We start from the raw sequence: 105,389 nt of genomic DNA, 5'->3' as shown, positions 1-105,389 counted from the left end.
AGGTGATTGATTGATGTATTCTGCCCTTCTGCGTGCTTCTGAGGGAGACTTTCTGGTGCAATTACTGCAGTTAAGCAGATTACCAGCTGTGAAATCCTGCAGGCACTTGGGGGTCTCACACCTTTAATGTTTGCAGAGAGAAGCGCAGAGCTGAGCTCCCGTTCACTTGCGTTCATCCCTGGGAAGCTCTGCTTCTGATCAAGTGCAGGTCAAAGGTGGGGGGGGGGGGGGTGTTGGCTGGGGAGGGCAGTGCATCTCTTTATGGGAAAGCAGCAGAGATTGGCTATTTTATAGAGTTAAATCGATCACCAAGGCTGAGGGGTTCCTGGTACTTTCACCAGCCTCTGAGAACTCGGTCTTGAAACTGATCCCAAAGTGCTAAAACCCCCGAGGCAGAGTCCCAGGCACAGGAAATGCACAGAGAAGCAGCAAAGTTTGGTTAAAGGGGCAGCGTGTTTGTTTGCTTTTCACTTCTCACATGTCACTTTCGTCCTCCCCGCAGGCAGGGGGGCTTTGTGTAGGAAGGGCTCTAAGCAGGGCATCAGGCCTGTGAAGTCCTGGGAGTGGCAGACAGCACGTTCTTGAAGGCATCATGTTGGGAGTGCTGTTGACAGGTCACAGCATCACCCGGGAGCAGCTCCTGTTGTGAGCGCTCCGCGGTTCTCAAAGCGTGTTCAGAGGTTGAGGCTCCTCTGCACTGCTGAGTTGCTCCGTTGAAATAATAGTGATGGATAGCAACACCCTCCCCAGGAAGGAGAGACCTTTCTGCCTTCTCCTTCCTAAGGAAGGACTAATGCTCATGAGAGGGCTGGAGCAGCTCTGCTCTGGGGACAGGCTGAAAGAGCTGGGCTGGTTCAGCCTGGAGAAGGCTCTGGGAAGACCTTAGAGCAGCTCCAGTGCCTAAAGGGGTTTTGAGGACCGATGTGTTAAAGATTAAGGCACTGACGGGATGATTGATGGCCAGGTATGAGGAAGGGGAGACTAGCTCTGGCGGAGGTAAGTGGGAGTCTTATCTGCTGGCCATGAGGAAGCTGTTCCCTGCATGTGAGGCTGAGTTCTCTGAGCTGTGGTCACGTCTGTGACAGCAACCGGATCTGGCAGAACCCAGAAGTACAGAACACATCCGTTTGTCACAGAGCCTGCACAGACACCATGAGCTCTGCCACTGAGCCCCAGGAGCGTGGCACAGGGGCTGTCAGGATGCGCTCCTGTGTTTGTGCTCGAGCCTGAACACACCTGGGGATCCTTACAGATCAAGAGGATAATGCACGGAGTGCTCCTGGGCACAGACATGCCAAGGATCCAATGACCAGACTTGCTCAACGGGCTTGGAGAAGTTGTTTATTGATGGAAAAAGTATAACCAGGATCTGAAAAGAATAGCTCACCAGGTTAGTTTGGAGGAGTTTTCTTCTACCCTGCCTTTGCCATTGAATTGTCAGTATGTTTTGAAGGCTTAAACACCATTCAGTTAAAATCAAAGCTACACACCTAAGAAAAATAAGACCCCAAATGAGGAATGGTGTTTGCCTGAAACTGCCTTTTTTTTCCCTTCCCACCTTTTTGCTTAGAATAATGGAAATGTTGAATGTGAGCGCAGAGCAGGTCTCAAGTTTTGTGGCTGGGAGGACGAGCTGTGGGGGCAGCTGTCCCCTCCCCTCCAGCTGCGGGCTGGAGGATGTACATAAAACACTGCCATTACAGTGGGGTTCATTTAACGGTCTCTGCAATTTCTGGCACAGAGTGCCCAGAGAAGCTGTGGCTGCCCCATCCCTGGCAGTGCTCAAGGCCAGGTTGGACACAGGGGCTTGGAGCAAGCTGCTCTAGAGGAAGGGGTCCCTGCCCGTGGCAGGGGTTGGAGCTGGAGGAGCTTTAAGGTCCCTTCAACCCAAACCAGGCTGGGATTGTGTGATTCTGTCAGCTGGGGTTTCCTCCCCTGCAGAGCACAAGATGTGCCGTGCTCTTGGATCAGCCCCAAGTCAGTGCTGAGATGAGAGTAGACTTCAGGATCCTTCCCGCTCCCACCACATCCTCTCCTGAGTCTCAGCCTCCAAGACCTGCACTGATGGTGGCACTCAAAGCAGTGAGAGCAGATCTCCCTCGTTGCATTACTTCTTTGTGAGCCCTGCGCAGCGCTGCAGGATACAGGATCTGATGATCTCCATTCCTAGCAGGGCGTGTACCTCTGCCCTCAAAGGGTAAAAGCTGGTGTAAGTGTTGTCAAATAATGAGTCACCCATGCTGGATGTTGGACGGCGTGGCAGGCACTGGGACTGCTGGGACGCTGCATCTGCAGCCCTTACCAGAAGAGAAATCAGGAAATAACACGGGAGCTCTTTCTGGGAGCATGCCCTTGAAAATAGAGCTTTGATGCTCCCTATGACAGCAAATTTATGCTCCAGGAATCCAGGAGTCCGGCTACAGGTGACATCGTTGTCCCCAAGCCCTGCATGGACACTGCTGGGAGGTAAGAGCGAGGGTCTGTGAGCAGGGGCCATGTTTTCACGGTTACTCTGCCCATGGAGAGGGCTGGATGTAGCGTTGTAGCGTGAAGAGCGTGGTGGTCAGTGGGCAAAGCAGGCAGGTGCCTCCTGCTTGTCAGCAGAAGAGCAGGACTTGCTGTTCGTCCAAGTGACCCTCGGTGTGTCCGGGTGTTTGTATGTGCTCCAGTTTGTGCTTCAAAGGTGCGTGCAGTGCACCCAGCGCCAGCCTCAGTGCAGGGGTGCAGCTTGGCCTCTCTCCCATTGCTGTGCATTGGGTCCTGGAAGCTCCCCGCTTGGGATACTGTCCTGGAGCAGCAGGAGGTGATCACCTGTCAGAGCTGCCGTTGTCCTTCGTGGTGCAGCCAGCATGTCCATCCTCATACCATGTGTACCACAGCGAGGGGTAGGGAGCAGACCCTGTCCTGAAGGCCATGAGGTCCTCATCCAGCCTGGAATGTGAACAGCGATGCATCCAGTCATGTCAGCCATTGGCTGTGCCTTGCACCTCCAAGTCCACTAAGATAATACGTGTGGCACAGATGCAGAACAAGAGGATGGCTCCTGGAAGAGACAACAGGGCTGCCTGCTAAAATGAATCTTGCCACAGCTGCAGTTGTCCCTTTTTTGTTGTTGTTCTGGATAGTAACTGGATAAGGCCCCCAGATCCTCACGTCATGGAGACAGGCTGGGATTTACTGCCAGTGATGTGGAGGAGTGACTGTTACTCACCCTCCAAAAGAGAAGTAGAGCACAGAGCATAATCGCTGCTCCAAGGAGCCGAGTGAGCCCCTCTGCCTCTTGTAGCCCAGCAGAGCCAGGGAGGCTTCACCCTCCTCTGGTGAGAAGTTTCCAAGAGGCCAAAGTGGGGTTTCTCAAGGGATCCCAGCCCCACATTGCCCCGCCTGGGCCCTCATGTTCACTGAGCACCAAGAAAACCAGTCCTGGAATGAAACCATCTCTTCCCCTTCTCAGATGTTTCTCTACTCCAAAAGCTGATGCTTCCCTGGCTGGTTTGAGTTCTTAGAAACATAGAGGGGCAGCGAGCTGCAGGATAGCTTCACACTATCTCTCTTCACACATGATGGGGTGATGCCACGGTATGAGGAGGCACAGCAACCCAGGCAGGGCCGCCGAGGACACGGGTTTCAGTGGGTGGGCTGTCCCTCCTCCAGACCCTGTGCTGCCAAGGATTTGCCTGCTGAGTCCCCCCGTCCACAATTTCACTTGGTCCAGGGAGTCGGTGGCTGGAACACTTTGAGCCTTTTTCTCCATCCTCTGGTGTGGGTCCATCCCCTCAGGATGGACAAGGCTTGTAAGGACTGTGTTGGCCAGAGGAGATGGTGGAGACAGCAGTGGCCTGGGACAGGCCAGCTCAGCCCCATCCCTCCACAGCCCCCATTGGTTTCTTCTCTGCAGGTGGCAGCAGGAGAAGACAGGGAGTCCCTGATGTGCTGACGGCCGACCATGTCTGGGGTGAGCAGGGCTGCCGCAGGGACGCCAGCACTGCCCCTTCCCACGTCGGGGTGATGTGTAACCCCAGGACCACAATGGGGTGGAGGAGGGCTCATGCCCGGTGCCCGTTGTTCCCAGCCAGGGCTGCAGATGGTCCTTGGGGCTGGCTCTGACAGCTGTGGGAAGTGGAGGGGGCCCAGCTCTCGTTGTCACTTGCTGATGCTGCCTTCTCCCTTCCAGAAGCATTGGCTCCCAGGGACACAGTGTGTCACCAAGCATAACCACACCAAGCCCAAGCCCCAGGAGCTGGCCTTCCACAAGGGCGATGTGGTCACCATCATTGAGGCCGTGGAGGTAAGCCCAGTGGATGCCCCAGGAACATGGAGTGGATGGGACCCATCATCCTACTGGGATCCCCTTTTCCTTCCCTTGCTCTGAGACCCTCTTGCCCTCAGGGCAAAGGCTGGTACCACGCCAGACACAACGAGACGGGGCAGGAGGGGCTGATGGCAGCCAGCGCGCTGCGGCAACGGGGCCCCATCCGCGCCGACCCCAAGCTCAGCCTCATGCCGTGAGTACAGCTGGGGGCCGGAGCAGCCTGCAGCCATGCCCTGGCAATGGAGAGATTCATTGGGGCTTAGAGACCCCAGTTGTGCCCAGCCAGCTGGGATGGACCTCATGGGAAGGGGCTTTATGCAATGGCATCTGCATAGCTTTGCTGGGGGCTCTGCTTTCTCCGTGTCACTGCCGGTGTCGGGAAAGCCGCCCAGCACAGCCAGTCTCACGGTGTCCTCTCCCCAGTTGGTTCCATGGGAAGATCTCGGGGGTGGAGGCAGTGCAGGAGCTGCAGCCCCCTGAGGATGGGCTGTTCCTGGTGCGTGAGTCTGTGCGGCACCCAGGGGACTACGTGCTGTGCGTGAGCTTTGGCAGGGAGGTGATCCACTACCGCGTGGTGCACGAGGAGAACACACTCAGCATCGACAGCCAGCAGCGCTTCTCCAACCTCATCGACATGATCGAGGTGAGACCCCCTTCGCCAGGCAGGGAGCCCCACCAGAACCAAACCTCATGGGGCCACACACAGTGGTGGCAAGTCCCTTTCTCCCTCATGTGGGTTCTCCCCATCCTGGCTCATTCAGTGCTTCACTCGGCAGCAGGGCTTAGGGCATGTTGGAAACCAAAGATCCTGGCAGCCTCTGGACAGGGTCTGAAGCCCAGCGAGGTGTTTTGCCACATCTCTGTCCCCTCCAAGCCTCCTCTCTCTTGCTGCTGCCCATCTCCTCACCAGGGCTTTGCATTCTCATATGCTTTCCTCATTTAGACACAAATTCTGCTTTCAGGTAGGTCCTTCCCCCTTTCAGCTCCTCTGGCTCCACTCTGTAACTGCAGCTGCCATTGCTTCCTCTCCTTATCGCCTCTGTAAACCACCCTCCACTGCCAGGGCTATAACCCATCGGCTGCTGTCCGGCTCACCGGCGGCATCCTGGAGCACCCCAAGTGCATCACGGTGTTCCCTGGCTGTGTCCAGTGGGAGCAGGGCTGAGATGCGGGCTGCAAATTGCAGTGCCAGGGGAAACGTGGCCCCTTGTGGGTGGCAATGATGGGGGGGGACCCATGGAGCATCCCTCAGCTCCATACCCCAAGCCTGGGGTAAGAGGTGGCATCACTGCTTTGCCTCCATCATGCACCCCTCGGCAGTACTACATGAAGGAGCAGGGAGCCATCTGCACCAAGCTGGTGAAGCCCAAGCCAAAAAGCGGGATGAAGTCAGCCGAGGAGGAGTTGGCCAAAGGTAGGGGATGAGGCAGAGGGTCGTGGTCCGGGTTTTGGGGACAAGGCAGCATGGTGGCCCCTGCTGACCTGCCCTTGTGCCCATGCCCAGCTGGCTGGCTGCTGAACCTGCAGCATCTCACGCTGGGAGACCGCATCGGGCAAGGCGAGTTTGGAGGTAGGTGAGACGATGGGCTTGGAGCTTCCCTGACCCCAGGCTTCCCCAAATGGCACCCCCTAATGTCCTCACCCCATCCCCATGGCATGGGGGGGCTCAGACTGGGATGAGGGGAGTCGGGTGTGGGGCTGAGCCTGAGCCCCCTCATCCCCTCACAGATGTGCTGCAGGGTGAGTACATGGGGCAGAAGGTGGCTGTGAAGAACATCAAATGTGATGTGACCGCCCAGGCCTTCCTCACTGAAACTGCTGCCATGACGTGAGTCCCCCGGGGGTACAGCCTCACCCTGCCTCGTGTCCCAGGGATGAGCGGGCACCCCCTTGACCCGGATCCCCTCCACTTCAGGAAGGTCAGGCACAAAAACCTGGTGTGTTTGCTTGGTGTCATCCTGCACAACGGCCTCTACATCGTGATGGAATTCATGAGCAAGGTGGGAGTCCCCGGCCGGTCCTCAGCCAGCAGGACCTATTGCCACTCAGAGCTGGGGACAAATCCATGTTTAGCGGCTGAGTTGGATGGATGCTGGGCACTGCAGAGGCAAAGCCTCTGGGCAGCCCCATCAGGTTGGTCCTGATGTGTTTATCCTCCTCTATCAGGGCAACCTGGTGAACTTCCTGCGCACACGGGGCCGGGCGCTTGTCCCAACCGAGCAGCTCCTCCTCTTTGCTCTGTAAGTCCATGTCCCTCCCTTCAGGCTGGGAACTGATGCTCTGCATCCCCCAGGCATCCCCAGGGATCATGAGGTGACACTGTGCTCTGCCTCCTTTGCCCACCACAGGGACGTGGCTCAGGGCATGGACTACCTGGAGTCCAAGAAGCTGGTGCACAGGGACCTGGCTGCCCGCAACATCCTCATCTCTGAGGAGAGCGTGGCCAAAGTGAGCGATTTTGGCTTGGCCAGGGTCAATCCTAAGGGTGCAGATGCCACTTTGCTGCCTGTCAAGTGGACGGCCCCAGAGGCCCTGAAACACAATGTGAGTGGTGGTGGGAAGGCATGAAGGGTACAGGGGGGTCCTCCCAAAGCAGCTCCGGGGTCCCTCTGCTCATCCTTGTCCTGCAGTGGCTTCTGGCACATTCAGCCCTGCACCTCCCAAAATTCGGGCTCTGTCCTGGCCAGCCCTTGCCCTGGTGCATAGCAGGTATTGGGGCAGCTCCAAAGAGATGTGGCAGGATCACCCCCGGGGCTGTGCAGGTGATGGGAAGGGGGAGTTGGGGATGGCAGGGAGCAGCCTCTGGCTCCTGTTTTGCCCTCGGGGAGGTCGGCTTCAGCCTCCCCTCCTTCTGCTGCTGCAGAAATTCTCCTCCAAGTCAGACGTGTGGAGCTACGGAGTCCTCCTGTGGGAAACCTTCTCTTTCGGCCGCGTGCCCTACCCCAAGCTGGTGAGTGCTGTGCCAGGGGATGCTGCAGGTCAGTGGGATGGGGACATCCCAGTGTCCCCTGCCTGGGGCAAGGGGCAGGGAAGGGGAGTCTCAGCTGCGTTCTCCATCCTGCCAGAGCCTGAAGGAGGTGACGGAGCTTCTGGAGCAGGGGTACCGCATGGAGCCCCCTGAGGGCTGCCCCCACACCGTCTATGCCCTGATGAAGAGCTGCTGGGCGCTGGAGCCGGGCAAGAGGCCGTCCTTCAAGAAGCTCACTGAGAAGCTGCAGAAGGAGCTGAAGCACCTGAGGGATGTTTAACCACTGTCTCCTCCCAGGACCTGTGGCCAGAAGCCCCCTGGACCCACCAGGGTTGGGACTATCATCACAACATACATCCCATGGGGTGTGGGTCCCTTCGAGCTGCCCATCCCCGTGACAGGGACAGGACGGAACATCTCCACCCACTGGAGGATGGAACCTGAACCCTGAAGCAGCCCCGCCCCAGCTACCGCCTGCAGCAGCTGAACCACACGGATCTGGGCTTTTTTGATTAAAGCAAAGGAATTAATTCAACAGCGTCTTTCAGCCCCTAGGCTCAAATTAGGCCAGACCTTCCCCTGGGCCCTGGCAAAGGCCTGGAGGGATCCCCTTGCATCTCCTCTGCACCAGCTCCTTCCACCAGCCCTCCCTGTGCTCGTGTGGGTGACTGTGGGTTCCCAGCACAGGGCTCCATGGTGCACAGCAAGGGGGAAGAGGAGGAGGAAGGAGGCCCTGGGGTGCTGCCCTCCACTGGGGCCCATGCGATGGGAGGTCTCCTGGCTGCATGCAGGGTGTGCTGGGGCTCCCACCTCCCCAGCACCCTCATGGGGCAGCATCCCAGCATGTCCCTCAGCACTCTTGGGTGCAGTGAGCAGCACCTGAAGGCATTCCCACACCAATGCCTGTGGCTTCCCCTCCTAATGCTTTAATCTGCCCCTGATCCGCGGTGCCCCTGGGGCTGGTCCTGCTGACCTTGCAGGCACTGGCCTGGGCTGGGACCAGCGGCATCGTGGGGCACAGGCGGCCGCAGCCACCACTCATGGCCTCCTTCTTCACGGCTGCCTTGAAGAACTTCAAGGGGGGCGAGGAGGAGCCACCCAAGGGGCCCCCCAAGGATGCCAAGGAGGCCACGCTGCCCAGCGGCATGAACCGCGAGGAGTTTGAGGAGTACCAGCGACAGCTGCTGGAGGAGAAGTGAGGCTTTGGTGGGGCTGGGGGTCAATGGGGTCCCCCATGCAGAGGGACTGGGGGCCCATCTGCAACATGGGCTCTCCCAGGGCAGCACAGGGACAGGGAAGCAGCCAGGGCAAAGGACAGGAGCAGAGCACAGGAGGTCCCTGTGGGTGCTGGGGCTGGGTCAGGGGTTTGGTGCATTGTAGGTGACAAGGGTCATCCATGGGTGCCAGTGCCTTGGTGTGGTGGGTGCCTGGTGCCAGCCCAGCATCCGTGGAGCTGAGGGACGAGAGGGGCCAGCATGGGATTACGTTAAGGTCCCACCACCTTGAGTCTGGTGCTGTGGGGACCCAGTGACACAGCATCCAGGAGCTGAGCAAGCCCCTCCAATGGGCACCTTCACTGAGCATCTCCACTGGGGCTGGAGGGGCAGGATGTGGCCCCTGCCCTCCGTACCCCATTACAACCCTCCTGTGGACCTCGGCATCCCCTTCTCCATCCACCCCAATGAGGAAGGAGAAGCTTAAAGTCGAAAGCTTGAAGACAAAACGTTGCAAGGGTTGAAAATGCTTGTCCTGTGCTGCTGGGGGACCAGGGCAATGCCGGGGAGGGTGGTTCTGGTGGGGTGGGAAGTGACAAGGTGGCACCCGCCGCTGCAGGATTGAGCGGGACAAGGCCTTTGCACAGAGGAAGGCGGGGAGGGCCGCTGTCCGGATGCACCTGCGGGACAAGTACCGCCTGGCCCAGGTAAGGACCAGCCCGTGCAGGGACCTCGAGGTCTTCCCATGGACCCTCCGGGACAGCCCCAGGCCGGGCGCCTGCCCAGGGAGGTGATTCCTGAAGAGGGCAGCAAACGGCTGCGCGTGTCTGCCCCGTGGTCCGCGTATGGAACCGGACAGTCCCGGCGTCCCCCACCTTTCCCAATGCCCCCCCCAGGGGACCGGTTCCCCCACAGCCCGCACCCACGGCCGGTGGCGGCCAGGTCTACCCGCACCCAACACCCTGCCCCGCGCAGGATGAGCGGGACGATGCTCAGCTGCACGTGGCCGGCGGTGCGGTGGAGCTGCCGCAGGAGTTGGCCCCCATGGTGCACGGTGAGGAGGAGGAGGACGAGGAGGAGGGCGGCAGCACCGGGGCCTTCGCCTACCTGAGCAAGCTGCGGGACGTGGATCTGCTGGCGCTGCGGGACCGGGCACTGGGCAGCGTGGGTGAGGTGAAGGAGAAGTGTGCCCTGATGTGATGGTGCTGCCCACCCCAGCAGTGCTGGGCCGACGGGATGTGCAGGCTGTGGGTGCTATTACCTGGGCTGAGCATCCCAGTACCTGCACTGGAGCGGGGTTTCCTCCCCACACCCATTCCTTATTGCTTTTCTGGGTTGCTGGGCTGCAGAATGTCTGGGTTCCCACCAGCCCCTCCCTGTGGTGGCCCTGGTCTGAGCCCCAGGACGGGTGGGGGGGACTCTGATGCTCTGTGGCCCCCAGGAACCAGCACTGGGGCCTCAGACACCGTTTGCAGCTGTCCCATCCATGGCAGTGCTCAAAGCCAGGCTGGACACAGGGGCTTGGAGCAAGCTGCTCTAGTGGAAGGGGTCCCTGCTCGTGGCAGGGGTTGGAACAGGAGGAGCCTTCAGTCCAAACCAGGCTGGGATTTTGTGACGATTTGGCTCAATAAAGGCAGTGTTTGCTGGCACCACTCTGCTCTTCCTGCTGTACCCTCACCCACACAAACCCCATCCCGGGCTGGGGGTTATGCGTGAATTCAATGACACCACTACAGCAGAGCTGCCCTACATGCCCCAGAGCCAGGAACCAGCCCATTACACTTGGCCCCAGATCCCTCCCTACCTTCTATAGCAGCCCCCAGGCAATGGAGCCAGTGGGACCGGATGGCCCCGCACCCTGGGCACCCCTTGAGGGGCAGCACCAATGAGGTGAGGATGGTGGCAGCATTTATCCCCCCTTGAGCATCCCCCTACCAGCGCAGGCAGCAATGTGGTCACTTTGGCGGGGTCCCTTTGGCCGGGTCCCTTTGGCCATGGTTCCCCTCTGCCTCTCACCTCTCTGGGGACCTGCTCCCTGCCCGCAGGCGCTGCAGCAGCGCTGGCTCACCCGCCGCGGGGCCGGAAAGCTACGGGCTGCTGGAATCACTTAATACCTGCCTATTTTAGCGGGGTTTAATCTGCCTGAGCCCCGAGGACTCCGCTCGCAGAACCCGTGTAAAAGGTACGGCCCCAGCGACACCTCCCGCCGGAGCCGGAGCCGGAGCTGGAGCTGGAGCTGGAGCCGGAGCCGGAGCCGGAGCTGGAGCTGGAGCTGGAGCCGGAGCCGGAGCCGGAGCTGGAGCCGGAGCCGGAGCCGGAGCCGCCGGCGGAGTCCCGCTGTGTCTGCATGAAAGCGTGGACGCGCTGAGCCGTCTCCGGGCTCCCCACGCCGGGGCCATCTGCTCCGGAAGGATCTGTGGGGATGGCCCAGCCCCGGGCTGCACATGGCTGTGCGATGGGGCTGGGAGGGTGGGAGCTGCGCCATAGAGCTCGTCGTTGTCACAAGAGCCACAGGTCTCAGCCCCCGAAGCTGCAGGAGCTCCACCAAGGGGGGTCCCTGGGTGCATGAGGTGCTCGGTGTGTCCGCAGCATGGACATGTACCCCTCCAGGTACCAGCCGAGGGGCTGCTGGAGCATCCCTGGGGGTGTATGACATGAGCTTAACACCCAGGAGCCTCTGCCCATGTCTTTCCATGCCCACAGTTCCCACCATTCCCACCATCCCCGCCATCCCCACCATCCCCCCCATCCCCGCCATCCCCGCCATCCCCGCCATCCCCACCATCCCCATCCCCCCCATCCCCGCCATCCCCGCCATCCCTGCCATCCCCCCCATCCCCGCCATCCCCCCCATCCCCGCCATCCCCGCCATCCCCACCATCCCCCACCATCCCCCCCCATCCCCACCATCCCCCCCATCCCCGCCATCCCCGCCATCCCCGCCATCCCCGCCATCCCCATCCATCCCCCCCATCCCCGCCATCCTCGCCATCCCCACCATCCCCACCATCCCCGCCATCCCCACCATCCCCGCCATCCCCCCCATCCCCGCCATCCTCGCCATCCCCCCCATCCCCGCCATCCCCCCCATCCCCCCCATCCCCGCCATCCCCCCCCGCCATCCCCGCCATCTCCCCCCATCCCGCCATCCCCGCCATCCCCGCCATCCCCCCCATCTCCGCCATCCCCCCCATCCCCGCCATTCCCGCCATCCCCCCCATCCACGCCATTCCCACCATCCCCACCATCCCCATTCCCGCCATCCCCGCCATCCCCACCATCCCCGCCATACCCGCCATCCCCACCACCCCTGCCATCCGCAACATTCCCACCATCCCTGCTATCCCCACCATCCCCACCATCCCTGCTCTCCAGCCTTTCTTTAGCACCTGTAAAATCTCTCATTCGGGCACAAAAATTCACAATTCACTGCTCTGCATGGGATGGGGCCACCCCTGTCCCCAGCAGTCCCCCAGTCAGCTCCCTGATGGGTGGCAGCAGCACTGGCACTCAGCACCATGACTCAACACCAAGTGCCAGCACTTGACAGGGTCCCCAGGGTCCCCAGCCCGCCCGGCCCGCAGCAGGTTCCTCCATCCCTGCTCCGCACTGGGATCCCATCCCACCCTGACCCATCCCACCCTGACTCCCAGTGGGGCTGCATCCCGGTGCCAGCTGGGATCCGGGTCAGGACCCTGGGGCAGGTCTCTGGATAATCGGCCTGTCCCCCCACGCTGCCACCTGCCTCCAGCCCAGCACCCTTTTGGGTCACCCCTGCCCAAGGCCTCTTAATGAACTAAAAAGGTGACAAATCCCCACTGGAGCTGGTGACGTGGGGCCAGTGCCCCCCAGGCCGCCCCCCGCCCGGCCCCGGCCCCGGTAAGCTGACGCAGCGTCTCTAAGCGTTAGCGGCTTTGCCCGTTAATAGGATTAGGGAGGTTTAAAACTGTCATTTGAGTGAACTAAACCCCCTGATACTCTGCATTGCACCTTCTTAACCAATTTGCCTTCAATTAGGGTAATTGGGAAACGAGCAAAGAAGTACAGCATTAATATTTTAAAGTGATGAAGCGATTATGGGCCTTGGGTGAGGAAGCAAATCAATTTGCTATCTGCTCCTGCAAGGCCATTAGAATCATTGGGCACCAGCAGCCTCCCCCCGCTGCCCCCCCCCCCCCCCCTTCAGGTGGTCAGGGAGGGCTCCTAAGACCAGCTCGCAGCATGGCAGCACCCACCAGGGCCATGGGGACACCCCAGAGGAGCCACCAGAGAAGAGGACCAGCACCAGCCGCACTGGGGACATCAAGTCCAAGCGCCTGTTTGCATCTCCAGCCCCATGAGCTGTACCAGTGCCTGGGGATGTCCCCAGTGCCCCCAAAGGCAGCATGCCCCTGCTGCAGATAGGGCACTGTATGGTGTTGGGGTGTCACCGGTCCCCAAGGACTGAGTGTGCCACCCCCCTGCTGTGGGCCCATGTCCCTGGGGTGGTGGCAATGCCACAGTCATAGAATCCCAGCCTGGTTTGGCCTGGAAGGGAACTTAAAGCTCCTCCGGTCCCAACCCCTGCCATGGGCAGGGACCCCTTCCACTGGAGCAGCTTGCTCCAAGCCCCTGTGTCCAACCTGGCCTTGAGCACTGCCAGGGATGGGGCAGCCACAGCTCCTCCCGGCACCCCCAATATCTCTGAGCTGTCCCCATAGTGGTCAGACCGCGCAGGAGAAGCCCCACGGCCCCACTGGGATGGACACTGAGATGGCCGCTGACCCAAACTAGAGCACAGAGGTGGCCATGGGGTCCCACAGCACGGGGCCAGCAGCCACCCGGTGTGGGGCAGCCAACTCCCCCCCCAGGTGACATTTGCCATCCGAAAGCAGAACCATGGTGAGGAGGGGAAGGCGGTGGGAGGGAGCTGAGGCAGCTTCTGCAGGTGGCAGGAAGAGGTCTGGGGAGGAAAAACCAAAGTGAGCAGAGAAAGAAAAGGGACCTCCACCCCCGAGGAATGGGGACAGCAACAGGGACCCCACAACCCCCCTCATGATGTCCCCATTTTCCCCCAGTGTTTCTGTCCCCCAGCCCGGCTGCCTCTGCCCCTCAGCCCCACATCAGGGCCCATGGGCAGCCCCCACAGCTGGACCCCACTGAGTGTCACCACGCCTGGTCCCTGTGCTCAGCCCCGTGGCCAGAAATGGACGAGGTGGGACCCTCACACCCGGTCCCATGGACAGTGCCCAGGGCCTGCTCCCCATGGCTACTCCCCACACGCAGTCCCCCTACCTGGTCCCTACCCTTGTTCCCCATACTAGGTCCCCAGGGCTGTTCAGGCTGCCCAGTCCCTACGGTCCCTACACCTGGTCCCCCCTACCCAGACCCCACGGCGGGTCCCCAGCCTCCATAACCCCCTCCCCACACTTGGTCCTCACAGCTGCACCCATGCCCGGTGCCCATCCCTGTCCCCACGCCCCGTTCCCATCGCTCCCAGCTCTCTATCCCCATCACGGGGACCAGCCGCTGCATCCCCATCCCACCAGGGCTTGGGGAGCTCCATCCACCGCCAGAGGAGATCCTCCTCCCTCCCCCCTCCCATCTCCCGGCCTTTCTTCTCCGCTCCCCCTGTCTCTAATTCTTCCTCCTGGCTGTAATGAGGGGATTACACGGCAAACTCCAGCAGGACGCCTTTGTGGGGAGACAATCCGAGTGGGGAAGGCAGTTCGGGGCTTTGTCCTCCACCGCCCCCCGGACCCGCGCTGGGGGGGGACATTTAGAGCAATTACTTGTCCAGAAAGTAACTGTCAATCATTCTTAAAGGGGAAGGCCTCCAATTAATAACCTCGTCTTAATCCCTTGGACTCATTTCCAATCTGCGGTGCCTTGGTGACATCTGCAACACTAAATAAAGATTCTCCCGAGCCTTAGCACCGCGGTTCTGTGACAAATAAGAAGACTAAGAGGCAACTTTGGCTGCCAAATCTGCGAGATCGGCGCGCTTGAGCCGTTTGTTTGGTTCCCAGGAGGGACCAGCAAAGTTAAATACTCCTGGAAAAGCCGAGTTGGGCCCAGCAGGTAATGCCTTTTATTGCGGTTCGGGAGGAAGCGTCCAGGGGAGAGGCTGAGGACGGGACCGGGCAACCCTGGGGTGTCCCTGGGGTGTCCCCAGGGCTGGGACCCTTCCTCGGCGCTCGGGAGCAGGCGCTGGTTCCCATCAGCATCACTCACACCTCAGTGCCGGAGGGCAGGAGCTGTCCTTGCTCCCCAGCAGCATCAGCAAGCCCAATCCTGGCAGCCAGATGGGCTTTGGAGGGGAGAACCCCGGGACCCCCTGAGAGCCAGGGCTGTGTCCTCCGTGTCCCTGCTGCTGGGGAGGCCGCTTGTCCCCACTGATGTTCTGCTGTTGCTGGCTCTGGGGAAATCAACTTTGTCCAACCTCAGCCAGGGCTTGATGCTGCTCCTGTTGCTTTTTTGGGTGCCCTCTATAAGAGGGAATCCCACGCCAGCCGGCAGCTCCTGTGGGAAAGCCACAGGTCAAGGCACCGAGTAGATGGGGACGAACCCTCCTGAGGCTCCGGGCCCTTGTGCTTCCAGCACAGTTGTAAAGCTCAAGGGCTCAAACCCCCAAATTGCCACCAGGATGATGCAGGAAAATGTCCACTGCAAGCAGGGGGGGGCTCTTCCCTGCACCCGGATTGAGGCAGCAATCCCAAGTGGTGCAGGCTCAGGGATCCGAGGAATGGGAGCCATGGGGTGACTGGTGCCAATGGGGTCCCCTCTGTGGCCAGGGATATACATGGCCATGGCCACTCAGAGCAGTGGGAGGGGGGCCAGCCCTGCAGCGTTGTTTTGCTTTCTTCATGTCATTCCCATTCCCATTCCAGGGCTTCCTCAGCTTCCCGGTGGGATTTGAACTTCCTTTGCCTCCTGATGGGGTCAGGGTGGGGGGACACTGACCCCTCCTCACACTTGCCCCATTCTGTCCCAGCACCCCCAGCCTGTGCCACCCTTCACTCTCAGCACCCATTGCACCCATTCCCATTGCCCCAGTGCCCCCATTGCCCTGGGGGGCCATGGTGGGGTGCCGGGACCCACAGGGGGTCTGGGACCCAGGTCAAGGCTCCGGGTGCTCAGCCCCTTCCCTTCTTCTTTCAGGCGCAGAGCTGCTCAAATGAGAAGTGGGTGAGTGAGAAGGGGGTGGCAGTGGGGGGGACGACCCTGAACCCTTCCCACATCCCAGCCCAGGACACACCATGACACTTGCACAGTGTCCCCTGCATCCCCAGCACCACCCACCCCATCCCCAGAGCACCCCATGGTCAGCACCCACCCCCCGGTGGATCCACCCCACATGCTGGATCCCCAGGGAATACTGCAGGAGGATTTCCAGTGCCCGATGGAAAGCTCAAAGGTGGAACATTGCAAGGGTTGAACCTGCTTGTATCATGTGGGAAAAGGTTCTTAGCCCAGGGGGACTGCACTGGGTTGCTCTGGCCATGTTTGGGGACCACCACTGGGTCCTCCAAAGGCTTGGGGCTGGACTCATAATCCATAAGGAAGAGGCTGGAAGAGAGGAACTGGGCTGGAAGGATGGAGCTGACCCAGGCTCGGTCTCCTCCACACCAGGGCAGGTGAGCTCCTGCCGATGGTGCTTTCATAAAACCCTCTACTTGAGGTGAAATTTGGCTTTTGGCTTCAGGGCACATTGGCCTGGTGGGATCTGAGAGTGGAGCCAAGTATGGGTGCTCAGGACACCATTCCCAGGACCCCGTGTCAATCCTGGGGATAGTGCTGCAGCAGAAGAGATTACACCTTTGCATAACCCATCCATCATCCATCAACCATCCATCCATCATCCCTCCATGCATCCACCCACCCACCCATCCATCCGTTCATCAACCATCCCTCCATCCATCCGTCCATCAACCATCCCTCCCTCCCTCCCTCCCTCCATCCCTCCATCCATCCCTCCATCCACCCCCTTGTCCAGCTGTCCCTGACCTGGGGTTTCATGGGAGAGTCGCAGTCCCCAAGCTCCGGGTAACCCCCAGTCCCCTCACAGGCACCACCATGTTCCTGAATAAGTGCGAGGGGGACTCCGAGGCTGCCCCCCCGGCTGCCGCCGCTGCCGAGGAGGAGGAGGAGCAGCCCAAGAAGAAGCACCGGCGGAACCGCACCACCTTCACCACGTACCAGCTCCACGAGCTGGAGCGCGCCTTCGAGAAGTCCCACTACCCCGACGTGTACAGCCGCGAGGAGCTCGCCATGAAGGTCAACCTGCCCGAGGTCCGCGTGCAGGTAGGGCCAGGGGCACCCCAGGGGAGGCAGGGAGCACCCAGCACTGCAGAGCTTCGCTCTGAGCCCAGCTCCGTGCTTCAGTTTCCCCATTGCACAAGGGCAAGGGTGGCTCCTCTGCAGGCCTGGCTGCTCCTGCCCAGAAAAGGGGCTCGATGGCTGAGCCTGGCTCTCCAGCCCGAGTGCCAGAGGCTCTGTTCGGGGAGGGAGATGGGGTTTAGACCCCATTTTCCTTTGCTGGTGGTGGCTGCTCCCATCCCTGCAGCTGATCCAACAGAAAAGCAACCAAACAACTGCTCATGGCCACTTCTACTGGGAAAGCAGAAGCTCCTGATGGATTTGAGGGGTTTGGGGTTGTCAGAGCAGGGTGGCTCCAGGAGGGCTCAGGAAGTTTTGCTCCCTGAGGAAGAGCCTGGGGTCCCACCAGGATGCTCCCAATTGTCCCTGGGTTAAGGTCCCCCCTGAGCCTTCTCTTCTCCAGACTGAACCCCCCAGGTCCCTCAGCCATTCCCCATTACACTTGTGCTCCAGGCCCTGCACCAGCTCCGGTGCCCTTCTCTGGACAAACTCTGGCAAGTTTGCACCAGCACAGCCCAGTGTCCACCAGCAACTGTGACCGGTCCCTGGAGCTCCCCTGCTCTGCTCCCCCATCACAGTTTGGCTTCTAGAAGCTTTTGCCCGGGGGCTTCTGAAGGCCAGATGACATTAGACTGACTGACCGGTACCCAGTATGGGCACCCCAGAGTGGCCACTCCACCTGGAACATTCCATGAGGGACACACCATATGGGATACAGCCCCGTGGTGCACGGTGGGGCTCACCCTGGCTCTCACCTCACAGGTTTGGTTCCAGAACCGACGAGCCAAGTGGAGGCGGCAGGAGAAGATGGAGGCCAACTCCATGAAGCTCCACGACACCCCCATGCTCTCCTTCAACCGGCCCCCCATGACCCCCAACGTGGGGCCCATGAGCAACTCCCTCCCGCTGGACCCATGGCTGACGTCCCCCATCTCCAGTGCCACCACGGTCCACAGCATCCCCGGCTTCATGGGAGCCCCCCAGGCCCTGCAGCCCCCCTATGGGGGTCACTCCTTCCTCAGCACTCCGCCGCCCATGGCGCAGGGCATGCAGCCCATGGCCCCCGCGCCCTACCAGTGCGGCACCACCTTTGTGGACAAGTACCCGCTGGAGGAGGTGGACCAGAGGAGCTCCAGCATCGCCTCACTCCGCATGAAAGCCAAGGAGCACATTCAGACCATTGACAAGACATGGCAGCCCATTTGATGAATGCTCCCCTCCGGCTCCTCATCCTCACCCCGGCACCGGCTCAGCCCCCGGGCAGGCGAGGGGGGTGATAGTGGGACCATTGGGATCAGCAGGACCAGCACAGGACAGGGATGCTGGGCTGCATCTCCCCCTGCTGAGCCAGCACTGCTACTGCCAGGGGAGCAAGCGGGGCGCTGGTGGGACCCCGCGGTTTGGGGGCACCCTGGCAGCCTTGCCAAGGCATTGACCTGGCCTGAGGATATGGCCAAGTCTCGGGGGTCCCAGCTGGACATCTCCTTGTCCCACCCTTTCCCCTTCTTATTATTAACATTTTTTTAACGCTGCAGATTTGAACAAAACAGACACAAAGCTCCAGGTTTAGGGAGTATTTGGGGGGATTCTTTTTTAGCCGCATCGGGGACGATGCTCGGTGTACTGGTAGATGAGGAGATGGCTGTATCCTGAGTAAAGAGAGAAACTTAACGGCAGCCGCATTGGCTGTGCTGCTCATTAGTGTGCTGAGAGCTCCGGGGGGGGGGCATGCGGGAGCATCACCCAGGACACCCCCTCCCCTCGCCCTTGGGTTGGGCTCGGATACAGGCACCAGTGACTTGCTCTGGGCTGTGGCTGTGTTCTCAGCAGCTCATCAAGGGGCATCTGCTCATCCCCCCTTGGTCCAACTGCCCCCATTGCTCCCCTGTGGAACTCACCTGGCCACATGCTGGTATCACAAAGCCACCCCATGGCACTGGGTGGCAGCGGGACCTCAGCTTGGTGACAGGGCCAGGAGCCCTGGGAACCTCACGGCACCTGTGGGAGGGTGACAAGGTGTCCCGGGGGTTCCCAGCATGGCTCTGCAGCCCCAGGGGACCCAGCTGCCTGGCACCAGGGCTCAGTGACACCATCATAGAGGGGCCTGCAGAGGAGACCTTCCCCTTGAACAGAGATGGATGAACCTGCGGTGGCTTTGGGGTGCTGAAGCATGGATGGCTGGTGGGCTGGGGGCTCAGCCCCGGGCCAGTGGGAGCCCCAGGTCCCTGGGGATCCCTAGGGAAGAGGAGCGGGCTCCAAGTGATCTTCCTCCCACCAACACAAGAAGTTTCCTGAACCCAGGGTGTTGCTGGGACCGGATGTGGGGATGCTGCCCCATCCCCACCGTGGCCCCACCACCCCAGGGGGTCTCCCCCGCACCAGACCCCATCCAGTGTGCCCAGGGTCAGGCTGGGATGCCACCGGGCCAGCCGAGGCGCTGACCCCAGCGAGACCCTGCTCCTTGTGTGCCCCCCGTCCCCCGGCTGCTGCTGCCCGGCTGCTTCGTTAGTAACAATTAAACCTCCAACGAGCCATTAAACGCATAATCGATGTTCCCCCGGCTCCGCAGCCCAGCTAATGGGGCAGGGCCGGGGCAAAGCAGCCGCGCTGCGGCGGGGACATAATGAACTAAGGGCAGTGGAAGTAATGGGGTTTGATCCGAGGGAAGGGACGCGCTCAATGGGGCTGCACGTTTCACATGACATCAGTGCCGAGGCTGGCGCCAGCGCGGGGATCCCCCCGGCTCCCCAGCGCCAACAAAAGCCGTGAGCGCGGCGGCTCAGCGGCCCCCACCCGGCCAAGGGGGCACTGATGGGGCTGAGGCTGCTCCTGCCCCACTTCCCCCACTGGCCACTGCCACCCAAAAGCGTCTCCCTGGCTTGGGATGCGGTGGGCGTGCAGTGGGGCAAGGGCAGCATGGCACCCACGGGGGGGTCCCTAATGGGGGGGGGTGACCTTCCCTCCCGAGGGCATTTAATGCAGAAACAGGCAAGAGTTGTGGTCTAAACCGATGCCATTTCACTGCAGGACAGAGCCCAGAGCCCCCATCCTCCCCTCTTTACTGGTGCTTTCCCCACTTGAGATCCAGTTTGGGGAAAACCCAAGCAAAAAGGCATTTTTCACCCCTCTCCGAGATCCCAATCCCATCTGAAATCACTGACTGCCCCCTCCCGCACCAGAGCTTGTACTGGGAGGACTGGGGCGTTCTCCCAGGCCCTCGTGGCAGAGCAGGAGCCCTCCCACTCCCACCCTCTCTAATCCCCTCCTGCAGGATTTGCCCCTTAATCTGCTTATTTCTCTCTATTTCTTCGAGACCTGGATGAAGCCAACCCTGCTCCAGTACTGAGCTGTGGGCTCTGGGCACCATGCCCCTGCGCACATGGGGCTGGCACTGCCCAGGGACATGGCTGAGGGTGCTGCAGGACCTGCAGCCCTGACATGGTTGAGCGGTGACCGTCGGCTGCAGAGGGGATGAGGCAGCAAACTGAGCACCCAGAGCTCCATAGGGCTGCTCACAGGTCCCGGCACCCATGGGTGGAATGAGACAAGTGGACATGAGAGCTGGCCTGGGGCAGCCTGGAGAAGAGAAGGCTCCTTAAGGAGAGACCTTAGAGCAGCTCCAGTGCCTAAAGGAAACCTGGAGAGGGGCTTTGGACAAGGGCCTGTAGGGACAGGCCAAGGGGAATGGCTTTAACCTGCCCCAGGGGAGACGGAGATAACTCTTAGGCAGAAGCTCTTCCCTGTGAGGGTGCTGAGGCGCTGGCACAGGGTGCCCAGAGAAGCTGTGGCTGCCCCATCCCTGGCAGTGCTCAAGGCCAGGTTGGACACAGGGGCTTGGAGCAACCTGCTCCAGTGGAAGGGGTCCCTGCCCGTGGCAGGGGTTGGGGCTGGAGGAGCTTTAAGGTCCCTTCCAACCCAAACCATTCCATAATACAACTCCTCCATGGGCACCGTAACCCCAGAAGGTCCAAAGCTGGGGTGCAACATGGCAGTCAATGTCCTGCGGGAGCCACCCCATTCCTGATGGGAACGAGTGGTGCCCCACAGGTTCCAGTCTGGGGACCCTCTCTCGGGGCCCACCTGCACGGAGGCTGCTCCTCTCCACCTGGACGCACACCCACTGGGAGAAGGTGAAGGCATTCCCACGGTTCACACGGCAGATGAACCACTCAGAACGGCCCCGCAGTGCAGCCGTGTCCATCACCAGTTCTGGGGACGTGGCTCCAGGCACCTACAGGACAGGAGGTGACCAGGACTGGGGTCTCTCTGACCCATCCTGCACCATGGCCGGGGCAGGCGCTCACCTCCTGCCTCCCGCAGAACCACTGGTACGTGAGCCCCGGTGAGCCGGCGGCCCGGCAGCTCAGGGACACATGTGTCCCCTCTGCCACCACCTGCGACTCCGGCTGCTCCACAATGCAGATTGTATCCTGGACTGGGAGAGGAGAGAGCAGCCTGGGCTGGCTGAGACCCCCCCTGCGCCAGCTTGTGAGGTCCTGTCCCATCCCAGCCCACCATAGCCTGTCCTCTTCCATCTCACCCCATCCAACTGCACCCTGTCCCATCCTACCCCTCAGTCCTGTCCCAGCCTCCTCATCTCTACCTGTCTCACCCAGTGCCACCCACCCCACCTTATCCTGTTCCATCCCATCCCACTCTGCTCTGCTCCACCCATCTTGTCACACTGTACCCTGTCTTATCCCATTCTGTTCTGCCCCTTCTCTTCCCACTCCATCCCACCCCATCCCTTCTTGTCCTGTCACAGCATGATCCCCGATCCCATCCTATCTCACCCTACTGCATCCATGCATCCTATCCCTTCTTCTCCCATCACGTCCCATTACTCCTCCCATCCCATCCCATCCCATCCCATCCCACCCTGTCTCACCCTACTGCACCCATCACAGGCCACCCCGCCCTGGGTGCTGCTGTCCAGAGCAAGCCCACCAGCAGGAAGCACTCATCTCCCCCTGCTTTCCCCCTGCTGGTGCCCCCTCCAGGCCCCGTGGGGCCCCGGTGCCCGTCCCTACCGGCACTGCTGAGGACGTGGCAGGCCTGCATGTGCCCCATCCTCTCCAGGCAGCCCAGCAGGTCCTGCAGGGTGCAGTTGCGTTCAGTCAGGAGCTGCAGGAGGCTCTGTGCGGGGCTGCCATGGGGCTCCAGCACCTTCAGCGAGCACATCTCCAGCTCCTCCTCGCTGCAAGGTACCTGCAGTGCTCAGCACCGCAGCCCAGCTCCCCCCGCCCAGGCTGTGGCCGCCATGGGGCCAGTGAGGGCCTGGCTCAGCCCACGGTGCTGCCGCCTGGGGACATCCCCTCTGCCCCTACCTGAACCTGAAGCGTTTCTCCACCGCCGCCACCTCAGCCAACCTGCGCCAGCCGCAGCCAGTGATGTCCAGGAGCTGGCAGAGTCGGGCCAGCACCTCCCCACCCAGCGAGCTGATGGGCGAGCTCCAGTCCCCCATCGCACCCAGCCCCTGCAGAGGGACCACAGTGACCACTGGTGATGGGGGAGAATGAGTGCCTGTGCCCCTCGAGACACCACCACAGTGCGTGTGGGTCTGGAGGGAGAGCACCGGCACAGGCGGGTATCCAGTCACCCGCCTGCAGGAGCCTCTCCAGGGAGCTGGGATCTGGAGCCAGGAACTGAACACAGAGGAGCTCCCCTGGGACCAACCCTGACCCTGCAGGGGACAGAGAACAGGGGCCACCACAGAGGGCAGCGGCAGGGACCCCGTGAGGCATCAGCAGCCCCCTCAGCACCACCAGGCCCCTGGGGGGGGGCTCCAGAGCCAGCCTGAGCCCTGTTGGGCCACCACGAGGAGCATGGGAGGTTAGGGGAGGGTACAGGGGGGTGGCGGGAAGCACCTCGGGTCCCCTTAACCCTTGCAAAGGCTTTGGCAGTGAGGTGAGCATGGCACAAAGCAGGGGCAGCGCCCAGGGACCAGTGCCCTCCTCCTCCCCCCAACCCATGCAGAACAAGGCACCCACAGGGGCTGGGTGCCACCAGGGGCTCCCAGGCAGAGACCAGGCCTTGGTGTCCCCAACACTGCCCCGCGGGTGGCAGTGGGATAGGGCAGGGCACGGCACTCACCGCTGGACACAGCCCCAGCCCCAGCAGCTCCCAGCGCTGAGCCCACACAGAGGAAACGAGGGTTCAACCCCTCCAGCCCCCCCGCGCTGGGGCAGCAGCACTTCTGCTTCCTCCTGTGCCCCGGGAGCAAGACGCAGCCCCAGCACCGGCTCAGCCCTTCCCACAGCAGCACCAGGGTTGAGGGAACCTCTGGAGATCACCCAGTGCAAGCCCTGCCAGGGCAGGGCCCCCCAAGCAGCTCACACAGGAATTCTGGCCATGGCTCCTCATCCCGTCGCTGGGCACCACTGAGAAGAGTCAGGCCCCATTCACCTGGCACCCACCTTTGAGCTATTGATCTGCATTGATGAGATCCCCTCCCAGCCTGCTCTTCTCTGACCAACGAGGCCCAGCTCCCGCAATCTCTCCTCATGTGAGATGCTACAGACCCCTGAGCATCCCTGTGGCCTCTGCTGGATCCTCTCCAGCTCCTTGTCTCTCATCCCAGGGAGCACAGCCCTGGACACAGTTCTCCAGATGTGCCCTCACCAGGGTTAGTAGAGGAGGAATCGCCTCCCTTGACCTGCTGCCACACTCCTCCCAGGGCACCCCAGGATACTCTTGTCCCTCCTGGCCATAAGCTCACGACTGGCTCATGGTCAACTTATCACCCACCAGCACTCCCAGGTCCTTCTCAGCTGAACTGTTCTCTAGTAGCTGGGAGGACCTTGAAGGTGGCTGCTTTGTCCCCACAGCCCAACTTGAGGCCAGGCAGAAGCTGCTGGGCAGCGAGTCTAGGTCAGAGACAACCCAAGGTGACACCATGCTACCAGCAAAGCCAGTCCCCACCCCAAACTCACCCCATACGCCAGCGCAGGATCCTTCCAGAGCAGGACCCTTCTACCAGCAAAAAACCCAGCTTCTGTTTCACCAAATACACCAAAAATGCGTGGCTTGTGTTGCCTCAGCCCCTCACAGCTCTCCGGCATGAGGCGGGACCTGCGCTGAGCTTGCAGGTGACCTGGACTGGCCACTGCCCCATCACAGGCACCAGTCTCACCAGAGGTTTATTACTCATTTACAGCAAGAAGAGCAGCCCAAGAACAGAAGCTGGGCTCAGGGCAGCCCTGGGCACCTACAACTTCTTGCCCTTCTTCAGCTTGTTGCGCTGCCACGTGTTGTACCTCCGCAGGCGCCTCCAGTACTCGATGGAGTTGGGATCCAGCTCCTCCAGCTTCTTGGGAGGCCCGAGGTGGATCTTAAAGAGCCTGTGAGCAAACACAGAGGATGAGGCTAAAGAAGGGAGGGAAAATGGACAGGCAGGGGACGGCGCGACCGAAGTGTGTGACTGGGACACGTGGATCCACACCCTCCACAGGCACAGTGCCCCCGGCTCCAGCCCTCAGCAGGGCCTCTGGGCTCTGGAGCAGCAGCTTTCCTTCTCCCAGAGCAGCTCCGTGTCCGTCACACCTGTCTGTGCCTCTGGGATGCACCTCCGTAAGGACACAGCAAGGGGCGCAGGCAGCACCTACCAGTCCGGGTACTCAGAGTCGGGCTTCAGGGCCACCTCGGGGCCATCCTTGAAGTAATTGACGCCCATGGCGTAGGCGCTGAGCATGGCGGGGTCAGTGCACACCTCCGGCGGCTTCAGCCCCTCCTTCGGCACGCTCTTGCCCTTCACCTTCACAGCTGCGGGACAAGGGCAGGGTCAGAGCGGGGAGAGGGGGAGCGGGAGCAGGAGCAGGAGCTCAGTCTGGGCAAGGGACGGGGCGAGAGCCGGGCCCCGGCGGGGGCAGCAGCACCGGGGCAGGAAGGAGAGACCGGGGACGGGAGGCACAGGGCAGAGGAGAGAGCTGGGGCCGGGCGAAGGGGACCGGGGAAGGGCCGGGGAGGAAGGGCCCGGCCCCGGGAGCCGGCGGGGACCCGTCCCGGGCCCTCCCGCGGTCTCTGGGAGCGGACGCGGCCTGGGAGGGCCCATGGACGAGGAGGGAGCGAGCGCGGGGCCGCGGGGCCCCGGGAGCTGGGAACCGGGTGCTGGGAGCGCCCTCGCGGCCCCTGGCAGCAGCGACCCTGCGGGCATGGAGCTGGACGAGGCTGCGGAGGACGAAGTCCCGGAGCTGCGAGCTCTGCTGGGGCAGCTCGAGAGCCTCGACCCCAGCCTCTGCGACCCCCCTTGCTCCGAGCAGGGCCCGGGCGCTGCCACCGCTTCTTCGGCGGGGAGCCGGGCCAGGCGGTGCCGGGGCCGGTGCCTGCCGTGCCCGCTGCACGTGGCCACGGGCCGGGGCCTGGACACCCGGCGCTGCTGCGCCCAGCACTCGGCCTGCTCCCGGCCCTGCCACGGGCTGCTGTTCGCCGAGGCCGAGCGGGAGGACTTGCTGAGCCTCCTGTGCCACGAGGGGGGCCTGCCCGAGCCCGGCGCCGGGACCCCCTTGGCTTGCTCCAGTGTCTTGTGTGGGGCCAGCCTGGAAGTGCTTCGGGCTCAGGAGGAGCCGGCTGCTGCGGGGAGCCCGGAGGAAGGAGCCTGCGGCAGCGGGCGCTGTGCAGAGGAGCTGAGCGAGCTCGGCTCCAGCAGTGAGAGCCCCCGGGACTGCTCCCCAGAGCCAGCCTGGGTGTCCTTGTCACCCGCCCCGGAGAAGGAGCAGGCGCCGCCGGGCGCTGTCACCGTGAGTGCCCCGGGGCTCTGGTGGGGGCGGAGGGGAGCCAGGGGTGGCTTCTCCTCGGGTGCCCGGATCTGACCCTCGGGACTGGCTTTGGCTGCCTGAGCGCAGGGGCTGCTCGCACGGCTGAGCCCCGGGATCCCGGCCGCAGCCTCACCTGCTTTGCTGTTGCTTTGCAGGGCAGGGAACCTCCATCCTCCCACCCGGCCTTCAAAGAGGGTGAGTCCTGACCCACCACCTCCTCCTCAGACCCGGGCTAAAGGACATGGAGGGAGCACCCAGCTCTGCGCCCATAGAGGATGGGAACGTGGCTGCAGACTCCAGGGAGCTCTTTCAGTCCCTCACTGAGCAAATGGGGGTGCTCCAGGGATTGGGGAGGGGGCAATGGGTGGGTTTCAGGCTCGGGAAGGGAGAAAGAAGAATTCCAGAAGGAAGCAGCCCTGGGGCAGAGTTGGTTTAACCGATGGTGCCAGGGGCTGTCTGCCAGGTGCCATGTGTAGGAACACAGTTAACGGGCAGCAGGACTTGGTACCTCTGGGGTGGGGGGGACCAGCCCCTGCTTAGTCCCTCCGGATACCTCAGTTCCAGGCCCCTGTGAGCCGGAGGATCTGCTGGACGGTGTGATTTTTGGAGCCAAGTACCTGGGCTCCACGCAACTGATCTCTGAGCGGAATCCCCCGACCAGTGTCCGCATGGCACAGGCCCAGGAGGCAGTGGACAGGATCAAGGTGCACGAAGGGAAGGGGCACAACTGTCATGAGCCTGGTGCCCCATGGGTGTGGGGCGCCGCTGGGGACCTGCGCAGGGACCTCCTGGCTGTGGGGCAGGCCCCCCCCCGGCAGCAGCAGCAGTGACCCGGGTGCTTTGTCCTCCAGGCCCCGGAGGGGGAGTCGCAGCCCATGACAGAGGTGGAGTTGTTTGTCTCCACGCAGAGGATCAAGGTGCTCACGGCTGACACACAGGTGAGCAGGGAGCATCCACATGGATGTGGGGCTCTCCATGGTCAGCTCACACAGACGGGAGGTGTCCCTCAGCTCTCTGTGTGCTCACATGAAGCTTCTCATGTAAACTGCACCTCCTGGGAGCCACTGGGTTCCCAGCTTGAGCGGGGCGAGCCCCTGATGAAGGAGCTGTTTGTCCCTTGAGGCATAGAGCTGGTTTCTGCCCCTTACAGGAGGCCATGATGGATCACTCCCTGCAGACCATCTCCTACATCGCCGACATCGGCTCCCTCGTGGTGCTCATGGCACGGCGGAAGCTGCCACGGCAGGCGCCGGGTGCGGGGGAGAAGCGGCTCTACACCATGATCTGCCACGTCTTCCACTCAGCCAATGTGAGGAGGGAGAGGCACTTGGGAGGGTTACACCGGGAGCCTGGGCCTCATCCTGCTCTAATGTGACCAAGCGCTCTGGGTCTCCATGCTGGGGGCTTGCAGTGGGCACAGGGAGGAGGAAGGAGCCCACCTGAGCACCTCAGGTGCTGAGGCGCTGGCACAGGGTGCCCAGAGAAGCTGTGGCTGCCCCATCCCTGGCAGTGTTCAAGGCCAGGTTGGACACAGGGGCTTGGAGCAAGCTGCTCCAGTGGAAGGGGTCCCTGCCTGTGGCACGGGTTGGGGCTGCAGGAGCTTTAAGGTCCTTTCCAATCCAAACCAGGCTGGGATTCTATGATCTATGACATGGAAGAGTCCAGTGACAAAACTGGCATCATGCTGGGGCCCACGCCTTCAGGCGTGGAAGGATTGAGGATGCCTTGGAGTTCTCAGCCACAGTGTTGGCCACTGCAGGGTGCTGGCAGCTGCTGGCCAAGAGCTATGGGGACAAACAACTCCTTTCTCTTTCCTTAGGCCCAGGTCATTGCTCAGGCCATTGGGCAGGCATTCGGAGTCGCCTACCAGCGCTTCCTGGAGGCCAACAGCATCGACCCAGGCGAGCTGAGCCCTCGCCAGTACAGCCATACCCTGGAAGAGCAGGAGCAATACAATGCAGAGCTGAGCCACTTCTCCCAGCAGGAGAACTGCAAGGACGTAAGAGCTGCTTTGGAGGGGTGGAACAGTGTGGTCACCCCCTCCGTGGCTCCCCAGGACACCCATGCTGGCACATGCACCCTGTGACTGGTGGTCATAATCCATGCGTGCCACCCCTCTGCAGGTCTGCATCCGGAAGCAGAAGGGGGAGATTCTAGGCATTGCCATCGTGGAGTCGGGATGGGGCTCCATCCTGCCCACGGTGGTCATCGCCAACCTGATGCATGGGGGCCCTGCAGAGAGGTCGGGTGAGCTGAGCATCGGGGACCGCCTCATGTGCATCAACGGGATGAGCCTGGTGGGGCTGCCCCTCGCCACATGCCAGAGCATCATCCGGGTGAGCCTCCTCCAACCCAGCAGGACCAGTGCTGGCAGGGATGAGCGGCAGCCCCACTGCTTCTGAATGTGCCCGAGAGTGTCTGTAACACCGGGGTGTACCCCCCGATGCTCTGGCTGGGGGGGGGGGTAGGTGAGAGGAGGCTGTGGGGCAGAGCAGGAAGGAGCGTGGGACCCATTCTCATCCTAGTTCCTGCTCTTGAGTGCTTGGGAGGAAAGGATGTGACAAGGCAGGGGCAAAGCTGGGGACAAAACTTGCTGTGTCAGCGTTCAAGTGCCTGAGGAGGGTGGGTGAGGAGGCAGGTTCCTGAGCTGGAGGGAACAGGGAGTCCAGAGAGGCCATGGAGGTGCTGTGAGGGCTGAAGCAGCTCTGCTCTGGAGCCAGGCTGAGAGAGCTGGGCTGGGTCAGCCTGGAGAAGAGAAGGCTCCTGAAGGGGAGACCTGAGAGCAGCTCCAGTGCCTGAAGGGGCTGCAGGAAACCTGGAGAGGGGCTTGGGACAAGGGCCTGTAGGGACAGGCCAAGGGGAATGGCTTGAACCTGCCTGAGGGGAGACTGAGATGAGCTCTTAGGCAGAAGCTCTTCCCTGTGAGGGTGCTGAGGCGCTGGCACAGGGTGCCCAGAGAAGCTGTGGCTGCCCCATCCCTGGCAGTGTTCAAGGCCAGGTTGGACACAGGGGCTTGGAGCAAGCTGCCCTAGTGGAAGGTGTCCCTGCCCGTGGCAGGGGTTGGAGCTGGATGATGTTAAGGTCCCTTCCAACCCAAACCAGTCTGGGATTCTGTGAACCTGTTACATCTTCTACCTCTCAGGCAGGAAGGAGCTTAGGGCAAGAACAGTGTGGCCTCAGGGCAGAGTGAGACATCTTGGACTGGATTTACAAATTCTCCCTGAATTTGAGCATGGCAGATCCCTGTGTGTGCCTCCGTTTCCCCACTGAACACAGGTTGCTGATCCTTAGCACCATGGCTGCGTCACCCCTCAGCACAGCTGCCAGTGTCCGACAAAGCCATGTCCCATCTTTCAGGAGCTGAAGCACCAGACAGAGGTGACACTGAACATTGTGCACTGTCCCCCTGTCACCACAGCTGTCATCCGGCGCCCTGACTCCAAGTACCAGCTGGGCTTCTGTGTTGAGAACGGTGTGGTGAGTTCTTGGAGTGTGCCAAGGGCTCCAGTCACTCTTCTGCAGGAGCCACGCGGTTCTGGCTGTGTCCACACTGTTCCAGTGCTCCTCAGGCTTCCACAGGGAAAGAACCATTGCTTGTGCTACAGGAGAAGGCTTCTGAGAGCTCTCCTGCAGCATCGGGGGTTGGATCTGTCACCCTGGTGCTCCTTTGCTGTTTGCTTTCAGGGTGGTGCTTTCTTTCTGGCTTTCGTGGCATGTCCTTAGGGACGTTGTTGCTCTTGCCCGTGTTCCAGCTGCTCCCTGCTCTTGAGGCTGTGTTGGAAAAGCAGAGGAGCATTTCCAGGGCCAGTGGAAGCTGATGGGCAAGTGGAGGGTGTGGAATCGCTGCAGCCCACTAGCTGCTGCCCCAGGAAGGAGCTCTGACTGCAGCCCAGATGGGAGCACAAGGGTTTGATGGGCTCTGATGGGGGGAGCCAGGGGAGCAGAAGTCTGTGTGCTGCAGCTCAGCACATGGCCCCAGTGGCAGTGATGCAGAGGGACATCCCAGCCCTTGCTGTGTGCTGAAGGAGAAACGCCCAAGTGCAGAGCTCTTACTGGGAGCCTGCCCAGATGCAGGGGTTTGGGAGCCGTTGTTCCTGTCCCTGGGCTGTGGGCACAGCTCTGATCCTTTTTCCCTGCCCAGATCTGCAGCCTGATGCGCGGGGGCATTGCAGAGAGAGGCGGCATCCGCGTGGGGCACCGCATCATCGAGATCAACGGACAGAGTGTGGTGGCAACACCACACGAGAGGATCATCCAGATCCTCACGCAGGCTGTCAGTGAGGTGAACTGGGGCTGGGGCTGGGGCTGCCCACGGAGCTGGTTTGGCAGCAGCACCCTGCAGCCTGGGCTTTGGCATCCCTAGCTGATGTGTGTGTTTCTGCCCAGGTCCACATCAAGACGATGCCAGCCTCCACGTACCGCCTGCTGACAGGGCAGGAGCAGCCCCTCTTCCTCTGAGCACCAGCCTGGCTGCTGCTGCACGTGCCTGGGGCTGCATGGACAGGACAAGCTCTGCTTCATGCCCCAGCACCCTCAGCAGAGCCTCAGGTCCCCGGCGGAGTCTAATCCTGCACCTCCTCAGCTGTACTCAGGACACAGGGGGAGGTTCTGGGGGCCTGAGCAGTGTCAGTGCCGGTGGTGCCACAGTTTGGGCACCTCCTCCCCACCTCACAGTGCCTGTTCTGGCCATTCACGGGGTCCCTCACCTTGGCCTGGTGCCGGCAGGAGAGGGGACGCCACATGAAAGGTGTCACCCATGTGCTCACTGCAGATAGCACTTCTACACTCACCGATGGTGCCTTTTGCGTGTGGGGCTGGTGCTAGAAGCGCAACTGCAGGGCTCACCCACTTGTGGGTGCACGCTGGCACCCCAAGGGAGACCCAGCAGCACCCTTGGCATCCACTCCTTCCTGGCTTTGCCAAGAGCCTGGGGGGTGCAGTCAGTTGCACTGAGCTGGGAAACTACCTCTGCCTTTGCCTGGTGGTGCCTGCAGCCGCTCTGAACTCGTGTCTGGGTTTCAGCTCTCGGTGTGAAGAAGGGGAACACAGGACACAGCACTGCCTAGGCCCACATCCTGCTGGGAGCCCGGGATCATGAGCCCAATGATCAGCCCTGGTGCTGTGTTTTCACCCCGCGGCTGAGGTGGTGCTGACCTGGCTGTGCCCAGGTTGGTGTTAAAATAAACGTTGTAGGGAAGATGGGAGGCTGTGTTTTGGGAGCAGGGGAGGCTCTAGTGTTAGATGTTGGAAGTCCCACCATGGCCACCCTGCTCCATGGATTTCCATTGTGTGCTGCTACCCAGCACACACATCAACAGCCCATCCTGGTTAAAACATCCCTTTTATTCCAGCAGTAGAGGCCAAAACAGGGAAGAAGGCACTTGGTACTGGGAACTGCAGGGCACTGTGTGGCGCTGCCTGCATGATACATGGGGGAGTGGCAGGGCTACACGTCTGTAGCTGGACCCCACTCATAGCCTTCATCCTCATCTGAGTAATCTCTGGCCTGTGTGAACCTCTTCCTCACAGCAGCATGCTCGTATTCCCTGTGGGATGAGAAGCTGTGGTGATGCCTCTGCCACTGGTGGGGACAGGGCAGGCACAGCTGGCACCTTGGGCTCTTCAGGCCCTTCCCCAGCCCTGAGGCTGCTGCTTGAACCTCCCCTCACAGGCTGGCATTGGTGTGCAGAGTACCTGATGCTGCTGTAGTGCTGCTGCTCCTGCTGCTCCTCTGTTATCTGTGAAAGACCGGAGTGATGTACAGGTCAGAGATAAGGGCAGGATTTGTGCCCTGGCCTGGGTCTGGGCTATGTTCCCCCATGGAAAACCAGAGCCGGGCATGGATGTGCAGCTGGAGCTTGCAGCAGCTCGATGTGACAAAGTGCCTGTGCCACGGGATAGGAATGAGCCCTGGTAGTCCCAGAAGCTCCCTGTAGCAGTGTGGGGGCACTCACCTGATCCCTCAGGCTATAGCCTGGGGAAGCCTGTGCTGGCTCAGAGGAGCGCGACAGCCCCTCCTGGCTGTGGGCATCCTCGGCCTCGCCGTCGGTGCAGGCATCAGCCTCCCCATCCGTGTCCTCATAGTCACTGTTGGCGCGACTGTCACAGGTCAGGTAGCCCGAGTGTGCTGCCCTTGATGATGAGTTCAGCAGGTCCAGACTGTCCTCCAGTGCCACATCCAGCTGCAGGGGGGGATGACAGAAACTTGGGACCCCATTGCAAGCAGGACACGGGCGTGTGCCCTGTCACTGCCTGCTGGAGCTCCAGCCTCACCATGGGGATCATAGAATCCCAGCCTGGTTTGGATTGAAGGGACATTAAAGTTCATCCAGCTCCAACCCCTGCCACGGGCAGGGACACCTTTCACTAGAGCAGCTTGCTTAAAGTCCTGTCCAACCCTGGCTTTGAACACTGCCAGGGACGGGGCAGCCCCAGCTTCTCCTTGTACCTGTTCTGCTGCTGTCCAAACAGGCTGATTCTGCTGCATCCTGACAATGTCCTTGATGGCCTCGTACCAGGCGCTGCTGCTGAGGCTGACGGTGGCAGTGAAGAGGTGGCTGCAGTGCTTCTTCATCTTGCTGGCCTGGGCATAGAGCCGCCGGGAGCTCTTCCTAGAGTCAGGAGCCAGCCACTGGCGCATGGCCTTGATGCCCTGACGGCTCTCAGGCTCACAGAACACCACCACTGGGTAGTACTGCACGTAGTTGAGACGCTCCACAGCTGAGGGTGTTATGTCCAACAAAGCATGCTTGCCCTGGGGCAGGACATGGCCATCAGCCCCACTGGGGACAGGGACAGTGACGAGGGCCATGCACTCCCTCTGGGCCAACCCAGCTCTGAGGACACGGGGAAGGTCTCTCACCTTTTCTGCAATCTGCTGCACTGAGTCCATCTTGATAACCTTGGCTGATGCCCCGTCACGGGGCAGGCTGGCTGCAGGACATGGCGATGTGGTGTGAGAGAGGCTGGGGGGGATGTGGCATCTCCAGCAGCCCCAGGATGTGTCACAGAATCACAGAAATATGGAATGGTTTGTGTTGAAAGACCCTAAAGCTCCTCCAGTCCCAGCCCCTGCCATGGGCAGGGACACCTTCCACTAGGGCAGCTTGCTCCAAGCCCCTGTGTCCAACCTGGCCTTGAACACTGCCAGGGATGGGGCAGCCACAGCTTCTCTCGGCACCCTGTGCCAGTGCCTCAGCACCCTCACAGGGAAGAGCTTCTGCCTAAGAGCTCATCTCAGTCTCCCCTCTGGCAGGTTCAAGCCATTCCCCTTGGCCTGTCCCTACAGGTCCTGGTCCAAAGCCCCTCTCCAGGTTTCCTGCAGCCCCTTTAGGCACTGGAGCTGCTCTAAGGTCTCCCCTTCAGGAGCCTTCTCTTCTCAGGCTGACCCAGCCCAGCTCTCTCAGCCTGGCTCCATGGGAGAGGGGCATGTCCGGCATCTACCTGGGATCATGATGCATCAGGAGAGGGTGAATGACTCCAGGAAAGTGTTGGGGTGTCATGGAGAAGGGCAATGAGGCAGGATTGGGACAGAGCAACAGGTCAAGAGCTCCCAAATGCAGATCCCCTGGCACAAGGGGCACTCACGGGCAATCTCAAACAGCTCAGGCAGCTCCGTGCTCAGCTTCTGCATGGCAATATCTGTGATGGGACCCAGGATCACCACTGGCCGCTTGAAGCTGGCTGTGGGGAGAAGACAGACCTGCTCATGGAGCTGGGGTGAAGGCAAAGCTCACGGCACCCCAGCATTCAGCCCTGCTCATGGGCCTGGGACTCCCCATGGGGCAGTCCCAAGGTGAGCTCATTCCTGGTGCCCACCTTCCTTCAAGACCACTCTCTCATAGGGCGGGTAGTGGCCCTGCTTCGTGAGGGCAGACAGGTCCTCCCGGCTCTTCCGCAGCAGCTTCTTGGCTCCCCGCAGGCCCCGCAGCTTCCAGAACTCGGCCCGCGCTCCAGAGAGGCTGGCACTGGACGTGGCTTTCAGCATGGACTCCAGACTGGCAATCTGCTCAGCCCTGCAAGAGGAAAGGGATCAGAACCAGGCTCCAAGGAGTGGGGCAGGAGAAGCCAGTGTCCTGCTCAGTGGCATGGTTGGATGAGACTGTGGTAGCCTCTTCCCTCCAGGACCTTGGACAGCCAGAGCATCACTGAGAAGGGATTTCACCAGCTCACACTTCCCACCAGCCCCTGCAAGCCACCCACATCCCAGCCTCACTGGGGAGCCATCCCCTGGCTCTGCTCATGTTGGCTCCTGGCTCCATCCCTACCTCCTCTGGTTGGGGATGATGCCCTTGTCCTGCTCCTGCAGGTCCCTGCCCATGCGCACTGCCAGCCAGCTCCCCAGCCGGCCCCGGTACAGTGTGTCCAGCACGTGGAACACATCCCCACGAACGAAGCTGAGCCCTGATGGAGTGTCCTTTTCAAAGTCAAAGTGTGTCCGGATGTAGAACGAGTCACCCACATTGGAAGAGATCACCTTCCTGTAAACTGGAGCCCAGGATGAAAGGGACCATCAGGGAAAAAGGTGGCTGAGGAGGAAGATGCTGGAGAAGAAAGTGCTGGAGAGGTTTGGGAAGGAGCTTGGCTGGAGCCTCTACCACACCCCTTGCTGCTAAGGAGCATGCTGGGGACACCTCTCAGGCATGCTGGGACAGGACCAGACCCCCCAGCACATCCTGGCCTCTCCAGGTTGAGCCATGGTGCCAGAAATCTCCCATGCTCCAGGATGATGAAGCACAAATGGGGCCAGGATGGCCTGGTCTGCTCTCATTAGCCCTCTGGGGGAGGAGAAGGAGGGGGGTGCAGGGAGGACAGACTACCCTGCAGGGGAAGAAAGGGCCATGGCAGCTCTGATGCTTGCTCAGAAGAGACAGAGGATGGGGAAGCAGAAGCCCAGGATAACTCCAGTCATCACTCACTGTCCTGCTTGTTCTGGGTCCATAGTGTGACGTCCTCACCCGGTGGCAGACTCATGAGATACTCTACAGCTTCCTCACGGGTCAGGTTCTGGAAACTGGTGCTGTTCACCTGCCATGGAAAAGCACTTAGACAGCACTGCCAGCAGGAAGTAGGGCATGGGTACCAGCAGGGATCCCAGGGACAGCAGTGAGCAGGCAGGTGGGAGAGGAAATTCATCCCTACCACCAAAGTGTCTGCTACAATCCCCAGTAACACTGGGGAGAGTCTCTGGGCAGCTGAGTTAGCACCTGGACCCCAGTGGGTGTTACAGAGTGCTGTAGACCGGACTGTGGACAAGGGCCTGTAGGGACAGGCCAAGGGGGATGGCTTTAACCTGCCCCAGGGGAGACTGAGATGAGCTCTTAGGCAGAAGCTCTTCCCTGTGAGGGTGCTGAGGCGCTGGCACAGGGTGCCCAGAGAAGCTGTGGCTGCCCCATCCCTGGCAGTGTCCAAGGCCAGGTTGGACACAGGGGCTTGGAGCAAGCTGCTCCAGTGGAAGGTGTCCCTGCCTGTGGCAGGGGCTGGAGCTGTAACAGCTCTAAGGTCCCTTCCAATCCAAACCAGTCTGGGATTCTATGACCCTCCTCTCAGACAGTGCCCGCAGAGACAGCCCAATGGCTGTGGGGCACCAGCACTGCCCTGAAATAATGCCCAGCAGGAGAAACCCAAACCCTGTGGAAGTATCAGAGCAGGGAGGGCTGGGACCAGCCCACATGCAGCAGCATTCGGAGCCATTCCCAGCCCTGGGTACCTGCAGGATCTGGTCCCCTTCCTGGACACCCTGGCTGGCAGCAGGGCTGCCATCCTGTACACCCGACACAAAGATGCCCACGTCGTTCCCCCCGGCCAACTGCAGCCCAACGCTCTTGGCCTTCACGAAGTGCACAGCCCTGCAGTCAGCAGTGTTCCTGTCCCAGGGAGCCATGGTCAGCCTGGCAGGGCCATGTCACCCACCCTGTGACCCCAGCCCTGCCCCAGAGCCACTCCCCATCTCCCACAGCCTTACCCATCCTTGCAGGCAGCACGGGAAGAGGGGCTGGTGTGGGGGCTCTGGCTAGCATCCCCCTCCACAGCTCCCAGCAGGTCTGCAGTGAAGGAGAAGGGGTGGGACAGGAGGTGAAGGGAGCTCAGAGCGTGGGACAAAGCACAGGGAGACCAGGCACAAGGGAGCCTGGAGGAGCCCATTGGAGCCTTTCTTTTCCCTGGCCTGGTCTGAGCTCACTCACCAGGGCCCGGAGCATTGGCAGCAGTTGTGTCGGCTGCAGGGTCCCTGTCCGATTGTCTCCTCTCCCTGGAAGCAGGATGTAGGCAGGTCAGTAGGTGCTGGGAGTCAGAGGCAGTGGCAGCAGAAACAGAGGAGCAAGTCGGGCACTGCCTGGCAGCCCCTCCAGCCAGGCAAAGAGCACAGGGAGGATGCCAGGGAAGAGGGGCTTGGGAGCACAGAATGGGGCTTACGGGGATGAATTCATAGTGGCAGCAGCTGGAGGCTGTGGGGAGGTCTCAGGGAGCGGAAGATGGGACAGTTCAGAGTTAATGTCAGAGATATCTGCAGCAACAGGAGGGAAGATGCATTAGTGACCATCCAGTCCCTGTGCTGGGTATGTGACCCATGGCCCCGTCACCGTGTCCCCTCACCATCCATATGGGAGCTGTCACTCTCACTATCTTCTATGTCAGGGATGTTGACCAGGAACTGCCGGTGGTCCCGGAGAATGAGCAGGGTCAGGGTCCCCTCCATCTGCTCGATGAGCTGCTGGGTGTCAGCCAGGGACATGTCCCCACTGGCCACTCCGTTGATCTGGAGGGGGCAGAGCAAGAGACCTCACTGGGGAAAGCTGCCCCAGGGAAGCCCCACTCAAATGGGATGCTCCAAGTGCTACCTTCCCAGTCCCAACTGGGTTTTTGGGATTATATCCCTCACATTTGCTCTGGAAGTCCCAGCAGCCACAGGTCTGCCTGGCCCATGCGTGCAAAGGAAGCGACTCCCTCCCTTTCCTCCTCTCCAAATACTTTGAGCATTGTTACACCTCATACACACTGAACATTTGAGCTCCTGGGGCCCAGGAGGCCATGTGCCATGGGACACAGGGGTGGATGCATCCCTGCAGTGATGTTACCCAGGGATGAGCCCCCCCAAAGAGGGGAAGATGAGACCCCCAGCATACACTGTGCACATCATGGCTCCCCCATACCTTCAGGATGAGGTCTCCCTCCTGCAAGGAGCTGCCCTTTGCCGCCAGCCCGTTCTCCACTATGTGCTTAATGAAGAGCTGACTTCCCAGCTTCAGGCCATACTCTGCACCGGAGAAAGCCCAGGACAGTGCAGAGCCCAGGCAGATGCAGGACCCCCTTGAGGTCCCACCCCATCACCATCCCCATAAGCCCACCCTGGCTCCTCTTGGGGCACCAGCAAGCCCCAGAGCTGAGCTCTGCAATCCCAGGCTGAGGCCAGATGGGTTTGGAGCACCCAGCACGGCACACACTGCCAGACCCTGGCACCAACCCTGCCATCACCTCCACCCAGTGGGATGCATGGCCACAAACTGAGTGACATGACCCAGAGACAAAGTGGGCAGGAGGGACCTCACCTTCATCCTGCTTCTGCTTCACCAGGAGTGACGTGATGGGTTTCATGGGCACGTCCTGGTGTGGCAGCCGCTTGAAGCCTGACACCAGGGCCAGTCCCTTGGTGGTCTCTTCATGGCCAAACCCGTTGGCAAAGTGGCGCTGGCTGTAGCCCCTCCGATCCGAGCCACTGCTTCGCCGCCGGGACATCGGCTTGTGGTGGCGATGTTCATCCTGGTGGTGGCCAGAGCTCCTCTCGCTGGATGAGTCCCCATCGTAGCCCTGGCTGTGGTCCAGGTCATCCTGGGAGCAGTGCAGGGCTGGACCTGCACTGGGTAACCCACAATCCTCGTCCGAGTCGCAGCGCCGGGGCACCCTGGAGGAGCCAGGGCTGCTCTTTCTCACAGGCAGGTGGATTTTCTTTGGTCTTTTCAGTGTCTGCAGGTGGAAAGGGAGAAGAAGAGGATGGTGGGTGCAGCCATCTCTGCCAGGATACAGGGGACAAGGGGAAATGGGTTTAAACTTAAACAGGGGAAGTTCAGGTGAGACATAAGGCAGAAAAGTTCTTTACTGTGAGGGTGCTAAGGTGCTGTCACAGGGTGCCCAGAGAAGCTGTGGCTGCCCCATCCCTGGCAGTGTTCAAGGCCAGGTTGGACACAGGGGCTTGGAACACATTGCTCTAGTGAAAAGTGTCCCTGCCTGTGCCAGAGGTTGGAGCTAGATGGGCTTAGGGTCCTTTCCAACCCAAACAATTCTATGGTTCTGTTTCTACAGCAATTCCAAGCCCCGAATGAGAGCCCTGGGGCATGCGGGACAGGTCCAGTGTGGTCCTCTGCACAATGCCAGCCTCACCAGGGCACACTCACAATGTTGGCAATCTTGCCACAGGTTTTAAGTGTCTGGACAGCAAAGGAGGACAAGACGTTCTCCATGGAAAGGCCGTTCACCATCACGATGTGATCCTTCCTCCTGGCAGGGAAACACAACCATGGGTCACTGCCCTCCCTGTCCCTGCTGGCAATGGGCACCCTCCACGTCCCCACATCCCCACACACTCACTGAAGCCTTCCCACCGCTGGTCCCTTGGGCACCACATCTGAAACAACCACCGCTGTGTCCCCAGTCACCCTGTCGGGACGGTCCCGACCTCCAGAGACAGCAAAGCCAAAGCCCCGTTGAGGGTCCTAATGGAGACAAGGCAGAGGGGGGTCAGGCATAGACAGCCCCCACCTCCCATGGCTACCCCAGGCTGTGGTCACCTTGCTCAGCGTCACCGTGTGCTGCTCCCAGATCACCATCTCCTCCATGGTGGCCACGCACCAGCGCAAGCAGAGGAGTGCAGCCGGGCAGCACAGCCAGCCCTGCCCAGGGGCCAGGAACCAGCGCCGGCTCCTCCTCAATCCCACTCGGAGCTGAAACAAAGAGCAGAAGCAAAGCTGAGTGTGAGGATGCCAGGGGCAGGCTCCCTGGACACCCGCCATGGCACCAGGACTTACAACCACGTTGCAGCCTGGCCAGGCCCATGTGGGAGCAGGTCCTGAAACCCAGAGCTCCCAAATCACCCCCCAGGGGGATCCATCTCTGTCCCCTTGGACATGTGGATGGCTTTTATGCAGGGCAGGTGGGTCATACAGAGTCATGGAATGGTTTGGGTTGGAAGGGACCTTAAAGCTCCTCCAGTTCCAACCCCTGCCACAGGCAGGGACACCTTCCACTAGAGCAGCTTGCTCCAAGCCCCGTCCAACTTGGCCTTGAACAATGCCAGGGATGGGGCAGCCACAGCTTCTCTGGGCACCCTGTGCCAGTGTTGACCCTCAGGAACCATCTCCATGACTGAGACCTTGTGGTCCTGCTCCTCTCCAGGGGGAGAGCCCAGGGCACTGCTCTGGACAGCCACGATGGCTCCCCCACCGCGCCTCAGCCACCCTCCGCCTCCACACTGGTGCCATGTGAAGCTGGAAAACTTCACAGCTCCCTTGGGGCAGCTCCGGTGGGACCAGGGGCCATCAGAGATGCTGCCACCCTGTGGGCAATGCCTTCGGAACGCTGAGCAGGGATCCCATGGGAAAACTGCAGAGGTTTTTTGGCTCTCCATGCCCAGCCCCTCACTGGAGCTGCACCACAGCACCAGGCTGCACCCCCAGAATGAGGCCCAGGTCCTAGCAGCCCCAGGAGGGACAATGTAATCATTCACCCGAGGCTCAGCAATGGTCCCAGTGGCGAGGCTGTGAGCAGAGGGCAAAGTCCAGGCCTCCCCTCTGCGTCATGAGCCACCGAAACCAGCCCCAGTGCCTGCCTGGCACCCGGTGGTGTGTGACACGTGGGGACACACGTGCCCAGAGCGTGGCTGGGGCTGAGCAGGACCCCAGTAAGACACAGGAGCCCCAGCATGGTGGTGGGGTGGTTTCCGGCTGGATCAGTGACCTGAACTGCCAGGTCCTGGATCAGGCATGTCACCAGTGCTGGCTGGCTGGTGTTTATGGGCTCTGGTGAGCCACAGGTCCCAGGGACGCGATCACAGGGCACCCAGAGCATCCCCCTCCCCGGGGTCACGTTCTCACCCACAGTGCCAGAGCCAAGCCCGTTTCCACCAACAGCCTCTCGCTGTCCCCACTGCTGCCCTGTCACCAGGACACCATGAACCAGCCACACATCCCACTGCCACCCCTGGCTCTCCACAGGCAGCAGCAGTTTGGGGCAGGGGGAACAGCATAGGGATGGCAGCAGGTCCAGACTCACCAACCAGCACAGCCCACAGGGCCACCAGGCCCTGGACTTGTCCCCGGTGTCTCTGTGGGGACCTGGAGTAGGACATGCCCCAAGCCAAAGGCCAAGGCTGGCACCGGAGGAGCCGGCTTGGCCGGTTTGTGACAGAAACCAGCCCGCACCCTAAATGTCCCCGCCGGGAGAGGCAGTATCAGGGCAGAGCTGACCACAGCCCAGCCCAACACACCCAGCACTGGGAGCCTCGCACATACCGTGGCCAGTGTCTCGCAGGGCTTTTGATCTTAAAATCACAGAATCCCAGCCTGGTTTGGGTTGGAAGGGACCTAAAAGCTCCTCCAGTTCCAACCCCTGCCACAGGCAGGGACACCTTCTGCTAGGACACCCCTGTGTTCAACCTGGCCTTGAACATGGCCAGGGATGAGGCAGCCACAGCTTTTCTGGGCACCCTGTGCCAGCTGACCCTTCCCCCTCACTGGGAAGACTTTCCTAATACCTCCCCTAAACCTCCTCTCTAGAAGTTCAAACACCAAATAAAGCTTGGGCTGTGCTGGGGCAGCTCGTCCCACTGCAAGCTCCCTGGTTCAGGGCTGTGCCCACCTCTGGCTGACAATGTGGGGACCCCCCTCTCAACATGGGTCCTCAACCTGGAACCCCAAAGCCTTCCCTGGATCAGCAGGGTCCCTGCTTTCAGCGAAACCCTCACCCCCTGGCAGGTCCCAGCTGCCCCCAGAAGCTGCTTTAACCCAACTCCAGCCATGTTGAGATGGGAGACCCTGCACAAGGGTCTCCGGGAGCTCTGACCCCACCGGAATCCATGCAGAGGATGGAGGCACCTCGGGGTGTGGAACTGTGGTAGCGGGGTCCCACGATCTCCCACCTCAGGGTATCCCCCTCTACTAGGCAGGACTCCAGGAAGGTCATTGGGTCCTGGAGCCATTCAGAGAGGGACCCGGAGCACAGCCGCTTCCCAGGGGACAACAGAGCGCAGGGACAGGGTCAGATACTCACCAAGCCTTGGGTCTGAGCAGGAAGGAGCCAAGCTCCGGGGCTGGTGGCAGTGGAGTCACTCCAGGGTGCTTTGCGTAACCCTTTGTGAGCCAGATGCTTCCTGCAAGCGGGAAGGAGGAGGATGAGGGTCGCGGGGAGGTGTCCCCCGCAGTGCTGGTGGCTCAACCACCTTCCCCGGACCCCCAGCACCTCCTCGGGAGCCCCGGGAGGGGAAGGGGCCGCTGCGGGGTGAGGAGGGGAAGGTGACTGTGCCGATGGGTGCTGTCCCCGCTGCCCCCCACCTGGGGACGCGCCCCGCGTCGCTCCTCTTCCTGCAGAGCCGCTTCCCTGCGGTGAAGGAGACGAGCTCCACGCCGCGGCTCTCGCTCCAGGCCGCCTCCGCCGCCAACCGGCGCCGGTACCGGATCCGCAATGAGAGGTGGCAGCCCCGCGGCGGGGTGTCGAGGGGGGACCAATCCCTCCGGAAGCCCCCGGCCACGAGCCGCCACCGCGGAACAGGAGCCATGGAGCCGCCACTGCTCACTCTGACTGGCCCCGGCCAGAGCCCCGCAGCACTGGCTGCGCGACACACGTCTGTCCCCCAGGGCCGGGGCACAGGGGTGTGAGGTGACCGGCCGGGAGAACCGGCGGGGCCGGCTCGGGCTACCCCGTACCCTCAGGGTTATCCGGTACCCCCGGGGCCGCCCCATAACTCCGGGGCCGCCCCATAACCCCGGGGCTATCTCGTACCCCGGGACCTCCAGGTGGAGCCACGGCCCCGGACACTGTGGCCAAGGACGAACCCTTCGGAGAGGGCCCCGGTCCTCCGGGGGTACCGCGAGGGTAGCGGTGTCCCGAGCCAGGCCGGCCCCACCCCCGCTGCCATGGCAACCGACAGGTCCCGCCCCCCCGCACATCTCTATGGTGCCTCCCTAGGCACAGACACCTTCCCTGCCCCGCGCCTCGCAGTCGGGCCCCGGAGCGGTCCCGCTCCCACAGCCCGCGGGTTATCGCGACAGACTCGGCCCCCGCGTCGCGATTAACCCCGGCGGAAAAGGCTCGCTCTACTTCCGGTACCTCTTCCGCCCTGCAGCTCTGGGGCGTGTCTGTCCGCGGCACCTCCCGCGCCCTATGGTGCTGGCTGTTCCCAGCCTCCTCAGCGGCGGCGGCCGGGGCCGGGAGGAGCGCGGCGGAGGCGGCGGGCGCGGGCCGGGGCCTGCCCCGGGCCTGCCGAGCGCCCGCCATGGAGCCCGATGTGTCCGAGGAGGAGGAGGGCTCGTCCGTGGAGGGCGCCGGTGCCCCCCCGGAGGCCGGCGCGGGGGCCCTGGACGCGGCAGGAGGTAACGCGCTGCGAGCACCGGGCGGCAGCACCGCCCCCGGCCGGTTCCCCCGCGAGCCGCCGTTCACCCGATCCCGGCGGACCCCCCCGCAGCACGGCTTCCCCTCGGGCTCGGAGTGGTTCAGCCCAGCTGCACCCCCCGCGGGGGACTAAGTGGTACCTCCCGGCAGTGCTCCGCGTTGTGCGTTGGATCCCATGGGGGGGCTCCGAGTGGTTCAGTCCAACCGCCCCCACCCGCAGTGTGCCACCCCTGGGGTACCGCGTGGTCCCGTCCAACTGCAGCAGCCCCCGTTCCCCCGGATCCTGAATGGTTTAGCCCCCCCCCCCCCCGGAAAGCCTCTGCTTGAGGGGGGGCTGCCTTGCATGGGGGGGCTGCTGGGGCCCCCAGAAAACTATCTTCGAGAGGCAGGGAGCAAGCCCCAGGCTGACGGCACCATTGACAGCATTAACAGAGGATTCTGGGTTGCCCTTGGCAGGGTTGGACATGTGGGGCTGTCCAAGCAGTCCTGCCTCTGCTGCCTGATAATTTATAGCTCATTAACGACCTCTTAATTGCTGGTTTTTGAGGTGTGTGTGGCTGCAAAGCCCTGCCCGGCTCTTGGGTTGATTTTATGGGTCTGACAGGATGCCCCCGATCACCCGCCTGAGCCCCAAGTTCATTCTGAGCCTCCTATGCGGTGGATGGGTTTTGGCTGTGTTAGGACAGCCCATCTTGTTCCCAGGCTTTAGATGAGGCTCATTAGCGCTAAACCCCCAGCAATGCCAGCGGGAGCTGTGATTGTGACATGGGTGTCACACGCTGTTGGGAGGGCTGGATGTGAGGGGTAATTTTGTGTGAGGGGCTGTGGTTGAGGCATGTGGAAAGCTGTCCCTAGCGCTTCTGCTGCAGTCCCTTGCTGTGAAAGGAAAGAGCTGTGCTCAGCTTGCCTTTGGACCTCTTTGTTGGGAGCATTCTCCCAGCACTGCTGTGGGCTTCCAGCCTGGGATGCTGAGGGCGCAGCTGAGAGAGGCTCTTGGCAATGAACAGTTATAATAGTCTTCATCCTTCTGACTTCTCTGCCACCTTACCGTGTGTTGGGGAGGGGACAGGGTTGTTGCTCACGCCAAGACCATTGGGTTTGAGGAGGAGTGTTTGTTTTCCTTCTCTCTGCAAGTAACTCCGAACGTACAAGCCAGCAGCTGGCTTACCTGACGCTAATAGTAAAAAACACATGAATCGGAGCCAGACATCTCACTGCTGCTTTGATTCCCTGAGTCAAGTTGCTTACTCCTCACTTGGGCCACATCCAACCTGTGTCACTCAGCCTCGGTTTGCAAGCGGAGCTCCTGGGAGGGCTGAGGACAACGTGACAGCAGCTAGTGGGTATTGTGTGGAGGGGTTGGGCCTGGCTCTCAATAGCTCTGCTGCTCTTGGGTCAGGACTATGCCTGGTGGAGCTCATCATTCCTGACCCGGCCCTACACGTCCTTCGTGCCGCTCCCCACGGTGATCGTGCCATGGATGAAGGATGGAGGGTCACCAGCACAGCCAGAATCTGATCCCTGGCTTTGTGCTGCTGAGCAAGGGCGGCTGGTGCTGGGCTTTGGCTAAGTGAATCTGATGGGGGTAAGCCAGAGCATGGGTCAGGTCAGTGAAGACCTGCCCCAAGCACTCAGTAGGTATCAAGGGGAACTGGTTAGTAAAACTGGATGGAGGGGGCAGAAAGACGTGGGAAGTTGACATGAGGCATGGAGAGGCTTCTGAAGGGAGCTTTTGAAAGTCTTTGAGGGAGAAAACCTCCTTTCGTGCCAGCAGCAGGGCTCATGCAGGAGCACACAGCCCCAGTTTGTCCCTTTCCGAGAACCCAGATCTGAGGTTCGTAAGTTTTCTCACCACCATGCTGGAAAAGGGTGTTTCAAAATGTAATGGGTATAAATAGCTTCTGTGCTCCTCCCTGGATCCCCACCCTCATCCCTTGGGAAGGGACTGCAAGGGCCATTCACCCATTCTGGTGTGAATAGCAGAGCTGTTGGCACAAGTAGAGGTGGGTGTGGAGGCTCTGTGTGCCTGCAGGGTGACAGGAGCACCGAGATCCTTCAGGAATGGTTGGGTGAGGAGAGGGCACATCATCATCATCCCTCTACCCAGGAGACAGAGCACCTGGAAACCTCCTTTTCTCCAAAGGCACTCAAGTTATTGGAGAGCTGTTGGTGCACATGGGTGGCAAAGCTGGTCTCCACCACTGCTTGCAAAGGTGGAAATCCTCAGCCTAATGGGGAAGGAAAATTGGTGTCTGATTTACTTCCAATTCTTGCATCTCCTGTTCCATGTGTTGCAGCCTTCCCATCATTTATGGCTTGGAGTCTGGGCAGAAGCCTCCAGCATGGTATTCAGGGTTGAATTCTCTGCTTTAGGAAGCTGAAATGACAAGTTGTCTCACTACACCCAGAGCTGGAGGTAGCAGAGTGGAGCTCTCCATGTTGCTGGATGCTGACAGCACCTATAAGTCCATCTGCACTGGGGAGATCACCCAGCTCTTCCCTCTTTGCCATGATCACTTCGAGGTGACTTTTGAAGGGCTGCTGGCAGCATTGTTTTGTCTCAGTGAGCAGATTAGAGATAAGAGAAGAATTCCACCTCATTCCACCCAAGCAGCTCAATCCATAGCAAGGTGATGGAGAGGGAAATGGGAGAGAACTTATCAGCCTGAGGAAAAATCAAATGTAAACATCATCCCCAGCATGATGCTGGTTCACAGCTTTGCTGGCTGTCACATGCCTCCTGCCCATGAAATGGTGGTAGCAAAGATGATTTCAGAGGGAGTCAGCTCAGCAAAAACAGACACAAAAACACCTTGTGCCTTGAACTTGTAAAGACCCTGCGGTTCCTTCACAGTCAATAAGTCACAGCTCAGCTGCAGGGAAGGAGGAAGGCAGCGAAAATAGAATTCAGGCTGCTCGGGCAAATTAATTGTCCTTTAAGATCTGAATCTGCAAATGGGAAAGCAAATGGGATTATGGGGCCTAGGGGCTGTGAAAGGCGGCATTTGGATGGCAGAGAGATCCAGGCAGTGTCCTGAAGGATACTGAGCCCATCTGTATCCGTGTCAGGCCAGGCTGGAGATCGAATCCCTGAGAACCCAGGATGAAGAATGATTAATCTCATTTTCATTAAGTAGCGTTTGGCATTGACCTGTATATAACAGTCCGTTCCAGCAGCCCTGGATCTGCTGCTGGCAAAGCTGCCACTGCGTCCCACTTGGGAAGCTCGCTGGGCCTCTCCTGAAGGGCTCCTCAGGGAATGACCTGAGTGGATTTAGTATGAGCAGTGCATCATTTGGGAACGATTATTGAAGTGATTCACTGACATGACCATTATGGGCTCTTGCCAGATGCACAATCTTACTAAATCTGATTTTCCTCTGTAAGGTGGCTGCAGCCTGGAAAGCAGCAGCAGGAATTCCAGTGCTTGCTTCCTTCATGAGCACATCTCCCAGTTGCAGCCAGTCAAGTCCAGCAGTGGGTGTGCGAGCCCCTGACAAAGCCCTTCCCATTGCCTGCTGTTCACATCTTTGTCACCTTTAATTACTCTTGTCCATCTCTCCGGATGTTGGAAGGGGAAACGCTCTGGAGCTCCCAGCACAAGGAAGGTTTGGCTGTGTTTAGGTGGCAGTGACCTTCGCCAGGCTCCAGCGTGGACACTTCTGCACACTCCAGTGTGGGGACAGAGCTGCTGGAAAACAGGAACCAAAGCTGGTCCTGCCCTCCTGGGTGATCTGATCCCATGAATGCATCCTCCTTGCTCTCCCCAGAGCCTGTGGTGCTGGGGAAGCTGGCAGGAGCAGCATGTGGCATGCTCTGTAGACTCTGCAAAGTTCAAAAGGGGTCTTTTAAAGCCTTGGCACCTCCTTTCCTCAAAGACAGTTGTGCAGAGAGAGCATGTAGGGCTCCAAGCAGCCCTACAGCAGCCAATGACAATAAGGTAGCATTGGGGTTTTTCCTTCTATAGGTAACTCTTAGAAAGACTCAGTTCCTGAAAGCAGCCTGGTGCTTGTGTGAGTTTGCCAGTGTTGTCAGAAGCTGAGTTAACCTCAGGACTTCCTGGGAAAGATTTTCTGTAATTAAAGAGCTAAAAGTGATGGAGCAGCTCCTGTGTCGCTCCGTCTCTCCTCACCCCTGCGTTGAAGCAGAAAACACTGTCAACCCCTAATTAAGCATCACCATCTCGCATCGTGTGTTCTTGTGGCTTCCCCAGCTTCCGTGTGGGTTTTTGCACTGGCTTGTGGTGAATAACCCGCCTGAGTCGGAGCACGTGCCACAGCAGAAGGAGATGGGGAGGCTTCAACGTGTTCACTGTGAGCTGGTCACTGCCAACCACAACGTGTTCCGTTGGCTCACAGCACTGGGGAGAGGCTCTGTCTTTCACCAGGAGTTAGCCCATTTGCTTCTCTTCCCTCTTGCTTTGGATACAGCAAAAGCACTTCCCTAATTCTCCTTAAAAAATACAAATGTGGACAACTGGAGTCAGGGTGTGATAAGGGTCTCTTAATTATTTAACACAGAAACAGGCTCGAATAGTTGATACTTGAAGAATAGCAGTGTGGAGATTGCATATCCTGTGCTGTTGCACCTCTGATAAATGGCTATTAGAAACATGGAATCCCAGACTGGTTTGTGCTGGGAGAGACCTTAAACCTCATCCAGTTCCAACCACGGCCACAGGCAGGGACACCTTCCACTGGACCAGGTTGCTTCCACAGTCCTCATCTCCTCATTCTCTATCAGCAGAATCTGTGTGTTCTGCAGAAACTGCTATTGGAGAGGGTGGGAAGGACTTCCTGGGAGAAAAGAGGAGTTGAAAATGGGTTGATGGATTCTGTGGCATCTCCACCATTGCAGACCTGCCTGTTGTGAGTAGTGGTTGGGAAGGCAGGACCCACATTGGGTAGCTCTCCTGGACCGCTCCTGCTGCTCAGGGCAGAGGAAACCAGGTCACAGCCCAGGGTTTGTCACAAGACCAACCTGAACAGATACAGTGCCACTTCCAAAAGGGCCTGTGGATTAGCTGTGCTGGTAACCCCACATGCCACGAGCTCCTGTCTTTGTTCTGTGTGGCCAAGCTCCACTGCCTGAGCTCAGGGGAATTAACAGATTATCAGACCAGGGCAGCTTTGCCTTGTTTGTGGTCATTAGGATGTAGCAGCTCTTGGGACAGTGCTGATGGGGAGCTCAGGACTGGTCAAGCTCCAAGTAGCTCAGGTGCTCCTTGACGCCTCTCCCAGCCATGCAGGGAGATGATGTTTCATTGAGCTTTCTGCTTTGTGCTGCTGTTAAGACTTCCCTGATGTGTTCTGGACTTGTCGTGGCCCTGTTGATGCCTATGGTAGCTTGGTGCAGATGATCATGAAGGGTCCGTGTAGCCACACCAGTTAATAACTTTATTTAAACTTGGTGAAGTTTTATGTGACAAAGCTCATCAAACTACTGACTTCAACTCCTGTGTTCCTCTCCCATGGTAGATACCTCCTAATGCCTACTCCAGAAGATCTGGGAGAACTTTGATCTCAAACAGCACTGAGCTCCCAGAGGAAAGGCAGCTCCCCAGCAGATGAAGGGGTGTGCTGGGCTGGGAGCCATTCGGGTCCCTCTTTCACAGGATGGAGTGTTCCAAGTGATTCCACAGCTGTTCTGTGTTTTTCCATAAGAGGCAAAGGGATCTGCTGCTATTGAGACCAGGCAGCTGAGCCCACGCCGTGTTTTGGCAGAGCTGGTGTGGAAGCCTGTCCTTAACATCACTCAAACTCTGGGCATATCAGGATCTTGCACTTCAAAATGGGTGTTTTGAATGTGTCAGACCATGCTGGTGACCATGTTACGGTTCTTCAAGAGCCGAATTAACCAGGATTATTTTGCCCTTTCATTTGCTGCCTGGCAAGATGATGTTTAAATTGCCAGGTAGACCTCTCTTCCCCTTGGAGCTCACCATTCTCAGTTGTTGCTTTATATTCTGTCACCTCAAGTAAGTTCAGGTTTAGATCACTGGTGGCTGAGGTGGCTACTGTCCCTACAGGCCCTTGTCCAAAGGCCCTCTCCAGGTTTCCTGCAACCCCTTCAGGCACTGGAGCTGCTCTCAGGTCTCCCCTTCAGGAGCCTTCTCTTCTCCAGGCTGCCCCAGCCCAGCTTTCTCAGCCTGGCTCCAGAGCAGAGCTGCTCCAGCCCTCACAGCAGCTCCATGGCTTCCTCTGGACTCGCTTCGACAGCTCCACGTCCCTGTTGTGTTGGGGAGCTGGACACAAAGCCCCTGGTGTGAGCAGGATAAAGCAGCTGATGATAAGGATGCTGCAGAAGTTTTCTTTCTGTAGTCTTTCTGCTTATCAGATGGACCAAGTTGCTGAGTTTTTTTCTTTGTGTTTTTCAAGGCAAAATTGTCCATTTCTGCATTTTTCAAAGGGAGGCAGCTGGCTGAAACCATCATCTAGCTGAGTGCGCCTTCCCTGAATGCCTGCCTGATGGCACTTCAAGCAGTCAGGCACTCCATTTAGATGCCGATATGAAACTTGGTTCTCTCTGTTTTCTTTGATTTCACTATTCCTGTCCATGCAGTTGGTTCTGCAGCATCCCCACGCTGAGAGGAAGGAGTGATGTAATCAGAAGAGGGCAGATGCAATACCTGAAACCACTTGTATTCCTTTTAAATGTCACTTTAAATGGGTGTTGTCTTCAAAATGACACTTTTTCTTGCCATATGCATTCAGTGATGCTCTTGCCATCTGTTTGGATGTGTGTTGATGGGGGCAGTGTGGAATTTGCTGGCAGAAATGCAAGCTGTAGGGATGTAAAAGAGTCCCTAACTTTAGAGGTGGAGCAAAGACAGCAGAACATCAGTGCCTGGAAGTTGCAGTTCAATGGAGTGCTCTTCAGTCACAGGGGAAGCACTGGCTTAGGTGGAATGCAGAAGTAAGGCACATTAGGGCTTTCCTCAGTTTGGCTTACCGGGTGGTGATTATTTGTGCGTTTAAACAGCACAAATTATGTGATGGCTTTGTGTTGGGAAGGACTGTTTGTTCAGGGCTCAGAGCTGAAATCTGAAGGTGAACAATTGCCTTTGCTTCATTTACTACTTTTTTCCCCCTTGTAATCCTAAATTATGTTACAAGATACTAAAGCTTTTCTGGGGGTGCACATTGTGCTTCATGTTGTAGTTTGTGATGGGCATATTGCTGGGGTTTTGAATTCCAGGGTACTTCCCCTCAACCCATCCTCTCTTCAGGCTTAAATGAATTGTGATGGAAGAGAAATGATGACATAGCCTTTCTCCACCGTAGTCTTGAGGGCTGGATGTTTGTTTTCATGCTGATATTAAGCAGGAGTCACTGGTGGGTTAACTATCTGGGATACTCTTGTGAGAAAGAGGCTTTCTGGGCTGGAAGTGCCAGAAAATGCTTATTAAAGAAAATAAGAAACTGAAGGTTATCTCTTCCTGCCATCTACATATGCCTCACGTGCTTGGTTTTCCTACCAAGAGCTCTAGAAGTGGTTTTAAGTGTTACTGGGGTTTAGATGGCTTATTTTCAGGCAGTAGCTGAGTCACAAGGTGCCAGGCTCCAGCCAGGATCCCAGGGAGGGAAGTAGCACTCGCTGAAACTTTGAGTTACGGTTTTTGGCAGCACATTTCATCGCTGAAGCTTGTTTTGTTCCACCTGTTCAGGTGCCTTTGTTAGAGCAGAGCAGGAGCACCCGACTGAAACTCTGCTCACAGAGACCAGGCACGTTGTAGCGTTGTCAGCAGCACCCATGGCAGCCCCGAAGTGTGGTGTGAAGGAGACTTGACTCAACCTGATGTGAGCAGCCTACCAAAGGACTTTACATCCAGTGACGCACATTGTGCCCAGCCCCAGCCTGAAATCCCCTCTTGAGTCTCCAGTGTTTGAGGACCTTTGGAGAAGCTCTGTCAAGCAACATTAGCAAGAGCAGAATGAAATCTGAGAGGATTTAGATGAGCAGCTTTGGCTGTGGAGTAAATCAGGAAATACCCCACTCATTACCAGTGCAGGATGGCTTGTGGAGGGTGGCCTGAGACAAGGCGACTTGTTTTCCCTTCAGAGATTGCTGTTGGTTGGCGTGTGGAGCTCCTGCAGTTCTAAAGTTGTGCTTATTGTGTATATCCTGGTGGTAGGTGGTTGTTGTGCAAGTTCAGGGAGATTTCTTTACCTGCTGTGACTGTAGGAGCTGGACCTTAGCATGTCTTTTACCAGGTCAGGAAATGGAAGACTTGGGGAGAATTTCTTTCTTGAGTTCTATTTTAATTTAGTCTGAGAATAATTCTGAACTGTTAATGGGCAAGAGGAGTGAGCTCTCATCAAGTAGCATCTATAGAAGATACTTTTAAATGGCAGAAGCAATAGAAGATCTGGCCCGTTCCTCCTGGATTGGAGGTGCCAAGTTTGTTTAGCTGCAGAGCCCTCTGTGAGAAGGGGCTGAGAGAGAAAGTGGGGGGGATCATTTGTCCCTCTCTGAGTGTATCTGCTGTCTGCTCCGACAAAGCAGCTCGAATGATTTCTTTGACTCTGCCAAGACAGGTTGAGATGCTTTGGAGGAGTGCCCAGAGAGAAGCTGATGTGCAAAGGCATCCTCCTGCCCTCTCAGTAACAGCATCCTCTGCTGTTTATCAGCTTAAGTTTTGGGATAAGCTGCAGTGAAGTTTTCTTTTTTCCAGCTGCTAATTCCTTGTCCTGTGCCTGGTCCCAGCCTTGCAGGTAACTTCACATGGACAGAAAGTTGTGAGGGGAGCTGGTGGGGTCCTTGTGGAACCTGTAGAGCAGGGTTGGAAAGGAGCAGAGCAAGCTGAGCAGCGCCCCAAGGCCCTCTCCTACCTAGCAGGTACATTAAGCTCTTTCCCTTAATTTGTACAAGCCAGGCTGTTCCTTTCCCTCCTGAGTTTATGCTCAACCAAAGAAGGCAAAGGGCCTGGGAAAGGAGTGTGGCACGTAGGGGTGGTGCAGCAGATCCTGGTTTGCAAATGGTCATCTTCCCTCCCCAAAGTGGAGGTGGTTCCTGTGTGCTTGAAATGGCAAAACGAGTCATGGAGCTGGTGTGGGAGGTGAGAGGAGGGGAAGAGGGGATGAAATGGGGTTGTTTATCCCTGGCTGCTCCCGGAAGTGACAGAATCATGGACTGGTTTGGGTTGGAAGGAACCTTAAAGACCATCCAGTGTTCAACCAGCACAAGCTTTTGTGTAGATGATCCCAAAACTGATTCAGTCAGAAGGGCTCCAGGGAAAACTGGATGGCTTTGAGTGTCAAACCTGTAAGGAGTTGCCGTGTCCCAAGCCAAAGTTGCCTCATTGCTTTATCCCCTTACTTGTTTCTCCAGATTTTCCAGAAGCAGCTCTCCGTGCCCAGGGTGCTGCAGCTCTTTCTGTTCATGGGAGCCACATTGAAGGAGTGGGGAAACCCCCCAAACTTGTGATGTAATGTTGCACCTTACTTGATGTTTGTGGGCCTCATCAGGCAGTGTTGGTTTATGTGAAGAAAACGTGTATTAAACATCCAAGTAGGTCACCCTGCCTGCTTGGGAAAAAGGCAGGTGGGAAAGAGCTGCCTTCTCCTGGAGGCTGCTAAGATTCTGGTTTCTGCTCTCTGTTGTGCCATCTCCTCTCCAGCGGTTACCCTGGTCCTGCTGGCTGGGGGCTGAAGCTGCACGTTTGGAGTGCAAGAAGAAACATGGAGGTTGGTTTGTGCCTTCAGTGTGCCCAGGTGCTTGTTTTGGCTCCTTGGGAAGCCCGGTGTGGCTGCTTTTATAATGTGAGACCTTGTCCCAGTCTTCCAGTGGCTAAAGGGGCTACAAGAAACCTGGGGAGGGGCTTTGGACAAGGGCCTGTAGGGACAGGCCAAGGGGAATGGCTTTAACCTGCAGAGGGGAGACTGAGATGAGCTCTTAGGCAGAAGCTCTTCCCTGTGAGGGTGCTGAGGCGCTGGCACAGGGTGCCCAGAGAAGCTGTGGCTGCCCCATCCCTGGCAGTGTTCAAGGCCAGGTTGGACACAGGGGCCTGGAGCAAGCTGCTCCAGTGGAAGGGGTCCCTGCCTGTGACAGGGATTGGAACTGGAGGAGCTTTACGTTGCTTTCCAACCTGAACCAGTTGGGTTTAAGCTGTTGGGATCTTAAACTGTGACTAGTCAGCTCTTCTCCCTCTTTATTAGTGGCACTTGGAGGATCCACTTGAGCATTCACCCTGCACCGAGGACACTGCACATGTTTAAAGTGCTGAATCCTGCTTCTAGTCAGGAGCCTGCAGGCAGCAGATTCAGAGCAGTGCTCAGAAAACAAAGGCAGAAAGTAAATTCTGGACCAAGTGTTCACAGAGCTGACTTGTGCTTCTCTGACCTGGGCTTGGGAAACAGTAATCTTGGATCTTGTGGCCCCTGAAAACTCCATCTGAACACACAAATTGAGTCCCAGGGGCTGCTCAGGGTCATGTGCTATATTCGTGTCCCTGATGTTTTTGCAGCTAGGAAGGCAACGAGGTTGTCTCTTGTCTTGCTGGTGACCTGCCACTCTCCCTGGAGCCAGGAGACACTCCAGTGAGTGGTGCTGGTGGGTTGTGACCTGCAGCATATCATACCACTGAGCAAAGGTAAGGGGACAACTGGCTGTTGCTGTAGCTCCTCCGGAAGGCAGTGAGGAATGTAACTTCAAAGTCCTTCAGCCTTTTATGGGCTCACTTTAAATTGGCGTCGTGGTTTTAGCATGGTGCCGCTGTGCCTGGATGTTGTCACAGAGCTGACTCTGTCCTGGAGAGGTTATGCTTCCTGCTGGGATGTTTGCTGTCTAATTAATCCTCATCAAGCTTTACTGTGAGTTCTGTACACGGATCTGGACTTGAAGGCTGTAATGAAAAGAGGAGCCAGAGGCTGGGAAGAGGCTGGCATCCCAGCTGTCCTGGGGAGCCTGTTTTGTTCCACTCCTGTGACTGGCAGAGTGGAAAGGAGCAGGAACACTGTGTTCAGATAAGGCTGCACCTTTCCCGTGGAGCAGATGTTTGCCTGAACATCCCACTGGATTGCATAATTACAGAGTGGAGCGTGGAGCTGAGCGGCTGCAGCCTCTGCTGCTGCTGGGGATCAGCTATTGTGTGCTCCTCTTTATGAGATGTTGTTTTGCTTTTGCTGGCTGCTGTGTCACGCAGCTTGGGCTAAAGCACTCCAAAATTGTCCTTTTTTGTTCCCTACACACAGCTGATTGGAGACAAGGAAACAAATCACTTCTTTCTCAGTTTCATTTCCCTGCTCTTGTCCTGCTTGCTTCTCGCTGTAATTGGGCTGCAGCGCTGGAAGTGCTTTTCTGCTGAGCTGGCGAGGAAGCACTTCAGCATGGTGTGTCCTACATCAGCAGTGTGGCCCTGGGGAAGTGAACACCCAGGATGTTATCCCCACCTGCAGCCAAGGGAGGAATGTGTTAACTGCCCCTCTGTGTCTTCCACTCCTGCCCTGCCTCCGGAGCCTGGATGAACAGATGGATTTCTGAGGCAGAAAGAGTTCCTGCATAAAAGAAAGAGGGACAAGACAAGGGGAATGGCTTTAACGTGCCTGAGGGCAGATTGAGATGAGCTCTTAGGCAGAAGCTCTTCCCTGTGAGGATGCTGAGGCGCTGCCACAGGGTGCCCAGAGAAGCTGTGGCTGCCCCATCCCTGGCCGTGTTCAAGGCAGTGTTCAGTGCCCTTGCAGTGGCAGTGCTGCATCTGGGTGCTTTGCTTTGAACAGCCCTGGCTGGGCTGGACCACACAGGGCTCAAATCACTTGATCCTCCGGGGGGAAGTGCTGGTGAGGGAGCAGCTTCTGGGCTTTGGAGTTGAAAACCCTCAAGCAGAAGCCTTGGAGAGGCAGAAGGAGGGGGTTGCTGGAGGTGGCAGGGTCCTTGTGGAACCTGTAGAGCAGGGTTGGAAAGGAGCAGAGCAAGCTGAGCAGCGCCCCAAGGCCCTCTCCTACCTAGCAGGTACATTAAGCTCTTTCCCTTAATTTGTACAAGCCAGGCTGTTCCTTTCCCTCCTGAGTTTATGCTCAACCAAAGAAGGCAAAGGGCCTGGGAAAGGAGTGTGGCACGTAGGGGTGGTGCAGCAGATCCTGGTTTGCAAATGGTCATCTTCCCTCCCCAAAGTGGAGGTGGTTCCTGTGTGCTTGAAATGGCAAAACGAGTCATGGAGCTGGTGTGGGAGGTGAGAGGAGGGGAAGAGGGGATGAAATGGGGTTGTTTATCCCTGGCTGCTCCTGGGAGTCACAGGGGAGGCCCTTTCGGGGGAGGAAGGTCTAAAACGAGTCTTTTTTTGTGTCGGACGCTGACTGTACAGAGGCTTTCCTGGAGTAAATCCATCCCTGTCCTGTGGGGTGCCAGCGTCGTGGCTGTGAATAGTGAGGCGTATAAAACAGCAGATGCTGAATCAGGGATGAGAGTTCCTGAATGCTACAACCAAGGCATTCAGCTCTGAGTCTGCAGAGGAGCTCGAGCCTTGGTCAGAGCTGTGCCCAAATGAGAAGAGGAGCTGAAGGCAGCAGGTCAGGTGATGTGTGCTGCAAGACCCGGGCAGGGTGGAAAGCTGGGGTTTCATCCCAGGGTTCCCTTTCCAGAGCCACTCATCACATTTCTGAATACCCCTCATGAAGCAGCACCAAATCAGTTAAGGATCATCTCAATCGGCTTGTAAAGAGCTGAACCTTCCCACGGCAGAGCTCCTGCTCCCCACAGACCTAGGTGCTGTCTCCTGTGGCTGTATAAACGCCAAAACTGGAGTTAAAGCGGGTCTCACAAGGCCATCTGTCAGCTTGGTTGAGATAAGCACAGCCAAGGAGGCAGTGCAAGATTTGTTCTCATTTTCTGCCTAAACAAGTCAATTTTATAAAGCTGATCGGGGGGGGGGGGGGGGGGGGAAGTTTTGGTGGTTATGGACTTTGTCCACCTGAAGCATCATTTCTCCCTGAGATCCGCAGCTCCTTGTGCCCGGATCACCTTATCCATGGCACAAGTATTGGTGTTGATTCTACACTTGGTACATGTACAGCAGCAGACACTTAAGAGCTGGGGATGAGAGCAGCTTGTGGTAATTATCACCAATTCAAGCTAATCTCCTGCTCTGGAACGGTGACAAAGTGCAGAACAGAGATTAGTGCAGCAGGAGAGCGGCCGTGGCAGGGAGAGCCCAGTGTCCCTGCACCACAGTGTGCTCCCAGTGACTTCCAGCTTGGAGCAGCATTTGCCCCTTTGGGTTCCTCTGTGGTCTTGAGTTGCTGCTCCAGCTCATGCCCTGAATGTTCATGAGCCAGATGCTCACTTAGTGCCATATCTCGTGCACCACTGCAGGGCTTCTTGTTGAATGGGCAGAGAGTTGTATCGTCTTGGGCTGAAGAAGTAATTTTTGAGCACAAAACCTGATGATTAATTTGATATTTGATATAACAAAGGGGAATTGCTTTAAGACATTAGGAAGAATTGCCTAAAGGGGCCTGCAAGAAGCCTGGAGAGGGGCTTTGGACAAGGGTCTGTAGGGACAGGCCAAGGGGAATGGCTTTAACCTGCCAGAGGGGAGATTGAGATGAGCTCTTAGGCAGAAGCTCTTCCCTGTGAGGGTGCTGAGGCGCTGGCACAGGGTGCCCAGAGAAGCTGTGGCTGCCCCATCTCTGAAAGTGTTCAAGGCCTTGGACGTGGGCTCATGTTTCCATCTCTGAGATATCTAGTCTAAAAACCCTGATTTCTCATCCTTCGCTGTAATGGAGTAATGGTGGCTTCTCCCCAAGGCAGTGCTAGAGATAAATGATGCATTCATTTCTGTGGTATATTTGGACATGGGGTTCTATAAATAGATGCAATTATCAATGCGGTTTGTCAAGTGCCTTCTGAGTGGCTGGAAAGCCGCTTCCTAAGTGTCTCTGTGGGCTTCTTACGGAACCAACTCTTTGGTGCAGTCTGGACCTAGTGCTCTGCAGCAGGGATTTACAAGAACTCTGTCTCCTGAAGCCTCTAAGAAACATTATTGCTAAGAAAATATGTGCATCTTTGCTTCTGGATGTGGAATTGTTTGGGTTACGCCTGTCATTTCAGACTCCTGTGCTGGTGAAACTGAAAACTGAACAAAAGCAGCTGCTTTAAAGGCTTTCCAGCTTGCTTGACAGGGCAAAGCATCAGGCTGGTTTCTTGATGGGGTTCTTGCTGGGCTTTTTCCCAATGTCCCTACTTTTACTGATGCTCTTCCCTTCTCTCCTCAGGTCTGGCACCGAAGAGGGTAGCCGTCACCGAGGTGAGATGTGTAAAGCTGGCCCTGTACATCCTGTGTTGGGAAAGGAGATCACAGAGCTCTGGGAAACGCTTCTGTCTGGATTTTTCTGAGCAAAGCGTAATTCCAAAGTACCTTTAAGAAGACTGAAAACTTGAGATCTGTTATTTGGGAGAAAGAAAATTAGTGGCAGGTCTCTGGAGTCCCTGTGTTGGCATCACCACAGCCACAGAGGGGTTGTGAAGGGATTATGCCCACCCCATGGCCAGTTTTAGTTATGTCATCCCTGATGTCTCATAGTAACTGGCTGAGGGCACCTCTTCCACACCAGAATCTGAAAGTAATAAATAGGGGATCTGTGTTCTGGACATGTGCAGGGCTCTATGTTGGATATCACCAGCTCCTGAGAGTGAGCCAAGGAGCCTACAACTTGTGAAGCCATGAAACAAGGGAATATGTCAAGGGACTGATCTTCTCTCACCCCTAATCCAGGTCACAGGTTGCTGAATCACTGTTACCTTCTGGTGCAAAGCTCTTCCCAGTTGACAGCAGGGAATCCTGTGGGAGGATCTGTGCCTCAAAGCTGTTCCCTGAAGCCCACGCTCTTGGTTTAGGGCAGCGTGTTCAACTGATTCTTGTTTCATCTGATTTTTCCATCACTCACCTGGGAGGCTGAACATCCTCCCATGTTAACTGCCAGGGATGTGACACTTTATTCTTTTCTGCTTCCTCAGAAATAATCCCAGTAGGAAGCTCATCTTGTGTGGAAGTTGATTGCATTCTCAGTGCACAAACAGCCCCATTTTTTCCAGGAGGGGAGAACTTGGAAACAAGCCTGGCTGTGCTCAGTGCTTGAAACAGGGCAGGAAATGAAGATTTGTGCAGGAAAAATCACTGCCCTTTAGCACGAGCAGTCCAAGCGCTTGGAGCAGAAATAGCTCCAGCTCTTGGTTCAGAGCTAAAACACAGAACAGCTGTAGTCTGAACAAAATTATCCATTGTCTGCTGTAGACATCACTTTGGAGAGAATGGGTCTGTGCAGCACTCTAGAGAGACACTGAGATAATGTTGTTCCTTGGGAAATTGACCTTGAATCTCTCTGCATGCTGCTTGAAGGAATAGCCAAAACCTGGTCCTTCTTTAAAGTAACCAACCCCTACATGTCATTGGTGGACTTTCAGCTGTTTGCTCAGCTTCTGGTCTGGGCTTTAGCCATGCTCTTTCATTGCAGGGACCATCACTACCAGGACAGCCTGGCCAAGGGAAGAAGATTGGTCATCGAAGTGTTGATGCTTCTGGTGAAACTACCTACAAAAAGGTTTGGTTTTATGCAGTGGGAGAAGCTGCTTTGTGTAAGTGGAGGTTGAGAAGTTGGGGCCCAGTAGCTGCCAGTCTGAGAAAGAATTTTTTTTTTTTTTTGTGCAGCACACTTTTACTGCATAATCTTGCACATGGCAAACCTGGAAGCCTTAACCCAGCTCTTCAGCAGCTGGTAGAATTTGTTCAGCAGTATGTAGTGCCTGGGATGACCCCACAGGAGTCATAGACGTGACTGTATCATAATCCATGGGATGTTACTGGGGTAATCTGCTGTGAAATACTCACTCCTCTTTTCTTTCCTGCCAGACCACCTCATCCACTCTGAAGGGGGCCATCCAGCTGGGGATTGGGTACACTGTCGGCAATTTGAGCTCCAAGCCAGAGAGAGATGTCCTGATGCAGGACTTCTACGTAGTGGAAAGTATTTTTTTCCCAAGGTAATGGAGACAGGGAAACAAAACAGATGAGCAGCCTGCTCTAGTGAAAGGTGTCCCTGCCCATGGCAGAGGGCTGGAGCTGTAGGAGCTTTAAGGTGCCTTCAACACAAACCAGTTGTGATTCTATGAGTTATTTCTTCTTACTGATTCTTTTCAAGAGAGCTTCCTTCCATCTGTCTTTAGATCACTGAGTTGGATGCTCTTGAGTGTTTTAAATATGCATCCATCACCTTCAAACAGGACAGTGGGAAGTGCTAGATTCTGCAGCACAGTGGCTTGAAAGGAAGTACAATGCAAGATGCAGTACTGTCTGCTTGAGTTTGTTAGCCTTCCTCAATGCTTTTCTTTCTACGTGTCAATCTAGAATTTCTGCCATGGAATTATACCGTGTGTCCTGGGTTCAGATAATTTAAAACCTATTTTCCTGTTGTTGTGCCACAGAAGAAAGATGGGTTTTTTTTTTGTTCTAAGATTTCTTCTAGCAAAGCTGAATTTATATTAAATATACAGTAGCCTTGCTGTGACTCTGCTTATCTTGTGAGTGGTAATACAGAGGCCCTGCTCATGCCACATCTCTCCTGTGCAGTGAAGGAAGTAATCTCACTCCAGCTCACCATTATGCTGACTTCAGGTTCAAGACCTATGCGCCAGTGGCTTTTCGGTACTTCCGAGAACTCTTTGGGATTCGTCCAGATGATTATTTGGTATGTTTACTTCTTTCTCTCTCTTTCCTCCTTTGAGACAAGAAGTTTGCCCCTAAATCAAGGCTGCCACCAATTCTTGCCTAAAAGGGACAGAAAAAGAGATAAGGAATGGTTCTGATCCCAGCAAGGAGTGGGAACAAGCTGTGGATTTAGGTACTGTGCTCAGTTTTGGAGGGGATCCAGTGATGGTCCCAGGAAGATTAGCAGCACTCGGTCCAAGTCTTCATTTGCTGAGAGGTGTAGCTGGGTTCCACTAGAGGGAAAGGGAATGATCTGTATCTGTGTGCTGTGTGAGCTGTGCAGTGGGCTTCCCTCTCTGCTGCTTCGGATGACAGTAACTCTGTGTTTACAAGCACAAGGAGTGGTGTTTTGCTGGGTGCAACCTGTAAGTCCCCTGGGGCTCTGAGGACAAAGATGGGAATTTTTCCTTGTGTACTCACTCTAGAGCTATGTGAGTTGTAGTTATTTTAATCATCTTACAGAGACAGAATAAAATAGTTTGTTCTTGTGCTCAGAAAGCTTCTTAGAGCTGGAAAGGCTGTTTTTAAAATGCCCACTAATACAAGCTGTCGGGGCTTGAAGTACACTGGAGTTCAAGTTGGTCCTTTGCATGTATACGAAGCCCTGCTCTTTAGAACTGAAGGACATTTATTGAGCTAGGGAAGGAAACACACCCAGATGAGCACAGGGTTTTTTAATAGGCCTTTTTTCTGACTTCAGCTGTAGGCAGGAGCAGTTGTTGCAGAGCGCCTTCCAGTAGAAACAAATCTCTGCCATTGCATGGTTTGACAGCAGCAGTGGTCCCCATCTGTGCCACCCAAGATAACACTGGCTGGTTTGATGCGTGGCTCAGAACTTGGGTGAGGCAAAGAGCCTGCCTCAACTGCAAAGGTCACAGCTCTGATTTGTTGTTTCTGCTTCCCCTGATTGTCTCTTGCCTGCCACAGCAGCAAATGCCTTTAATTATGCATGAGATAATTAACTTGATAAAGTCTTGGATCATTAATCTGTGCAGAGCTGAAAGCCATTTTCAGTATATAATGATGAGCAGTGAATTTATTGCTCTGATTACGTGCCTCACATCCCCTCCCTCCCTCTCCCCATCTTACCTCTTGCTGTGGCAGCTCTGACATGATGCTGCCCTGAATTTGACCTATATGGTTACCTTAGGGTTGGTACCTGCTGCAGAGGGCATTTGTGTGCTTGCACTTTCTTCTTTTTTAACCATGTGCTCATTTGAGGACCTGCTGTTTGCATACTGATGTCTAGAAATGGCCTCCAAATCCAGTTCCTGATGCTGCACCCCTTTGCTGTGCTTACACTGTGCTGACCCTCTTCTTGTTTGGATACCTGGTCTGATACTTTTCGTGTGTTTCCAGCAGGATTGAGGGGTGAGATGGGGATTTCTCTGTAACAGGGAGCACAAAGCCAGAGGAGGCTTCTAAGAACAGGCAGTGCACTCTTCCCTCTAGCACAGTGATATGTGGTACCCTGAGCAGATTGTCATGTCTCTTAAAATCCCATCTTTCCCTCTGCACTTGTGGTGATGTTCTGAAAGAAGCCTAAATGTGAGACACACACAGTGGGAGAAGAGATGTCATTATGAAGCCTGGATGTTGTTGAAAGCAGATGATTAACTTTATCCTCAGCAGTTGGGATGCTCTGAACTGTAATTTCAGTCTCTAATTGTAAACTGGCCATCCACTTTGCTTAGACCTACCCTATAATGAAAATAGTTCTCACTGAAGCTTTGCTACCCCTTTATCTCCCAGGGAGACAGCATGCTGGGGAAAGTCCTCAAGGGTGTAGGACTCAGTGTGCAATGCGTGAAGCCTAAAAACATGATCTTTCTCTTTTCCTCCCTAGTATTCCCTATGTAATGAACCTCTGATAGAGCTGTCGAACCCTGGTGCCAGCGGTTCTCTCTTCTATGTCACCAGTGACGATGAATTCATCATAAAAACTGTGATGCACAAAGAAGCTGAATTCTTACAGAAGCTCCTTCCTGGCTACTACATGGTGTGTATCCCTCCAGCACCAATGTTAACACAAATCCAGGCCCAGAAGCACAAATCCTGCCAAGTACTTGCAAAGACCCTGTCCCTGGTTTATCCTGGGCCAGAGAACAGCTCTTGATTTCTGACTTCTGGAGAGGTGAAGAGAGCTGATATTTTTAAACTTGAAGTTCCCACTTACTGTGTTTATTTCTCCTCCAGTTTGGTTTCCCTTTTTTAGCTGCTGTTGATGGGGAAAGCAGGGAATTTCCAGACTTGGTTATTTGTGCAGACAGTGCTGAAGATCTCATTCCCTGTATTCAAGGCATAGTGGTATTTTCAGGTCCTAAAGCCAGTGAAATGCAGGAGTTTGTCACATGTGTGCAGTAAGTTCTCATGTAAAGTTGAGAATAGCTCTAAATGTAGACCCCACATCTGACTGTTCCAGGATCTGTTCCCTATGGAGGTGCTGGCACAGGGTGCCCAGAGAGGCTGTGGCTGCCCCATCCCTGGCAGTGTTCAAGGCCAGGTTGGACACAGGGGCTTGGAGCAAGCTGCCCTAGTGGAAGGGGTCCCTGCCCATGGCTGGGGTTGGAACTTGAGGAGCTTTAAGCTGCCTTCAACCTAACCCATTCCATGGTTCTGTAACACATGTTGAACACAGCAGTTATCTGCCGCAGTGACCTTTCCCTATGTTTTTTTCCCAACCCTTCGACAGAACCTGAACCAGAACCCCCGGACGCTGCTACCAAAGTTTTATGGACTCTACTGTGTGCAGTCAGGGGGCAAAAACATCCGTGTGGTCGTGATGAACAACATCCTGCCTCGTGTGGTGAAAATGCACCTGAAGTTTGACCTGAAAGGCTCCACCTATAAACGCCGGGCATCCAAGAAGGAAAAAGAAAAATCCAGCCCTACATACAAGGATCTAGACTTCATGCAAGACATACCTGAGGGCCTGATGTTGGATGCAGACACCTTCACTGCACTGGTGAAAACGTTGCAACGTGACTGTCTGGTAAGGAGGGGAGGAGGTTAATGAAGTTCCGTGGCTCTCGATTGAGAAGCTTACTAATCTACTAACCCCAAAGCAGGATAGATCCCTTCTCTTGTGCTTTTCCCTGAAAGCAAAGCATTGGAGTTGGATTTCATGACAGCCTTTGAGGACTAATGCTGTACTCCTTTGCCTGGTGCCTCAGATCATGGCAGCCTGCTCCATTTGGAGCTGATCTGTTGGGACTAAATACATTTTTCCTATATGGTGTGCAGCGCATACATGGGACAACACTGTTATTCGCAAGCCTTCCGCCCTTTTGGTTAATTGTGGGATGGCCAAACTCCAGTCAAGTTCAGAGATGATTTTGATTCAGAACTGTTCAGGCTCTGGCAAAGGAGTTGATAGAGGGGATGTGGACAGGCTCTCCCGTGCTTTGGTACCTGTGCTGCATTTGAGCTGCTGGCCTGATATTTTGTCTTTGTTCTTAAACTCAATGCTAATCTGTAGGTGTTGGAAAGCTTTAAAATCATGGACTACAGCCTCCTGCTTGGGGTTCATAACATAGACCAGCAAGAACGGGAGCAGCAGTCCGAGGGAGCCCACAGCACGTCGGATGAGAAGCGTCCTGTGGGGCAGAAGGCACTTTACTCCACGGCCATGGAGTCCATCCAGGGTGGGGCTGTCCGGGGGGAGTCCATAGACACAGATGACGCGTAGGTGAAAACCTGGTTTGCTTGGGGGGTGGTGGAGGTGGAGGCTGGAGTAGTAAATCCCAAATGAGGTCCATATGAACTGTCAAGAGTGAGCGTCTCTCCTGGGGGTTGTGGTACTGCTGCCAGTAAAGCAGCATGGTGTGAAAGGGGGAAGCTGAGGTGGGAAATAGTGCAGGAAGACTGCAGCCTCATATCTCTCTTCTTAGGCCAGTCTATAGGTTGGCAGCTCCTGTAACAGCCTCTGAACATCTACCCATGCTCTGGGAAGCATAAACTTGCTCAGTTCTAGCTGAGCATGCAAATACTGGAGTGGAAGTAGGGATCAACCTGTCCCTAGGAGCTTGGAGTTAATTCTCCATCACTCCATCTTCGGAATCCCTGGCAGTAGAATAGAATAGAATAGAACAGAATAGAATCGTTTGGGTTGGAAAGGACCTTAAGATCATCCAGTTCCAGCACCCCTGCCACGGGTAGTGACACCACACGCTAAACCATGTTACCCAAGACTTTGTCCAACCTGGCCTTGAACACTGCCAGGGTTGGAGCATTCGCAACTTCCTGAGGCCATCCCAGTGTGGTTAGCAAACAGCAGTGTAGCCAGGTGCTGGAGTAACTGGTGGAGCTGTGGGTTGGTGGGGTTGCCCAGAACCTGTCCTGTACCTGCCCTGTGGCTCTCATGACTGTCTCTGTAGCTCTGGGTACCAAACGTGCTAACAAATGGTGGAGTTTGCTCTTTGTTGGTGTCTGAAACCAGCTGCTCCAGTTTCGATGGAGGATCAGTCACAGCAAGCCAGGATAATTCTTTGGTTTCCATTTTTCCAAGCAGCATCATTAATTCCAGTGGCATTCTTTTGTTGTGTGCTGGGGCTTGTGGTTGCTGCACCCACCTGTGACAGGACTAATGTTAGTGTGGATGGATCTGGAAACACCCTCATCCTTGAAGGTTTGCTGCCCTAACAGGCAGGCAGCTTGCAGTGACCTGATAAATATTCTGAGCCCCAGTAGCTAAGAGAAGGCAGTGTGGTGCTGCCTGGCCCAGGCAGAGCTGTCACCTTTGGTCCTGTCCTGATCCTGGTGATCCAGGCAGGCAGGCAGGAACCCTGGGGACACCTGGTGTGAGATGTGCTGTGTCAGTGACTTCCCCTGGTTGTGCACAGAAGTGGCTTTGCAGGTTTTGCACTGTGACCACCATATCAGAGCCCTCTTTTCAGTGCTGCTGCAGCTGCCCACCCTTCTGCAGGGCTGGGGGTGTTATTCTGGGGGTGTGCTTGCTGAAGTTTTGTTCTGCCTGCAGGATGGGAGGAATCCCAGCAGTGAATGGGAAAGGAGAGCGTCTCCTGCTCCATGTAGGAATAATAGATATCCTTCAATCGTACAGGTAGGTAACTTTGCAGTTGTCTGTCCTTTAAGGATGTTAACATCTATTTTAATCCTGAATGGAAGCAGCAAGGTTTTCCTCTGCTGAAGGGTTTGCTAATGAGTAGGCAGGCTGCCTAAAGCTGTCTGTCCCTCCATGGCAGGGGCTCTGGGTTTTTATCCTGTCCTTAGAACAGCTGGTGATGCAGAGCCATTCTTCTAAGGTATAATAGGTTTCCAAGGCATCATAAATCCAGGGTTGGAAGTTGATTTTCTGCCCCTCTTGGAGCCCAGCTCCTCCTTCCCTGTAGGGTTCCCAGGCAGTCCTGACCCGGCTCAGAGGTGCTGGAGTGCTCAGCCGACCTGTCTTGGCTGGAGGAAGGCTGCGCTTGGATGAAGGAGGAATTGTTAGCAGCTCAGTGATCTCCCCTGTGTGGTTTAGATGTAGAGTATGTGCCTGAATCTGTCTCTTTCTCTTCACTTCTCCCCTGTAATTTAGGTTCATCAAGAGGCTAGAACATACCTGGAAGGCCCTTGTCCATGATGGGGTGAGTGTCTGTCCAGGCCATGGCAGGATTACCTGCCTTGGCTTCCTTTATGCTACTTGCTGCTGATTACCTTGCTATTTATAGTTCCTGAACTGGCACAATTGAAGCTGATGGAAGGAATAGTTCTTGCCTCTTATGCCACCACAGAGGCGTAGTGCCACTTATTCCCAATCAGGTTTTATTGCTCACTACACCTCCTTGCATGTTTAGCTGTTGTGCTACCAGCTTTCCTCCTCTACTCCCATCTGTCATTTTCCTCCTCCCCATGACACCAGGAGCTGTACACACACATTGTGTGCATTCAGATGTGTGTTCAGGAGCCCTGTGTTTGCTCTCTTTGACTGTTTCCACTCCAGTAACTATCTGCTAATAAATCCCTCTCAGTGCTTCCGTGCTGCCATGTCTCCCGCAGCAGCCGTGTGCACGTTCACAAAAGAACAACCTTGGATGTGGAAACTATTTCTCAGCATCACAGATCCTGGCTTCCCTTAAATAATAAGGCAAAGGAAGTGTGTGGCTGCCGAGTCACAGTGGCACAGTGAAACAGCAGAGACAAAGACAACTCTGGGTTTATGATTTTCAACTTAAAAGTGCAAACTGTGAGATGTGTGGAGAAACTTGGCTTCACACTGGGGTCGGTGCCGTGTGAAAGGTCCCTGGATGTGCCTTGAATGGCAGCGGAGTCAGGAGAAATGTCATGTGTGTAAAACTCCAGAAAGGCTACAAAGGAATAAAATCACCAAAATCCATTCTAAAGTTGCAGCCAGAATATAATCAAATGCAATCAAATCAAAGGCAATGCTCCAGGCTTATTTATAGCATTAATCAGCTCATTTCAGTTAAGCCTTTCCATTTTAAGGCTCTATCAGGTCTAAGTGTTGGAATAGAAAAGATTCTGCTGGTTGTGACAGAAATTCTGCATTGAGGGGTAATTTTCCAATGCAATAACTGCTCTTTGCCTCTGCAGGACACGGTGTCCGTGCACAGACCCAGCTTCTATGCAGAGAGGTTCTTCAAATTCATGACCAACACAGTGTTCCGAAAGAATTCCTGTAAGTACCTTACCCAAGAGTAAGCCCTCATAAGTAAGCCCGTACTTACTCTTACCCAAGAGTAAGTAAGTATGCCCTCGTGATGAGTCAAAGCAGTTGTGCTGCTTTGGTCCACGTGGAGGGTTTCTGGTGTAGAGTCTGAGCAGGCTTCTCTACTGGGGAGAAGAGCAAAGTCCTCAGGTTGCCATGGCTTGCTTTGCTCTGCTCAGACTGGCCCCAGAGCTCTCCTCTCCCCACAGGCTGGCTCACACTCAGCCCTTGGGAGATGGCACTTGCAGATTACATGTGTATGTGTGCCAGAGGGCAGAGGCCTCTCTCCCTCTAGGAAGGGTAAAGTGCCTTTGGTGTGGCAGGAGTTCAATGCCTGACCACCCTCTGGGGAAGAAATTGTTCATCTCCATCTAAACCTCCCCTGGTGCAGCTTAAGGCCATTTCTTCTTCTCCCATCCCTTGTTCCTTGGGAGCAGAGCCCAGCCCCCTTCTGGCTCCATCCTCCTGTCAGACAGTTGTAGGGAGTGATAGGGTCACCCCTGAGCCTTCTCTTCTCCAGACTGAACCCCCCAGGTCCCTCAGCTGTTCCTCATCACACTTGTGCTCCAGGCCCTGCACCAGCTCCGTCGCCCTTCTCTGGCCCTGCTCCAGCACCTCAAGGTCTCTCTTGTGAGGAGCCCAGAACTGAACACAGGATTCAAGGTGCAGCCTCGCCATTGCCCAGCACAGGGGCACAACCACTGCCCTGGTGCTGCTGATGCAGGCCAGGATGCTACTGGCCTTCTGGCTACCTGGGCACAAACTGGCTCGTGTTCAGCTCCATCACTCAGCACCCCCAGGGCCTTTTCTGCCAGGCAGCTTTCCATCCACTGTAGTTGCTGGTAGGAATTTCATCTCCTTTTCCTCCTGTTATCCAGCTCTGAAGTCATCTCCCTCAAAGAAAGGGCGCAGTGCCTTGCTGGCTGTCAAAACTGCTGGTCCAACAGCTGCATTTTCAGCCAGCCAGCTTCCCTCTGAAAAGGATGAGACACAGTATGACCTTCGTGCAGCCCGGAGCTACCCCACACTTGACGATGAAGGTAATGGTCTGGTGTGGTGCCTCATGGCCCTGTGATTACCCTCTCTCTTGTAGCAATTCCTTAGGATCCTCCCATATCCTCATCAAGTTCCCCACTATGCACTGACCACATCTTCCTTGATGGATTGCTTTTCACTGCTGTGTCTTTGCAGGTGCTAAGCTTCACCAGGACAGGGGAGAATGTAAGAGTATGCTCTCTGGTCACAGCACCAGGAGTTAGTTGTTTGGGGAAGCAACTCTTCTGCATTGAAGACCGAATCTCTTCTTTGCAGCACTGTATGGTTCTGAGTAAAAATGCTTGCTTGTGTCACTGCTGCAAGGCACCAGCAGTCATAGCCCTTAAAAAAGGGGTGGAAGGGAAGGGCTGGGAGCTATAGGACTCTAATGACAGTGTCTGAATAGTTACAAGGGCCATCGGAAAAAAGAGAGTTTACCTGCTGTGCTGCCTTTTGTTTGCTTCCACCTGGGCTGGCCTTACACGAGTGGTGAAGGGCAGGCTCCTCAAGTGCAAAGCGGCAAGCACTGGATTCATCCCTTAATTCACTTGGATATTTATCTCTGGTGATCCAAGACTTTTAATCCAGCTTTGGTTGCCAGCGAGATGCCTTCACTGGTGCTACATTTTCTGTAGTGTCTGTCTATCCCACTGGGAATGGTGCTTGCTGGCTTTCATCTAGAGGATGCTTTGGAAGACACTTGCATTCATGAACCCAGCTAAACTTCCTGCAGTTTGTATTTGAAGTGAGCAGTCCCAGGGAGGGTGGGCAGGTTGATGGTGGAGCAGCCTCTCACAGGGCTGGTGTAGGTGAGGTGTTGGTGTTTGACCTTTTCTTCCTCCATCTCTCCTGCCCTCCACTCTGGACCAGCAGGCAGGCCAGACTTGCTACCCTGCACACCTCCTTCCTTTGAAGAAGCTACCACAGCTTCCATAGCCACAACACTGTCTTCAACATCTCTCTCTGTTCCCGAGCGATCCCCTTCGGAGACCTCTGAGCAGCCCAGGTACAGGTGAGTACAGCACCCACCCATCCCTGCCCCACTGCAGCTGGGCGGCTGTGGATCCTCCTCATGCTGCACATCTCAGCAGCTGTCCTGTGATCTAGAATGCTAATGACTGCCTTTAATGAAACCTCTCCTGGGAACAAACAGACACAGCTTTGGTGGGATTAATTATTGCTGGGAGAAGTGTCAGCTGTTAAGTAGAACATCTCCCTCATGGGGTGGGGAGTTAGAGCTGGGGGCAGTATAGGATTCCTGTCTTAAATCACTCCTTAAACTCTACTGTTCTTGTTTCCTTCTGCAGGAGGCGTACACACTCCTCAGGGCAGGATGGCAGGTAAGGAAAGTCTCATCTCATCTTAAACTGCTGTACAGAAACCTCAGATTCATCTCTATGTCTCTTGAAGGGCTGAATGTGAATTTCAGCAACCCCAAGATTTTGGCACAGTCCTCTGCAGGATGATGATCTATCTGCTTCCTGCAATCAAATGATCCCAGTTATTTAGACAGAATTTTCCTTACAAGTGGATCTCTCAGTGCTTTGTGAGGAAAACAGAATCACAGAGTGGTTTGGGTTAGAAGGGACCTTAAAGCTCCTCAAGTTCCAATCCCCTGCCATGGGCAGGGACACCTTCCACTAGAGCAGCTTGCTCCAAGCCCTGGAGTCCAGCCTGGCTTTGAACACTGCCAGGGATGGGGCAGCCACAGCTTCTCTGGGCACCCTGTGCCAGCGCCTCAGCACCCTCACAGGGAGGAGCTTCTGCCTAAGAGCTCATCTCAGTCTCCCCTCTGGCAGGTTAAAGCCATTCCCCTTGGCCTGTCCCAACAGGCCCTTGTCCAAAGCCCCTCCCCAGGTTTCTTGTAGCCCCTTTAAGTGCTGGGAGCTGTTCTAAGGTCTTCCCAGAGCTGTTTATTCTGATCTGCTGGGGAATCTCCTCTGGGGGTTTGAGAGGAAGAGGAGTGAGTTGCCTGGCATGGGGCTGGATGGGAGTGCTGGCTCTTGGCTCTGGCTTCCAGCCAGGGGTGGCACAGAGCAGGACAGTGCTGCCAGTGAACCTGGAGCTTGTTTTTTTCCCAAGCATGTGCCATCTTCTCCTTCCCATGAGGACTGTGGAGCCAGCCCTGCTAGCACAGGCAGTTGCTGCAATAGCATGAGGTATTAAACTGAAACCTCTCACAGACAGCTCCTGAGTGTGCGGGTAAATCCAGTGTTAACCCTGGAGTGAGCTTGGGCAGCTTTGGGAGTCTCAGAAGAAGGCAGAGGCTTTGACCCTTGTGTGGTTGATAAATAATGCCAAGCAAACTCTGGGCACAGGTGTTCCCCAGAGGCCAATTCTCTTTCCTCTTGTACTGCATTGACACTGGCTATTTAATCCCTTTCCTTTTGTCCTCCTTTCCCACCTCTCCCTTTGGTTTCCAGGTCACACGAAGAGGTGCGGGTTGAGGAGGAGCTTCAGCAGATCAGTGTTGAGCTGGAGCCCAAATGTGATGTTGAGATCATAGCTCCTGGAGATGATAAAGAGTGAGTGTTCTATGGTGCTGGGCAGCTTTGCAGACCCCTGCCTGGTGTCATTTGGTCCTGGATGTGACGGTGGAGCATCCCCAGGACCTCTGTAGTAAATTATAGCCTTGCTTGCTCAATTTTGATAGACTCTATCATCTTTTCCCCCCCTCCAGAGAGGCAGCTTCTTCAGCCTGTGCCATTGTAACGTCCACAGCTACTGTAGAGGTAGAGACAGCCAGCCAGGCCTCGGAACCAGCCAGCCAGGCCTCAGAACCAGCCAGCCAGGCCTCGGATGAAGATGATGTGCCAGTCACAGACATATACTTTGTAAGACATCTTCTCTGCTTGGCCAGTTAGGGGTGTGATGGGAAAGGTTGGACAAGGCAGTTGGGTGCAGAGCAGTACCATCTGCATGTTGAGCACCTTGAGGTCTTGACACTGGGTGGGTTTTTGAGGACAGGCAAGTGGATTAACCCTTGGAGAATGCAAACCAGCATCTTGTAGGGCTCAGATGGGTGGCACTGCTGCTGTGGATGTAACCATAGGTGTGCTACTCTACTTCCAAGAAGGATGAAGGGTTTATCTAGGCCACGTTCACTTCTGACACAAGCCAGGGTGAATGTACGTGCAACTGAGGGGTTCTTCCTTCCTCAGCCAGAGAGCCCGGCTGCTTTCCTGAGCTCAGATGTGCCCCAGTGGCCTAGAGCCAGAAGGGAGGTGATTGCAGTGGGGCTGACCTTGGGCTCTGGTGAACTCTGGCTTTTAATTTCCCTGCAGACAGATGCATTAGGTGATGCAGTGGATATCTAGTGCTGAGACAGGGAGTAAGTGAGCTGGTTGCTGGTTGGCAGCAGAGTGCTGTGGAGCCTGGAGCTGTTCCTCAGTCAGCCATCACAATGTCTGAGCAGCTTCTACAGACCAGAGAAGAGTTTTTAGCCACATGGATGTGCCCCTGGGTTCCCAGACAGAGCTGAGGGTCTGACCCTGAGAGCTCTCCCCTGTGTCCAGTCTCTGGAACCATCTCAGTAAAGGATGTGCCCATATCCTGCCTGCTCTGACATGTTGCTGTTGGGTACGTGGTGATGGAGCTGAGCCCTTGTGATGAACTCTTTCAGGCTAACCTAAAAATGGCAACGTCTGCCTTTCCCTGTGCTTGCATGACTGCTGTAGAGCTGCTCACTCATTGCCGAGTCATCCCAAGGCTTGTGGGAGCTGTGGAAGGAATCAGCTCCATTTTAAAGGCTCGTCTGGTTTGGGTTTTTATGCATGCCAACAACTCCCTCTAACCCCACCTGCTCGCTCTTTGCCTGTGGGTGGCAGCTGGTTGCAAGCTGCCTGTTCCAATGGCAAGTGTCTTATAGGAAAGGTCAGTTTCTCTTCCTCCATGTCCCTGGGCATATAAACTCACCCCCCAGTTTGTGGGAGTCCTCTTTATCCAGAGGAAACTATCTGTGTGCAGTATGTGCTCCCAGAGAGCGTGACCGACTGCTCATCAGCATTTCATACTTCATCCGAGTCCTTGCTTTGTGTTAAATGTGTGTCGTGTGCTGTGGAGTGTTTCTCACTGCTGGGATGAAGGAAAAGCTGATTTTGGGTTCCCATGGGCACTGTCCTTGGAAAAGCACTTGAGCTGGAGCATGGGAGTGCAGCAGGGCTGGAGCCGCGGCTGCTCACTGCCAGGAGTGCTCCAGGGGTGATGGTCAAGGGATGATTTGTCAAGTCCCAGGGGACTGTGATCTGATCTCTGGGAGTCTGCTCCTGAAAGAAGAGCACTTTATCCTCCTGTTCACCCCCAGGGGAATGAAAGTGCAGAGCTGATGGCAGGGCTTGGGCACTGCTCTTCCCACGCATGGCTTTCCTGCCTGCTGAGCCCTTGAGGCCTGGAGTTGTCCAGCCCCGTGGTTGTTGCTTTCTCTTTCATTCTCTTTTTCACATCATCCTTTTTTTTTTTCCCCTCTTGTTTCCTTTCTCACCTCGCTCCTCCTGGGGGCATCCAGTTCACAGATGGGAGGTACTGGATTTACTCTCCCCGCCAGCACAGATTCCGAACCACCTGGCTTTCCTCTGGGAGTGTAAGTGAACATGCCAGCTCGTAGGGGAGCAGAGCTGCAGCTTTGAAACACTGGGGCCAGTGCTCCCTTTCCCTTGGATGCTAGGGCTCTGTGTCATGTGGCCCAGAAGAAACCAGGGGAGCATACTGGAATCACACAAATGGATCTTCCCTGTAGGGTCTTGCAGGAGCATGTGCTCTGTCCTGCTTTTCTGCAGGCTGGTGACACAGCTTCTGCCATGGGATGGGCTGTGCTATCACCCATTCCTCGGATGAACTTGCAAGCACCAGAACTGGCCAGAGAGGCACCTGAGCCTTTGTAGGTAATGTTAGACTCAGCTCAGGAAGCCAGATGAGATTCCAAAGAGACCATAAAGATGTTTCAAAGCTGCTAAAAACCCAAATCTGACCATTTAGGCTCATGGCAGGGATGGTGAGCAGCTCCTACAGCCGAAGGAGTTAGGAGTTGCTGCTGGGTTAGGTGTGGTTTTGACTCTCCAGCCCTTCTCAACAGCACCAGTGTGCTCCCCCCTCACTGCAGGTTTTCTGGGAGCAGTGGGGATTTTCCTTTCCTTGCCACAGGATGCAGGGAAGCAGTTATTTAGGAGCTGAATCCAGAGCTCAGACTGCTACCCTTCTAGGGCTTTGGGAGAGGTCATCTGCTCAAAGGCAGTGCCAGAGCCTCAGCACAAGCATTTGTATAGCATGGTCCTGCCATTGCCTGCCTTTGTGGTGGGCATGGGGAAGCAGGGCCATGACCTGCTCCTGATGGCACCATAAAGTGCTGCACCTACCTGGCCAAGCAGGCAACACCCTCCAGCAGCTCCTCCTGCCCCTCAGCCTGGTTTGGCTGCCCCAGGACAGTTAATATCAAGCCACCAGATGGTCCTTTATGTCCCCTCTGGGTTTGCAGCTCCCTGCATGCATCTGAGCTCCCCAAAGGCTCTGGAAGAGGCTGGCTGGAGCCTGCAGTTCAGTCAGGATGGATGAGCAACAGGATGTGGGGGAGGTTTTATGCAGTCTTGAGCTTTTCTGCACCTCTAGCAGAGCCCTGTGAGAAGTTGTAGGCAAGGTTGCTCTTCCCTCCGTTCTCTGCTAATGAAGCTGCAGTTATTGATGGGGTTCAGCATGTGGAGCCTGGTGCTTCAAAGATCCTCTGGCTTTTTGTCATTAGTTTCTTGTACACTGTAGACTGTTAAGCCCCCACCAGGCTTTTTCCAAGCACCCAGTTCCATTTCTCTTCCTCTGCAAACCCCAGGCTGTCAAAGGGTGCAGTTTCCTCTCTCTGGGAGCACCTCTGGAGACAAAAGAGCCCATTTACAGAAGAAGTGGGTCCCCCCCCGGGAACACCAGAAGCAGGCACCAGCCTTTGAATACTCCTGGGCTTCTCTGAGCTGTGTCAGTAGCAGAAGTGTCTTGGCACACGATGCCCAGTGCTGTGATAACCAGCTCCCTTGGCAGGCACCCTCTTCCCCCTTATTCATTCCAAGATCCACTTGTGTTTTGCCTCCTTTGTCATATTCATTCCCATCACTCCACTGTCTCCAAGACACTCAGTGATAACCGTTTCCTTTCTGTGGCCACCATCCACCATGGTCTAACCCACCCATCTGCTGCCTTGCTTGGCCTGCAGGGAAGTGGGACGGCACAGCAAACCAGACCATGCTTCACTGTAAGATGCCAGCTTGTCTCATGTACATGGCTCAGGAAAGGGGAGGTTGAGGGCTGGGAGTGGGTAGCAAGAACCACAAGCTCTGTCACTGCCCTTAGGTAAGTCCTTGCCACGTGTCTCTCGGTTGCTCTAGAGAGGGGTGCTGCTGTGGCAGGGAGGGAGCTGAGGTTTCTCTGGCATCTCAAAGCTCTAAAAAGCTGTCCCCGCAAAAGCGATGGTTGTGTCATCCCTGCTGCAGGGGAGCAGGGTGCAGTGTCAGTTGCTTGTGGGCTGTCCCATGTATGTACCAAAGATGAGGAAGGCTTCTCAGCTGAGAGCTGGCACCAAGCTCAGTTCTCTCCCTCAGGTGGATTGTTCTTATGTATTGTTTCCTACTCTTTTTATTTTCTCCTTTTATTTGTTCCCTTTTCTCTCCTTTGCTCCCTGCTCTGCTGCTGCTCTCCTTGCATTCTCTCCACCGTCTCTGGCCACTCTGGCAGCCGACAGACGAGAGGAGTTGGGTTTACTCCCCACTCCACTATAGCGCTCAGCTCCACTCTGTCTCTGATGAGGAGAGCGATACAGTAAGTGTACAAGACACGGGTGCTGGGTGCCCAGTGGGTCGAGGCCAGAGCTTGTGGCTGTGTCCCCTCACCATCGGGGCTCTTGCATGGCTGCAGCAGAGCCCTGCTGTGACTCGGGTCAGCTCTGTGGCAGCAGGCAAGATCTCCTGTGCTAGCAGACCAGGGGCCGTGGCTTGTTCTGAATGGTGTGGTGCAGTGAGAGCTTTGGGGAGCTGAAGTTCTCCAGTGGGGTTGTCATTACTGGAGGATGCAAGATTTACAACCTTGGACTTCTTTCATGCTTGTTGTGACTGTGGGGATTTGGCTGGGCTCACGTGGAACCACACACAGGGCCGAGGGCAGGTGCTGACTCTCTTTTCTCTGCCTCTTGCAGTAATCTCTATGCAGACACAGAAGCCCCAGAGAGCAGCGATTCCCTCTGCAGGTCGATGTGTTCCCCTTTTATTGATGCAGCCATTCCAGTGGGATGGGGAAGAGCTTGCTGACACCAACCAGTATTGCTGCACTGCAGGATCCCGGGCACTGCATTTCAGAACGGAGCAAAACTATAACCGTGTCTTTCTACTTACCCCAGACGTGGGCAGCAAAGGAAACCACCTGCAGCTCCTGAGGGAGGCAGCAGCGGGGTGTAGAGAATCCTGAGTAGTAATACAGTGTTTTCCAGACGTGCACTACCGTAGCTACCCATCCATGTGTGATACTGTGAACCTTTTTAAGTTTTTAACTGTGTATTTATTTCTTTTACCTTTGCACAGAGGCAGCACAAATGTGCTTTTTTAAACATTTAGTTTACTGCACTCTTTTTTTTTCCCTTTTTTTTTTTGTTTCTTTTCTTTTCCTGTCATATATTTGTGCATCAGAAAGGAGTGTGAGACCTCACTGGAGAACTGGTAGGAGCACGTTGCTGGGGAGGGCAGGGACCGGAGTGGCTTCACTGGAGGCAGCAGCATGGTCTGACCAACTGATGGAGTCGGGAGGTTTGAGGCTGTTCAGATTCTGCCACGGTTTTGCCGAGTGATCTAAGGCAAGTCACTTGCCCACTCTGTGCCTCGGTTTCCCCCATGATAAGGGGTGCACAGTACCCACTTCCGTTAAAGCACTTAAACCCTGGGATGAAAGGTGCTATGAAAATGCAATGTATTAAAGGCCATGGAATAGAATCACTCCCATGTTACAGTAGTCCAAAGTAGCCATGCCAATTTTCTTGGATTAAAGCGTCGCTGGTGACTTCTGTCAATCTGTGCCACTGTGTGGGGGCAGCAAGAGCAATCTTGGACCAATCCCGAGGGACAGTGATGTTGTCGCCTCAGCTCTCCTCTGGCTGTCGTGCTGGTTTCTGCCTCCGCCATGTGCTGCATCACCCCTCACTCTGTGCTTTGAGCCCCAATGCTTCCTCTGAACTGACTGCCACACCGGACACACTGGCACAGACGGATATGCACCTCCCAGGACCATCTGTGCCTGGGCCGGACACTGCATCCCACTGGAGCCACTTAGCACCTTGCATGCTCATGGCTGTACTCAGGAGGACACAACCATTGGGTTCACGTAGATGATCTGTACCTCAGGGTGGTCAGCAAGGCACTGGAGGTGGGAATGGGAGCTTGGCTCTGCCACCAAATGCCGTGTTTGTGGGCTCTGTTGGTGACTGGGATGTTGTTGCCTGTGGTAACATCAGCTGCTGGGCATCACTGCTTCAGCTGTCTATAGTTTGCTTGAGGAGGGCTTTAAAGCAAGGGCATTTGGTGTCACCAGGTGTTGGTAAGACAAGGCTTGCCCAACCACCAGCAGGGCACATGCCATAGCATTATCTTCAACTCCAGCAACCCCATCCTCATCTCCCAGAGAGAGGAAAGAAAATCCTTTAGACCAGAAGGAGCCAGGTCTCATTCCTGTGCTTTATGAGCCTTGCTTAAGAAAGAGGGTCAAAATGTTGTTATTCTCATTACAATGTTTCAGACTGTCCTTGGGATTCTTTGTAGAGGAGTGGGGGAAAGGGACCCTTCTCCCAGTCTGAATTCCCAGCAGTGCTCAGGACAGCTTAATTCAGGTCCCAGAGGGGAACTGGGCTGGTGGGAATAGCTGCCATGTGCTGAACTTGGTGAGGATCTTCAGGAATGGATGTTTTCTTGCCTAGCAGTACAGGACCCAGACTTCCCCCCTTTGCCTGCAGATGCTGAAGGCTGTAAGGTGTGCTGCTCTCAAGAGCACAGATTGCAGATCTTGCAAGCTGCTGCCATTAGATGTATTCATGTATTTACCAAATAATCTATCGGAAGTCTTTAACTCTCCCCTTTGAGTCACTCCTCAATGGCTCATTCACCCAGCTGCCAGCATTGCTCCATGGCAGCCCTGTTGCAGGCTGAGGAATGTCTCTTATCGCCTCTCTGGGCCAGCCCTGGGCTCCACAGGCTGTGAGCAGCACTCAAGGAGCTCAGAAGAGAGGGGACAGGAGGACTGTGATACCTACAGCCCAACCTGCATCTGAGCTGAAAGCTGGAGGCTTCAAAATGTTTAGTATTCAGCCTTTTTTTCCTCTCAAAGTGATGCTGTGTGTAGAGAGGCCAGAGGGAGCCACATCCCTTGTGCATCTTCAGATGCTGCTCTTGGGTTCTGTGCTGGAGGAGTCCAGGAAGTTGGGCTTGGGTGGCCTGGCCTGAGCTCACCACCCTGGAAACACCGGGCTTGAGGGTGCTGGGTTTGTCCCCCTCGGCCTTTCCAGCCAACTGAAATCAAGCACCTTGTTTAAGATGGTTTAAACGTTGCTGATGGAGACTTTCATTCCTTCCCCTCACTTCAGGAGGCTCTAAAGCCTCTGTGCAGGGAGCATCTGAGCCCCACCTCCATGGAGCATCTCAGTGAATGAACTCCACAAACTGGGTGGAGCTCTGGGTTCCAAGAGAGGTGGAGAACCCCAAACCTCTTGCAGCATGTTCATTCCAAGCGTTGGCTTTCCTCAAGCGTTCAGGCTTTTTGAGACAATCCTTGTGCAGTTCTGTCCCACTGAACTTCCAGCCCACCTGGGTCATAAGCTGCCTGTACTTTCTTTGTCAGGGTTTTCTGTAGTGACCCAGAAGCTCCCTGGTGTAACCCCCTGCTCTCTCCATCATTAAGAGGAAGCACCATGTTTCTCTTACTCCACTACGGTTTGAGCAGAGCAGCCCTATGAGACACCTGGTCCCCATGTAGCTGTTTGCTCTCCTTCATCCTTACCATCCCGTCTGGAACTCTTGGCTCTCTGGGACATGCCCTGGTGAGCTTTCAGCTCTGGCTATTGCCAAAGTGCAGGTGGATTTGGCAAGAGAAAACCAGCATCTGTGTCGTGCTTGCCATCAAGCTCCTGTGAAAGCTCTGGAAGGGCACACCGCGGGGCTGGCACAGAGAGCCCCGAGTGCCCAAACTGCGCTTTCAGACGTGTTTTAGTGAAGCTCAAGCACTTGTAGGTGTTGGTACCGAGCTGGTGCAGGCACGGCTGCCGGCGTGGGCTCTGCTCCTCCCTGTCTCTCTCCCAGCTGTCCTGCTCCGGTGAGGACGAGGTAGGAGCCGCAGCTCAGGCGTTCTGGACCGTGTTGGGTTTTCCTTTCTGTTGATGTCTACATTAGACCCGAGTCTGTTCTGGTGACGTTCCTATTCCTGCTCATTCTGTGTCCGCTCTGTGCGTGCACCGTGTAACGAATGTATGTAAGCAGCGGGACGCGGGGGGCTGGCGGCCCCGGTGTGATGCCAGCCCGTGGCTGTTGTCGTGTTTCTCGCGTTGGGGGGTGAAGCCATGAGCTTTTCTGATGTTCTCGGTTGTTCTGAGGGGTTTCCCCCCCCACCCCGGGAGACCTCATTTCCAGAGGACTGTAATGGATGCTCTGTCCTGCTCTGTGATAAAGCATAGTCTGTGCTGTGCCGACTCTGGCTCCTTCCTCCCGCCGCGCCGCTTTGGGGCTGAAACAGAACGAGGGAGGAGCGGCCCCGCTCGGCTCCGCCCCGCCGCTGGGGGCCCCGGCTGGGTTCGGCGGCTGCGGTGCGGGCTCGGGGCCGAGCGGGGCCGTCGAGGACTCCGGGGCGGAGCTGACGCCGCATCAGCCGGCGATGGGCTCTGGGTCGCGCAGCCCGGCCCGGCGGCGCAGGGAGCGGGGCCGGGAGCGCTCCGGCAGCCGGGGGAAGCGGCGGCGGCGCAGCAGGAGCGGGGGCCACCGGCGAGAGCCGAGCTCGGGGTGAGCGGGGACCAGGGCTGTGTCTCGGGGGGCCCGCGGGCCTGTGTTGGGCGGGGCGAGGCAGGCTCCCTGCAGCAGGGCCGGGCGCGGGAGGAAGGCCTGGCGCAGGCCAGGGTAGGCCGCGGCGGAGGGGGAGGCCCCGCAGGGCCCTGGGGCGGGCTCCGGTGGCCCCGGGCCGGTGAGCGCCTCGCAGAGCGTGGCCCGTGGCACAGAACGAGCCCGTTCGGGGCTGAAGGTGCGTCCCGTGCCGCCGGGCGAGCGCCCTGGAGCTTTCCCGGAGCTCTGGCGCGGCCGCAGCGCGGAGGTGCGGTCCCCGCTCCCGCGCTCCCCGGCGCAGAGCAGGAACCGTGTCCCGGACACCCCTTCCCTCCGCCGCAGCTCCGAGTCTGGCGGTGAGAGGCAGAAATGGAAGCAGAAGAGCAGAAGCCGGGACCAGCACCACAGCAGCCGCAGGAGGCACCGCTCGCACTCACGGGGCCGCTCCTCCGGGTCGAGCTCTGAGCGTGAGCGGGACCAGAGGAGAGCCCGGAGCCGGGAGCGGAGGAAGAGGGACGGCTCCAAGTCTTCCGTGTCCTCTGTCAGCTCCCCTTCCCCACCGCGCTGCCGGGGCCGGGAGGAGACGGGGCAACAGCTGAGCCTGCAGGAGCGCCTGAGGCTGAAGGAGGAGAAGAAGAAGCAGGCTGCGCTCATGAAGGCCCTGGAGACGCCCGAGGAGAAGCGGGCTCGGCGGCTGGCCAAGAAGGAGGCCAAGGAGAGGAAGAAACGGGAGAAGATGGGATGGGGAGAGGAGTACATGGGTTACACCAACACTGACAATCCCTTTGGGGACAACAATCTGCTGGGCACCTTCATCTGGAGCAAGGTGAGCTCCTCAGTGCCTGTATGTTGCTGCTCAAGGGAGACCATGCTTAGGTGGCTGCCAAAGAACAGGGCAGAGAAGCTGTGGGTCTTTGAGGGAGCTTTGCTTGAGGTGAGGTCCTCTGTAACACGAAGAGCAGCTCCGTTGGAGTAAATCACTGCTCTAGGGCAGGAGACGGGTGTTTCTGACAAGCTTGGTGGGGTTTTATCTCCTTTCTTTGTCTTGAATACTAAGCTAAGGGGTGCAGGGTGAGGAGGTGGGTCAGGGGACAGGAAAGGGGCCTGGACCTACTGGGTGCTGCAGGCCGAGAGCTGAGCAGTGTTTGTCGGTGTGTTAGTGCTCATGCTTCACTGAGGGGCATCAGGAGTGGGATTTAAGGGACTGGGGGACCTTTGACAGGATCACAGCTCACTGGAGCAGTGGAAGCAGGTGGACATGATGGGATTTGCTGGCTGGTTGGGGCTGTAGAAGTCACTAGGTTTCATGGCTGCCCTTGGCTGCTCCATTTCAGGCACTGGAAAAGAAAGGAATCAGCCACTTGGATGAGAAGGACCTGAAGGAGAGGAACAAGCGAATCCAGGAGGACAATCGCCTAGAGCTGCAGAAGGTGGGGTCAGATGCCCCTTCTCTCAGACAGTCCACCAGAGAACCCTGTGGCTAGGCCAGTTCTCACCTGAAAAAGTGCCCTTGTTCTTCTCATTGGGGTGCCCACAGGATGCAGGATTGGGGGGGCAGGGGGGGCGCAGTAGATTTCTGCTATTCCGTGGTGGAAAGACTCTTCTCTTGGGGTTCAGTCCAGCTCAGGAGATGCTGAGGAGGACAAGTGCCAGGTCACAGCACCAAGGTTCAGGGTTGCATCCACAGAGGCCTCACGTCTCCCTCTGCCCTGGCAGGTGAAGCAGCTGCGCCTGGAGCGAGAGCGGGAGAAGGCAATGCGTGAGCAGGAGCTGGAGATGCTGCAGCGGGAGAAGGAGGCGGAACACTTCAAAACCTGGGAGGAGCAGGAGGACAACTTCCACCTGCAGCAGGCCAAGCTGCGGTAGATGTGCGGCTCCAGGGGATAGGCCTAGCAAGGAGCAGGGGTGGCAGGCACTGATTTCTGTCTCTTTCTTCCAGGTCCAAGATCCGGATTCGGGATGGGAGAGCAAAGCCTATTGACCTTCTGGCCAAGTACATCAGCGCGGAGGATGACGATCTGGCCGTGGAGATGCACGAGCCCTACACCTTCCTGAACGGCCTGACCGTCTCCGACATGGAGGATCTGGTGGAGGACATCCAGGTACCAGCTCTGCCAGCCCTGTGCTCAAGGCTTCTCCCCCTACAGCTCTGCTTCCCTACCTGTGGTGTGGAGCAGGAGCCTGATGCCCTGCTTGTCTTCTGCCTGCAGGTTTACATGGAGCTGGAGCAAGGGAAGAACGTGGACTTCTGGAGGGACATGACCATCATCACGGAGGATGAGATAGCCAAGCTCCGCAAACTGGAGGCCTCTGGGAAAGGAGGACCGGGTAAGTGGGAGGACAGAGCCTGGTGTGGGTGTCAAGAGGAGTGTGAGTGGTGGGTTGTAGGGTCTGCTGTGTGCACTGGGGCTCAGAGGAGCAATCTGGGATCTGCTGACCTTCTGGTTGCCCTTGTCTGTGTGTCCAGGAGAGCGTCGGGATGGTGTCAATGCCTCGGTCAGCTCCGACGTGCAGTCCGTGTTCAAGGGGAAGACGTACAACCAGCTGCAAGTGCTGTACCAGGGCATTGAGAGCAAGATCCGGGCAGGAGGCCCCAACCTGGACATTGGGTACTGGGAGAGTCTGTTGCAGCAGCTGAAGGCTTACATGGCTCGGGCCAGGTAAGAGCCAAGGGTTGCCCCTTGACCAGGGCTATGGGAAGGGGCAGCACAGACCCTGCTGTGAGCAGAGCTGGCAGGGGGACACAAACCTAAAGTCACCGCTGGGGAGGCTTTACACTTTCCTAAGCGGTAGCTTGCCCCAAGAGCAGGGAAGAGCTGGGGACAGTCCTTTCTCCAGCAGCAATGTTTACAGTGAGGTCTCCAAGAGGGAATCAAACTGGAGGGTTGTTCAACCCCAAACCTTGCAAACATCAGCAGATTTCCAGCTGATGTGGTGGGTGTCGGAGCTCTGGGAAATGTGGGCATGAGGGGGTTCTGCTGGGTGGGACCTGACAGTTCCTCTCATCCTTGCAGGCTGCGGGAGCGGCACCAGGATGTGCTGCGCCAGAAGCTGTACAAGTTGAAGCAGGAGCAGGGAGTGGAGAGTGAACCGTTGTTTCCTATCAAGCAGGAACTGGCCTCCCCCAGTGACAGGTAGGAAGCCTTTCCTATGGGCAGCATCTAGGGCTCTCGAATGGGACACCCGAGGCAGAAGATGCAGCCTTGTTCTCCCATCCTTCCGTAGGCAGACCTCAGGCAAGCACAGAACAAGGGTACCATCCCCGTCCCAGTCCTCTCTTCTCTCTTCCTTGCAGGCTAGATCCAGAGGAGATGGTACAGCCAGGGCCATCATCGGAGCCAGAGGCTGAGCAGGATGCAGAGGCCAAGGGAGAGGCTGTGCTGATGGAGGAGGACCTAATCCAGCAGAGCCTGGATGACTACGATGCAGGGAAGTACAGCCCCCGGCTGCTGAGCACCAATGAGCTGCCCTTCGATGCACATGTGCTGGAGGCTGAAGAGGACACTCATCGCCTGCTGCTCCTGCGTCAGCAGCTGCAGGTCACAGGTGGGAGCCCCTGTGCTTGCCAAAACGTGCTTCAGGGTTCATGGCTAGAGGGGGAACAGATTGAGATGGGATCTTAGGCAGATTGGGCTTGGAGCAACCTGCTCTAGTGGAAGGTGTCCCTGCCCATGGCAAGGGGTTAGAGCTGGATGAGCTTTGAGGTCGCTTCCAACCCAAACCATTCCATGATGCTATGACCAATTGTTACCTCTTCTCTCTATAGGCGATGCCACCGAGAGCACTGATGACATCTTCTTCCGTAAGGCTAAGGAGGGGATGGGTGCAGACGAAGCACAGTTCAGTGTGGAGATGCCCCTCACAGGCAAAGCTTATCTCTGGGCTGACAAGTACCGGCCTCGCAAGCCTCGCTTCTTCAACCGGGTGCACACAGGCTTCGAGTGGAACAAGTACAACCAGACCCACTATGACTTTGACAATCCTCCTCCTAAGATCGTGCAGGGCTACAAGTTTAACATCTTCTACCCTGACCTCATTGACAAGCGCTCGACCCCCGAGTACTTCCTGGAGGCCTGTCAGGACAACAAGGACTTTGCCATCCTGCGCTTCCATGCTGGGCCCCCCTACGAGGACATCGCCTTCAAGATCGTCAACCGCGAGTGGGAGTATTCCCACCGGCACGGCTTCCGCTGCCAGTTTGCCAATGGGATCTTCCAGCTCTGGTTCCACTTCAAGCGGTACCGTTACCGCAGATGAGGAGCTGCCCCACTCACCTCCAGAGCCCTGGAACAAGGGGCTCTCGCTTGCAATCCATGCACTGCCCCACAGCCATCCCCAAGGCATGGCCCAGCACAGGGCCTGTTCCTGAGGGGTTTCCCTGTCCTTGCTTTTATGTTGAGGGACCCTGAGACTTTGGTACCAATAAATAGGGGTTGTTTAAGCAGTGGCCTGCTGGGTGTGGGCACCCTATGCTGCTCACTCCTGTCCTGCACATCCCCACCAGCCAGTACCACACTCGGCCAGCACTGGGAGCATCTCTGGGGGCTGGGTAGTGCTTGAGGGTGTCCCCACCGACCTCTCCAGTGTCTGTCACCTCATTCCTTCTGCTGTAACTCTGGAGTGCCTTATCCAGCCCCATGCTCTCTCCTTGCCCCCCACTGGCCCCTTCCCAGGCCCACACGCTCCCATTGCTGGTGCCAGACCAGATGTTCCCCAGCTGCAGCCACCCTTGCTCCTCCCCAGATGGATCCCTGGGCTCATCACCCTCCTGGCCAGCCCTGTTTCTGGCATGTTCCACCCTGGCATCTGGCTTCCCCAGCCTGGAAGAGCCACCACCCCCTCCTGACCCTGGTCATGGGATGAAGGTTCAGTGGCTGTGAGGCGCCTGCCTTGGCAGGGAGGAGCAGAGGGTGTTGGATGGGACATCTCCTTACAGGGGAAAATCTGCCCTGCAGTCCCTCCCACCCGGTGCCTCAGCAGCTCCAGGCTGCCCCTGCCTGAGCTTGGGTGTTCCTGAAAGCCTTAAGCATCAGGGATATTGGGCGCCTTCAAGGCTGACCTGGGACTCGCTGGTGTTGGTCCCTCCTGGTGCTGGCCATGGGACACAGCCAGTGTTCAGGGGTCAACCCACATGGCCCCATCCCCAGCAGCTTCTGAACCTGGGGGCTGCTGAAGCCAGAATGATGCTGGAATGTGAGGAAGCCTCTTGGCCATGAACTGCAGCAGCAAGGCTGTTTCCTCCCCACAGGCCACCTCGCTGCATCCTGCTCCCTGTTACAGTCCCACAGCCAAAGGACTTGCTGGGGCTCCCCAGCACTGGGGCAGAGCCAGCCCTGCTGTTGGGGGGCTCCCTGCACTCGGGGTCTGCCCCATGGCTGTTATCTCCCCCCAGCGCTCAGGAGGGCTGCCCTGTCCTGCTGTTCTCAGCACCACTGGCTGCATCCAGCCATGCACAGGCCATAGGAGCTGGTGCTCAGGGAAGTCTCACACCTGCTGCAGCCCCCCCATCATACCAGGGCTCAGCTGCAGGGGTTTAGGAAGCCCCAAAAGCCTTACCCCCACACGTGCGTGTCCCGTCCGCGTCTCCATCCCCATCCTGCTGGACATCCCTGGGGCTGGGTAACAGCCCCGGCATCTCCTTCCTGTGAGTTATTTAAAGCTCAGCCCTGGGGGTGCAGGAAGTGTGTGAAGGCTCAGCCAGGGATGGCCTGGGAGGAAACAGGGAAGAAAGAACCCCAAAGGCAGTGGCTGGAACTCTCCCTCCTTCACTGCCTGCCCCCCAGCCACACGCACCCATGGGCCCGACAGGTGTTGGTCCGTGGGGTGCCCAATATCACCCATGGGCTCGATGGGTGCTGGTCCATGGTGTGTCCGGTGTCACCCATGGGCTCGATGGGTGCTGGTCCATGGTGTGTCCGGTGTCACCCATGGGCTCGATGGGTGCTGGTCCATGGTGTGTCCGGTGTCACCCATGGGCTCGATGGGTGCTGGTCCATGGTGTGTCCGGTGTCACCCATGGGATCGATGGGTGCTGGTCCATGGTGTGTCCGGTGTCACCCATGGGCTCGATGGGTGCTGGTCCATGGTGTGTCCGGTGTCACCCATGGGCTCGATGGGTGCTGGTCCATGGTGTGTCCGGTGTCACCCATGGGCTCGATGGGTGCTGGTCCATGGTGTGTCCGGTGTCACCCATGGGCTCGATGGGTGCTGGTCCATGGTGTGTCCGGTGTCACCCATGGGCTCGATGGGTGCTGGTCCATGGTGTGTCCGGTGTCACCCATGGGCTCGATGGGTGCTGGTCCATGGTGTGTCCGGTGTCACCCATGGGCTCGATGGGTGCTGGTCCATGGTGTGTCCGGTGTCACCCATGGGCTCGATGGGTGCTGGTCCATGGTGTGTCCGGTGTCACCCATGGGCTCGATGGGTGCTGGTCCATGGTGTGTCCGGTGTCACCCATGGGCTCGATGGGTGCTGGTCCATGGTGTGTCCGGTGTCACCCATGGGATCGATGGGTGCTGGTCCATGGTGTGTCCGGTGTCACCCATGGGATCGATGGGTGCTGGTCCATGGTGTGTCCGGTGTCACCCATGGGATCGATGGGTGCTGGTCCATGGGTCCCGCCAGCCGGCGCTGCCCCCCCGCTCCATCCTCCCCATCCTCCGAACGCAGGAATCCGTCTCGGGTAAACAAATGAGTAAAGCGGAGCCGAGCCGGGCGCTGCTGAGCGCGGCCGGGACCGCAGCGCCGGGGCTGCAGCGCTGCTGGGCCGCGGGGCAGGTGAGAGTCGGGGCCGGGGGATGCTGCTGGGACCGGGGCGGGGCCGGGGGTGCCCGGGGTGCGCGGAGAGGAGCCGGGTGGGTCCGGCCGGCAGCGGCGGGGGGGGATGCGCTGATGGAGGGTCCGGGCAGAGACGGGAAGGACAAAGAGCTGGGACGGAAGGAGCGGGGGAAGGACACAGAGAGACTGGGACGTAGGAACGGAGGGGCTCTGGTGGACACGGCGGGGGGGGGAGGCGGGACTGCCCAGAGACCTGGAGACCCCCCGGGGGGACAGGCACGGGCGGTGCCCCCCACCCCGCACTCTGTGCCTGTCCGTACCCTGGGCCGGGTGTCCGGGGCTGGCATGTCCCAAGCTGCCCCGCCAGCACCGGTCACCCCCACGTCGGGGCGGACCCTGCCCGGCCCCCATGCTATGGGCCACAGCCACCGAGCCTGACAGGGATTGCTGCTGCTCCTGTGTCACCACTCCCCGTCGGTGTCCCTATCCTGGGTGTCCCAGGGGTGTCCCTGCTCCAGGCCAGGCCAGGACCCCAGCAGCTGGTCCCCTTGGTGGCTGTGGGTCCAGGAAAGGATGCGGGAGCCCTGCTGGGTTCCTGTCCACATGGTGTAGCTGTTATCCCATCATTATCCCATCATCAGCCCAGCTGATGTCCTCGAACTGATCCGCCACGCAGAGAGCACCATCCTGGGGGTGGTGGGTGCTGGGGCCATCCCTGGTGCCTAGCGGTGCCCTATGGGATCACCTGCAGGAGGGATATCGGCTGGAGGGGCAGATGGGGCTCTCTTTGTCGTGTTCCCTTGCCCAGAAACCTCCCTTCTCAGCACCCCCCGCCCCCTGCCCGAGGAACCGGGGGAGCGACAGGCTGGGAACGCTGATAAGGAGCAGCCGCCTGTGCTCCTGCTCCGCCTCCTGCCTTCCCCTCCCTGAGCTCGGATGTGGCCAAGGGCAGGAAGTGGGGCCCGGGCATCCCATGGGTCATCTGCATGATGCCAACCCTGTTAATACCTGCACCTCTGCATCCAGCACCTCTCATCCCTCAGCTGCTCCTCTCCGCTGGGATTTCACCCCTTTGCCTTCATCTGCAGTAGCTCCCTGGAAAAGGGTTTGGCTGGATTCAGTAACCTCAAAACCGCTTGCAGGCTCAGGGTGTCTCCTCCACAGGACGGTGAGTGAGGATCCCCTCATCCCACATGAACCTTGTCAAATGAGTGCCTCTGCTCTGGTGTGTGTGGGGCAGTGGCTGAATGCTCCCTCTTTAATGCCTTATCCCCTCTAAGAGCTGCACAGTTCCAAGGCAGCTCTGCCCAGAGCAGCACATGGATGCTCAGCACTCGAGCTCACCCTTGCATCATGCCCAGTCCTTAGGCTGTGGTGTCCCCAGCTCTGCTGGCAATGAGGGTCCAGATCACGGAAGCTCCAAGGCAGGACGGGAGGGGACATGGGTGATGGTGGGTTTGGGATGTGCAGTGTGGAGCTGGCACTGTGGGGAGAGGGGTGGCATCCTGCCACGCAGCGACCATGCACCCAAGCAGAGGTCTTGGTATACCACCTCCCAGGAGGGCATGGTGTGCCACATCCCATGGCTGTGAGTCCACAGGTGATGGAAGCAGCTGGGCAGCATCGTTCCATGGGTCCTGGTCCCCACCCAGTGCAGGAACCACCCTGGGATTGGGAGGACACAGACACGCTTGGGGACGGCACCCAGGCACTTCAGGGGATATCTGGAGTGGGACCTCTGAGCTGGGGCATTACCGTGGAGATCCCAGGGGGATGCAGGAAAGGCTGATGGGTCCACAGGGACCTGGATCCATCTCACTGAGGCTTGACCACGTGCCTCAAGGGGACAGATGCCTTTGGGGCCACTGCAGTCATGGGAGGACCAGAGCAAACAAACAACACAAGTTTTCACTCTTGTCTCATGGAAAAAGCCGGGGCAGTGAATCACTGCCATGATCTGCCAGCGGGACCGGGACAGGGATGGGGACATGTCCCACTCCCACTCCCTTCCCTGCTCCCCAGTGGCCATTAAGGGTAAGAATCTGTGGCTGCCCCATCCTTGGCAGTGCTCAAGGCCAGGTTGGACACAGGGGCCCGGACCAAGCTGCTCTAGTGGAAGGGGTCCCTGCCTGTGGCAGGGGTTGGAACTGGAGGAGCTTTAAGGTCCCTTCCAACCCAAACCAGGCTGGGATCCTATGTGAACAGAGGGCAGAGGCCAGTGCTACCCTGCACGAGGAGCGTGACACTTCACAGAGGTGACAGGTAGGGGCACCAGGCTGGGGATGGTTGGGGGACAGGGGACAGGAACATCCAGAGCCTGGAGAAATGAGTCCCAGGAAGAGGGTGGGGGGTCTGATCCCAGCCTGGTCCCCCACATGGAGTCTGGTCCCAGGGATGGGCACCCATTGCCCATTCCCGGAGCTGCCAGTGCTGTGATCCCAGCACCCGCTGCACTGGGTTAGAGCCTCGCGGCAGCAGCGCCCATGGCTCAGGGCCCGGTACTGTTAATCCTGACCAGCTGCACCCCACGCTGTGCCAACCCCATGGTGCTGCTGGGTGTCCCCCCACCACAGACCCACATCTGCTGCCCTGAGTGGATGCTGGGTGGGTTTGGCCATGGGGGACCAGCCCCAAACCCCCACCTTGTTTCTGTCCCTGAAACCCCTCTTGGCACACTCTTGTGGTGTCCCCAACACCAGAGGGACATGGAGCTGTTGGAGTGGGGCCAGAAGAGGCCATGGAGCTGGAGCAGCTCTGCTCTGGAGCCAGGCTGAGAGAGCTGGGCTGGGGCAGCCTGGAGAAGAGAAGGCTCCTGAAGGGGAGACCTGAGAGCAGCTCCAGTGCCTGAAGGGGCTGCAGGAAACCTGGAGAGGGGCTTGGAACAAGGGCCTGTAGGGACAGGCCAAGGGGAATGGCTTTAACCTGCCAGAGGGGAGACTGAGATGAGCTCTTAGGCAGAAGCTCTTCCCTGTGAGGGTGCTGAGGCGCTGGCACAGGGTGCCCAGAGAAGCTGTGGTTGCCCCATCCCTGGCAGTGTTCAAGGCTGGGTTGGACACAGGGGCTTGGAGCAAGTTGCTCTAGTGGAAGGGGTCCCTGCCTGTGGGAGGGGTTGGGACTGGAGGAGCTTTAAGGTCCCTTCTAACCCAAACCAGTCTGGGATTCTGTAATTGTCCTCACAGGGCAAGACAGGATCAGTGCCAGCACCAGTGGGGCACACACGCCATAGAGCCAAGCCAGGAGTACACCTGATGGGGTGGGGGGACATGGATCCCTCCAATGGCAGCCAGTTAGACGCTTGCTTCGGGGTGTTCAACGCCAGCAACGGGCACGACCCTGTGCAGAGCAGCATCGCCTCACCCTGGTTCTCCACTGCCTTCGGCCTCATCGGCCTCGGCTCCAACCTCTTTGCCCTCTGCGTCCTGCTCAGCTCCTCCCGCAAGCTCTCCAGCCAGGCCCGCTCCTCCTTCCTTGTCTTCCTCTGCGGGCTGGTGGTCACAGACTTCATGGGGCTGCTGGTGACGGCCTCGGTCGTCATCCCCTACCACTTCATCAAGTTCGCCTGGGCCAGGGTGGACCCCAGCTGCCACCTCTGCAACTTCCTTGGCTTTTCCATGGTCTTCTTCGGGCAGTGCCCGCTGCTGCTGGGGGCCACCATGGCAGGAGAGAGGTTCTTCGGCATCAACCGCCCCTTCTCCCGCTCCACCAGCGTCTCGAAGCGCCGCGCCTGGTCCATTGTGGGGCTGGTGTGGAGCTTCTCCTGCCTGCTGGGGCTGCTGCCGGTGCTGGGGCTGGGCCGGTACACGCTGCAGTACCCCGGCTCCTGGTGCTTCCTCACCCTCCTGCCTGACACCGGGGACATCATCTTCTGCCTACTCTTCGCTCTGCTGGGCATCTTCTCTGTGCTGCTGTCCTTTGTCTTCAACACGGTGAGCATGGTGACACTCTGCCGTGTCTACCATGACCGGGAGTCAGTGCAGCGGCGCCGGGACAGCGAGGTGGAGATGATGGTGCAGCTTGTGGGCATCATGATCATCGCCACCATCTGCTGGATGCCCCTTCTGGTGAGGACCTGGGCTCACCCCCCTCACGCTCCTGGTGAGGAGTTGGGTCTTTTCCCACCCCCACCATGTCCCTTCTGAGTCTTGCTGTCCCTCTATGCTCCCCCTGGTGATGTCCCAGGTTTCAGGGTGTTTTCCTGGTGATGCCCTGAGACTTGGTGTCCCTCTGCCACCGCTCTGTCTGTTGGACCTGGATGATGGGCTCTGGGGCTCAGTGCCACACACAGGAGAGCAGGGCCCCCAGACCAGCCCAGGATCCCTCTGTAACAGGCTCAATGCCCAGCCTGGACCCTCCTCATCTCCCTGACCACAAAGCACTTCATGACCTCTGCATGGATTCCCCCCCCACTGACACCTTTCCCCCTTCTCCCAGATCTTCATTGTGCAGATGGTGCTGCAGCAGCTGCCAGCCAAGGGCCAGCTCCAGACGCTGCCCATGGAGACGCAGAAGATGCTGCTCATCTACATCCGCATGGTCACCTGGAACCAGATCCTGGACCCCTGGGTCTACATCCTCTTCCGCCGGGCTGTGCTGCAGCGCATCTACCCTGGGCTGTGGCCACGGCCCTCCATCACCTCCCTCTACCCCGTCCTCAACCTCTCCCTGCGCCGCAAGCTCACCCCCAGCTCTGTCTTGCAGTAGTGGCCCCATGTGGGGACAGGAGAAGCAGCCTCCACCCCAGGGTAACCAACTGTCCCCATCACCCTCACCCACAGGTGCTCATCACCACCCAATACCCAAAGGGGGGGCAGCAGGTGTGAGGCTGCTCCCCCACCTTGTCCCCACCCACATGAGACCCCAATAAAGCAGCTCTGTGCCCACTTGGGTGGACACAGGGGGGCACAGAAAGAGGAACAGCCCCTGGGCTCCTCCACTCCCTGCTTTACTGAGCCACAGCCGTGTTTTGGGGTGTGCAAAGGGAAGCTGGGGGGGGTGGTGCCCCACACTGCCCCTGCCTTGGGTGCAGCTCTGGCGGGGCAGGATGGGGACCCCCCCCCGCTACTCCTGCCCCACTCGGGAGGGGCAGACGGCCGCCCACACCTCAGCCACGAACTCCTGGGGGAAAGCGAAGTCCCCAAGCACCGAGGCCAGGCCATGGGCAAGCTGCGCCGCGCCAGCGCTGTCCTGAGCCACCTCCACCATGGTCGAGGCTGCGGAAGAGAGGAGGGTCAGGAGCAGGTGGGGGGCCGGGAGGACATCCACTGCCCCCCTGCTGCCCTTCATTCCCCCCCCCCGCTCACCCAGCTCACTGTCTCGGATGCCCATGTAACTCTCCAGCAGATCGTCCACCCGATGCGTGGCCTCTTCCTTGCAGGGGCTGGGCTGAAGGGGGTCAGGGGGTGACAGAGCAGGGACCTCTGGTCCCACCAAGCCATGCTCACGGGTGCCCTCAGCGAGGCACCCGCTGGTGCAGGCTCACCCGGGAGCATGGGGGATGCTCTTGCATGCCCTGGGCACTGTGTTTGTGTCCAGGGACTCAGGGTGAGGGGTTCTTGGGGGTCTTACCCCCTCCTCCAGCATGGCCGGGCCCTGTGCCCGCAGCCGCAGCGTCTCCTTCCCGCTGTTCACTCTGCCTTCACCCAGGGCCTTGCTGCTCCGCGTCCGCTGCCCGATCATGTCTGCAGCCCAGGACAGGAGGTCAGGGCAGCCCAGAGCCCCCCTGACCCAAACCTGACACCCCCCAACCCTGACACCTGCATCCCAGCCCACGTGTGGCCCAGCACCCCACGGTGAACTGTGCCAGGGGATGCTCACAGGCAGTGTGGGCATGGGGACACCCGTGGGTGCAGGGTGGCAGTGCACAGGGCAGTGCACAGAGGAGTGGGGCATCCACTGGGAGTACAAGTAGGTGCAGGGGTGCAGAGCACAAGGGGTGTCCCAAGGGGTGATGTGGGGCTGGAGGGTGCACACAGGGGTGGTGGTTCCTGGGGAGGGGCTGGTCCTTCCAGGGGTCCCCCAGATGGGGGGGAGGAGGGGGGGAGTCTCCCAACTCACCAAAGGCCTTTTTGGGCTGCACGAGGCGCAAGGTGAAGGGCTGAGCCCGGGGCAGCTCCCGCAGCATCCGCGCCACCTCGTAGTGCCGGCAGCCCACGATGGTGTGGTCATTGATGGCCTCAATGCTGTCCCCAACACACACCGCCTGGATCCGGTTTATGATGCTCCCCTCCTTGATTCTCTGGGGACGGGGGGGACACAGCACCACGGTGGCAACAGGGGAAGGACAGAGAGACACAGCCCCCACCCCACCCATAAAACCCTCCACAGCCAGGCAGGGCCCTCCCCACAGTGGGGGAGACCCTCAGGAAGGTGATGGGAGGAGCACACTGCCAGGGAGAGGGTCACCCTGCAGGCCCCAGGGCAGCCCCCCCGGGTGAGGCGGTTCACCTTGATGAAAGCATAACCAGCCCCGTTGTCTGTGATGGTGAGGCCAAGAGCGTCCTCCGTCTTGGTCACCTCCACCTCCTTTGTCTCACCCCGGACGTGGGCAAAGATGAAGTCCTCCAGCCCGATCTGCCCCCCCAGCAGCTTCTGCATGTCCACTTTGTGCGTGTTGAGAGTGCAGAAGAGGATCTGCGCCAGGGAGCCCCCCGTCAGCTGCTGCAGGCCCTCCATTGGTGGTGCCAGGGCAGGAGCCAGCCATGGGAGCAGCAGGGTCCGGGGGCACCCAGGACCCAGCCCCCGCCCACGCCCCCCTCACCTCAGTGGGGGAGATGCCAAAGACCTCCGCAATTTTGGCGTAGAGCTCCTTGACGTTGGTGAAGCCCTCGATGCGCTCCGTGGGGCTGCCGTGTGCCAGCTGCGTGTGGAACACCAGCCGGGGTCGCGCACGGGGAGCACGGGGCGCCAGGGGGCCCTCAGCTGCGGGGGGCTCAGGGGTGCCTGGTGCCTGCCTCATGCCGTTCTCCATGGGGCTGCCCTGTGGGGGCTGCCGGCCGTGCCTGCCCGCGCGCCGCATCGCTGCCCGCGTCGCTCAATTATAGATGGTGCTGGGCTGAAAGGTGATCCCAGGGCCGGGAACCTGAGCCAGGACCTGGGATCGGGTGAGCTCTGCCATTCACAACAGGCCCCAGCTCCACTGCACCTGGTGCAGCTGCGGCAAAGGGCTCAGGGCCAGCATCGGAGCTCCACACCCCAAACCCCCAGGATTAGGCCCAGAGCAGCTCCAAGTATTAACACACTGGGCCCAGAATGGGCCCTGGCTCCATCACACCCTTCCTGGAACTCAGGGCAGGCCAGAAACCCCCTGTGTGCTGGGCTGCATCAGCAGGAGCATGAGCAGCAGGTCATGATCCTGCACCTCTGCTCTAGTGAGACCCCACTTGCAGCACTGGGTGCAGTTCTGATGTCCCCAGCCTAAGGACATGGAGCTGTTGGAAGTCCAGAGAAGGCCATGAGGATGATCAGGAGCTGGATCAGCTCCCATAGGAGACAGGCTGAGAACATTGGGGCTGCTCAGACTGGAGAAGAGAAGCTGCATGGAGACCTCAGAGCAGCTTCCAGGGTCTGAAGGGGGCTACAAGGGTGCTGGAGAGGGGCTCTGCATCAGGGACTGTAGCGACAGGACAAAGGGTGATGGGTTCAAACTGACACAGGGGAGGTTCAGGTTGGAGATAAGGCAGAAGCTCTTCCCTGTGAGGGTGCTGAGGCGCTGCCACAGGGTGCCCAGAGAAGCTGTGGCTGCCCCATCCCTGGCAGTGTTCAAGGCCAGGTTGGACACAGGGGCTTGGAGCAAGCTGCTCTAGTGGAAAGTGTCCCTGCCTATGGCAGAGGTTGGAACTGGAGGAGCTTTAAGGTTCCTTCCAACCTAAACCAGTCTGGGTTTCCATGGGCTTGGGATGTGCACCCCAACATCCCTGGGATTTTGGCCCCAAGCATGAACACACTGAGCCCAGCCTGGTTTTCTCCAATATTTATTTGCTCCATCTCCCATCCCAAGCCAAGCAGCCACCAGGAGATGGCAACCAGGAGACTCGACAGAGAACAGACCTCACAGGCAGGAGCCAAGCAGGCACAGTCCAGCCCCAGGTTGAACCCAGGGCTTGATCCACATTATGCTAAGTAAGAAAATAAGACACTCTCTAATAACAGTCTGAGATTGGTGAGAGGCAGCCCCTGGGAGGGCAGGCCCAGGACACAGCCACCAGTGTGGTGGTCCCACTCTCGGATGGGCTCGGGCAGGAGACCAGAGCCTGTGCACGGGGTTGGGGCCAGCTCCCCATCCAGAATGATTACTTCGCTTCTGCTGTTGCAGGTGGCAGGAGCTGCCCTTCCTGGTCCCAGAGCCAGGGGAAAGGAGGTGACAGGCAGGGGGATGAAGGCACCCATGGAGAGGATTAAATAAAGCAAGAGGAAGGCAGAAGGGAACGTGCCACATCAGCATTGCAGGACAGGGCAGCAAGAAGCTGCCTTAGCTGCTCCAGGGGCCAGGAGGTACCTGGCTGCTTCCCTTCCAGCACAGGCCAGTTAAAAGCAGCCACTGTGTCACGCTGGAAGAGGCTGTAACCCACAAGCAACTCACCCACCACCAAAGAGCCTTTGGGGCGTCTCTGAGCTGGAGCACCAGGAGCTGGGGGGCTCACAGGGTGTGCGGGGGGTTGCTCACAGCCACAACACCATGTCCCTCACAGCCCTGGCATCACTTGGTCCCCAGAAGCTAAATGTCCTCAGAGATGGTGCCCCAGGGTCAGGGGGTCCCTGCTCATGGCTCCGGTAAGGGGTGGAGAAGAAAGAACCGGACCCCAGCAGAGACTGTCCCTAGTGTGAGCTCCAAGGGACAGGGCCAGGGTCCGGCCAGCCCCAGGCTCCACAGGGACTGGTCCCCTTCACAAGTGCTCACTGGAGACGGAAGAAAGTAAAGCTGAGTTACAGGGGGGAAGCTTCTCTCTCCCACAGCTCTGGAGCAGCTCAAAGCCCCTCTCTATCCCCCACTTTGCTGCTCAGCCCTGCCATGGGCTGCCCCAGTGCTTACCAGGACACACAGGACACCAGCTCACCTGGCTATCCGGGACAGGATCTCCTTGATGCGCACCACCAGTTTCTCATGCTGCAGTGGGTTGCTTTCGATGGCGCTGTGAAGTTTGGCCATGTAGAAGTCCAGAGTGCTCAGTGTGGGTGTCTCCCCAGTGCCTGTGGGGCAGAAGCCCAGTTAAACAAGGCCAGCGAGTCTCCATCTAGCCTGGCCCAGCCCATCAATGCTGGTGACAGGACCCTGAATCCTGCAGCAGGAGAGCACCACACCACCACAAACCCAGAAATCATAGAATCATAGAACAAAAGGATTTGGACTAATCTCTGCCTTGTGGGCACAAGGGTGACTATGGCTCAAGAGGAAGATGGCTCCCAGCCTGCCCTACCCCGCTAGAGGGGAGCCACCTGACTGCCACATCCCTGGGCACCCCAAACTGCTCCAAAATCCTACTCCACCATCAGATGAGTGTCTATCATCACCTCACTGCCCTGCTTATACCACATGCAGAGCTCCAGGATGTCTCCCTGCAGGTCTCCACAGCCACCCCAAACTCACCGGGGATGGGAAGGGAGGCGAAGCTGGCGGTGAGGGCCTGGCGCACAGACTGGAGCTGCTGCTGCAAGGCCAGGGTCTGCTTCTCCTCCTGGGCCAGCTCCTGCTCCAGCTTCTCCTTGGCACAGTTCATGCTCTCCGTGTGCTTCTGCAGGATGGCATTCTGCTCCTCAAACTCTGTGTTCATCTTCCGAAGGCGCCTTAGCTCTGCCTCCCGTGCTGCTGGGACCACACTACATCAGTAGGGGTACCCTTGGCTCTCCCACATCCCAAGCCCATGGAAACCCAGACTGGTTTAGGTTGGAAGGAACCTTAAAGCTCCTCCAGTTCCAACCTCTGCCATAGGCAGGGACACTTTCCACTAGAGCAGCTTGCTCCAAGCCCCTGTGTCCAACCTGGCCTTGAACACTGCCAGGGATGGGGCAGCCACAGCTTCTCTGGGCACCCTGTGCCAGCGCCTCAGCACCCTCACAGGGAAGAGCTTCTGCCTGAGAGCTCATCTCAGTCTCCCCTCTGGCAGGTTCAAGCCATTCCCCTTGGCTTGCCCCTACAGGCCCTTGTCCAAAGCCCCTCTCCAGGTTTCCTGCAGCCCCTTTAGGCACTAGAGCTGCTCTAAGGTCTCCCTTTAAGGAGCCTTCTCTTCTCAATCCCTTCCCCAACATACAATTCATCCAAGAGGCTCAGCATTACCAACCACAGACTCCAGTCCCTGTATCCAACCTCAGCAGGGACATTCCACAGCCTGGATCTCGCACCCAGTGCCAGCCATGGTCCTGCCCCATGGGATACAGGCTGTTCCCCACGCAAGCTGCTGCAAGCACCAGCAGCCCCCACCCCACAGTCCAGCCTCTCACCTTTGTTTTGGTCCAGGAACTCCTCTGTGAAGATAGGCACATCAAAGGTGGAAAAGGTGTCACTGCACTCACCAGCCTGGGGGATGGATCAGGCAGGGCTCAGCACACCCAAGGGGTCCCAATTTTCTTGGGGCTGGGCAGACAGAAGGCAAAAGGACAGGGCAAGGGGTGCCCCAGTTTCCCCACACACAGGCAGACTGGCTGGGTCCTTACCTTGTGTGGGTGCCCATTCAGCAAGGTGTTTGCTGCTGCAGAGCCCATGTCCTCTGGAATGAAGGGAGAAGGTTCCCCCTAAGAACCAGCCCGGCATCCCCCAGAGGCTCTGGCAGTGCTTGGCCAGGTCCTGACAGTGCCTCCAGTAGCCACTGCTCCCCAAACACACCTTTTTTGATCTTTTTCTCCTGGATCTTCTCCGTGCACATTTTGTAGGCTTCTGACTGTTGGTATTCCCGCAGCTCCTTCATATACTGCTGCTTCTCCCGCTCTGCTTCATCCAGGTACCGCTGTGGACACACAGGGGCCTCAGCCTGGCCCCAGCCTCCCAGGGGCCTGCTTGACTCCCTTCCCCACTACTCGAGACTTCTGCTGCCCACCCCACCAGTAGTGGGACAAGTAGACAGATGGGTGGAGGCCAGTACCTGCTTCTCTGAGAGCTGCAGCTTGCTCCACTCAGCCCCCAGCATCTTGGTGATCTCTGGGAAGGGCAGGTCAGGATGCTGTGTGCGGATCTGCTCACGCCGCTCATTTAGGAAGCGCACGTAGCCTGTAACTGGGGCTTTAGGGCCATTGGGAAGGATCTTCTTCCTCTTCTTGCCCTTGGGCCAACCTCTCTTCTTCACTGGCTGGCACCCAGCAAAGGGAAAAGGACAAGCCACCATGGATCAGGGCACATGATGCCACCTGCCAACGCAGGACACTAGAGCAGCATGCAGAGCCTCCTGGGCCTCCCATCCCTTGAGGAATGGTCAAGGACCCCTTGAGGGTCACTTGGCTGTGCCCAGGCTGCTGAAAGGCAAGTGGAAGCACAGCTCCAGGCTGGGCAACCTCTGTGGGGAGGGATAAAGGCACTAAAACTCACCTCCTCTTCACCGTGTGACTTCTCACCACTCGTCCGTGCCACCTCTCCCTTCTCCTGCTTGATGGCCACCAGGAAGTTCCCATGCTGAGCTTTGCTCGTGGCATGTCTGCAGCCAGAGAGTGCTCATCAGAAAGGGCTGCGGAACTGCTGGGACCAAAGGTGACACCTCCCCGAACTCCTGCCCATGTCCCAGTAGCCCCCAAACCTGCCACCAGCCCTGGAGACCCTGCTCCCAAGTGATGGGAGGCCGCAGTTGAGTTGATGGTGCTCAAGCAAAGCCCGGCACCAGACAGTCCTAGGACAAAAAGGCTGCCCCAAAGCCCAGGGATGACCCTGGGATCTGTCAATGACATTTGGAAGGGGAGCAGAAGGCACAAGTCCTGCTTTTGAGGACAGGTAACAGCAACTGTCACTTCCCTGCTCTACACACCTCAGCGAGGACTCCCAAACGGCACAAACCAGCTGATCCTCCTCAGGAAGGGAGGAGAAGCTGTAGGGGTTTCAATCCTGGCTCCAGGGAAGCATCACACACACCCAGCACAAGCACTGCCAGGGATAAGGAGAAGCCTCAAGGCAGAGGATGAGGGCAGGGTACTGCTGCTGGCTTGACCCACTCCAGCCACAACTGCTCCATCAGGTTTCTGCCACTACCACCGAGATGCACCAAGGGGCTCCAACACAGGGCTGGTGGGCCCAGATTCTTCTGCCCCAGCTCGCTGATCACCTTTACACATCAGGCTTCATTGCAGGACGTGGGTCCCAGCAGAGCGTCCCTGCCTCAGCTGAGCACATGCCACCCCACTGCACAACCATGGAACCCCAGCCTGGCTTGTCCTGGAAGGGACCTTAAAGCTCACCCAGTCTCACCCCCTGCCACGGGCAGGGACCCCTTCCACTGGAGCAGCTTGCTCCAAGCCCCTGTGTCCAACCTGGCCTTGAGCACTGCCAGGGATGGGGCAGCCACAGCTTCTCTGGGCACCCTGTGCCAGCGCCTCAGCGCCCTCCCAGGGAAGAGCTTCTGCCTAAGAGCTCATCTCAGTCTCCCCTCTGGCAGAGGCCCCCCGAGAACGCACAGCACCACCGGGACAGCGATGGGGGCAGTCCGCTGGGCTTGGGGGTGGGGGGAGGCACTTACAGCATCCCGGCCGGCAGCTGCTTGGCGCTGTGAGCCATGGTCCGGGGTCCGCGCCCTGAGGGACAGAAACGGGGCTGGGACGGGACCAAACCAGGGGCAATGGCGGGACCCGCGCGGTGTGCCCGGGGGGCGGAGCAGAGCCAGCCCGGCGTCGGGGGTGGGGGACGACGACGACGGACGACACCGGGACAGCCCCGCCCCGTCCGTCCGCCTGTCCCATCCCGGCCCGGCTCGGCATGGAGGAGCGGGCGCTGCCGCTGCCACTGCCGGTGCGGGCAGCGGAGGCGCTGCCGCTGCGGGCGCGGCTGAGCTTCGCGGCCGGGCACTTCCAGAATGACGCCTGCGCCGCGCTGTGGTTCACGTACCTGCTGCTGTTCCTGCACAGCGCGCTCGGCTTCGGGCACCGCGCCGCGGGCGCGCTGCTGCTGGCGGGGCAGCTCGCGGACGGGCTCTGCACGCCGCTGCTCGGCTACGAGACCGACCGCTCCGCCGGCTGCGGCCGCTACGGCAGGAGGAAGTCCTGGCACCTCGCCGGTGGGTGCCGGGGCGGCGCTGGGGGAGCCCCGCCGGGGATGCGCTGAGTGGAGATGGGTGGCCCTGGGGAGCATTTTGGGATCAGCCCTGGAGGTGCCTTTCTGGGGTGCGCTGGGGGGGCGGAACTGAGGGTGCCTATCCAGGGTGCTCTGATTGGAGGTGGGTGGCCGCAGGGGAGCTTTTCTGGGTGCAGAAACATCGGGTGCCTTTTGGGGTGTCCTGATTGGAGATGGGTGGTCCTAGGAACCTTTCTGGGTTGCCCTGGGTGGAAATGGGCACCCTTGGGGAACATTTCTTGGGTGGGGGAACTGAGGGTGAGATCGGTGGCCCCAGGGGAGCTTTTCTGGGGCGTCCTGGGTGGGGGACATCGGGAGCCTTTCTGGGATGCTCTGAGTGCAGATGGGTGGCCCCAGGGAGATTTTCTGGGGTGACCCTGGGTTGGGGAACAGAAGAGGCCCATCCAGGGTGCCTTGTGTGGAGATGATGGCCCAGGGGGAGCCTTTCTGGGGTGCACGATCAGCCTCTGTTACCTTTCTGGGCTGCCTGGTGAGGGGGGCAGACATCAAAGGCGCTCTTTAGAGATGCTGAGTGGAGAGGGATCCCTCAGGCACAGCTGGGGAAGGGACACTGTGGTGTCCCCATCCTGCCCATGGGCACCATCCCCATCCCAGTAGGCTGTGACACAGTGGCTGGTGCTGCCCTGGGCTCCCACTGTCCCTCAGGCCATGCACTGAGTGTCCCTGTGCCTCCATGTGTGGGTGTCACTGAGTCAGGGTCAGAGCTTTGTGCTCAGTGAGTCGATTCTGTGGCAGTAACAAGACTGTTGTTAACATCTGGGCTTCCCTATGAGCCCGAGGGTTCATCGGGGCCTTGTCTGTGGCCTGGCACCGCTGGGTTGTCCCTGTGGGTGGCCCTGGGGCCCTTGTCTGCACTGGGGAAGGCAACCAGCACATGGGGAGAGAGAGCCCTGTGGGAACACAGAGGAGTCACCAGTGGCTTGGTGTTGAGTTATTGACATCCTGCACCATGCCTTGGGGTCAAACAAACTGCGAGGAGGTGCAGGGGTTCATCGGGACGCTCGTGGTGGGGTCACTGTGACCTGGAGTAGGGTCCTTGGTATGCAGGAGCCTGCTCCAGCCCTGCAGAGCAGTTGTTGGGTAGCTGGCTTGAAGAAACATACATCCACAGGCAGAGATAAACCCCCTTAATGGTAACACCAGAGTGGATGCACACAGAGAGGACAGTTGTAGCATGGGGTGGTCTTATCTTAATCCCAGACTTATCTCAGCCAACCACTCTGTGCAGCCCAGTGATAGCCCGATAAGGTGCCTGATGTCCCCGGGGTACTGCTGGGTGAGTCAGGGAGGGTGTTGAAGCTTCACCTCTGCCAGGGCTCAGCTCAGAACTGTCCCCTAGATTTAGGGAAGTGGCTGATGTTGTGCTTGCCCCCTCCACGGGCAGCTCCGCTTCTTGCTGCTCCCAAAGGGAAGTCCTGGATCGCCCTTCCCAGCTCCAGCAGCATGGCTGGAGGCTGCTTCCCTGGCCAGAGCAGGGGTTGTTGTCCCCAGAAGTGGGGTGATGGCAGTGAGGTCCAGCAGACCTGGAGCAGTGCTGCACTCCTCACACTGTGGCAGAGATGCTCCGTGTGGGAGTGCCCTGGCAACCCGCACTCCCAGCAGAGGAAACTTGTGAAACCACAGCCCGGGGGGTGGTTGTGGCGCAGACACCACGAGTTGCTATCAGTGGCATCTCCCCAACGCGGCACTGGGCTCCCGGTGCTGGTGGTGCTGATGGCTCAGCATCACACTGGCTCTTCCTGGGGGACAGTTTCCAGCCATAGCAGTCTGGGAAGGATGAATGTCTTTGCTGCCTCTCTAAGCCAGTCTGGTGGTGCTGTTCCAGATTCCCTGCCCAGGGAAGCCTGGTATTCCTGTGATCCTGCTTCTTTCAGTCCTCCCCCACAGGGCTGGTTGCTGGAAGCGGGGGCCAGGGGTGGGAAAAGGGGGTGCTTTGGGGGCTCCCATGGCCTGCCTTGGGCAGTGTGGGCTCCTCAGCATACCTTTGGCTCTTGGCAAAGCCGCGTTCACTTGGGTAGATCCAGGGTATGTGGGTGCAGATGCATGGCAGTGGAGCCCAGCTCCATGTGGGTGGCCCTGGTGTTTGATGGTGGTGATGGGCCAGGGGTGGACACGGAGGCTGGAGCAGCCTGGGTGTGCAGCTGCTGCCCCAGCGTTACCCTAGGGATGTCCTTAGGGGATGCAGAGCTCGATCCTTGCAGGGCTTGGTTCAAAAGGAGCCAAGGAGGTCTGGTGCAGTTGGAACCCTCTCAGACCCTTCCTGTCCCAGGGGTTCTCTGGGGCAGACACCGTGGTGTGGCCAAGTCCTCTGCGCCTCTTGAGAGCTCCTGGAGCACCAGAGCTGGGTGTGAGCTCTGGAGCAGTGCAGCAGATGTGCTCTGTAACCTTGTAGAAGAGGAAGGAGAAGCCATCCTGTCCCTGCCTGCTCCACGCAGGCGTCCCCCCGCCGTCACACTGCTGCTGAGGGAGGAGCTTGGCTCCGCGGCCCCTGGCTAAGCTGGAACCGTCTGTGGTGGCTAAGAGCCATGGGTCACATCTGCTCCGGCCCTCCCAGTGCTGCCCGGAGGTGTCCCTGGTGCTGCGGGGCCTTGGTGTGAGTGTGGGGGGAGACCCCCGGGAGCAGGGAAGGGGGACCCCAGAGCCTTGCAGCCCCTTGGGGGGGCCCTGGCTCTGGTTATCGTGTGCGGAAGGTGAGAGAAGCTCCTGGTGCCTGCAAGGTGTGACCGTGTGTGAGGGTCTTGTCCTCTGGACAGAGCAGATGGGAGGTGGCTGAAGCACACTGTCAGAGGTGCTGGCTCGCTCTGTTTCTGTGTCTGAGCTGGCTGCGGCTGTTGGTGTCCCAAGGAAACAGGGCTTGCAGCCTCTCACTGCTCTGCTCTCTTCCCAGGCACCACATGCGTCCTTGTGTCCTTCCCCTTCATCTTCAACCCCTGCCTGGCCTGCGAGGAGAACACGCCACAGTGGGCAGCCTTCATCTACTACCTCCCCTTCATCATCATCTTCCAGTTTGGCTGGGCAGCCACACAGGTCTCCCACCTCTCCCTCATCCCTGAGCTGGTGACCAGTGACCATGAGAAGGTGGAGCTCACAGCTTTCCGGTGAGCACAGCTTTTCGCCTCTGCTATGTCCCTTTGCATGGTGAGAGGTCCCCTGGGTGTCATGGCACATGTGAGCCCTTGGTACGGCAGGACCAAGACTGGGCCATGTGGGTGTCCTGCAGAATGTGTCCAAGTGGCTCTGGTGCTCTGGGTTGGTGGCCCAAACCCTTTGCTGCCAGGAATGTTTTGGTGGCAGAGGTGTTGGGATGCTTCCCTGGGGGCACTTCTCCTTTGGCACTGGAGGGTGATACTCACAGGAACAGACACCCCCAGATGCCCCTGGCCTTGCACAAGCTGTGCCATAGTTAGGTATGGCCTCAGGGCCAGGCTGGGTATCATGTGCAGCTCTGTGCACAGAGCCAGCTCAGTGCTGCTTATCCAGAGGAATCTGGACAGGCTTGAGAGGTGGGACTGTGTGAACATCATGAAGTTCATTCACTCAAATGATTCTGTGATCTGTCAGGATCAGGCTGAGGGTTTATCAGATGGAGCAGGGGTGGGAGGAAGTCCCTTCTAGTGAGTGGGGACCAGCTGCAGTGCAGTGGGGCAGGGAGGATGTGGGGCAGTGCTGGGGTAACTGGGTTCCAGATCTGGGGGCACTGGTTCAGGTACCTTGGGGCACCCTTGTGGCAGAGGTGAGCTGCGACTGGAGAGTGAACAGGGTGGCTCAGAGGGATCATAGACTCACAGCCTGGTTTGAATTGGAAGAGACCTTAAAGCTCATCCAGCTCCAAGCCCCTGCCATGGGCAGGGACACCCTCCAGTAGAGCAGGTCCTGTCTCCCCTCAGGTATGCCTTCACCGTCATGGCCAATATCACTGTGTACGGCCTGGCCTGGCTCCTGCTGAACTTCCAGGTGGACCAGCCTGAACGCATAGAGCACTTAGGCCCCCAGGATATCCCTATATTCCGGGTAAGTGGCCTTGGAGTGCCCTCTTCCCTGTGTGGGGCATGGCTGAAACGGGGAGGTACCAGTGGGAGTGAAATAGCAGCACCCTGAAACATCACCCACTGCATGGGGCAGGGGTTGCACTGAGCTTCCCAGGGCTTTTGAGAACCTCTTTCTCCACCAGCTGGGGGTGGCTGATGGACAGGCAAAGGGCAGCCCCTGCCATGCTCACCCCCTCTGCCTCACCCAGAACCTGTCCCTCATTGTGGTGGGACTGGGGGCTGTGTTCTCCCTCATCTTCCACCTGGGCACCAAAGAGAAGCCGTACCCATGGGGCTCATCAGCCCAGCCAGAGGAGAGCACTCCCCTACTTCAGAAGGAGCTGAGCCCTCTGCGTCCGCTGCTGATCTGGAGGGACTGGCTGTGGGAACCTGCCTTCTATCAGGTACCTTCTGGTGGTTGGGGGTCCTCTGGCAGTGAGACGTCCTGTGGGGATAGAAAGATGAGAAAGAAACCTGGAGAGGGACTTTGGACAAGGGCCTGTACGGACAGGCCAAGGGGAATGGCTTTAACCTGCCAGAGGGGAGACCGAGATGAGCTCTTAGGCAGAAGCTCTTCCCTGTGAGGGTGCTGAGGCGCTGGCACAGGGTGCCCAGAGAAGCTGTGGCTGCCCCATCCCCGGCAGTGTTCAAGGCCAGGTTGGACACAGGGGCTTGGAGCAAGCTGCTCTAGTGGAAGGGGTCCCTGCCTGTGGCAGGGGTTGGAACTGGAGGAGGTTTAAGGTCCTTTCCAGCTCAAACTACTCTTTACTCTATGGGTGGTACTGGGCACCCACTACCACATCAGGGGCTGTCCCCTTCTCAGAGGACATCTGTGCCATGGCAGGGCTGGGCACAGGAGGTGCCAAGCCTCCTGTTTGCACGGGCTGAGCACTGCTGCCCTGTCTGTCCCTCACAGGTCGCGGTGCTCTACATGTCCACCCGGCTCATCGTCAACCTCTCCCAGGCCTACATTGCCATGTACCTGACCAACTCGCTGATGCTGCCCAAGGTGGGCACTGGGCAGGTCCCTGCTCCTGTGTCAAGGTGCCGTGGGCAGGGGTCCTGTGCTGATGATGTGGAGCTTATCTCCTCCCTGTCCTCATTTCTTGCAGAAATATATCGCCACCATCCCCCTGGTGATGTATGTCAGTGGCTTCCTCTCCTCCTTCCTCATGAAGCCTGTGAATAAGTGGTTGGGTCGAAATGTGAGTCCTGGGGGCCTGGTGAGGCTTGAGTTTGACCAAAGGGAAAGGCCCATGGGCCAGATCCTGACCACACAAGTGTGCAGAGCACTTGGCACACCTCAGCCTGGCTGGAGAGCAGGAACCCCTCATGCATCTTTTGCCAATGATGCCCTGCTGCAGCATGGAGTAGTGGGCGGGGGGGGGGGGGGGGGGGCATGGGTCTATCCTGTGCACTCTGGTCCGCAGTCACCTGTGGTCAGCCCCGTGGTGCCCGTGAGAGGCAGAGGGAGGGTTTGGCTGAACCACCCTGGGTAGGGATGGGGACACCCTGCTCCATGCTGCAGCAGGCGCTGCTCCCCAGTACTCCACCTCTCCTGGTGACTGGGTGTCCCAGTGCCAGGCCCCGCACCTGCAGCGCTGTGGGGCTTGGGCTGTAGAACACTCTGGAGCACCACAAGGCTCTTGCTGCTTGGAGGCTCCTTGCTTAGAACCAGCTGGAAAGGAGCCAGGGCTATCCCCTGGGTACCCATGTCCTCCCTGCTCCCCATGGCCGTGCTGGTGCCCGCTGGGCCGGGAGCTGAGCTCTCCCCTCTCCTTCTGCCTCTGCCCATGCTGGCTGGAGCAGCTGACCTACTTCGTGGGCATCCTGGTGATCCTCACCTTCGCCTCCTGGGTGACCCTGGTCAAGCAGATGGGAGCAGAGATCTACGGGGCGGCCGTGCTGCTTGGGGCTGGCTCTGCCACCATCCTGGTCACCTCCCTCTCCATGACCGCAGACCTCATCGGCACCAACACGGTACCTGCGCTTCTCCCGGCCGGCACGGACCCGGGGGATGGAGACCCCTGCCAGGGCGCTGAGGACGGGCTCTGCTGCAATACGAGCTGTGCCCATGAGAGGGCACAAGGCTCTCGCTGCGTTGTGCGGGGCCCATGAGCTTTCCTCTCCCGTTGCAGCACAGCAGCGCGTTCGTCTACGGCGCCATGAGCTTCACGGACAAGATGGCCAACGGCCTGGCCGTGATGGCTATCCAGAACCTGCACCCGTGCCCGTGAGTGTCCCTCACAGTGACGGCTCCAGCCGCATCGCCTGCATGCCAGGCAGCAAACACCCCTGCCTTGGAGCAAGGGACATGGGTGGAAACCTGCTCTGATTTGTCATAAATACCCCCCAACTTCTCCAGCCCCAGATGAGGGCTGCATCTCCAGGCACACAAAGAGGGTGGGGATCTCAGTGGGGTACAGCCCCTTCTCCTTGCCTTGGACCTTTCCTTCACCTCCTAGTCGTAAGACTGAGGACATGGGCCTGCTGTCAGGGCACTTTGATCAGCACTGGTCCAGCCCCTGCTCCTGCCTATGAGCCATATCCTTGCCCTGTCCCTGCAGGTCCGAGCTCTGCTGCTCTGAGTGTGCCAGCTTCTACCACTGGGTGATGGTGGGGGTCACCGGAGGTGTTGCCGTCGCCGCCATTGCCTCTCTCTGCTGCATCATGGTGTGGCCAATCCACGTCCGCTACCGTGAGTGGGGCTGGGGGCTCTGGTAGTGCCATGTCCTGTGCCAGCCTGGGATGAAGTGTCCTTCCCGATGGGAAGCAGTGGGAGCCTGGCCCTGTGGCAGAGCTGGTGGTGGCCTTGCCACATATGACTGCCATTGGGCAGGCAGGACCACCATCCTGCGCCCTGGCACTGGGAGCTGTCCCTGCTGTGTTTTGCCCTCCTGGAGGGCAGGACCCAGCACTGCCCGCTGGCCCCCTCAGGCCATCACTGAGGGGTGGTGGCGGTCATACGTGGGGGCAGAAGTGCCCCTTGCCAGGCTGGAGATGCCCACACCAGCACTCAGTGCTTCTATGACCTGCATCTTGCTGTGTGAGGGGGGAGAGCGTGAACCTCCCTGCACTGCCTTGGGAAGCAGCAGCGGCTCCTGACTTGTCCCCTCGCTCCTAATCATGCAGATGCCGTCTGCCTACGGGGGCTGAGCAGAGCGGGGACCTCCTGCAGCGGGACTGAGAGCGCAGAGGGCGGGGGCCGCACCACCAGCATCAACTGAACCAGGGCCGTGCCCTGCACCGTGAGCTCTGCGACCCCGCTGCGACGGGGGCTGAGCCCCTCGGGGAGGGGGGGGTGACCCCGGCCCCGCCTCGTGTCCCCTGCACTGGACTTGTGGGTACCCCCCGCTCGGCCGGGCGCGCCCGGAGCAGCCGCCAGTGCTGGCACCGCCCTGGGGCGCGCTGCGGGGGGGCAGCGCTATGGTATAACCCCTGTGTGAGGGCAGTCCGGACACGGCCCCTGGGAGAGGAGTTAAAACCCACAAACACAGCCGAGCGCCCTGACCGTCACTGCGCGCCCGGGATAGGACCTGCGGGGTGCCCCGCGCGCGGGGGTCCCCGCTCCCCCAGCACTGGCCTCCCGCGAGGGGGGGGGCACCGGCACCGCAAGATGGCCGCCCTCAACAGCCATGGCGGCAGCGCCCGCAAACAAAATGGCTGCCGAGGAGGAGCGCTGGAGCGT

The 105,389-nt window shown here is 58.0% G+C and overlaps 13 protein-coding genes across 19 annotated transcripts; 8 read left to right on the top strand and 5 right to left on the bottom strand.

The window, feature by feature from the left end:
- The first annotated feature begins 2,172 nt into the window (after positions 1–2,172).
- Positions 2,173–7,773, top strand: MATK (megakaryocyte-associated tyrosine kinase). 3 transcript variants are annotated; one of them, XM_057418743.1, is made up of 13 exons: positions 2,173–2,466; positions 3,899–3,955; positions 4,175–4,288; positions 4,390–4,505; positions 4,865–4,955; positions 5,633–5,726; positions 5,817–5,882; positions 6,041–6,140; positions 6,228–6,312; positions 6,479–6,552; positions 6,661–6,860; positions 7,141–7,262; positions 7,378–7,773. In XM_057418743.1, the coding sequence occupies exons 2-13, from the start codon at positions 3,947–3,949 to the stop codon at positions 7,558–7,560; spliced, it is 1,254 nt and encodes a 417-aa protein (XP_057274726.1). In that variant the 5' UTR covers positions 2,173–2,466; positions 3,899–3,946; the 3' UTR covers positions 7,561–7,773. The 3 variants fall into 3 exon arrangements, with proteins under 3 accessions (XP_057274726.1, XP_057274724.1, XP_057274725.1); XM_057418741.1 differs by having other exon boundaries at positions 4,736–4,955; positions 7,378–7,772; XM_057418742.1 differs by having other exon boundaries at positions 2,174–2,466; positions 4,736–4,955; positions 6,661–6,856; positions 7,176–7,262; positions 7,378–7,769.
- A 32-nt stretch (positions 7,774–7,805) lies between these two features.
- LOC130604328 (complexin-3-like) lies at positions 7,806–9,694 on the top strand. The gene is made up of 3 exons (XM_057418776.1): positions 7,806–8,475; positions 9,114–9,201; positions 9,470–9,694. The coding sequence occupies exons 1-3, from the start codon at positions 8,321–8,323 to the stop codon at positions 9,692–9,694; spliced, it is 468 nt and encodes a 155-aa protein (XP_057274759.1). The 5' UTR covers positions 7,806–8,320.
- Positions 9,695–16,549: 6,855 nt separating this feature from the next.
- Positions 16,550–18,058, top strand: RAX2 (retina and anterior neural fold homeobox 2). Its single transcript, XM_057418789.1, has 2 exons — positions 16,550–16,777; positions 17,615–18,058. The coding sequence occupies exons 1-2, from the start codon at positions 16,550–16,552 to the stop codon at positions 18,056–18,058; spliced, it is 672 nt and encodes a 223-aa protein (XP_057274772.1).
- A 387-nt stretch (positions 18,059–18,445) lies between these two features.
- On the bottom strand, positions 18,446–23,060 carry LOC130604341 (mucosa-associated lymphoid tissue lymphoma translocation protein 1-like). Its single transcript, XM_057418788.1, has 6 exons — positions 22,946–23,060; positions 22,180–22,328; positions 21,883–22,049; positions 21,157–21,287; positions 20,933–21,083; positions 18,446–18,501 (listed from the first exon to the last, which is right to left on the bottom strand). Exons 2-6 carry the CDS (start codon positions 22,314–22,316, stop codon positions 18,446–18,448), a joined length of 642 nt encoding a protein of 213 aa, XP_057274771.1. The 5' UTR covers positions 22,317–22,328; positions 22,946–23,060.
- A 915-nt stretch (positions 23,061–23,975) lies between these two features.
- On the bottom strand, positions 23,976–24,632 carry MRPL54 (mitochondrial ribosomal protein L54; the record flags this gene model as incomplete). The annotated part of the gene is made up of 2 exons (XM_057418780.1): positions 23,976–24,192; positions 24,457–24,632. Coding segments are annotated over 2 exons (309 nt in total), but the record flags the coding sequence as incomplete, so codon positions are not given.
- A 268-nt stretch (positions 24,633–24,900) lies between these two features.
- Positions 24,901–30,327, top strand: APBA3 (amyloid beta precursor protein binding family A member 3). The gene is made up of 10 exons (XM_057418787.1): positions 24,901–25,587; positions 25,761–25,800; positions 26,164–26,309; positions 26,457–26,543; positions 26,756–26,914; positions 27,425–27,604; positions 27,729–27,941; positions 28,963–29,082; positions 29,747–29,887; positions 29,992–30,327. Exons 1-10 carry the CDS (start codon positions 24,901–24,903, stop codon positions 30,061–30,063), a joined length of 1,845 nt encoding a protein of 614 aa, XP_057274770.1. The 3' UTR covers positions 30,064–30,327.
- Positions 30,328–30,927: 600 nt separating this feature from the next.
- Positions 30,928–41,471, bottom strand: TJP3 (tight junction protein 3). Its single transcript, XM_057418781.1, has 21 exons — positions 41,145–41,471; positions 40,864–40,963; positions 38,388–38,540; positions 38,188–38,312; positions 37,995–38,097; positions 37,152–37,566; positions 36,756–36,859; positions 36,199–36,361; positions 36,019–36,109; positions 35,790–35,854; positions 35,570–35,648; positions 35,315–35,471; positions 34,524–34,632; positions 33,873–34,092; positions 33,424–33,620; positions 33,193–33,288; positions 32,468–32,538; positions 32,054–32,359; positions 31,560–31,787; positions 31,300–31,343; positions 30,928–31,151 (listed from the first exon to the last, which is right to left on the bottom strand). Exons 1-21 carry the CDS (start codon positions 41,366–41,368, stop codon positions 31,052–31,054), a joined length of 3,150 nt encoding a protein of 1,049 aa, XP_057274764.1. The 5' UTR covers positions 41,369–41,471; the 3' UTR covers positions 30,928–31,051.
- Positions 41,472–41,891: 420 nt separating this feature from the next.
- Positions 41,892–74,624, top strand: PIP5K1C (phosphatidylinositol-4-phosphate 5-kinase type 1 gamma). 4 transcript variants are annotated; one of them, XM_057418726.1, is made up of 19 exons: positions 41,892–42,182; positions 56,412–56,443; positions 57,651–57,737; positions 58,046–58,176; positions 58,763–58,880; positions 60,747–60,899; positions 61,593–61,892; positions 62,379–62,584; positions 63,879–63,962; positions 64,440–64,488; positions 65,456–65,540; positions 66,449–66,610; positions 67,479–67,617; positions 67,913–67,945; positions 69,029–69,130; positions 69,286–69,439; positions 71,110–71,184; positions 73,314–73,397; positions 73,771–74,624. In XM_057418726.1, exons 1-19 carry the CDS (start codon positions 42,086–42,088, stop codon positions 73,771–73,773), a joined length of 2,094 nt encoding a protein of 697 aa, XP_057274709.1. In that variant the 5' UTR covers positions 41,892–42,085; the 3' UTR covers positions 73,774–74,624. The 4 variants fall into 4 exon arrangements, 1 of the variants encoding a protein (XP_057274709.1); XR_008973429.1 differs by lacking the exons at positions 71,110–71,184; positions 73,314–73,397 and having other exon boundaries at positions 69,029–69,439; XR_008973427.1 differs by lacking the exons at positions 71,110–71,184; positions 73,314–73,397 and having other exon boundaries at positions 67,476–67,617; positions 69,029–69,439.
- Positions 74,625–77,477: 2,853 nt separating this feature from the next.
- Positions 77,478–82,079, top strand: CACTIN (cactin, spliceosome C complex subunit). The gene is made up of 10 exons (XM_057418713.1): positions 77,478–77,602; positions 77,981–78,464; positions 78,973–79,068; positions 79,355–79,500; positions 79,578–79,740; positions 79,849–79,966; positions 80,106–80,298; positions 80,653–80,772; positions 80,934–81,184; positions 81,405–82,079. Exons 1-10 carry the CDS (start codon positions 77,478–77,480, stop codon positions 81,893–81,895), a joined length of 2,187 nt encoding a protein of 728 aa, XP_057274696.1. The 3' UTR covers positions 81,896–82,079.
- Positions 82,080–84,318: 2,239 nt separating this feature from the next.
- Positions 84,319–89,240, top strand: TBXA2R (thromboxane A2 receptor). 2 transcript variants are annotated; one of them, XM_057418745.1, is made up of 3 exons: positions 84,319–84,415; positions 87,595–88,476; positions 88,847–89,240. In XM_057418745.1, exons 1-3 carry the CDS (start codon positions 84,329–84,331, stop codon positions 89,114–89,116), a joined length of 1,239 nt encoding a protein of 412 aa, XP_057274728.1. In that variant the 5' UTR covers positions 84,319–84,328; the 3' UTR covers positions 89,117–89,240. The 2 variants fall into 2 exon arrangements, with proteins under 2 accessions (XP_057274728.1, XP_057274727.1); XM_057418744.1 differs by lacking the exon at positions 84,319–84,415 and adding an exon at positions 85,219–85,583.
- A 233-nt stretch (positions 89,241–89,473) lies between these two features.
- Positions 89,474–91,669, bottom strand: GIPC3 (GIPC PDZ domain containing family member 3). The gene is made up of 6 exons (XM_057418764.1): positions 91,173–91,669; positions 90,860–91,045; positions 90,470–90,650; positions 89,981–90,093; positions 89,716–89,797; positions 89,474–89,625 (listed from the first exon to the last, which is right to left on the bottom strand). Exons 1-6 carry the CDS (start codon positions 91,428–91,430, stop codon positions 89,474–89,476), a joined length of 972 nt encoding a protein of 323 aa, XP_057274747.1. The 5' UTR covers positions 91,431–91,669.
- Positions 91,670–92,369: 700 nt separating this feature from the next.
- HMG20B (high mobility group 20B) lies at positions 92,370–97,144 on the bottom strand. The gene is made up of 9 exons (XM_057418765.1): positions 97,063–97,144; positions 95,928–96,033; positions 95,488–95,691; positions 95,232–95,352; positions 95,063–95,115; positions 94,850–94,925; positions 93,999–94,214; positions 93,469–93,601; positions 92,370–93,310 (listed from the first exon to the last, which is right to left on the bottom strand). The coding sequence occupies exons 1-9, from the start codon at positions 97,098–97,100 to the stop codon at positions 93,298–93,300; spliced, it is 960 nt and encodes a 319-aa protein (XP_057274748.1). The 5' UTR covers positions 97,101–97,144; the 3' UTR covers positions 92,370–93,297.
- Positions 97,145–97,262: 118 nt separating this feature from the next.
- MFSD12 (major facilitator superfamily domain containing 12) lies at positions 97,263–104,928 on the top strand. Its single transcript, XM_057418739.1, has 10 exons — positions 97,263–97,596; positions 100,561–100,771; positions 101,561–101,684; positions 101,911–102,105; positions 102,618–102,710; positions 102,814–102,906; positions 103,511–103,681; positions 103,840–103,934; positions 104,269–104,399; positions 104,834–104,928. Exons 1-10 carry the CDS (start codon positions 97,299–97,301, stop codon positions 104,926–104,928), a joined length of 1,506 nt encoding a protein of 501 aa, XP_057274722.1. The 5' UTR covers positions 97,263–97,298.
- Positions 104,929–105,389: the final 461 nt, after the last annotated feature.

This window comes from Pezoporus wallicus, unplaced genomic scaffold (genome assembly GCF_028554395.1).
Source record: "Pezoporus wallicus isolate ANWC-B61680 ecotype Strahan unplaced genomic scaffold, APGP_CSIRO_Pwel_v1 contig_14027, whole genome shotgun sequence".
NCBI classification, from domain to species: domain Eukaryota; kingdom Metazoa; phylum Chordata; class Aves; order Psittaciformes; family Psittacidae; genus Pezoporus; species Pezoporus wallicus.
This window is presented reverse-complemented; position numbering and strand designations above follow the sequence as displayed.

Coding starts and splice junctions, on each gene's coding strand:
- HMG20B (XM_057418765.1), bottom strand. CDS start 97,100: ATGGCTCACAGCGCCAAGCAGCTGCCGGCCGGGATGCT. Junction 94,926..95,062: donor TGAATGGGCACCCACACAAG/GTAAGGACCCAG, acceptor TCCATCCCCCAG/GCTGGTGAGTGCAGTGACAC. Junction 94,215..94,849: donor GTTCCTGGACCAAAACAAAG/GTGAGAGGCTGG, acceptor TGGTCCCAGCAG/CACGGGAGGCAGAGCTAAGG.
- MATK (XM_057418741.1), top strand. Junction 5,727..5,816: donor CGAGGAGGAGTTGGCCAAAG/GTAGGGGATGAG, acceptor GCCCATGCCCAG/CTGGCTGGCTGCTGAACCTG. Junction 6,861..7,140: donor GGCCCTGAAACACAATGTGA/GTGGTGGTGGGA, acceptor GCCCTCGGGGAG/GTCGGCTTCAGCCTCCCCTC.
- TBXA2R (XM_057418744.1), top strand. CDS start 85,389: ATGGGTCATCTGCATGATGCCAACCCTGTTAATACCTGCACCTCTGCA. Junction 85,584..87,594: donor GGTGTCTCCTCCACAGGACG/GTGAGTGAGGAT, acceptor TTGTCCTCACAG/GGCAAGACAGGATCAGTGCC. Junction 88,477..88,846: donor TCTGCTGGATGCCCCTTCTG/GTGAGGACCTGG, acceptor CCCTTCTCCCAG/ATCTTCATTGTGCAGATGGT.
- PIP5K1C (XM_057418726.1), top strand. CDS start 42,086: ATGGAGCCCGATGTGTCCGAGGAGGAGGAGGGCTCGTCCGTGGAGGGC. Junction 57,738..58,045: donor GTGAAACTACCTACAAAAAG/GTTTGGTTTTAT, acceptor CTTTCCTGCCAG/ACCACCTCATCCACTCTGAA. Junction 60,900..61,592: donor TCCTTCCTGGCTACTACATG/GTGTGTATCCCT, acceptor ACCCTTCGACAG/AACCTGAACCAGAACCCCCG.
- CACTIN (XM_057418713.1), top strand. CDS start 77,478: ATGGGCTCTGGGTCGCGCAGCCCGGCCCGGCGGCGCAGGGAGCGGGGC. Junction 79,069..79,354: donor ATCGCCTAGAGCTGCAGAAG/GTGGGGTCAGAT, acceptor CTGCCCTGGCAG/GTGAAGCAGCTGCGCCTGGA. Junction 79,501..79,577: donor CTGCAGCAGGCCAAGCTGCG/GTAGATGTGCGG, acceptor TCTTTCTTCCAG/GTCCAAGATCCGGATTCGGG.
- LOC130604341 (XM_057418788.1), bottom strand. CDS start 22,316: ATGGGGGACTGGAGCTCGCCCATCAGCTCGCTGGGTGGGGAGGTGCTG. Junction 22,050..22,179: donor GAGAAACGCTTCAGGTTCAG/GTAGGGGCAGAG, acceptor GGTACCTTGCAG/CGAGGAGGAGCTGGAGATGT. Junction 21,288..21,882: donor CCACGTCCTCAGCAGTGCCG/GTAGGGACGGGC, acceptor CTCCTCTCCCAG/TCCAGGATACAATCTGCATT.
- LOC130604328 (XM_057418776.1), top strand. CDS start 8,321: ATGGCCTCCTTCTTCACGGCTGCCTTGAAGAACTTCAAGGGGGGCGAG. Junction 8,476..9,113: donor CGACAGCTGCTGGAGGAGAA/GTGAGGCTTTGG, acceptor CCGCCGCTGCAG/GATTGAGCGGGACAAGGCCT. Junction 9,202..9,469: donor ACAAGTACCGCCTGGCCCAG/GTAAGGACCAGC, acceptor TGCCCCGCGCAG/GATGAGCGGGACGATGCTCA.
- RAX2 (XM_057418789.1), top strand. CDS start 16,550: ATGTTCCTGAATAAGTGCGAGGGGGACTCCGAGGCTGCCCCCCCGGCT. Junction 16,778..17,614: donor TGCCCGAGGTCCGCGTGCAG/GTAGGGCCAGGG, acceptor CTCACCTCACAG/GTTTGGTTCCAGAACCGACG.
- TJP3 (XM_057418781.1), bottom strand. CDS start 41,368: ATGGCTCCTGTTCCGCGGTGGCGGCTCGTGGCCGGGGGCTTCCGGAGG. Junction 38,313..38,387: donor ACACGGTGACGCTGAGCAAG/GTGACCACAGCC, acceptor TGTCTCCATTAG/GACCCTCAACGGGGCTTTGG. Junction 36,860..37,151: donor GAAGCAGAAGCAGGATGAAG/GTGAGGTCCCTC, acceptor TCTCCGGTGCAG/AGTATGGCCTGAAGCTGGGA.
- APBA3 (XM_057418787.1), top strand. CDS start 24,901: ATGGACGAGGAGGGAGCGAGCGCGGGGCCGCGGGGCCCCGGGAGCTGG. Junction 25,588..25,760: donor CGCCGCCGGGCGCTGTCACC/GTGAGTGCCCCG, acceptor GTTGCTTTGCAG/GGCAGGGAACCTCCATCCTC. Junction 29,888..29,991: donor TCACGCAGGCTGTCAGTGAG/GTGAACTGGGGC, acceptor GTTTCTGCCCAG/GTCCACATCAAGACGATGCC.
- MFSD12 (XM_057418739.1), top strand. CDS start 97,299: ATGGAGGAGCGGGCGCTGCCGCTGCCACTGCCGGTGCGGGCAGCGGAG. Junction 100,772..101,560: donor GTGGAGCTCACAGCTTTCCG/GTGAGCACAGCT, acceptor GTCTCCCCTCAG/GTATGCCTTCACCGTCATGG. Junction 102,106..102,617: donor GGGAACCTGCCTTCTATCAG/GTACCTTCTGGT, acceptor TGTCCCTCACAG/GTCGCGGTGCTCTACATGTC.
- GIPC3 (XM_057418764.1), bottom strand. CDS start 91,430: ATGCGGCGCGCGGGCAGGCACGGCCGGCAGCCCCCACAGGGCAGCCCC. Junction 90,651..90,859: donor CTGGTTATGCTTTCATCAAG/GTGAACCGCCTC, acceptor CCCCGTCCCCAG/AGAATCAAGGAGGGGAGCAT. Junction 89,798..89,980: donor CGGCCATGCTGGAGGAGGGG/GTAAGACCCCCA, acceptor GACCCCCTTCAG/CCCAGCCCCTGCAAGGAAGA.